General features: G+C 49.5%; 1 protein-coding gene across 1 annotated transcript; it reads left to right on the top strand.

Moving 5' to 3' along the window:
• Positions 1–33504: 33504 nt before the first annotated feature.
• LOC142484877 (uncharacterized) lies at positions 33505–110129 on the top strand. The gene is made up of 3 exons (XM_075584110.1): positions 33505–33898; positions 108678–108755; positions 109132–110129. The coding sequence occupies exons 1-3, from the start codon at positions 33505–33507 to the stop codon at positions 110121–110123; spliced, it is 1464 nt and encodes a 487-aa protein (XP_075440225.1). The 3' UTR covers positions 110124–110129.
• Positions 110130–144179: the final 34050 nt, after the last annotated feature.

Raw genomic sequence — 144179 nt, 5'->3', positions numbered from 1 at the left:
TTCAGGGAGGGATTCACTCCGGAGAGCGGTGTTCCTGTGCAGAGCAGAGAGGCTGACACAGTACATGCAGGGAGGGATTCACTCCGGAGAAGCGGTGTTCCTGTGCAGAGCAGAGAGGCTGACACAGTACATGCAGGGAGGGATTCACTCCGGAGAAGCGGTGTTCCTGTGCAGAGCAGAGAGGCTGACACAGTACATGCAGGGAGGGATTCACTCCGGAGAAGCGGTGTTCCTGTGCAGAGCAGAGAGGCTGGCACAGTACATGCAGGGAGGGATTCACTCCGGAGAAGCGGTGTTCCTGTGCAGAGCAGAGAGGCTGACAAAGTACATGCAGGGAGGGATTCACTCCGGAGAAGCGGTGTTCCTGTGCAGAGCAGGGAGGCTGACACAGTACATGCAGTGGGGATTCACTCCGGAGAAGCGGTGTTCCTGTGCAGAGCAGAGCGGCTGACACAGTACATGCAGGGAGGGATTCACTCCGGAGAAGCGGTGTTCCTGTGCAGAGCAGAGAGGCTGACACAGTACATGCAGTGGGGGATTCACTCCGGAGAAGCGGTGTTCCTGTGCGGAGCAGAGAGGCTGACACAGTACATGCAGGGAGGGATTCACTCCGGAGAAGCGGTGTTCCTGTGCAGAGCAGAGAGGCTGACACAGTACATGCAGGGAGGGATTCACTCCGGAGAAGCGGTGTTCCTGTGCAGAGCAGAGAGGCTGACACAGTACATGCAGGGAGGGATTCACTCCGGAGAAGCGGTGTTCCTGTGCAGAGCAGAGAGGCTGACACAGTACATGCAGGGAGGGATTCACTCCTGAGAAGCGGTGTTCCTGTGCAGAGCAGAGAGGCTGACACAGTACATGCAGGGAGGGATTCACTCCGGAGAAGCGGTGTTCCTGTGCAGAGCAGAGAGGCTGACACAGTACATGCAGGGAGGGATTCACTCCGGAGAAGCGGTGTTCCTGTGCAGAGCAGAGAGGCTGACACAGTACATGCAGTGGGGGATTCACTCCGGAGAAGCGGTGTTCCTGTGCAGAGCAGAGAGGCTGACACAGTACATGCAGGGAGGGATTCACTCCGGAGAAGCGGTGTTCCTGTGCAGAGCAGAGAGGCTGACACAGTACATGCAGGGAGGGATTCACTCCGGAGAAGCGGTGTTCCTGTGCAGAGCAGAGAGGCTGACACAGTACATGCAGGGAGGGATTCACTCCGGAGAAGCGGTGTTCCTGGGCAGAGCAGAGAGGCTGACACAGTACATGCAGGGAGGGATTCACTCCGGAGAAGCGGTGTTCCTGTGCAGAGCAGAGAGGCTGACACAGTACATGCAGGGAGGGATTCACTTCGGAGAAGCGGTGTTCCTGTGCAGAGCAGAGAGGCTGACACAGTACATGCAGGGAGGGATTCACTCCGGAGAAGCGTTGTTCCTGTGCAGAGCAGAGAGGCTGACACAGTACATGCAGTGGCGGATTCACTCCGGAGAAGCGGTGTTCCTGTGCAGAGCAGAGAGGCTGACACAGTACATGCAGTGGCGGATTCACTCCGGAGAAGCGGTGTTCCTGTGCAGAGCAGAGAGGCTGACACAGTACATTCAGGGAGGGATTCACTCCGGAGAGCGGTGTTCCTGTGCAGAGCAGAGAGGCTGACACAGTACATGCAGGGAGGGATTCACTCCGGAGAAGCGGTGTTCCTGTGCAGAGCAGAGAGGCTGACACAGTACATGCAGGGAGGGTTTCACTCCGGAGAAGCGGTGTTCATGTGCAGAGCAGAGAGGCTGGCACAGTACATGCAGGGAGGGATTCACTCCGGAGAAGCGGTGTTCCTGTGCAGAGCAGAGAGGCTGACACAGTACATGCAGGGAGGGATTCACTCCGGAGAAGCGGTGTTCCTGTGCAGAGCAGAGAGGCTGACACAGTACATGCAGTGGCGGATTCACTCCGGAGAAGCGGTGTTCCTGTGCAGAGCAGAGAGGCTGACACAGTACATTCAGGGAGGGATTCACTCCGGAGAGCGGTGTTCCTGTGCAGAGCAGAGAGGCTGACACAGTACATGCAGGGAGGGATTCACTCCGGAGAAGCGGTGTTCCTGTGCAGAGCAGAGAGGCTGACACAGTACATGCAGGGAGGGATTCACTCCGGAGAAGCGGTGTTCCTGTGCAGAGCAGAGAGGCTGACAAAGTACATGCAGGGAGGGATTCACTCCGGAGAAGCGGTGTTCCTGTGCAGAGCAGGGAGGCTGACACAGTACATGCAGTGGGGGATTCACTCCGGAGAAGCGGTGTTCCTGTGCAGAGCAGAGAGGCTGACACAGTACATGCAGGGAGGGATTCACTCCGGAGAAGCGGTGTTCCTGTGCAGAGCAGAGAGGCTGACACAGTACATGCAGTGTGGGATTCACTCCGGAGAAGCGGTGTTCCTGTGCGGAGCAGAGAGGCTGACACAGTACATGCAGGGAGGGATTCACTCCGGAGAAGCGGTGTTCCTGTGCAGAGCAGAGAGGCTGACACAGTACATGCAGGGAGGGATTCACTCCGGAGAAGCGGTGTTCCTGTGCAGAGCAGAGAGGCTGACACAGTACATGCAGGGAGGGATTCACTCCGGAGAAGCGGTGTTCCTGTGCAGAGCAGAGAGGCTGACACAGTACATGCAGGGAGGGATTCACTTCGGAGAAGCGGTGTTCCGGTGTTCCTGTGCAGAGCAGAGAGGCTGACACAGTACATGCAGGGAGGGATTCACTCCTGAGAAGCGGTGTTCCTGTGCAGAGCAGAGAGGCTGACACAGTACATGCAGGGGCGGATTCACTCCGGAGAAGCGGTGTTCCTGTGCAGAGCAGAGAGGCTGATACAGTACATGCAGTGGCGGATTCACTCCGGAGAAGCGGTGTTCCTGTGCAGAGCAGAGAGGCTGACACAGTACATTCAGGGAGGGATTCACTCCGGAGAGCGGTGTTCCTGTGCAGAGCAGAGAGGCTGACACAGTACATGCAGGGAGGGATTCACTCCGGAGAAGCGGTGTTCCTGTGCAGAGCAGAGAGGCTGACACAGTACATGCAGGGAGGGATTCACTCCGGAGAAGCGGTGTTCCTGTGCAGAGCAGAGAGGCTGACAAAGTACATGCAGGGAGGGATTCACTCCGGAGAAGCGGTGTTCCTGTGCAGAGCAGAGAGGCTGACACAGTACATGCAGTGGATGATTCACTCCGGAGAAGCGGTGTTCCTGTGCAGAGCAGAGAGGCTGACACAGTACATGCAGGAGGGATTCACTCCGGAGAAGCGGTGTTCCTGTGCAGAGCAGGGAGGCTGACACAGTACATGCAGTGGGGGATTCACTCCGGAGAAGCGGTGTTCCTGTGCAGAGCAGAGAGGCTGACACAGTACATGCAGGGAGGGATTCACTCCGGAGAAGCGGTGTTCCTGTGCAGAGCAGAGAGGCTGACACAGTACATGCAGTGTGGGATTCACTCCGGAGAAGCGGTGTTCCTGTGCGGAGCAGAGAGGCTGACACAGTACATGCAGGGAGGGATTCACTCCGGAGAAGCGGTGTTCCTGGGCAGAGCAGAGAGGCTGACACAGTACATGCAGGGAGGGATTCACTCCGAGAAGCGGTGTTCCTGTGCAGAGCAGAGAGGCTGACACAGTACATGCAGGGAGGGATTCACTCCGGAGAAGCGGTGTTCCTGTGCAGAGCAGAGAGGCTGACACAGTACATGCAGGGAGGGATTCACTCCGGAGAAGCGGTGTTCCTGTGCAGAGCAGAGAGGCTGACACAGTACATGCAGGGAGGGATTCACTCCGGCAGAAGCGGTGTTCCTGTGCAGAGCAGAGAGGCTGACACAGTACATGCAGGGAGGATTCACTCCGGAGAAGCGGTGTTCCTGTGCAGAGCAGAGAGGCTGACACAGTACATGCAGGGAGGGATTCACTTCGGAGAAGTGGTGTTCCTGTGCAGAGCAGAGAGGCTGACACAGTACATGCAGGGAGGGATTCACTCCGGAGAAGCGGTGTTCCTGTGCAGAGCAGAGAGGCTGACACAGTACATGCAGGGCGGATTCACTCCGGAGAAGCGGTGTTCCTGTGCAGAGCAGAGAGGCTGACACAGTACATGCAGTGGCGGATTCACTCCGGAGAAGCGGTGTTCCTGTGCAGAGCAGAGAGGCTGACACAGTACATTCAGGGAGGGATTCACTCCGGAGAGCGGTGTTCCTGTGCAGAGCAGAGAGGCTGACACAGTACATGCAGGAGGGATTCACTCCGGAGAAGCGGTGTTCCTGTGCAGAGCAGAGAGGCTGACACAGTACATGCAGGGAGGGATTCACTCCGGAGAAGCGGTGTTCCTGTGCAGAGCAGAGAGGCTGACAAAGTACATGCAGGGAGGGATTCACTCCGGAGAAGCGGTGTTCCTGTGCAGAGCAGGGAGGCTGACACAGTACATGCAGTGGGGGATTCACTCCGGAGAAGCGGTGTTCCTGTGCAGAGCAGAGAGGCTGACACAGTACATGCAGGGAGGGATTCACTCCGGAGAAGCGGTGTTCCTGTGCAGAGCAGAGAGGCTGACACAGTACATGCAGTGGGGGATTCACTCGGAGAAGCGGTGTTCCTGTGCGGAGCAGAGAGGCTGACACAGTACATGCAGGGAGGGATTCACTCCGGAGAAGCGGTGTTCCTGTGCAGAGCAGAGAGGCTGACACAGTACATGCAGGGAGGGATTCACTCCGGAGAAGCGGTGTTCCTGTGCAGAGCAGAGAGGCTGACACAGTACATGCAGGGAGGGATTCACTCCGGAGAAGCGGTGTTCCTGTGCAGAGCAGAGAGGCTGACACAGTACATGCAGGGAGGGATTCACTCCGGAGAAGCGGTGTTCCTGTGCAGAGCAGAGAGGCTGACACAGTACATGCAGGGAGGGATTCACTCCGGAGAAGCGGTGTTCTGTGCAGAGCAGAGAGGCTGACACAGTACATGCAGGGAGGGATTCACTCCGGAGAAGCGGTGTTCCTGGGCAGAGCAGAGAGGCTGACACAGTACATGCAGGGAGGGTTTCACTCCGGAGAAGCGGTGTTCATGTGCAGAGCAGAGAGGCTGGCACAGTACATGCAGGGAGGGATTCACTCCGAGAAGCGGTGTTCCTGTGCAGAGCAGAGAGGCTGACACAGTACATGCAGGGAGGGATTCACTCCGGAGAAGCGGTGTTCCTGTGCAGAGCAGAGAGGCTGACACAGTACATGCAGGAGGGATTCACTCCTGAGAAGCGGTGTTCCTGTGCAGAGCAGAGAGGCTGACACAGTACATGCAGGGAGGGATTCACTCCGGAGAAGCGGTGTTCCTGGGCAGAGCAGAGAGGCTGACACAGTACATGCAGGGAGGGTTTCACTCCGGAGAAGCGGTGTTCATGTGCAGAGCAGAGAGGCTGGCACAGTACATGCAGGGAGGGATTCACTCCGGAGAAGCGGTGTTCTGTGCAGAGCAGAGAGGCTGACACAGTACATGCAGGGAGGGATTCACTCCGGAGAAGCGGTGTTCCTGTGCAGAGCAGAGAGGCTGACACAGTACATGCAGTGGCGGATTCACTCCGGAGAAGCGGTGTTCTGTGCAGAGCAGAGAGGCTGACACAGTACATGCAGGGAGGGATTCACTCCGGAGAAGCGGTGTTCCTGTGCAGAGCAGAGAGGCTGACACAGTACATGCAGGGAGGGATTCACTCCGGAGAAGCGGTGTTCCTGTGCAGAGCAGAGAGGCTGACACAGTACATGCAGGAGGGATTCACTCCGGAGAAGCGGTGTTCCTGGGCAGAGCAGAGAGGCTGACACAGTACATGCAGGGAGGGTTTCACTCCGGAGAAGCGGTGTTCATGTGCAGAGCAGAGAGGCTGGCACAGTACATGCAGGGAGGGATTCACTCCGGAGAAGCGGTGTTCCTGTGCAGAGCAGAGAGGCTGACACAGTACATGCAGGGAGGGATTCACTCCAGAGAAGCGGTGTTCCTGTGCAGAGCAGAGAGGCTGACACAGTACATGCAGTGGCGGATTCACTCCGGAGAAGCGGTGTTCCTGTGCAGAGCAGAGAGGCTGACACAGTACATTCAGGGAGGGATTCACTCCGGAGAGCGGTGTTCCTGTGCAGAGCAGAGAGGCTGACACAGTACATGCAGGGAGGGATTCACTCCGGAGAAGCGGTGTTCCTGTGCAGAGCAGAGAGGCTGACACAGTACATGCAGTGAGGGATTCACTCCGGAGAAGCGGTGTTCCTGTGCAGAGCAGAGAGGCTGACACAGTACATGCAGGGAGGGATTCACTCCGGAGAAGCGGTGTTCCTGTGCAGAGCAGAGAGGCTGACATAGTACATGCAGGGAGGGATTCACTCCGGAGAAGCGGTGTTCCTGTGCAGAGCAGAGCGGCTGACACAGTACACGCAGTGGGGGATTCACTCCGGAGAAGCGGTGTTCCTGTGCAGAGCAGAGAGGCTGACACAGTACATTCAGGGAGGGATTCACTCCGGAGAGCGGTGTTCCTGTGCAGAGCAGAGAGGCTGACACAGTACATGCAGGGAGGGCTTCACTCCGGAGAAGCGGTGTTCCTGTGCAGAGCAGAGAGGCTGACACAGTACATTCAGGGAGGGATTCACTCCGGAGAGCGGTGTTCCTGTGCAGAGCAGAGAGGCTGACACAGTACATGCAGGGAGGGATTCACTCCGGAGAAGCGGTGTTCCTGTGCAGAGCAGAGAGGCTGACACAGTACATGCAGTGAGGGATTCACTCCGGAGAAGCGGTGTTCCTGTGCAGAGCAGAGAGGCTGACACAGTACATGCAGGGAGGGATTCACTCCGGAGAAGCGGTGTTCCTGTGCAGAGCAGAGAGGCTGACACAGTACATGCAGGGAGGGATTCACTCCGGAGAAGCGGTGTTCCTGTGCAGAGCAGAGAGGCTGACACAGTACATGCAGGGAGGGATTCACTCCGGAGAAGCGGTGTTCCTGTGCAGAGCAGAGAGGCTGACACAGTACATGCAGTGGGGGATTCACTCCGGAGAAGCGGTGTTCCTGTGCAGAGCAGAGAGGCTGACACAGTACATGCAGGGAGGGATTCACTCCGGAGAAGCGGTGTTCCTGTGCAGAGCAGAGAGGCTGACATAGTACATGCAGGGAGGGATTCACTCCGGAGAAGCGGTGTTCCTGTGCAGAGCAGAGCGGCTGACACAGTACACGCAGTGGGGGATTCACTCCGGAGAAGCGGTGTTCCTGTGCAGAGCAGAGAGGCTGACACAGTACATGCAGGGAGGGATTCACTCCGGAGAAGCGGTGTTCCTGTGCAGAGCAGAGAGGCTGACACAGTACATGCAGGGAGGGATTCACTCCGGAAGCGGTGTTCCTGTGCAGAGCAGAGAGGCTGGCACAGTACATGCAGGGAGGGTTTCACTCCGGAGAAGCGGTGTTCCTGTGCAGAGCAGAGAGGCTGACACAGTACATGCAGGGAGGGATTCACTCCGGAGAAGCGGTGTTCCTGTGCAGAGCAGAGAGGCTGGCACAGTACATGCAGGGAGGGATTCACTCCGGAGAAGCGGTGTTCCTGTGCAGAGCAGAGAGGCTGACACAGTACATGCAGGGAGGGATTCACTCCGGAGAAGCGGTGTTCCTGTGCAGAGCAGAGAGGCTGACACAGTACATGCAGGGAGGGATTCACTCCGGAGAAGCGGTGTTCCTGTGCATAGCAGAGAGGCTGACACAGTACACGCAGTGGGGATTCACTCCGGAGAAGCGGTGTTCCTGTGCAGAGCAGAGAGGCTGACACAGTACATGCAGGAAGGGATTCACTCCGGAGAAGCGGTGTTCCTGTGCAGAGCAGAGAGGCTGACACAGTACATGCAGGGAGGGATTCACTCCGGAGAAGCGGTGTTCCTGTGCAGAGCAGAGAGGCTGACACAGTACATGCAGTGGCGGATTCACTCCGGAGAAGCGGTGTTCCTGTGCAGAGCAGAGAGGCTGACACAGTACATGCAGGGAGGGATTCACTCCGGAGAAGCGGTGTTCCTGTGCAGAGCAGAGAGGCTGACACAGTACATGCAGGGAGGGATTCACTCCGGAGAAGCGGTGTTCCTGTGCAGAGCAGAGAGGCTGGCACAGTACATGCAGGGAGGGTTTCACTCCGGAGAAGCGGTGTTCCTGTGCAGAGCAGAGAGGCTGACACAGTACATGCAGGGAGGGATTCACTCCGGAGAAGCGGTGTTCCTGTGCAGAGCAGAGAGGCTGGCACAGTACATGCAGGGAGGGATTCACTCCGGAGAAGCGGTGTTCCTGTGCAGAGCAGAGAGGCTGACACAGTACATGCAGGGAGGGATTCACTCCGGAGAAGCGGTGTTCCTGTGCAGAGCAGAGAGGCTGACACAGTACATTCAGGGAGGGATTCACTCCGGAGAGCGGTGTTCCTGTGCAGAGCAGAGAGGCTGACACAGTACATGCAGGGAGGGATTCACTCCGGAGAAGCGGTGTTCCTGTGCAGAGCAGAGAGGCTGACACAGTACATGCAGGGAGGGATTCACTCCGGAGAAGCGGTGTTCCTGTGCAGAGCAGAGAGGCTGACACAGTACATGCAGTGGGGGATTCACTCCGGAGAAGCGGTGTTCCTGTGCAGAGCAGAGAGGCTGACACAGTACATGCAGGGAGGGATTCACTCCGGAGAAGCGGTGTTCCTGTGCAGAGCAGAGAGGCTGACACAGTACATGCAGGGAGGGATTCACTCCGGAGAAGCGGTGTTCCTGTGCAGAGCAGAGAGGCTGACATAGTACATGCAGGGAGGGATTCACTCCGGAGAAGCGGTGTTCCTGTGCAGAGCAGAGCGGCTGACACAGTACACGCAGTGGGGGATTCACTCCGGAGAAGCGGTGTTCCTGTGCAGAGCAGAGAGGCTGACACAGTACATGCAGGGAGGGATTCACTCCGGAGAAGCGGTGTTCCTGTGCAGAGCAGAGAGGCTGACACAGTACATGCAGTGGGGGATTCACTCCGGAGAAGCGGTGTTCCTGTGCAGAGCAGAGAGGCTGACACAGTACATGCAGGGAGGGATTCACTCCGGAGAAGCGGTGTTCCTGTGCAGAGCAGAGAGGCTGGCACAGTACATGCAGGGAGGGTTTCACTCCGGAGAAGCGGTGTTCCTGTGCAGAGCAGAGAGGCTGACACAGTACATGCAGGGAGGGATTCACTCCGGAGAAGCGGTGTTCCTGTGCAGAGCAGAGAGGCTGACACAGTACATGCAGGGAGGGATTCACTCCGGAGAAGCGGTGTTCCTGTGCAGAGCAGAGAGGCTGGCACAGTACATGCAGGGAGGGATTCACTCCGGAGAAGCGGTGTTCCTGTGCAGAGCAGAGAGGCTGACACAGTACATGCAGGGAGGGATTCACTCCGGAGAAGCGGTGTTCCTGTGCATAGCAGAGAGGCTGACACAGTACACGCAGTGGGGGATTCACTCCGGAGAAGCGGTGTTCCTGTGCAGAGCAGAGAGGCTGACACAGTACATGCAGGAAGGGATTCACTCCGGAGAAGCGGTGTTCCTGTGCAGAGCAGAGAGGCTGACACAGTACATGCAGGGAGGGATTCACTCCGGAGAAGCGGTGTTCCTGTGCAGAGCAGAGAGGCTGACACAGTACATGCAGTGGCGGATTCACTCCGGAGAAGCGGTGTTCCTGTGCAGAGCAGAGAGGCTGACACAGTACATTCAGGGAGGGATTCACTCCGGAGAGCGGTGTTCCTGTGCAGAGCAGAGAGGCTGACACAGTACATGCAGGGAGGGATTCACTCCGGAGAAGCGGTGTTCCTGTGCAGAGCAGAGAGGCTGACACAGTACATGCAGGGAGGGATTCACTCCGGAGAAGCGGTGTTCCTGTGCAGAGCAGAGAGGCTGACACAGTACATGCAGGGAGGGATTCACTCCGGAGAAGCGGTGTTCCTGTGCAGAGCAGGGAGGCTGACACAGTACATGCAGTGGGGGATTCACTCCGGAGAAGCGGTGTTCCTGTGCAGAGCAGAGAGGCTGACACAGTACATGCAGGGAGGGATTCACTCCGGAGAAGCGATGTTCCTGTGCAGAGCAGAGAGGCTGACACAGTACATGCAGTGGGGGATTCACTCCGGAGAAGCGGTGTTCCTGTGCAGAGCAGAGAGGCTGACACAGTACATGCAGGGAGGGATTCACTCCGGAGAAGCGGTGTTCCTGTGCAGAGCAGAGAGGCTGACACAGTACATGCAGGGAGGGATTCACTCCGGAGAAGCGGTGTTCCTGTGCAGAGCAGAGAGGCTGACACAGTACATGCAGGGAGGGATTCACTCCGGAGAAGCGGTGTTCCTGTGCAGAGCAGAGAGGCTGACACAGTACATGCAGGGAGGGATTCACTCCGGAGAAGCGGTGTTCCTGTGCAGAGCAGAGAGGCTGACACAGTACATGCAGGGAGGGATTCACTCCGGAGAAGCGGTGTTCCTGTGCAGAGCAGAGAGGCTGACACAGTACATGCAGGGAGGGATTCACTCCGGAGAAGCGGTGTTCCTGTGCAGAGCAGAGAGGCTGACACAGTACATGCAGGGAGGGATTCACTCCGGAGAAGCGGTGTTCCTGTGCAGAGCAGAGAGGCTGACACAGTACATGCAGGGAGGGATTCACTCCGGAGAAGCGGTGTTCCTGTGCAGAGCAGAGAGGCTGACACAGTACATGCAGGGAGGGATTCACTCCGGAGAAGCGGTGTTCCTGTGCAGAGCAGAGAGGCTGACACAGTACATGCAGGGAGGGATTCACTCCGGAGAAGCGGTGTTCCTGTGCAGAGCAGAGAGGCTGACACAGTACATGCAGGGAGGGATTCACTCCGGAGAAGCGGTGTTCCTGTGCAGAGCAGAGAGGCTGACACAGTACATGCAGGGAGGGATTCACTCCGGAGAAGCGGTGTTCCTGTGCAGAGCAGAGAGGCTGACACAGTACATGCAGGGAGGGATTCACTCCGGAGAAGCGGTGTTCCTGTGCAGAGCAGAGAGGCTGACACAGTACATGCAGGGAGGGATTCACTCCGGAGAAGCGGTGTTCCTGTGCAGAGCAGAGAGGCTGACACAGTACATGCAGGGAGGGATTCACTCCGGAGAAGCGGTGTTCCTGTGCAGAGCAGAGAGGCTGACACAGTACATGCAGGGAGGGATTCACTCCGGAGAAGCGGTGTTCCTGTGCAGAGCAGAGCGGCTGACACAGTACATGCAGGGAGGGATTCACTCCGGAGAAGCGGTGTTCCTGTGCAGAGCAGAGCGGCTGACACAGTACACGCAGTGGGGGATTCACTCCGGAGAAGCGGTGTTCCTGTGCAGAGCAGAGAGGCTGACACAGTACACGCAGGGAGGGATTCACTCCGGAGAAGCGGTGTTCCTGTGCAGAGCAGAGAGGCTGACACCGTACACGCAGGGAGGGATTCACTCCGGAGAAGCGGTGTTCCTGTGCAGAGCAGAGAGGCTGACACAGTACATGCAGGGAGGGATTCACTCCGGAGAAGCGGTGTTCCTGTGCAGAGCAGAGAGGCTGACACAGTACATGCAGGGAGGGATTCACTCCGGAGAAGCGGTGTTCCTGTGCAGAGCAGAGAGGCTGACACAGTACATGCAGGGAGGGATTCACTCCGGAGAAGCGGTGTTCCTGTGCAGAGCAGAGAGGCTGACACAGTACATGCAGGGAGGGATTCACTCCGGAGAAGCGGTGTTCCTGTGCAGAGCAGAGAGGCTGACACAGTACATGCAGGGAGGGATTCACTCCGGAGAAGCGGTGTTCCTGTGCAGAGCAGAGAGGCTGACACAGTACATGCAGGGAGGGATTCACTCCGGAGAAGCGGTGTTCCTGTGCAGAGCAGAGAGGCTGACACAGTACATGCAGGGAGGGATTCACTCCGGAGAAGCGGTGTTCCTGTGCAGAGCAGAGAGGCTGACACAGTACATGCAGGGAGGGATTCACTCCGGAGAAGCGGTGTTCCTGTGCAGAGCAGAGAGGCTGACACAGTACATGCAGGGAGGGATTCACTCCGGATAAGCGGTGTTCCTGTGCAGAGCAGAGAGGCTGACACAGTACATGCAGGGAGGGATTCACTCCGGAGAAGCGGTGTTCCTGTGCAGAGCAGAGTGGCTGACACAGTACACGCAGTGGGGGATTCACTCCGGAGAAGCGGTGTTCCTGTGCAGAGCAGAGAGGCTGACACCGTACACGCAGGGAGGGATTCACTCCGGAGAAGCGGTGTTCCTGTGCAGAGCAGAGAGGCTGACACAGTACATGCAGGGAGGGATTCACTCCGGAGAAGCGGTGTTCCTGTGCAGAGCAGAGAGGCTGACACAGTACATGCAGGGAGGGGTTCACTCCGGAGAAGCGGTGTTCCTGTGCAGAGCAGAGAGGCTGACACAGTACATGCAGGGAGGGATTCACTCCTGAGAAGCGGTGTTCCTGTGCAGAGCAGAGAGGCTGACACAGTACATGCAGGGAGGGATTCACTCCGGAGAAGCGGTGTTCCTGTGCAGAGCAGAGAGGCTGACACAGTACATGCAGGGAGGTATTCACTCCGGAGAAGCGGTGTTCCTGTGCAGAGCAGAGAGGCTGACACAGTACATGCAGGGAGGGATTCACTCCTGAGAAGCGGTGTTCCTGTGCAGAGCAGAGAGGCTGACACAGTACATGCAGGGAGGGATTGACTCCGGAGAAGCGGTGTTCCTGTGCAGAGCAGAGAGGCTGACACAGTACATGTAGGGAGGGATTCACTCCGGAGAAGCGGTGTTCCTGTGCTGAGCAGAGAGGCTGACACAGTACATGCAGTGGGGGATTCACTCCGGAGAAGCGGTGTTCCTGTGCAGAGCAGAGAGGCTGACACAGTACATGCAGGGAGGGATTCACTCCGGAGAAGCGGTGTACCTGTGCAGAGCAGAGAGGCTGACACAGTACATGCAGGGTGGGATTCACTCCGGAGAAGCGGTGTTCCTGTGCAGAGCAGAGAGGCTGACACAGTACATGCAGGGAGGGATTCACTCCGGAGAAGCGGTGTTCCTGTGCAGAGCAGAGAGGCTGACACAGTACATGCAGGGAGGGATTCACTCCGGAGAAGCGGTGTTCCTGTGCAGAGCAGAGAAGCTGACACAGTACATGCAGGGAGGGATTCACTCCGGAGAAGCGGTGTTCCTGTGCAGAGCAGAGAGGCTGACACAGTACATGCAGGGAGGGATTCACTCCGGAGAAGCGGTGTTCCTGTGCAGAGCAGAGAGGCTGACACAGTACATGCAGGGAGGGATTCACTCCGGAGAAGCGGTGTTCCTGTGCAGAGCAGAGAGGCTGACACAGTACATGCAGGGAGGGATTCACTCCGGAGAAGCGGTGTTCCTGTGCAGAGCAGAGAGGCTGACACAGTACATGCAGGGAGGGATTCACTCCGGAGAAGCGGTGTTCCTGTGCAGAGCAGAGAGGCTGACACAGTACATGCAGGGAGGGATTCACTCCGGAGAAGCGGTGTTCCTGTGCAGAGCAGAGAGGCTGACACAGTACATGCAGGGAGGGATTCACTCCGGAGAAGCGGTGTTCCTGTGCAGAGCAGAGAGGCTGACACAGTACATGCAGGGAGGGATTCACTCCGGATAAGCGGTGTTCCTGTGCAGAGCAGAGAGGCTGACACAGTACATGCAGGGAGGGATTCACTCCGGAGAAGCGGTGTTCCTGTGCAGAGCAGAGAGGCTGACACAGTACATGCAGGGAGGGATTCACTCCGGAGAAGCGGTGTTCCTGTGCAGAGCAGAGAGGCTGACACAGTACATGCAGGGAGGGATTCACTCCGGAGAAGCGGTGTTCCTGTGCAGAGCAGAGAGGCTGACACAGTACATGCAGGGAGGGATTCACTCCGGAGAAGCGGTGTTCCTGTGCAGAGCAGAGAGGCTGACACAGTACATGCAGGGAGGGATTCACTCCGGAGAAGCGGTGTTCCTGTGCAGAGCAGAGAGGCTGACACAGTACATGCAGGGAGGGATTCACTCCGGAGAAGCGGTGTTCCTGTGCAGAGCAGAGAGGCTGACACAGTACATGCAGGGAGGGATTCACTCCGGAGAAGCGGTGTTCCTGTGCAGCAGAGAGGCTGACACAGTACATGCAGGGAGGGATTCACTCCGGAGAAGCAGTGTTCCTGTGCAGAGCAGAGAGGCTGACACAGTACATGCAGGGAGGGATTCACTCCGGAGAAGCGGTGTTCCTGTGCAGAGCAGAGAGGCTGACACAGTACATGCAGGGAGGGATTCACTCCGGAGAAGCGGTGTTCCTGTGCAGAGCAGAGAGGCTGACACAGTACATGCAGGGAGGGATTCACTCCGGAGAAGCGGTGTTCCTGGGCAGAGCAGAGAGGCTGACACAGTACATGCAGGGAGGGATTCACTCCGGAGAAGCGGTGTTCCTGTGCAGAGCAGAGAGGCTGACACAGTACATGCAGGGAGGGATTCACTCCGGAGAAGCGGTGTTTCTGTGCAGAGCAGAGAGGCTGACACAGTACATGCAGGGAGGGATTCACTCCGGAGAAGCGGTGTTCCTGTGCAGAGCAGAGAGGCTGACACAGTACATGCAGTGGGGGATTCACTCCGGAGAAGCGGTGTTCCTGTGCAGAGCAGAGAGTCTGACACAGTACATGCAGGGAGGGATTCACTCCAGAGAAGCGGTGTTCCTGTGCAGAGCAGAGAGGCTGACACAGTACATGCAGGGTGGGATTCACTCCGGAGAAGCGGTGTTCCTGTGCAGAGCAGAGAGGCTGACACAGTACACGCAGGGAGGGATTCACTCCGGAGAAGCGGTGTTCCTGTGCAGAGCAGAGAGGCTGACACAGTACATGCAGGGAGGGATTCACTCCGGAGAAGCGGTGTTCCTGTGCAGAGCAGAGAGGCTGACACAGTACATGCAGTGGGGGATTCACTCCGGAGAAGCGGTGTTCCTGTGCAGAGCAGAGAGGCTGACACAGTACATGCAGGGGGGGATTCACTCCGGAGAAGCGGTGTTCCTGTGCAGAGCAGAGAGGCTGACACAGTACATGCAGGGAGGGATTCACTCCGGAGAAGCGGTGTTCCTGTGCAGAGCAGAGAGGCTGACACAGTACATGCAGTGGGGGATTCACTCCGGAGAAGCGGTGTTCCTGTGCAGAGCAGAGAGGCTGACACAGTACATGCAGTGGGGGATTCACTCCGGAGAAGCGGTGTTCCTGTGCAGAGCAGAGAGGCTGACACAGTACATGCAGGGAGGGATTCACTCCGGAGAAGCGGTATTCCTGTGCAGAGCAGAGAGGCTGACACAGTACATGCAGGGAGGGATTCACTCCGGAGAAGCGGTGTTCCTGTGCAGAGCAGAGAGGCTGACACAGTACATGCAGGGAGGGATTCACTCCGGAGAAGCGGTGTTCCTGTGCAGAGCAGAGAGGCTGACACAGTACATGCAGGGAGGGATTCACTCCGGAGAAGCGGTGTTCCTGTGCAGAGCAGAGAGGCTGACACAGTACATGCAGGGAGGGATTCACTCCTGAGAAGCGGTGTTCCTGTGCAGAGCAGAGAGGCTGACACAGTACATGCAGGGAGGGATTCACTCCGGAGAAGCGGTGTTCCTGTGCAGAGCAGAGAGGCTGACACAGTACATGCAGGGAGGGATTCACTCCGGAGAAGCGGTGTTCCTGTGCAGAGCAGAGAGGCTGACACAGTACATGCAGGGAGGGATTCACTCCGGAGAAGCGGTGTTCCTGTGCAGAGCAGAGAGGCTGACACAGTACATGCAGGGAGGGATTCACTCCGGAGAAGCGGTGTTCCTGTGCAGAGCAGAGAGGCTGACACAGTACATGCAGGGTGGGATTCACTCCGGAGAAGCGGTGTTCCTGTGCAGAGCAGAGAGGCTGACACAGTACATGCAGGGAGGGATTCACTCCGGAGAAGCGGTGTTCCTGTGCAGAGCAGAGAGGCTGACACAGTACATGCAGGGAGGGATTCACTCCGGAGAAGCGGTGTTCCTGTGCAGAGCAGAGAGGCTGACACAGTACATGCAGGGAGGGATTCACTCCGGAGAAGCGGTGTTCCTGTGCAGAGCAGAGAGGCTGACACAGTACATGCAGGGAGGGATTCACTCCGGAGAAGCGGTGTTCCTGTGCAGAGCAGAGAGGCTGACACAGTACATGCAGGGAGGGATTCACTCCGGAGAAGCGGTGTTCCTGTGCAGAGCAGAGAGGCTGACACAGTACATGCAGGGTGGGATTCACTCCGGAGAAGCGGTGTTCCTGTGCAGAGCAGAGAGGCTGACACAGTACATGCAGGGAGGGATTCACTCCGGAGAAGCGGTGTTCCTGTGCAGAGCAGAGAGGCTGACACAGTACATGCAGGGAGGGATTCACTCCGGAGAAGCGGTGTTCTTGTGCAGAGCAGAGAGGCTGACACAGTACATGCAGGGTGGGATTCACTCCGGAGAAGCGGTGTTCCTGTGCAGAGCAGAGAGGCTGACACAGTACATGCAGGGAGGGATTCACTCCGGAGAAGCGGTGTTCCTGTGCAGAGCAGAGAGGCTGACACAGTACATGCAGGGAGGGATTCACTCCGGAGAAGCGGTGTTCCTGTGCAGAGCAGAGAGGCTGACACAGTACATGCAGGGAGGGATTCACTCCGGAGAAGCGGTGTTCCTGTGCAGAGCAGAGAGGCTGACACAGTACATCCTCCGAGAGTCCTGAGCAATTAGGGAAGGAAAAGCTTAATCCGAGGGGCCATGGAACACATTACTTGTTACACCAATATATAGAGGACCCTGTATATAAGATCCTAATTAATATAAATAAACATCATAAATATACATTTATAATATAAACATACAAGGCAAAGTGACTAAAAAATATTTAATAAATATTCAAAGCTTCTGGTGGAACAGCAGCTCGTGGAAATGTCGTCTTCAAACAACACAGGCAAAATACAGTAAGAAAACCTGAAGGGTGTGTAATGAACACACAAATATAATGCAAGAAAATCACAAACTGTGATAAATGTGAAGAGAATGAGTGGACTCTCCCACCCACATGGGATAGGATCAAGATTAATCCATAGAGATATACTCCAGGTAGGACCCGACGCCCGGTGCAAGCAATTCCGAATATATAGAAGAAAAGAAGAGGCAAAATAGTACAGTTTTATATGTAACATGGCTGGCCCAGATTGCCTCTCTGCCTCCTGCCATGTAATTGCTGATAGCTACAGGCTGTGGCAGGCAATCCTGTGGGTATTTGACCCCTTCAGTCTGACTCCCTTAATGACAGAAGTGGTGGTGACATAGGAATCTGTGTGCAGCCTATCATAATGCAGATCCTGTGCCCTCCCCTTCTGATGCCTCAGGGAGGAAGTGCAAATGACTAGCTAGTGCTGATCCAACACTCCTAGGGAGTGGAGGTGTGTGGCCGTTTTCCTCCCAGCTGGGAGAGGGACAGGCCAGTCACACCCTCATGGCTGGCCAGGAAAGATCAAGAAGCCTCAATTAACAGAGAGCCATCACCATCCAGAGGCCTGGGATCCTCTGACCATCATGCATCCGCTGTGCATTATTTATTTATTTATTTATTTATAAATATTTTACCAGGAAGTAATACATTGAGAGTTACCTCTCGTTTTCACGCATGTCCTGGGCACAGAGTAAAACAAATAATACATGGTTACAAATACAGTTACATAAATGAACAATGTATACATAATATACAAGACATTGCGTGCACAGTTAGAGATAATATATTTTATGAGCGTATGAAACAGTTACAGACCAGGTTAAAATGTGAGACAGCCTTAGATTTGAAAGAACTTAAGCTGGTGGTGGATATGAGAGTCTCTGGTAGGTTGTTCCAGTTTTGGGGTGCATGGAAGGAGGAGGAACGTCCGGATACTTTGTTGAGCCTTGGGACCATGTGTATAACAACTGCAGTGACTGCCACTGAAGCTGGAGGCGCTGACACCCTGAGGAACATCGGATCATCAAAATCCTGTCCTGGTCTCCATCCCATCAACGACAGCTCTGCTCTCCTGGACCCTCACAGGTACGCTGCACCACAATACCTTGTAGCTAAAGCAGTATCTCCCAGAGGGTGGGGGTACATGTGTTACATATATGTGGCCCAGATTCCCCTTAAGTTTTCCTTAGTCCCCCTCACCTCATCTCCGTTGCCAGGGAGGACGCCGGGTGGTGCTGGTGCTGGCGGGGTTTAGAATGCGCCTCCGATAGGGCTGGGAGGAGTATGGGGGGGGGGGCGCTGAAGAGGCGAGCACCTTGCCGGAGCTCCGACGGGAGCGGGTGCTAGGGGAGCCATCTTGACTATATGCATGCATACGCCGACAGCTCGCCCATGCGCGGTGAGCTGTAGTTGCGGCGACCATTACAGGGAAGGCTCTGCGCAGGGACTACAAGTCACATGGGCCCATAGGGCAGTAGTGACGCAGCGCTGCTTAGCCAATAGGGCAGCTGGATTGGGAGATAGGGAGCTCGCACTGGCAGTTGATGACAGGGAAAGTTAAGGCAGTTGAGAGGGACAATTACGGCAGTTGAGTGGAGGACAGGCAAGGAGTGAGTTATAAATTAGTGAGCTAGTGAGTTAGGAGTTAGGATTAAGTTAGTGATTTAGAAGTAAGTAACTTAGGAGTTAGTAATTTAGGAGTTAGTAAATTAGGAGTTAGTAAATTAGGAGTTAGTGAGTTAGGAGTTAGTAAATTAGGAGTTAGTGAGTTAGGAGTTAGTAAATTAGGAGTTAGTGAGTTAGTGAGTTAGGAGTTAGTAAATTAGGAGTTAGTGAGTTAGGAGTTAGTAAATTAGTAAGTTAGTGACAGTTGGAACAGTGAGGACCAGGGGCTGCTAAGGGAAGACTGCCTGGGAACCCAGCTCCTGGGAGGCACAGACAGGACCAAGAGAACAGAAGTAAGCCCTTCCTGAGTGATATTCAGGCTGAAGCAGTATTTTGGGATGCAGTGTGCTAGAAGCTAGGAAGCCCAAAAGATTTGTGGTGGACTAGAGGCCAAGACTGATACAGAAGTACTTACCTGAATGGGAAGGGGCACTGAGGGAACTTGCCCTGAAGAGAGCATTATACAGGGAACCCGTCTCATGAGTTATTGTGCTCTATAAGATAATAATGGATCCTGTGCAAGCCTGGAGCTGGGGTGTGCCTGTCAATAAAATACCTGTGAGTTGCAAAAGATCCTGGCGCCCTATTTCTTATCCTGTCCTCCAACCCACCAACTACCCTCCATTACAGCCAAGGCCTGAACCTGCCAATGGGAACCCTGAGATCACAGGTAACTGACCAAGGAGCTGACACTCTAATCCCATCGGGAGCGGAGCAGGACTTTGTCCACACATGTACACCCTACCCCTGCTGCCAGGGGGGAGATAGGGGGTTACATATACAAAAGAAAAAGAGAAGTAATGCACTTACACAAAGACAAATGGTCAAACGCAGATAGACATGTGTAGAGTTGCAGGGGAACGCTGGATTCTCTTAGACCTCTTTCTCTCCATCAGCTCAGCTGCTTGTCGTGTGCCCGCGCAGTTGAGTGATGTCACGGATGTTCGCAGGTAGACACAGATACACAGGAACTCAGCTGCTGCTCACTCGAAACAACTCTTTGCACTGGTTAAAACACCCCCATGCGTTTCACTCATTGCAGAGCTTCATCAGGGGTATGTTCTTTAGGGAATAAGGTCCCTCTTGTAGTCAGTCCAATGATGTCACTGTGATGGTAGGGGGTAACCAGGGTCTTCAATAAAGGTCAAGCCTGGTTTTGGTTACCCCTGATCCGTGTATAAGGGTCCAAGAGAGTTAGCTCTTGGGCCCAGTAACATTTTACCATTCCAAGGTATTGTATGTATTAAAAGTATTTTGTTTTTTTGTGTGTTTTTTCCTTTCCGGGCGTGCAATCAAACAGGAATTTCTGGTGCATGAGTTTTAAGGAGGGTTTTGCGGAGAAAGTGGGATCAGAATGTGCATACCAGGTCAGGGACCCGAGTTACCAGTTCCCTGATAAATGTATCCGGCAATCATGCCTGATTTTTGGATACATGTTGTGACGATCGGGGGTTAATCAGTCCAATAATAAAGGCAGTGTGCCCGGCTGATTAACCCTAAATCGTGTTGGGACAGAAGGGGTTAATTCTATGTACACCACAAATGTCATATTTTCCCCTACAACACTGTATTGTCCCTGTTTTGAAGTGATTAACCCTAAATCACATTGGGAAGGAAGGGGTTAAATGTATGTGCATCCCACTGATGTGTTTGCCCTTACACCATCTTTCTTGGCCCCATTTTGCAGTCCATTACCTGACTGTAGTAATAGCAATGTATGCGAATTGGGCCAATTGCATTTCAGACACAAGGAGCAAGATAGCACTCTAATTTTCGGCGTGCAGCTAGCTAAGGATGTACTAAGCCCATACATATTGTTTGGTGTCCCCCACACATGCAGAAAGTATATATATATACATAAATTGTATTTTAGTTATGTTTTAAAAGGTACCGACAGGAAGTTTTTCCTGTGCCCAGCAATGGATGTATTTTACATGCATACAGTATATATTAAGAGTAAGGAAATTAACATTAGACAGGAGATGACACTTGGGGGGTGTAATCCTGGGCTTTGAAATGCTTAGCAGGATTCGAAGGTGTTAACCTCTTGTTAGCAGGAAAGACCAAATAACTTGTTAGCCCTCCCGTGCTAATTGAAGCCCCAATATCCTTAGATCAAAAGGGTCCCTTTTGCCTAGCTAGACTGAGCGGCATTCAGGAAGAAAACAGGATGGCATATGCTAAGTAGCAAGTGGCCAGATGGGGGAAGATGACATTTCTGTTGCACATGCTCTGTTCAAACCATGAAGCCACTTTTGCCAGTAGTTCCTACCATGGGCAGAACAGGGATTGGTGGGTTAAATGTTCCCACTGAGGGGATTGGGCTCGCATGTTAGGGATTGGACTGTAAACTCTATAACCATGCCTGCAAAGCTATTTCCAGTGTGGTGATTCATGACATAACAAAGCTTTGCACAGGATTCTGTTCAAGTACAGCGGTAACGGTTCCAGGATGCAAGGGGTTAACAAATTTGTAACTAAGGATTTACCCCTACTTCATGAATTCGTTAGCCCTGGAGACTCCCGAACGAATTCTAATGAACTACTCCGAACTTTCTTCATTAAGCCGAGTTATTAGGTTGGCAACTTGCGACCTAGCCAAAAGAACTTTAAGCCAGAGACTTTATATCTGCAGCTTTCGTGCAAAGGACAATTAATTTTGTTTCCCCATCCCAGTAAGTGCTGTATTAAGTGTATTCTGAGGTTCTCGTGTGTTTGTCTAGCAAGGAAATAAATGACAATATATTTTGTCTCCTTGTTGTGTTCAATCGAGAATCCCAAAAATATCAAAAGTGTTAATAAGTACTGGTCCACCGTGACACATGTATACACATTGCCCCGGCAATATCTTCCCTTCAGCATAGCTCTGAAAGGGGAATGCGGCACAGGGATAAACAGGTATCCCTGTAGCTGGGGGAATCCCTAGGTTAAGGGGGTACCCCGGTTAGTGCCAAGGTATCCCAGAGCATGTAATGGGTTTGTGGGTGCACATACCGAATATGAAGTACCCCAAAATGTATGCTGTAATAAAGGATGATATGGTGTTTTTACATTTACTATAAGGCTCCATGCAGTCAGCCTGGGGATATGTTTAAGTTGCCAGCTTCAAAGAGGAGATGAGATGTTGAGAGGTGTCGGGGTGCTAAGTGGACGGGGCAGGGTAGAGTACTGAGTCCAGAGACCCCCTGTGGGGGGGACCTTCTGGTCTGCTGGACGCAGTGGTGCCTGCCCAGTGGGAGGCAATGGGCTCGCTAAGGAAAAGATGGCGATCGTAGGTGCTTTTCCTATTGGCCAGAACATATGTCCCGCCCACGGGGTGTCTTGAGGCAGGTCCACACACATCCTGCCTCTGACATCATCAGCCAGATGAACCCTGCGCTGATTGGCTGGTGGGACATGTTCCCACAGTCTGAGTTCTTGACGAGATGGTGAGCGCACAGAAAAAAAGAGAAAATAAAACAAATCCCCCGAAGTGGAACCCCATAAAAGATACCCTGAAAGGATTGACTCACACTTGTCCGTGTGAGTAAGAATTTGGCCTAGCCATTTTTTGATCTAATTATCCCTTTCCCTACTTGTTTCACTCGGTGACGTACCAATACGAAGTAATCATTGTTTCTTTCTTTCTATCTTTTATTTTCTCTTTTTTTCTGTGCGCTCACCATCTCGTCAAGAACTCTGTATATTTGGGGATCAACGATGGATCTCTTAAGGGCTGAGCCGCGGCTTTAAAGGCCAGTATACAATTGTGTTTGTTTTTAGGCTCTCACAGATATGTCTGTTTAAATGTACATCAGTGCGATTCCAAGTGTGATAGGGGAGCGCCGTGGATCCTTTTTACTTCCCCACAGTCTGAGTGGCTGAAGGCATTGTCCATGTTAAAACAGTAGTCTCTAAAGGGGGCTGCTGCAGATCAGGGCTCTCTCTCTCAGTCTCTTCAGACTTATAGATAGTCTTGGGACTGGTCCAGTGACGCGCCGGTAAGGTTTCCCAGGGGCATTGCGATGCCAGGGCCTCCTAGCCCAGCTGAGGACTGGTTCTGAGGAGGAAAGTTACCTGTTCCAGGCTTATTCCAGCTCCGTGGAGGGAACAAGGTCAGCCTTTGCTGAAGCAGGCGCCTTGCACCTAGGAAAGCCTAGTTTTTATCCCCAGACCCAAAGTAAGTGAGTATATTCTCTGTATTTTGTATTTCTGTGTGTTTCCGAGGTCTTATCCAAATAAACCGCATTTTATTTAATGTCTTTGCTTTGCCCTGTGATCGATCCTTTAAATTTAAATGATGTCAAAAGCCCTGGTCTACTGTGACAGGCTTTTTTCTGGTGGCAGCGTGTGGGATCTAGGGCTTTGCACTATAGCTTCCTGCTGGGAATTATAGGACAAAGTGAGTTTGTAGATTGCAAGCTCTCAAAACAAGTACTGTAGTGTCGGAAAACACCTTTTTACAAAATCAGGAATCACACTGTTCAGTGTCACTTAAGTTTAGTGAGGTGTAAGTCATCAGGAAGCGCAAGCCATGTAAAACAGAAAAATATTCTGATGGTGCAGTATATGTGATAGTTCGTGAGTTCATATAATATTAAGAGGTCTGTGTGCAAAATACTCACAAACATATAGTGAGTGCTGTTCACAAAAAGGTATCTTTAAATCTCAGCCCACCAAGGATGATTAACACCAGGAGCTTCTGGAGACCTTATATATAAAAGAAACGGACATAGTGCAGACTGGAAGGACAATTTATAAAAGCAGGCAAGTGGTAAGGGATACACTCACATGGTAGTAGATTTAAAAAAGCATTTAGATCCTGCGATCTGGATCTCGGCAAGCGAAGCGTGTGCTCTCTGCCTCCCCTGTGTATCGGCGTGCGTGTCACCGGTGCGTCTCACCGGATCCGGAAACTGGAACTGACGTCATCCGCCTGCAGGGACTCCACTCGCTTGGGGATCTCTCTGGTCAGCGTCACTCTACGCGTTTCTCCGCATTCGGTTTCTTCAGGAGTTTAGTGCCACAAGGCGAAGATGGCAACCAGATAAGGACGGTATTGGTCCTGGCGTCAAGAAGCAATCGCTGCCAAGTGTGAGACCTTCAGTCTGCAAACTGAGGGCCGCAGCAGAGCTGAGCTGATAGCCATACTGGAGGAACATGAAGATGCCCTTGCCAGTGCTAATCCAGCAGGAGCTGTTGCCTTTGCAGAGAGAGGAGGAATGGAGCCAGGGGGACCGATCCAGGTCGCCCTGGTGGATCTGGTGGTACCCGTGGTCTCAGGGACCCCAGTCCATTCACCATAGGATATTGTGGCTTTGATTGCGGGTTTGGGTCCAGGGGGCTACTCCAGCGGAGAGGATACAGTGGTTGCATGCTGTCCAGTTTTATCCATACTGTACCATGAATGTGAGACGAGAAGCTAAAGGAGGAGTCAAATGTCACTCCTAGGCAACATACTTTGATGACAGGGTAGATGGTAGAACCATTTATGGTGATGGAAAAAGGGGATATTGGGCCAGGTTTTGGGGGGAAATATGAGGAGCTCAGTTTTAGCCATATTACGTTTGAGGCAGTGGAGTGTCATCCACGAGCATATAGCCAGGAGGCAAGCAGAGACTTGGGACTGGATTGCAGGCGTGAGGGTAGGGTGGATAGATTTGTGTGTGAACATCAGCATAGAGGTTATATCTAAGGCCAAAAGAGTTGATGAGGTCGCTAAGTGATAGTATGTAGAGAGAAAGAGAGGTCCAAGAAGAGAGCCACGAGGTGCACCAACAGGCAGATCAATAGAAGACGAAGACATTAGCAAAATAGACTGAAAATGTGCGATGGAAGAGGTAAGATGAGAACGAGGATCGAGCTTTGTTACAGACACCAAGGGAGTTTAGAATATGAAGCAGAAGAGAATGATCAACAGTATCAAAAGCAGCAGAGAGATCGAGCAGGATTCACAGGGACAAATAACCATGGGATTTGGCTTCATGTAGATTATAGACTACTTTAGTGAGCACAGTCTCCGCTGAGTGAGCTGTACAAAAGCCAAATTGTAAACGGTCCAGGAGGGCATGGGAATTAAGAACGTTTATCATATAGGAGAAAATGACGTGTTCCAGCAGTTTGGGGGTAAAAGGCAGGAGGGATACAGGTCAGAAGTTAGTAAGGCATGTAGGGCCTAGGTTTGTTTTTTTTAGAATAGGGGTGACCACTGCATTCTTAACAGAAAAGGGGAAAATGCCAGAGGACAGGGAGGCATTAAGGGGATGGATGAGTGTGAGGACTATCACCGGGGTATAAGGATTTGTTGGAGAAGATGGTTCAGAAAGGGGATAGTAAGGATGAGAAGATGGGAAAGAAGCATGTACCCAAGACATTTGGGAACTGGTTGGAGATGTTCATCAAAAGGCTCCCCGTAGTTACAGTATTCAGCACTCTGTGTACTTGGACACTATTTGGGAGGCGTATAAGGAGTACAGTTGGGTTGCTTGATGAAAATACAATGAGGGTTTTAGGGAGGGCATTGACAGTTCAAAAGCATGGGAGGTGGGATTTGAAGGACATTGACTTATGGTTGTCAAAGATGATGCCGCGCATCCATCCCCCCCTAAAGGACTGGCTGGCAGAGCAGGGCAATTCGGGCAGTCGGACGCACCTAGGCAGGAAGTGTGTTGGGCGTTTAACAAAGGTGAATTTAAGTTGGAGGGGTCATGCCACATCAAGCACAAGTGCTTGTCTTGCGAAGGTGAAGGGCTCAATGTATCTCATTGCTTTAGGAAGGGGAAGAGTAATAGAGGGGTCAGCGCAGGGAAGGAGTCTGCATGGAAGGGCGACAAATTCAATGAGGTTGGATGTGATGGCTTGCTGGCTTGACCGTTACCCAGACAAGGCTGTGAGTGGGAGAATAAGCAGACGGAGGCCCCGAATATTCAGATTCCTGCACATGGGGAGTAATGATCTGGGGCCAAATGTAGTAGGTGAAATTCATGACCACGATCTGTTGTAATGTGGCACAGTTGATGGTAACATTCTCAGCTTTGCTACAGTCTGTAATGGTGCCTCGGCTGGGCCAGAGGTGCTGGTCTGTATAGGGAGGATGGCGTTGACTTCTTCGGATTAATGTTGGTTATTGTCAGGAATCGGCGTTCTCCACGGTCCCCACACAGAGCACCCCCTTCCCGCAGGGAGTCCCTGGACACACAAAACAAACCTGCCTTACCGGCCTCCACGGCTCCTCGCCCCTGCCACCGTCGCGGGATCACTCCCCTCGGCGATTCCTCTGCTCAGCGCCTGGCGCGCCCACGCCCTCCTGCACGCACACCTGCACGCAAACCTGCACCATCCACTAGCTCGGTTCATGCGTGTACACGAGTTACGGAGCACGCTCAGTCTGCACACTCTTCTTCCCATCCCCCGGACCTCAGGCTCTGCCCCCGCACACTGCACGGGCATACTCAGGTTACCAACAAGACTCACCTGGCCTGTTATGCTTGCACCAATCTGCAGTGTCTCCCTGTAGCTCTTCCTGTCCCGCCTCCGTTCCTAATTGGTCCTTCCTGCTTTATCTAGCTCCTCTCTGCTCTCAGTCTTTGCTCGACATAGTCTCTGTATGGAAGTACTTCTGGATTCTCTCAGTGTTTTCACAGGTTCTGACGCAGCTCGTACGACTACCCCCTCTGGCTCTCGATCTTGGCACTCCTTGGACAACGCTCACTCTGGTAACCCCTTGAACACGGCTTGGACAACGACTTATCTCCACTCTCCACTCCCTGACTTTGGCGAGGCATCCTTCACTCTATCTCTACAACCGGTACCGGCAAGCATTGTCTACCTTACTACACCTGGCCTGGCAACGCTTCATACCACACTCCGGACACGCTCCCTTTGCTGCGGGTGTGTGTATTAACACTTCCCCCTTCAGCTCAGGGGACGGGTCTGGTCTGCGGGCAGCACCGGCGTAACATTATGTCGAGCCCACAAGACGCAGACCAGACCGAACTTCAACAGTTTCTCTCCAATCTGCTTCAGCAAAACCAGGCCATGGCGGACCAAATTGTGGCACTTACACGCCAGGTCGCAGTACTCTCAGACAGGGTACCGACCGCGACCCCGCCAGATGTAAGCCCCCACTCTGCAAGCGCAGTTAGCAGCTCAGATGTAAGGATTCCTCCTCCCAAGCCTTATGCAGGTGAACCGCAAGATTGTAGGGGTTTCCTAAACCAGTGTGAGGTGCAGTTTGAAATGGCTCCCCATCTCTACAATACTGATCGCAAGAAGGTACATTTATAACCTCCTCAGTGGCAGCGCCCTGGCTTGGGCTTCCCCGGTTTGGGAGCGACGTTCTGACCTTACCCAAGATTACCCGGCATTTAAAGCCGAGTTTCAACGAGTATTCGATTCTCCCGCTCGTCGGGAGATGGCATCTGTTTCTCTCCTCCAGATCACTCAGGGACGGCGAATGGTGACGCAGTATGCTGTGGAATTCCGGACTCTAGCAGCCGAGACTAACTGGGGACAAGAGGCTCTCGTCTCCGTGTTCTGGCAAGGCCTGGCAGATCCCATCAAGGATGAACTCTCTCGCCAATCCAGGCCGGATCAATTGGAGGTCCTCATTGATTTGGCTGTCCGAGTGGATCAACGTATCCAGGTACGCCGCTCTGAGCGTCAGCGCACTTGCTTCCATAACTTTCAAGTTCCGTTCTCCAGTACTCCCAGCAACACTCCTGCTCCCCCAAGTGCTACCATACCTCTTCGTCCTGCACTGGAGTTGCCGGAGCCAATGCAATTGGGGGTACAACGCATCCGCACACCGATACGGCAGTTCCGCCACGCCGGGGGATTGTGTTTCTACTGCGGATCCATGGAACATCTGGTTTGGGAGTGTCCACTGCGTCCGGGAAACGGGAACACCCAGTGAGTACAGAGGGGCTCTCTCTGGGTGTAATGTCTCCACGTCCCCTTTCTAAAGGTGAACTCCCTAAGAAACTTACATTTCCAGTCTCCCTTTCAGGCGATAAGTTCAAGACTTTTACCGCCGCTTTCATTGACTCAGGAGCTGGAGGAAACTTTGTGGATCTTGAATTCGCCAGGGTAAACCGCATACCACTCGTGAGAAAGAAGGTTCCCATCGCACTCGTCGGTATCGATGGACGTCCTCTCACCCCGGCCCACATCTCCTTAGAGACGGCTCCCTTGCTTCAGTCCTCACATCTGCACAAGGAGATCTTAGTTCTCGATGCCATTCACGCTCCTGGGATACCCATCATCCTTGGCTACAGCTTAACAATCCTCTCATTGACTGGGCTTCCTCTGCTCCCATTTCCTGGAGGCCGAGGTCAGGCGAGACTCATCAACTGCTGGCCAATACCTCTGTTCCCAAAGTTATTCTACTTTCCGTTTACCATCAATTCCGGGACATTTTCAATAAGGTACAGTCGGACCTCTTGCCGCCACACAGGACTTACGATTGTCCGATCGATCTAGTTCCAGGTTACTCCCTACCCAAGTCCAAGACCTACCCCTTGTCGTTACCAGAATCTCACGCTATGGATGAATATATCCCGGAGAATCTCAAGAAAGGCTATATTCGTCCCTCCAATTCCCCAGCAGGGGCTGGGTTTTTCTTCGTCAAGAAAAAGGACGGGTCGTTGAGGCCTTGCATCGACTACAGGGGTTTAAACCACATAACTATTAAAAATCGTTACCCTCTTCCCCTTATTACCGAACTGTTCGATAAATTACAGGGGGCCAAGATTTTTTTCAAGTTGGATCTACGTGGTGCCTATAACTTGGTGCGCATCAGGAAGGGGGATGAATGGAAGACGGCCTTTAACACGCATAGTGGACACTACGAATATCTGGTAATGCCTTTCGGCATTATAGTCCCCCTATAGTCCCACCCCCTCCCAACACTGCCCACAATTTTCAATTTAGCCCAGTATCTGAAGAGGAGATTACACAAGCGCTCCTCAAACTAAAACTAAGCAGCCAATGTGGACACGACTTACTACAATCTAGGTTCCTACGACTTGGTGCCCCAGCCATTGCCAAACCAATTGCGTCCATAGTCAACTCTATCCTGTCTGCAGGCCATATCCCTAAGACCTGGAAAACTGCCACAGTTGTCCCAATCTTCAAAAGTGGGGACAAAAACACTGTCTCAAACTACAGGCCAATCTCACTTCTCCCAATGCTATCCAAAGTTATGGAAAAATGTGTCCACTCCCAATTAAGCGATTTCTACACCAAGACAAATTTCCCTAGCCAATTCCAGTCTGGGTTTCGTCCCAAACACTCCACCGTAACCACCCTGCTAAAAGTTTGCAATGAAATCCAGTGTGGAATGGAACGGGGACAACTCACTGGTGCAGTATTCCTAGATTTTGCAAAGGCTTTTGACACAGTTGATCATGTTATCCTGCTTAACAAACTCCAGAGCTCTGGAATAGGGAAACATGCTTTAAACTGGTTTCAGTCCTACCTATCAGGAAGATCCCAACATGTGTCCATCTCAGGCTTTAACTCCAACCCCCTGGATATCACCTGTGGTGTCCCGCAAGGCTCTGTTCTGGGGCCCCTATTCTTCTCAGTGTTCATTAATGATCTTCCCACAGCTTGTAAGGAAGCCTCAATACACATGTATGCAGATGACACAATCCTATATGCACACAGCCATAGCCTCTCTGACCTTCAACACATACTTCAGTCTGACTTTTTGAGACTCGAAAACTGGATTTCCCAAAACAAACTGTTTTTAAACACTGACAAGACTGTAACAATGGTATTTGGGACCAAGACTAAATTTGTAAAGCTTCCAGTGACTGAGCTCCTGATTAGAACCAACGCTAACACCACCCTAACACCTGTCACTAGTTTTAAATACCTGGGCTTTTGGTTTGACTCCCACTTAACATTCGGGATGCACATTGATACCCTGACAACCAAGACCTATGCCAAACTAGGGGTACTTTACAGGAACAAATCCTCCCTAAGTCTCCTGGTCAGAAAGCGTATTGCACAGCAGATGCTAATGCCAATTATTGACTACTGTATGGAGACATAGTATATGGCTCGGCTCCTCAAACCCACCTTAGCAAACTTGACACCCTCTACAATTCAATTTGTCGTTTTGTTCTCCAATGCAACTACAACACACATCACTGCGTAATGCTCAAAGAACTAGATTGGTCATCACTAGAGTCTAGGCGCAAAGTTCACCTTTCCTGTCTCACCCTCAAATACTTTCTGGGCAAGCTACCCAGCTACCTGAAAAAGCTCCTCACCCCTACCACATGCAGCACCTATCACCTGAGATCAGACTCCAAAAGACTATTCATGGTCCCAAGACTCAACAAAGTATCCGGACGTTCCTCCTTCTCCTTCCGTGCACCCCAAAACTGGAACAACCTACCAGAGACTCTCATATCCACCACCAGCTTAAGTTCTTTCAAATCTAAGGCTGTCTCACATTTTAATCTGGTCTGTAACTGTTTCATACGCTCATAATATATATTTTCTTTAACTGTGCACGCAATGTCTTGTATATAATGTATACCTTGTTCATTTATGTAACTGTATTTGTAACCATGTATTATTTTGTTTTACTCTGTGCCCAGGACATACTTGAAAACGAGAGGTAACTCTCAATGTATTACTTCCTGGTAAAATATTTTATAAATAAATAAATAAATTATGTAATGCTCCCGCTGTCTTCCAGGATTTCATCAACGACGTCTTTCGTAAGGTACTCAATATTTTTGTTATTGTATACTTGGATGATATCCTGATTTTTTCAAAAGATCTCCAGCACCATATACGCCACACCTCCTACGTCCTTTCCCGTCTCCGTGAACACCATTTGTACGCCAAACTGGAGAAGTGCACCTTTCATCAGACCTCTACTCCGTTCCTGGGGTACATCATTTCCGATGAGGGCTTTATGATGGACTCCGGTAAACTTCAAGCAGTCACTGAATGGCCAAGACCCAACTCTCTCAAGGCCATACAACGTTTTTTAGGGTTCGCTAATTATTATCGTAAGTTTATACAGAGTTTTTCCACCATTGTGGCACCCCTTACTGCGCTCACCAAAAAAGGAGCTGATCCTTCTGCTTGGCCATCCGAGGCCATCTCTGCCTTCGAGACTCTCAAGGAAGCCTTTATATCCGCACCTATTCTCCGTCATCCCAACATTGAACTTCCCTTCGTCCTGGAGGTCGACGCTTCTGATTGCGGCGCTGGTGCCGTTCTTTCTCAGAGACCCACGCCCCAAGATAAGTTACATCCCTGTGCATATTTTTCCAAGAAATTCTCGTCTGCCGAGAGGAACTATGACGTGGGTAACAGGGAACTTCTGGCCGTGAAGATGGCTCTTCAAGAGTGGAGACACCTGCTGGAGGGGTCAAAAGAGCCGTTTACTATTCTCACGGACCACAAGAACCTTCTTTACATAGAGAACGCTCGACGCCTTGGTCCACGACAGGCTCGTTGGGCTCTTTTTTTTTCTCGATTCGATTTTCACCTGTCCTATACTCCCGGGACCAAGAACGTAAAGGCAGACGCACTCTCCCATATACATTCTTCTGAAGAGAGGCAAGAGGAATCGTTGGAGACTATCCTTCCACATGAGAGGATTCTCGCCATTCAAGAATCTTGACAAGATTTTGCACTCCCAGAGACGCATTCCCAAGGACTTGGTCGTTCCCGACAACAAACTCTTTGTACCTTCCAAATTTGTTCCAGAGGTCCTGTCTTGGGGTCACTCCTCTAAATCTGCAGGACATCCAGGTTTTAAGAAGACTACTGATCTCATTCGTCGGAATTTCTGGTGGCCAAGGATGTCTCAAGATATTCTGGAGTTTACCCGCGCCTGCCCCACGTGCGCTCAAAGCAAGACTCTCCGTCAAAAGCCTCAGGGTTTTCTGTTACCCCTTCCAGTTCCCGACTTCCCCTGGTCCCACATTTCGATGGACTTCATCGTGGAGTTGTCCAGGTCCAGAGGAATGAACACTATCTTGGTGGTCATGGACAGGTTCTCGAAGATGTCCCATTTCATTCCACTTAAAGGATTGACCACCTCTCCCGCCCTTGCTGATATCTTTACGGAGCAGATTTTCCGGATTCATGGGATTCCTTCGTCCATTGTTTCTGACAGAGGTTCTCAGTTCGTATCCAAATTTTGTGTGTTATTTGCCATATAGTAAACCCTTTTAGCCATATCCTTTGGTGTGGGCTGGTTACTTTATGGATGTTCCTATGTGAGGGCCACGCTAAACTCCTAGAATCTCACATAGGTGGAGGCGCTGACAAGAAACGTTCCAGAGATTCACCCCAGGCTCTCACTAGCGGAGGCTCAGACCTCCTGTGGGCCTGACAGGTATACGCACCACACCTGGTAAGATATAAGTTCCCCCTCACATACACTCTATATGCGATTGGGTGGGGGAATACCCGTTACATTGTATTTGGTTAAATGCTCCAGTTACAAAATGCACCCAAAATTATTTTCCATTTCAGTCATCCCCAAAAGCTAATACAGCCTTTGTGCAACTGAACTCTCTCATTACTTCCGCTCCTGCTCTCATTCATCCAAATAATGTAAAATAACGCTAGATGGCGCTCTACTCCACCTCAAATAGTGATATAAGTTAAATCAATTGGTGCATTTAAAAATACTATATCTTAAACAAAATGTGCAGTGAATACTCATAAAATATACAGTGAGATAACAAAAATTAATTAATGTCAGAATACAATGTGCAGTGTATAATATGAAATATATAGTGAATAACAAATAAGGCAAAAACAACTTATCACTCGACCCCGACAAAAGACTGCTCCAAAAGTCTTGCAGATGCAGTATGGGTGAAGTTCCAGGGGAGCGTCGCCGAGTGCCCAAAAAGAAAGAACAGTGGATAGTGTGATATTGTAAAACCAACGTAAATAAATGTGTAAGAGCTTCCAAATTCCTACTCACAAACGCAGCAGGAAAATGAGCATGTGAATCAGATAAAACTGTGATGCAGCCCGGTCCGGAGGTGTGGTATATAAATCAGCAAATCTCGAGAAAGCAGAAAACAACCACAGTGTAGATAGAAAATATAATGTATCCAATATAAAGACAAATGGAGGCTCACGGCATATGAAGGAATAACAGCATAAGGAAAAGGGTCTTTGCTACGGCGCAACTCTTCTCGTTCAGTCTCCTTGCTACCAGCTTCCGCGAACGTCACTTCCGGAATGTGACGTCACGCTCGCCGGGACCGCAGACAATACAGATTCCCCTGGTTCTTTCCTTCTCCAAGATGGCTGAGAAAGCCCGACTCTACGCGTTTCGAAAAATGGCGGGATTATACCTTCTTGGAACAGTATAGAATGTGTGATAGGATACCAAGAGGTCTCAGATTAAAGAAAAATCCATCAATGGACCTTGGGGATAAAGAATTCTTAGACAAATGGTACCAAATACTAGAAAAAGGTTCACAAGATTTAATTCATCTAGTAATTGAACACAAAAAAAACCATTTATTACAAATAGATAAGGAGATAAATGAAAGTAAAGAGAGGATAGGGGACTTGGCACAAACAGCATTGTTTAAAGAAAAAGATAACGCACTCCAATTAAAGTTAGATAAGTTAGAAGAAGAAACTATTTCTAGCAAAGTACAGAAATTTAATAGAGATGAGGAAGACTACAAAGATGGTCCACCCCGTAAGATTACACCTAATCAAAACAAAATTTTTATCACTAAAAAAGAAACTAGAATTGACCTAAAAGATTCAAAAACACAAAATCCTCAAAACAATCCCTTAAACGAGAAAATTAATCAGTATACAGACAAGAAGGGAAAGGGAAATCATCACAAGACAAATTATAATTATAAAAAAAAGTCACTGTGTCTCAGAAAGGGAAAATGGGAGGTCTGAACGCAAAAACTCTCCCCCAAGACCTGCAGACAGACCTCCTAAACCCAACCCATATAGGGAGAATGAGAAGAAAAGTGACAGTGAAGATTCAGATGAGGAAAGGAGTAACACACATAAGGTTACAACCAGGGAAGGAAAAAGGGAAGAGCAAACCAGTAGCCAGAGGTGGCACGGCTACCAGTGCTTACTGCCAGGAGGGAAGCAAACCAGTAGCCAGAGGTGGCATGGCTACCAGTGCTTACTGCCAGGAGGGAAGCAAACCAGTAGCCAGAGGTGGCATGGCTACCAGTGCTTACTGCCAGGAGGGAAGCAAACCAGTAGCCAGAGGTGGCATGGCTACCAGTGCTTACTGCCAGGAGGGAAGCAAACCAGTAGCCAGAGGTGGCACGGCTACATACAAGAAGCCGCATCTGTACGTCACAATAACATGACTGATATATAATCTGTGTACGGATCCGTGTAACGCTACGCGTCACAGTTATATCACAGTAATTAATAGTACGCGTCACAGTTATATCACAGTAATTAATAGTACGCGTCACAGTTATATTACAGTAATTAATAGTACGCGTCACAGTTATATCACAGTAATTAATAGTACGCGTCACAGTTATATCACAGTAATTAATAGTACGCGTCACAGTTATATCACAGTAATTAATAGTACGCGTCACAGTTATATCACAGTAATTAATAGTACGCGTCACAGTTATATCACAGTAATTAATAGTACGCGTCACAGTTATATTACAGTAATTAATAGTACGCGTCACAGTTATATCACAGTAATTAATAGTACGCGTCACAGTTATATCACAGTAATTAATAGTACGCGTCACAGTTATATCACAGTAATTAATAGTACGCGTCACAGTTATATCACAGTAATTAATAGTACGCGTCACAGTTATATCACAGTAATTAATAGTACGCGTCACAGTTATATCACAGTAATTAATAGTACGCGTCACAGTTATATCACAGTAATTAATAGTACGCGTCACAGTTATATCACAGTAATTAATAGTACGCGTCACAGTTATATCACAGTAATTAATAGTACGCGTCACAGTTATATCACAGTAATTAATAGTACGCGTCACAGTTATATCACAGTAATTAATAGTACGCGTCACAGTTATATCACAGTAATTAATAGTACTCAGTGTTGGCTGCAGAATGGTTCTTTGTCCTCGTGTTATTCGGCTGCATTTGTTTCTGATCTATCTCCAGATGTTGCAGTATTGCAGGGGGTTATGGGAGACGAGCAGAGCAGGAGATGGTGTGTGAGAGGAAGGTATAAAAGCCGCTCTCCGTGTCTCCTCTCTGGGATACCTTGTCTCCGGGTTTCCTCTCGGGGGACGTGTGCAGTGGAGGTCAGGACCACGGTGACCTTCTCTGCAGAATGAGCTCATGGACTCCTCGTCCTGCACTGGCTGATTATAGTCAGATGTGGCTCAGAATACGCTGCTTTGTGTCATGGAAACACCGCGCTTTGTGCAGCAGAGATTCGCATCAGCAGAACCTGACACCGCGTTTCGCGGCCTGAGGATAACGTTAGGAAACGACACGTTGTGGGTCAGAGAATCCCCTACACGAGCCTCTGCTACAGCCCACGGTGCACAGGAGAGCAGGGGCTGTACTAACAAGATGCTGTCCCACTGCAGCACTGACAGTATACACACAGCTGGACACTGCTACAGCCCACGGTGCATGGGAGAGCAGGGACTGTACTAACAAGATGCTGTCCCACTGCAGCACTGACAGTATACACACAGCTGGACACTGCTACAGCCCAAGGTGCACGGGAGAGCAGGGACTGTACTAACAAGATGCTGTCCCACTGCAGCACTGACAGTATACACACAGCTGGACACTGCTACAGCCCAAGGTGCATGGGAGAGCAGGGGCTGTACTAACAAGACGCTGTCCCACTGCAGCACTGACAGTATACACACAGCTGGACACTGCTACAGCCCACGGTGCATGGGAGAGCAGGGACTGTACTAACAAGATGCTGTCCCACTGCAGCACTGACAGTATACACACAGCTGGACACTGCTACAGCCCAAGGTGCACGGGAGAGCAGGGACTGTACTAACAAGATGCTGTCCCACTGCAGCACTGACAGTATACACACAGCTGGACACTGCTACAGCCCAAGGTGCATGGGAGAGCAGGGGCTGTACTAACAAGATGCTGTCCCACTGCAGCACTGACAGTATACAAACAGCTGGACACTGCTACAGCCCAAGGTGCATGGGAGAGCAGGGGCTGTACTAACAAGACGCTGTCCCACTGCAGCACTGACAGTATACACACAGCTGGATACTGCTACAGCCCAAGGTGCATGAGGAAGCAGGGGCTGTACTAACAAGATGCTGTCCCACTGCAGCACTGACAGTATACACACAGCTGGACACTGCTACAGCCCAAGGTGCATGGGAGAGCAGGGGCTGTACTAACAAGATGCTGTCCCACTGCAGCACTGACAGTATACACACAGCTGGACACTGCTACAGCCCAAGGTGCATGGGAGAGCAGGGACCGTACTAACAAGATGCTGTCCCACTGCAGCACTGACAGTATACACACAGCTGGACACTGCTACAGCCCAAGGTGCATGGGAGAGCAGGGACTGTACTAACAAGATGCTGTCCCACTGCAGCACTGACAGTATACACACAGCTGGACACTGCTACAGCCCAAGGTGCATGGGAGAGCAGGGACTGTACTAACAAGATGCTGTCCCACTGCAGCACTGACAGTATACACACAGCTGGACACTGCTACAGCCCAAGGTGCATGGGAGAGCAGGGACCGTACTAACAAGATGCTGTCCCACTGCAGCACTGACAGTATACACACAGCTGGACACTGCTACAGCCCAAGGTGCATGGGAGAGCAGGGACCGTACTAACAAGATGCTGTCCCACTGCAGCACTGACAGTATACACACAGCTGGACACTGCTACAGCCCAAGGTGCATGGGAGAGCAGGGACTGTACTAACAAGATGCTGTCCCACTGCAGCACTGACAGTATACAAACAGCTGGACACCGCTACAGCCCAAGGTGCATGGGAGAGCAGGGGCTGTACTAACAAGATGCTGTACCACTGCAGCACTGACAGTATACACACAGCTGGACACTGCTACATCCCAAGGTGCATGGGAGAGCAGGGGCTGTACTAACAAGATGCTGTCCCACTGCAGCACTGACAGTATACACACAGCTGGACACTGCTACATCCCAAGGTGCATGGGAGAGCAGGGGCTGTACTAACAAGATGCTGTCCCACTGCAGCACTGACAGTATACACACAGCTGGACACTGCTACATCCCAAGGTGCATGGGAGAGCAGGGGCCGTACTAACAAGATGCTGTCCCACTGCAGCACTGACAGTATACACACAGCTGGACACTGCTACAGCCCAAGGTGCATGGGAGGGCAGGGGCTGTACTAACAAGATGCTGTCCCACTGCAGCACTGACAGTATACACACAGCTGGACACTGCTACAGCCCAAGGTGCATGGGAGAGCAGGGACTGTACTAACAAGATGCTGTCCCACTGCAGCACTGACAGTATACACACAGCTGGACACTGCTACAGCCCAAGGTGCATGGGAGAGCAGGGACTGTACTAACAAGATGCTGTCCCACTGCAGCACTGACAGTATACACACAGCTGGACACTGCTACATCCCAAGGTGCATGGGAGAGCAGGGGCTGTACTAACAAGATGCTGTCCCACTGCAGCACTGACAGTATACACACAGCTGGACACTGCTACATCCCAAGGTGCATGGGAGAGCAGGGGCTGTACTAAAAAGATGCTGTCCCATTGCAGCACTGACAGTATACACACAGCTGGACACTGCTACATCCCAAGGTGCATGGGAGAGCAGGGGCCGTACTAACAAGATGCTGTCCCACTGCAGCACTGACAGTATACACACAGCTGGACACTGCTACAGCCCAAGGTGCATGGGAGAGCAGGGGCTGTACTAACAAGATGCTGTCCCACTGCAGCACTGACAGTATACACACAGCTGGACACTGCTACATCCCAAGGTGCATGGGAGAGCAGGGGCCGTACTAACAAGATGCTGTCCCACTGCAGCACTGACAGTATACACACAGCTGGACACTGCTACAGCCCAAGGTGCATGGGAGAGCAGGGACCGTACTAACAAGATGCTGTCCCACTGCAGCACTGACAGTATACACACAGCTGGACACTGCTACAGCCCAAGGTGTATGGGAGAGCAGGGGCCGTACTAACAAGATGCTGTCCCACTGCAGCACTGACAGTATACATACAGCTGGACACTGCTACAGCCCAAGGTGCATGGGAGAGCAGGGACAATACTAACAAGATACTGTCCCACTGCAGCACTGACAGTATACACACAGCTGGACACTGCTACAGCCCAAGGTGCATGGGAGAGCAGGGACTGTACTAACAAGATGCTGTCCCACTGCAGCACTGACAGTATACACACAGCTGGACACTGCTACAGCCCAAGGTGCATGGGAGAGCAGGGACTGTACTAACAAGATGCTGTCCCACTGCAGCACTGACAGTATACACACAGCTGGACACTGCTACAGCCCAAGGTGCATGGGAGAGCAGGGACTGTACTAACAAGACGCTGTCCCACTGCAGCACTGACAGTATACACACAGCTGGACACTGCTACAGCCCAAGGTGCATGGGAGAGCAGGGACTGTACTAACAAGATGCTGTCCCACTGCAGCACTGACAGTATACACACAGCTGGACACTGCTACAGCACAAGGTGCATGGGAGAGCAGGGACTGTACTAACAAGATGCTGTCCCACTGCAGCACTGACAGTATACACACAGCTGGACACTGCTACAGCCCAAGGTGCATGGGAGAGCAGGGACTGTACTAACAAGATGCTGTCCCCCTGCAGCACTGACAGTATACACACAGCTGGACACTGCTACAGCCCAAGGTGCATGGGAGAGCAGGGGCTGTACTAACAAGATGCTGTCCCACTGTAGCACTGACAGTATACACACAGCTGGACACTGCTACAGCCCAAGGTGCATGGGAGAGCAGGGACCGTACTAACAAGATGCTGTCCCACTGCAGCACTGACAGTATACACACAGCTGGACACTGCTACAGCCCAAGGTGCATGGGAGAGCAGGGGCTGTACTAACAAGATGCTGTCCCACTGCAGCACTGACAGTATACACACAGCTGGACACTGCTACAGCCCAAGGTGCATGGGAGAGCAGGGACTGTACTAACAAGGTGCTGTCCCACTGCAGCACTGACAGTATACACACAGCTGGACACTGCTACAGCCCAAGGTGCATGGGAGAGCAGGGGCTGTACTAACAAGATGCTGTCCCACTGCAGCACTGACAGTATACACACAGCTGGACACTGCTACAGCGCAATGTGCATGGGAGAGCAGGGACTGTACCAACAAGATGCTGTCCCACTGCAGCACTGACAGTATACACACAGCTGGACACTGCTACAGCTCAAGGTGCATGGGAGAGCAGGGACCGTACTAACAAGATGCTGTCCCACTGCAGCACTGACAGTATACACACAGCTGGATACTGCTACAGCCCAAGGTGCATGGGAGAGCAGGGGCTGTACTAACAAGATGTGTCCCACTGCAGCACTGACAGTATACACACAGCTGGACACTGCTACAGCCCAAGGTGCATGGGAGAGCAGGGACTGTACTAACAAGATGCTGTCCCACTGCAGCACTGACAGTATACACACAGCTGGACACTGCTACAGCGCAATGTGCATGGGAGAGCAGGGACTGTACCAACAAGATGCTGTCCCACTGCAGCACTGACAGTATACACACAGCTGGACACTGCTACAGCCCAAGGTGCATGGGAGAGCAGGGACCGTACTAACAAGATGCTGTCCCACTGCAGCACTGACAGTATACACACAGCTGGACACTGCTACAGCCCAAGGTGCATGGGAGAGCATGGGCTGTACTAACAAGATGCTGTCCCACTGCAGCACTGACAGTATACACACAGCTGGACACTGCTACAGCCCAAGGTGCATGGGAGAACAGGGGCTGTACTAACAAGATGCTGTCCCACTGCAGCACTGACAGTATACACACAGCTGGACACTGCTACAGCCCAAGGTGCATGGGAGAGCAGGGGCTGTACTAACAAGATGCTGTCCCACTGCAGCACTGACAGTATACACACAGCTGGACACTGCTACAGCCCAAGGTGCATGGGAGAGCAGGGGCTGTACTAACAAGATGCTGTCCCACTGCAGCACTGACAGTATACACACAGCTGGACACTGCTACAGCCCAAGGTGCATGGGAGAGCAGGGGCTGTACTAACAAGATGCTGTCCCACTGCAGCACTGACAGTATACACACAGCTGGACACTGCTACAGCCCAAGGTGCATGGGAGAGCAGGGACCGTACTAACAAGATGCTGTCCCACTGCAGCACTGACAGTATACACACAGCTGGACACTGCTACAGCCCAAGGTGCATGGGAGAGCATGGGCCGTACTAACAAGACGCTGTCCCACTGCAGCACTGACAGTATACACACAGCTGGACACTGCTACAGCCCAAGGTGCATGGGAGGGCAGGGGCTGTACTAACAAGATGCTGTCCCACTGCAGCACTGACAGTATACACACAGCTGGACACTACTACAGCCCAAGGTGCATGGGAGAGCAGGGACTGTACTAACAAGATGCTGTCCCACTGCAGCACTGACAGTATACACACAGCTGGACACTGCTACAGCCCAAGGTGCATGGGAGAGCAGGGGCTGTACTAACAAGATGCTGTCCCACTGCAGCACTGACAGTATACACACAGCTGGACACTGCTACAGCCCAAGGTGCATGGGAGAGCAGGGACTGTACTAACAAGATGCTGTCCCACTGCAGCACTGACAGTATACACACAGCTGGACACTGCTACAGCCCAAGGTGCATGGGAGAGCAGGGGCTGTACTAACAAGATGCTGTCCCACTGCCGCACTGACAGTATACACACAGCTGGACACTGCTACAGCCCAAGGTGCATGGGAGAGCAGGGACTGTACTAACAAGATGATGTTCCACTGCAGCACTGACAGTATACACACAGCTGGACACTGCTACCGCCCAAGGTGCATGGGAGAGCAGTGACTGTACTAATAAGAGGCTGTCCCACTGCAGCACTGACAGTATACACACAGCTGGACACTACTACAGCCCAAGGTGCATGGGAGAGCAGTGACTGTACTAATAAGAGGCTGTCCCACTGCAGCACTGACAGTATACACACAGCTGGACACTGCTACAGCCCAAGGTGCATGGGAGAGCAGTGACTGTACTAATAAGAGGCTGTCCCACTGCAGCACTGACAGTATACACACAGCTGGACACTGCTACAGCCCAAGGTGCATGGGAGAGCAAGGACTGTACTAACAAGATGCTGTCCCACTGCCGCACTGACAGTATACACACAGCTGGACACTGCTACAGCCCAAGGTGCATGGGAGAGCAGGGGCTGTACTAACAAGATGCTGTCCCACTGCAGCACTGACAGTATACACACAGCTGGACACTGCTACAGCCCAAGGTGCATGGGAGAGCAGGGGCTGTACTAACAAGATGCTGTCCCACTGCAGCACTGACAGTATACACACAGCTGGACACTGCTACAGCCCAAGGTGCATGGGAGAGCAGGGACTGTACTAACAAGATGCTGTCCCACTGCAGCACTGACAGTATACACACAGCTGGACACTGCTACAGCCCAAGGTGCACTGGAGAGCAGGGACCGTACTAACAAGATGCTGTCCCACTGCAGCACTGACAGTATACACACAGCTGGACACTGCTACAGCCCAAGGTGCATGGGAGAGCAGGGGCTGTACTAACAAGATGCTGTCCCACTGCAGCACTGACAGTATACACACAGCTGGACACTGCTACAGCCCAAGGTGCATGGGAGAGCAGGGACTGTACTAACAAGATGCTGTCCCACTGCAGCACTGACAGTATACACACAGCTGGACACTGCTACAGCCCAAGGTGCATGGGAGAGCAGGGACCGTACTAACAAGATGCTGTCCCACTGCAGCACTGACAGTATACACACAGCTGGACACTGCTACAGCCCAAGGTGCATGGGAGAGCAGGGACTGTACTAACAAGATGCTGTCCCACTGCAGCACTGACAGTATACACACAGCTGGACACTGCTAAGGCCCAAGGTGCATGGGTGGGCAGGGGCTGTACTAACAAGATGCTGTCCCACTGCAGCACTGACAGTATACACACAGCTGGACACTGCTACAGCGCAAGGTGCATGGGAGAGCAGGGACTGTACTAACAAGATGCTGTCCCACTGCAGCACTGACAGTATACACACAGCTGGACACTGCTACAGCGCAAGGTGCATGGGAGAGCAGGGACTGTACTAACAAGATGCTGTCCCACTGCAGCACTGACAGTATACACACAGCTGGACACTGCTACAGCCCAAGGTGCATGGGAGAGCAGGGGCTGTACTAACAAGATGCTGTCCCACTGCAGCACTGACAGTATACACACAGCTGGACACTGCTACAGCCCAAGGTGCATGGGAGAGCAGGGACTGTACTAACAAGATGATGTTCCACTGCAGCACTGACAGTATACACACAGCTGGACACTGCTACAGCCCAAGGTGCATGGGAGAGCAGGGGCTGTACTAACAAGATGCTGTCCCACTGCAGCACTGACAGTATACACACAGCTGGACACTGCTACAGCCCAAGGTGCATGGGAGAGCAGTGACTGTACTAATAAGAGGCTGTCCCACTGCAGCACTGACAGTATACACACAGCTGGACACTGCTACAGCCCAAGGTGCATGGGAGAGCAGTGACTGTACTAACAAGATGCTGTCCCACTGCAGCACTGACAGTATACACACAGCTGGACACTGCTACATCCCAAGGTGCATGGGAGAGCAGGGACTGTACTAACAAGATGATGTTCCACTGCAGCACTGACAGTATACACACAGCTGGACACTACTACAGCCCAAGGTGCATGGGAGAGCAGTGACTGTACTAATAAGAGGCTGTCCCACTGCAGCACTGACAGTATACACACAGCTGGACACTGCTACAGCCCAAGGTGCATGGGAGAGCAGTGACTGTACTAACAAGATGCTGTCCCACTGCAGCACTGACAGTATACACACAGCTGGACACTGCTACATCCCAAGGTGCATGGGAGAGCAGGGACTGTACTAACAAGATGCTGTCCCACTGCAGCACTGACAGTATACACACAGCTGGACACTGCTACAGCCCAAGGTGCATGGGAGAGCAAGGACTGTACTAACAAGATGCTGTCCCACTGCCGCACTGACAGTATACACACAGCTGGACACTGCTACAGCCCAAGGTGCATGGGAGCGCAGGGGCTGTACTAACAAGATGCTGTCCCACTGCAGCACTGACAGTATACACACAGCTGGACACTGCTACAGCCCAAGGTGCATGGGAGAGCAGGGGCTGTACTAACAAGATGCTGTCCCACTGCAGCACTGACAGTATACACACAGCTGGACACTGCTACAGCCCAAGGTGCATGGGAGAGCAGGGGCTGTACTAACAAGATGCTGTCCCACTGCAGCACTGACAGTATACACACAGCTGGACACTGCTACAGCCCAAGGTGCATGGGAGAGCAGGGACCGTACTAACAAGATGCTGTCCCACTGCAGCACTGACAGTATACACACAGCTGGACACTGCTACAGCCCAAGGTGCACTGGAGAGCAGGGACTGTACTAACAAGGTGCTGTCCCACTGCAGCACTGACAGTATACACACAGCTGGACACTGCTACAGCCCAAGGTGCATGGGAGAGCAGGGGCTGTACTAACAAGATGCTGTCCCACTGCAGCACTGACAGTATACACACAGCTGGACACTGCTACAGCCCAAGGTGCATGGGAGGGCAGGGGCTGTACTAACAAGATGCTGTCCCACTGCAGCACTGACAGTATACACACAGCTGGACACTGCTACAGCCCAAGGTGCATGGGAGAGCAGGGGCTGTACTAACAAGGTGCTGTCCCACTGCAGCACTGACAGTATACACACAGCTGGACACTGCTACAGCCCAAGGTGCATGGGAGAGCAGGGACCGTACTAACAAGATGCTGTCTCACTGCAGCACTGACAGTATACACACAGCTGGACACTGCTAAGGCCCAAGGTGCATGGGAGGGCAGGGGCTGTACTAACAAGATGCTGTCCCACTGCAGCACTGACAGTATACACACAGCTGGACACTGCTACAGCCCAAGGTGCATGGGAGAGCAGGGACTGTACTAACAAGACGCTGTCCCACTGCAGCACTGACAGTATACACACAGCTGGACACTGCTACAGCCCAAGGTGCATGGGAGAGCAGGGACTGTACTAACAAGATGATGTTCCACTGCAGCACTGACAGTATACACACAGCTGGACACTGCTACAGCCCAAGGTGCATGGGAGAGCAGGGACTGTACTAACAAGATGCTGTCCCACTGCAGCACTGACAGTATACACACAGCTGGACACTGCTACAGCCCAAAGTGCATGGGAGAGCAGGGACTGTACTAACAAGATGCTGTCCCACTGCAGCACTGACAGTATACACACAGCTGGACACTGCTACAGCCCAAGGTGCATGGGAGAGCAGGGACTGTACTAACAAGATGATGTTCCACTGCAGCACTGACAGTATACACACAGCTGGACACTGCTACAGCCCAAGGTGCATGGGAGAGCAGTGACTGTACCAATAAGAGGCTGTCCCACTGCAGCACTGACAGTATACACACAGCTGGACACTGCTACAGCCCAAGGTGCATGGGAGGGCAGTGACTGTACTAACAAGATGCTGTCCCACTGCAGCACTGACAGTATACACACAGCTGGACACTGCTACAGCCCAAGGTGCATGGGAGAGCAGTGACTGTACTAACAAGATGCTGTCCCACTGCCGCACTGACAGTATACACACAGCTGGACACTGCTACAGCCCAAGGTGCATGGGAGAGCAGGGACCGTACTAACAAGATGTTGTCCCACTGCAGCACTGACAGTATACACACAGCTGGACACTGCTACAGCCCAAGGTGCATGGGAGAGCAGAGGCTGTACTAACAAGACGCTGTCCCACTGCAGCACTGACAGTATACACACAGCTGGACACTGCTACAGCCCAAGGTGCATGGGAGAGCAGGGACTGTACTAACAAGATGCTGTCCCACTGCAGCACTGACAGTATACACACAGCTGGACACCGCTACAGCCCTAGGTGCATGGGAGAGCAGGGGCTGTACTAACAAGATGCTGTCCCACTGCAGCACTGACAGTATACACACAGCTGGACACCGCTACAGCCCTAGGTGCATGGGAGAGCAGGGGCTGTACTAACAAGATGCTGTCCCACTGCAGCACTGACAGTATACACACAGCTGGACACTGCTACAGCACAAGGTGCATGGGAGAGCAGGGGCCGTACTAACAAGATGCTGTCCCACTGCAGCACTGACAGTATACACACAGCTGGACACTGCTACAGCCCAAGGTGCATGGGAGAGCAGGGACTGTACTAACAAGACGCTGTCCCACTGCAGCACTGACAGTATACACACAGCTGGACACTGCTACAGCCCAAGGTGCACGGGAGAGCAGGGGCTGTACTAACAAGATGCTGTCCCACTGCAGCACTGACAGTATACACACAGCTGGACACTGCTACAGCCCAAGGTGCACGGGAGAGCAGGGGCTGTACTAACAAGATGCTGTCCCACTGCAGCACTGACAGTATACACACAGCTGGACACTGCTACAGCCCAAGGTGCATGGGAGAGCAGGGACCGTACTAACAAGATGCTGTCCCACTGCAGCACTGACAGTATACACACAGCTGGACACTGCTACAGCCCAAGGTGCATGGGAGAGCAGGGGCTGTACTAACAAGATGCTGTCCCACTGCAGCACTGACAGTATACACACAGCTGGACACTGCTACAGCCCAAGGTGCACGGGAGAGCAGGGGCTGTACTAACAAGATGTTGTCCCACTGCCGCACTGACAGTATACACACAGCTGGACACTGCTACAGCCCAAGGTGCATGGGAGAGCAGGGGCTGTACTAACAAGATGCTGTCCCACTGCAGCACTGACAGTATACACACAGCTGGACACTGCTACCGCCCAAGGTGCATGGGAGAGCAGGGGCTGTACTAACAAGATGCTGTCCCACTGCAGCACTGACAGTATACACACAGCTGGACACTGCTACAGCCCAAGGTGCATGGGAGAGCAGGGGCTGTACTAACAAGACGCTGTCCCACTGCAGCACTGACAGTATACACACAGCTGGACACTGCTACAGCCCAAGGTGCATGGGAGAGCAGGGGCTGTACTAACAAGATGCTGTCCCACTGCAGCACTGACAGTATATACACAGCTGGACACTGCTACAGCCCAAGGTGCATGGGAGAGCAGGGACCGTACTAACAAGATGCTGTCCCACTGCAGCACTGACAGTATACACACAGCTGGACACTGCTACCGCCCAAGGTGCATGGGAGAGCATGGGCTGTACTAACAAGATGCTGTCCCACTGCAGCACTGACAGTATACACACAGCTGGACACTGCTACATCCCAAGGTGCATGGGAGAGCAGGGACTGTACTAACAAGATGCTGTCCCACTGCAGCACTGACAGTATACACACAGCTGGACACTGCTACATCCCAAGGTGCATGGGAGAGCAGGGACTGTACTAACAAGATGCTGTCCCACTGCAGCACTGACAGTATACACACAGCTGGACACTGCTACAGCCCAAGGTGCATGGGAGAGTAGGGGCTGTACTAACAAGGTGCTGTCCCACTGCAGCACTGACAGTATACACACAGCTGGACACTGCTACAGCCCAAGGTGCATGGGAGAGCAGGGACTGTACTAACAAGATGCTGTCCCACTGCAGCACTGACAGTATACACACAGCTGGACACTGGTACAGCCCAAGGTGCATGGGAGAGCAGGGGCTGTACTAACAAGATGCTGTCCCACTGCAGCACTGACAGTATACACACAGCTGGACACTGCTACAGCCCAAGGTGCACGGGAGAGCAGGGGCTGTACTAACAAGATGCTGTCCCACTGCAGCACTGACAGTATACACACAGCTGGACACTGCTACAGCCCAAGGTGCATGGGAGAGCAGGGGCTGTACTAACAAGATGCTGTCCCACTGCAGCACTGACAGTATACACACAGCTGGACACTGCTACAGCCCAAGGTGCATGGGAGAGCAGGGACTGTACTAACAAGACGCTGTCCCACTGCAGCACTGACAGTATACACACAGCTGGACACTGCTACAGCCCAAGGTGCATGGGAGAGCAGGGACTGTACTAACAAGACGCTGTCCCACTGCAGCACTGACAGTATACACACAGCTGGACACTGCTACAGCCCAAGGTGCATGGGAGAGCAGGGGCTGTACTAACAAGACGCTGTCCCACTGCAGCACTGACAGTATACACACAGCTGGACACTGCTACAGCCCAAGGTGCATGGGAGAGCAGGGACTGTACTAACAAGATGCTGTCCCACTGCAGCACTGACAGTATACACACAGCTGGACACTGCTACAGCCCAAGGTGCATGGGAGAGCAGGGACTGTACTAACAAGACGCTGTCCCACTGCAGCACTGACAGTATACACACAGCTGGACACTGCTACAGCCCAAGGTGCATGGGAGAGCAGGGGCTGTACTAACAAGATGCTGTCCCACTGCAGCACTGACAGTATACACACAGCTGGACACTGCTACAGCCCAAGGTGCATGGGAGAGCAGGGGCTGTACTAACAAGATGCTGTCCCACTGCAGCACTGACAGTATACACACAGCTGGACACTGCTACAGCCCAAGGTGCATGGGAGAGCAGGGACTGTACTAACAAGATGCTGTCCCACTGCAGCACTGACAGTATACACACAGCTGGACACTGCTACAGCCCAAGGTGCATGGGAGAGCAGGGGCTGTACTAACAAGACGCTGTCCCACTGCAGCACTGACAGTATACACACAGCTGGACACTGCTACAGCCCAAGGTGCATGGGAGAGCAGGGGCTGTACTAACAAGATGCTGTCCCACTGCAGCACTGACAGTATACACACAGCTGGACACTGCTACAGCCCAAGGTGCATGGGACAACAGGGGCTGTACTAACAAGATGCTGTCCCACTGCAGCACTGACAGTATACACACAGCTGGACACTGCTACAGCCCAAGGTGCATGGGAGAGCAGGGACCGTACTAACAAGATGCTGTCCCACTGCAGCACTGACAGTATACACACAGCTGGACACTGCTACAGCCCAAGGTGCATGGGAGAGCAGGGACCGTACTAACAAGATGCTGTCCCACTGCAGCACTGACAGTATACACACAGCTGGACACTGCTACAGCCCAAGGTGCATGGGAGAGCAGGGACCGTACTAACAAGATGCTGTCCCACTGCAGCACTGACAGTATACACACAGCTGGACACTGCTACAGCCCAAGGTGCATGGGAGAGCAGGGACCGTACTAACAAGATGCTGTCCCACTGCAGCACTGACAGTATACACACAGCTGGACACTGCTACAGCCCAAGGTGCATGGGAGAGTAGGGGCTGTACTAACAAGGTGCTGTCCCACTGCAGCACTGACAGTATACACACAGCTGGACACTGCTACAGCCCAAGGTGCATGGGAGAGCAGGGACTGTACTAACAAGATGCTGTCCCACTGCAGCACTGACAGTATACACACAGCTGGACACTGGTACAGCCCAAGGTGCATGGGAGAGCAGGGGCTGTACTAACAAGATGCTGTCCCACTGCAGCACTGACAGTATACACACAGCTGGACACTGCTACAGCCCAAGGTGCATGGGAGAGCAGGGACTGTACTAACAAGATGCTGTCCCACTGCAGCACTGACAGTATACACACAGCTGGACACTGCTACAGCCCAAGGTGCATGGGAGAGCAGGGGCTGTACTAACAAGATGCTGTCCCATTGCAGCACTGACAGTATACACACAGCTGGACACTGCTACATCCCAAGGTGCATGGGAGAGCAGGGGCCGTACTAACAAGATGCTGTCCCACTGCAGCACTGACAGTATACACACAGCTGGACACTGCTACAGCCCAAGGTGCATGGGAGAGCAGGGACTGTACTAACAAGATGCTGTCCCACTGCAGCACTGACAGTATACACACAGCTGGACACTGCTACAGCCCAAGGTGCATGGGAGAGCAGGGACTGTACTAACAAGATGCTGTCCCACTGCCGCACTGACAGTATACACACAGCTGGACACTGCTACAGCCCAAGGTGCATGGGAGAGCAGGGGCTGTACTAACAAGACGCTGTCCCACTGCAGCACTGACAGTATACACACAGCTGGACACTGCTACAGCCCAAGGTGCATGGGAGAGCAGGGGCTGTACTAACAAGATGCTGTCCCACTGCAGCACTGACAGTATACACACAGCTGGACACTGCTACAGCCCAAGGTGCACGGGAGAGCAGGGGCTGTACTAACAAGATGCTGTCCCACTGCAGCACTGACAGTATACACACAGCTGGACACTGCTACAGCCCAAGGTGCACGGGAGAGCAGGGGCTGTACTAACAAGATGCTGTCCCACTGCAGCACTGACAGTATACACACAGCTGGACACTGCTACAGCCCAAGGTGCATGGGAGAGCAGGGGCTGTACTAACAAGATGCTGTCCCACTGCAGCACTGACAGTATACACACAGCTGGACACTGCTACAGCCCAAGGTGCATGGGAGAGCAGGGGCCGTACTAACAAGACGCTGTCCCACTGCAGCACTGACAGTATACACACAGCTGGACACTGCTACAGCCCAAGGTGCATGGGAGAGCAGGGACTGTACTAACAAGATGCTGTCCCACTGCAGCACTGACAGTATACACACAGCTGGACACTGCTACAGCCCAAGGTGCATGGGAGAGCAGGGGCTGTACTAACAAGATGCTGTCCCACTGCAGCACTGACAGTATACACACAGCTGGACACTGCTACAGCCCAAGGTGCATGGGAGAGCAGGGGCTGTACTAACAAGATGCTGTCCCACTGCAGCACTGACAGTATACACACAGCTGGACACTGCTACAGCCCAGGGTGCATGGGAGAGCAGGGACCGTACTAACAAGATGCTGTCCCACTGCAGCACTGACAGTATACACACAGCTGGACACTGCTACAGCCCAAGGTGCATGGGAGAGCAGGGACCGTACTAACAAGATGCTGTCCCACTGCAGCACTGACAGTATACACACAGCTGGACACTGCTACAGCCCAAGGTGCATGGGAGAGCAGGGACCGTACTAACAAGATGCTGTCCCACTGCAGCACTGACAGTATACACACAGCTGGACACTGCTACAGCCCAAGGTGCATGGGAGAGCAGGGGCTGTACTAACAAGATGCTGTCCCACTGCAGCACTGACAGTATACACACAGCTGGACACTGCTACAGCCCAAGGTGCATGGGAGAGCAGGGGCTGTACATACAAGACGCTGTCCCACTGCAGCACTGACAGTATACACACAGCTGGACACTGCTACAGCCCAAGGTGCATGGGAGAGCAGGGGCTGTACTAACAAGATGCTGTCCCACTGCAGCACTGACAGTATACACACAGCTGGACACTGCTACAGCCCAAGGTGCACGGGAGAGCAGGGGCTGTACTAACAAGATGCTGTCCCACTGCAGCACTGACAGTATACACACAGCTGGACACTGCTACAGCCCAAGGTGCATGGGAGAGCAGGGGCTGTACTAACAAGATGCTGTCCCACTGCAGCACTGACAGTATACACACAGCTGGACACTGCTACAGCCCAAGGTGCATGGGAGAGCAGGGGCTGTACTAACAAGATGCTGTCCCACTGCAGCACTGACAGTATACACACAGCTGGACACTGCTACAGCCCAAGGTGCATGGGACAACAGGGGCTGTACTAACAAGATGCTGTCCCACTGCAGCACTGACAGTATACACACAGCTGGACACTGCTACAGCCCAAGGTGCATGGGAGAGCAGGGACTGTACTAACAAGATGCCGTCCCACTGCAGCACTGACAGTATACACACAGCTGGACACTGCTACAGCCCAAGGTGCATGGGAGAGCAGGGACCGTACTAACAAGATGCTGTCCCACTGCAGCACTGACAGTATACACACAGCTGGACACTGCTACAGCCCAAGGTGCATGGGAGAGCATGGGCTGTACTAACAAGATGCTGTCCCACTGCAGCACTGACAGTATACACACAGCTGGACACTGCTACATCCCAAGGTGCATGGGAGAGCAGGGACTGTACTAACAAGATGCTGTCCCACTGCAGCACTGACAGTATACACACAGCTGGACACTGCTACAGCCCAAGGTGCATGGGAGAGCAGGGGCTGTACTAACAAGATGCTGTCCCACTGCAGCACTGACAGTATACACACAGCTGGACACTGCTACAGCCCAATGTGCATGGGAGAGCAGGGGCTGTACTAACAAGGTGCTGTCCCACTGCAGCACTGACAGTATACACACAGCTGGACACTGCTACAGTCCAAGGTGCATGGGAGAGCAGGGACTGTACTAACAAGATGCTGTCCCACTGCAGCACTGACAGTATACACACAGCTGGACACTGCTACAGCCCAAGGTGCATGGGAGAGCAGGGACCGTACTAACAAGATGCTGTCCCACTGCAGCACTGACAGTATACACACAGCTGGACACTGCTACAGCCCAAGGTGCATGGGAGAGCAGGGGCCGTACTAACAAGATGCTGTACCACTGCAGCACTGACAGTATACACACAGCTGGACACTGCTACAGCCCAAGGTGCATGGGAGAGCAGGGACTGTACTAACAAGATGCTGTCCCACTGCAGCACTGACAGTATACACACAGCTGGACACTGCTACAGCCCAAGGTGCATGGGAGAGCAGGGGCTGTACTAACAAGATGCTGTCCCACTGCAGCACTGACAGTATACACACAGCTGGACACTGCTACAGCCCAAGGTGCATGGGAGAGCAGGGGCTGTACTAACAAGATGCTGTCCCACTGCAGCACTGACAGTATACACACAGCTGGACACTGCTACAGCCCAAGGTGCATGGGAGAGCAGGGGCTGTACTAACAAGATGCTGTCCCACTGCAGCACTGACAGTATACACACAGCTGGACACTGCTACAGCCCAAGGTGCATGGGACAACAGGGGCTGTACTAACAAGATGCTGTCCCACTGCAGCACTGACAGTATACACACAGCTGGACACTGCTACAGCCCAAGGTGCATGGGAGAGCAGGGACCGTACTAACAAGATGCCGTCCCACTGCAGCACTGACAGTATACACACAGCTGGACACTGCTACAGCCCAAGGTGCATGGGAGAGCAGGGACCGTACTAACAAGATGCTGTCCCACTGCAGCACTGACAGTATACACACAGCTGGACACTGCTACAGCCCAAGGTGCATGGGAGAGCATGGGCTGTACTAACAAGATGCTGTCCCACTGCAGCACTGACAGTATACACACAGCTGGACACTGCTACATCCCAAGGTGCATGGGAGAGCAGGGACTGTACTAACAAGATGCTGTCCCACTGCAGCACTGACAGTATACACACAGCTGGACACTGCTACAGCCCAAGGTGCATGGGAGAGCAGGGGCTGTACTAACAAGATGCTGTCCCACTGCAGCACTGACAGTATACACACAGCTGGACACTGCTACAGCCCAATGTGCATGGGAGAGCAGGGGCTGTACTAACAAGGTGCTGTCCCACTGCAGCACTGACAGTATACACACAGCTGGACACTGCTACAGTCCAAGGTGCATGGGAGAGCAGGGACTGTACTAACAAGATGCTGTCCCACTGCAGCACTGACAGTATACACACAGCTGGACACTGCTACAGCCCAAGGTGCATGGGAGAGCAGGGACCGTACTAACAAGATGCTGTCCCACTGCAGCACTGACAGTATACACACAGCTGGACACTGCTACAGCCCAAGGTGCATGGGAGAGCAGGGGCCGTACTAACAAGATGCTGTACCACTGCAGCACTGACAGTATACACACAGCTGGACACTGCTACAGCCCAAGGTGCATGGGAGAGCAGGGGCTGTACTAACAAGATGCTGTCCCACTGCAGCACTGACAGTATACACACAGCTGGACACTGCTACAGCCCAAGGTGCATGGGAGAGCAGGGGCTGTACTAACAAGATGCTGTCCCACTGCAGCACTGACAGTATACACACAGCTGGACACTGCTACAGCCCAGGGTGCATGGGAGAGCAGGGACCGTACTAACAAGATGCTGTCCCACTGCAGCACTGACAGTATACACACAGCTGGACACTGCTACAGCCCAAGGTGCATGGGAGAGCAGGGACCGTACTAACAAGATGCTGTCCCACTGCAGCACTGACAGTATACACACAGCTGGACACTGCTACAGCCCAAGGTGCATGGGAGAGCAGGGGCTGTACTAACAAGATGCTGTCCCACTGCAGCACTGACAGTATACACACAGCTGGACACTGCTACAGCCCAAGGTGCATGGGAGAGCAGGGACTGTACTAACAAGATGCTGTCCCACTGCAGCACTGACAGTATACACACAGCTGGACACTGCTACAGCCCAAGGTGCATGGGAGAGCAGGGGCTGTACTAACAAGATGCTGTCCCACTGCAGCACTGACAGTATACACACAGCTGGACACTGCTACAGCCCAAGGTGCATGGGAGAGCAGGGACCGTACTAACAAGATGCCGTCCCACTGCAGCACTGACAGTATACACACAGCTGGACACTGCTACAGCCCAAGGTGCATGGGAGAGCAGGGACCGTACTAACAAGATGCTGTCCCACTGCAGCACTGACAGTATACACACAGCTGGACACTGCTACAGCCCAAGGTGCATGGGAGAGCATGGGCTGTACTAACAAGATGCTGTCCCACTGCAGCACTGACAGTATACACACAGCTGGACACTGCTACATCCCAAGGTGCATGGGAGAGCAGGGACTGTACTAACAAGATGCTGTCCCACTGCAGCACTGACAGTATACACACAGCTGGACACTGCTACAGCCCAAGGTGCATGGGAGAGCAGGGGCTGTACTAACAAGATGCTGTCCCACTGCAGCACTGACAGTATACACACAGCTGGACACTGCTACAGCCCAAGGTGCATGGGAGAGCAGGGGCTGTACTAACAAGGTGCTGTCCCACTGCAGCACTGACAGTATACACACAGCTGGACACTGCTACAGTCCAAGGTGCATGGGAGAGCAGGGACTGTACTAACAAGATGCTGTCCCACTGCAGCACTGACAGTATACACACAGCTGGACACTGCTACAGCCCAAGGTGCATGGGAGAGCAGGGGCTGTACTAACAAGATGCTGTCCCACTGCAGCACTGACAGTATACACACAGCTGGACACTGCTACAGCCCAAGGTGCATGGGAGAGCAGGGACTGTACTAACAAGATGCTGTCCCACTGCAGCACTGACAGTATACACACAGCTGGACACTGCTACAGCCCAAGGTGCATGGGAGAGCAGGGGCTGTACTAACAAGATGCTGTCCCACTGCAGCACTGACAGTATACACACAGCTGGACACTGCTACAGCCCAAGGTGCATGGGAGAGCAGGGACCGTACTAACAAGATGCCGTCCCACTGCAGCACTGACAGTATACACACAGCTGGACACTGCTACAGCCCAAGGTGCATGGGAGAGCAGGGACCGTACTAACAAGATGCTGTCCCACTGCAGCACTGACAGTATACACACAGCTGGACACTGCTACAGCCCAAGGTGCATGGGAGAGCATGGGCTGTACTAACAAGATGCTGTCCCACTGCAGCACTGACAGTATACACACAGCTGGACACTGCTACATCCCAAGGTGCATGGGAGAGCAGGGACTGTACTAACAAGATGCTGTCCCACTGCAGCACTGACAGTATACACACAGCTGGACACTGCTACAGCCCAAGGTGCATGGGAGAGCAGGGGCTGTACTAACAAGATGCTGTCCCACTGCAGCACTGACAGTATACACACAGCTGGACACTGCTACAGCCCAAGGTGCATGGGAGAGCAGGGGCTGTACTAACAAGGTGCTGTCCCACTGCAGCACTGACAGTATACACACAGCTGGACACTGCTACAGCCCAAGGTGCATGGGAGAGCAGGGACCGTACTAACAAGATGCTGTCCCACTGCAGCACTGACAGTATACACACAGCTGGACACTGCTACAGCCCAAGGTGCATGGGAGAGCAGGGGCCGTACTAACAAGATGCTGTACCACTGCAGCACTGACAGTATACACACAGCTGGACACTGCTACAGCCCAATGTGCATGGGAGAGCAGGGGCTGTACTAACAAGGTGCTGTCCCACTGCAGCACTGACAGTATACACACAGCTGGACACTGCTACAGCCCAAGGTGCATGGGAGAGCAGGGACTGTACTAACAAGATGCTGTCACACTGCAGCACTGACAGTATACACACAGCTGGACACTGCTACAGCCCAAGGTGCATGGGAGAGCAGGGACTGTACTAACAAGATGCTGTCCCATTGCAGCACTGACAGTATACACACAGCTGGACACTGCTACAGCCCAAGGTGCATGGGAGAGCAGGGGCTGTACTAACAAGACGCTGTCCCACTGAAGCACTGACAGTATACACACAGCTGGACACTGCTACAGCCCAAGGTGCATGGGAGAGCAGGGACTGTACTAACAAGATGCTGTACCACTGCAGCACTGACAGTATACACACAGCTGGACACTGCTACAGCCCAAGGTGCATGGGAGAGCAGGGGCTGTACTAACAAGACGCTGTCCCACAGCAGCACTGACAGTATACACACAGCTGGACACTGCTACAGCCCAAGGTGCATGGGAGAGCAGGTGCTGTACTAACAAGATGCTGTCCCACTGCAGCACTGACAGTATACACACAGCTGGACACTGCTACAGCCCAAGGTGCATGGGAGAGCAGGGGCTGTACTAACAAGATGCTGTCCCACTGCAGCACTGACAGTATACACACAGCTGGACACTGCTACAGCCCAAGGTGCATGGGAGAGCAGGGGCCGTACTAACAAGATGCTGTCCCACTGCAGCACTGACAGTATACACACAGCTGGACACTGCTACAGCCCAAGGTGCATGGGAGAGCAGGGACTGTACTAACAAGATGCTGTCCCACTGCAGCACTGACAGTATACACACAGCTGGACACTGCTACAGCCCAAGGTGCATGGGAGAGCAGGGGCTGTACTAACAAGATGCTGTCCCACTGCAGCACTGACAGTATACACACAGCTGGACACTGCTACATCCCAAGGTGCATGGGAGAGCAGGGACTGTACTAACAAGATGCTGTCCCACTGCAGCACTGACAGTATACACACAGCTGGACACTGCTACAGCCCAAGGTGCATGGGAGAGCAGGGGCTGTACTAACAAGATGCTGTCCCACTGCAGCACTGACAGTATACACACAGCTGGACACTGCTACAGCCCAATGTGCATGGGAGAGCAGGGGCTGTACTAACAAGGTGCTGTCCCACTGCAGCACTGACAGTATACACACAGCTGGACACTGCTACAGTCCAAGGTGCATGGGAGAGCAGGGACTGTACTAACAAGATGCTGTCCCATTGCAGCACTGACAGTATACACACAGCTGGACACTGCTACAGTCCAAGGTGCATGGGAGAGCAAGGGCTGTACTAACAAGATGCTGTCCCACTGCAGCACTGACAGTATACACACAGCTGGACACTGCTACAGCCCAAGGTGCATGGGAGAGCATGGGCTGTACTAACAAGATGCTGTCCCACTGCAGCACTGACAGTATACACACAGCTGGACACTGCTACAGCCCAATGTGCACGGGAGAGCAGGGGCTGTACTAACAAGACGCTGTCCCACTGAAGCACTGACAGTATACACACAGCTGGACACTGCTACAGCCCAAGGTGCATGGGAGAGCAGGGACTGTACTAACAAGATGTTGTCCCACTGCAGCACTGACAGTATACACACAGCTGGACACTGCTACAGCCCAAGGTGCATGGGAGAGCAGGGGCTGTACTAACAAGACGCTGTCCCACAGCAGCACTGACAGTATACACACAGCTGGACACTGCTACAGCCCAAGGTGCATGGGAGAGCAGGGGCTGTACTAACAAGATGCTGTCCCACTGCAGCACTGACAGTATACACACAGCTGGACACTGCTACAGCCCAAGGTGCATGGGAGAGCAGGGGCTGTACTAACAAGATGCTGTCCCACTGCAGCACTGACAGTATACACACAGCTGGACACTGCTACAGCCCAAGGTGCATGGGAGAGCAGGGGCTGTACTAACAAGATGCTGTCCCACTGCAGCACTGACAGTATACACACAGCTGGACACTGCTACAGCCCAAGGTGCATGGGAGAGCAGGGACCGTACTAACAAGATGCTGTCCCACTGCAGCACTGACAGTATACACACAGCTGGACACTATACAGCCCAAGGTGCATGGGACAACAGGGGCTGTACTAACAAGATGCTGTCCCACTGCAGCACTGACAGTATACACACAGCTGGACACTGCTACAGCCCAAGGTGCATGGGAGAGCAGGGACTGTACTAACAAGATGCTGTCCCACTGCAGCACTGACAGTATACACACAGCTGGACACTGCTACAGCCCAAGGTGCATGGGAGAGCAGGGACCGTACTAACAAGATGCTGTCCCACTGCAGCACTGACAGTATACACACAGCTGGACACTGCTACAGCCCAAGGTGCATGGGAGAGCAGGGACTGTACTAACAAGATGCTGTCCCACTGCAGCACTGACAGTATACACACAGCTGGACACTGCTACAGCCCAAGGTGCATGGGAGAGCAGGGGCTGTACTAACAAGATGCTGTCCCACTGCAGCACTGACAGTATACACACAGCTGGACACTGCTACATCCCATGGTGCATGGGAGAGCAGGGGCTGTACTAACAAGATGCTGTCCCACTGCAGCACTGACAGTATACACACAGCTGGACACTGCTACAGCCCAAGGTGCATGGGAGAGCAGGGGCTGTACTAACAAGATGCTGTCCCACTGCAGCACTGACAGTATACACACAGCTGGACACTGCTACATCCCATGGTGCATGGGAGAGCAGGGACTGTACTAACAAGATGCTGTCCCACTGCAGCACTGACAGTATACACACAGCTGGACACTGCTACATCCCATGGTGCATGGGAGAGCAGGGGCTGTACTAACAAGATGCTGTCCCACTGCAGCACTGACAGTATACACACAGCTGGACACTGCTACAGCCCAAGGTGCATGGGAGAGCAGAGCTGTACTAACAAGATGCTGTCCCACTGCAGCACTGACAGTATACACACAGCTGGACACTGCTACAGCCCAATGTGCATGGGAGAGCAGGGGCTGTACTAACAAGGTGCTGTCCCACTGCAGCACTGACAGTATACACACAGCTGGACACTGCTACAGTCCAAGGTGCATGGGAGAGCAGGGACTGTACTAACAAGATGCTGTCCCATTGCAGCACTGACAGTATACACACAGCTGGACACTGCTACAGTCCAAGGTGCATGGGAGAGCAAGGGCTGTACTAACAAGATGCTGTCCCACTGCAGCACTGACAGTATACACACAGCTGGACACTGCTACAGCCCAAGGTGCATGGGAGAGCATGGGCTGTACTAACAAGATGCTGTCCCACTGCAGCACTGACAGTATACACACAGCTGGACACTGCTACAGCCCAATGTGCACGGGAGAGCAGGGGCTGTACTAACAAGACGCTGTCCCACTGAAGCACTGACAGTATACACACAGCTGGACACTGCTACAGCCCAAGGTGCATGGGAGAGCAGGGACTGTACTAACAAGATGCTGTCCCACTGCAGCACTGACAGTATACACACAGCTGGACACTGCTACAGCCCAAGGTGCATGGGAGAGCAGGGACTGTACTAACAAGATGCTGTCCCACTGCAGCACTGACAGTATACACACAGCTGGACACTGCTACAGCCCAAGGTGCATGGGAGAGCAGGGGCTGTACTAACAAGACGCTGTCCCACAGCAGCACTGACAGTATACACACAGCTGGACACTGCTACAGCCCAAGGTGCATGGGAGAGCAGGGGCTGTACTAACAAGATGCTGTCCCACTGCAGCACTGACAGTATACACACAGCTGGACACTGCTACAGCCCAAGGTGCATGGGAGAGCAGGGGCTGTACTAACAAGATGCTGTCCCACTGCAGCACTGACAGTATACACACAGCTGGACACTGCTACAGCCCAAGGTGCATGGGAGAGCAGGGACCGTACTAACAAGATGCTGTCCCACTGCAGCACTGACAGTATACACACAGCTGGACACTATACAGCCCAAGGTGCATGGGACAACAGGGGCCGTACTAACAAGATGCTGTCCCACTGCAGCACTGACAGTATACACACAGCTGGACACTGCTACAGCCCAAGGTGCACGGGAGAGCAGGGGCCGTACTAACAAGATGCTGTCCCACTGCAGCACTGACAGTATACACACAGCTGGACACTGCTACAGCCCAAGGTGCATGGGAGAGCAGGGGCTGTACTAACAAGACGCTGTCCCACTGCAGCACTGACAGTATACACACAGCTGGACACCGCTACAGCCCAAGGTGCATGGGAGAGCAGGGACCGTACTAACAAGGTGCTGTCCCACTGCAGCACTGACAGTATACACACAGCTGGACACTGCTACAGCCCAAGGTGCATGGGAGAGCAGGGGCTGTACTAACAAGACGCTGTCCCACTGCAGCACTGACAGTATACACACAGCTGGACACTGCTACAGCCCAAGGTGCATGGGAGAGCAGGGGCTGTACTAACAAGATGCTGTCCCATTGCAGCACTGACAGTATACACACAGCTGGACACTGCTACAGCCCAAGGTGCATGGGAGAGCAGGGGCCGTACTAACAAGACGCTGTCCCACTGCAGCACTGACAGTATACACACAGCTGGACACCGCTACAGCCCAAGGTGCATGGGAGAGCAGGGACCGTACTAACAAGGTGCTGTCCCACTGCAGCACTGACAGTATACACACAGCTGGACACTGCTACAGCCCAAGGTGCATGGGAGAGATGGGGCTGTACTAACAAGATGCTGTCCCACTGCAGCACTGACAGTATACACACAGCTGGACACTGCTACATCCCAAGGTGCATGGGAGAGCAGGGGCCGTACTAACAAGATGCTGTCCCACTGCCGCACTGACAGTATACACACAGCTGGACACTGCTACAGCCCAATGTGCACGGGAGAGATGGGGCTGTACTAACAAGATGCTGTCCCACTGCAGCACTGACAGTATACACACAGCTGGACACTGCTACAGCCCAAGGTGCATGGGAGAGCAGGGACCGTACTAACAAGGTGCTGTCCCACTGCAGCACTGACAGTATACACACAGCTGGACACTGCTACAGCCCAAGGTGCATGGGAGAGATGGGGCTGTACTAACAAGATGCTGTCCCACTGCAGCACTGACAGTATACACACAGCTGGACACTGCTACATCCCAAGGTGCATGGGAGAGCAGGGGCCGTACTAACAAGATGCTGTCCCACTGCAGCACTGACAGTATACACACAGCTGGACACTGCTACAGCCCAATGTGCACGGGAGAGCAGGGGCTGTACTAACAAGACGCTGTCCCACTGCAGCACTGACAGTATACACACAGCTGGACACTGCTACAGCCCAAGGTGCATGGGAGAGCAGGGACTGTACTAACAAGATGCTGTCCCACTGCAGCACTGACAGTATACACACAGCTGGACACTGCTACAGCCCAAGGTGCATGGGAGAGCAGGGGCTGTACTAACAAGACGCTGTCCCACTGCAGCACTGACAGTATACACACAGCTGGACACTGCTACAGCCCAAGGTGCATGGGAGAGCAGGGGCTGTACTAACAAGATGCTGTCCCACTGCAGCACTGACAGTATACACACAGCTGGACACTGCTACATCCCAAGGTGCATGGGAGAGCAGGGGCCGTACTAACAAGATGCTGTCCCACTGCAGCACTGACAGTATACACACAGCTGGACACTGCTACAGCCCAATGTGCATGGGAGAGCAGGGGCTGTACTAACAAGACGCTGTCCCACTGCAGCACTGACAGTATACACACAGCTGGACACTGCTACAGCCCAAGGTGCATGGGAGAGCAGAGCTGTACTAACAAGATGCTGTCCCACTGCAGCACTGACAGTATACACACAGCTGGACACTGCTACAGCCCAAGGTGCATGGGAGAGCAGGGACTGTACTAACAAGATGCTGCCCCACTGCAGCACTGACAGTATACACACAGCTGGACACTGCTACAGCCCAAGGTGCATGGGAGAGCAGGGGCTGTACTAACAAGATGCTGTCCCACTGCAGCACTGACAGTATACACACAGCTGGACACTGCTACAGCCCAAGGTGCATGGGAGAGCAGGGGCTGTACTAACAAGATGCTGTCCCACTGCAGCACTGACAGTATACACACAGCTGGACACTGCTACAGCCCAAGGTGCATGGGAGAGCATGGGCTGTACTAACAAGACGCTGTCCCACTGCAGCACTGACAGTATACACACAGCTGGACACTGCTACAGCCCAAGGTGCATGGGAGAGCATGGGCTGTACTAACAAGACGCTGTCCCACTGCAGCACTGACAGTATACACACAGCTGGACACTGCTACAGCCCAAGGTGCATGGGAGAGCAGGGGCTGTACTAACAAGACGCTGTCCCACTGCAGCACTGACAGTATACACACAGCTGGACACTGCTACAGCCCAAGGTGCATGGGAGAGCAGGGGCTGTACTAACAAGACGCTGTCCCACTGCAGCACTGACAGTATACACACAGCTGGACACTGCTACAGCCCAAGGTGCATGGGAGAGCAGGGACTGTACTAACAAGACGCTGTCCCACTGCAGCACTGACAGTATACACACAGCTGGACACTGCTACAGCCCAAGGTGCATGGGAGAGCAGGGGCTGTACTAACAAGATGCTGTCCCATTGCAGCACTGACAGTATACACACAGCTGGACACTGCTACCGCCCAAGGTGCATGGGAGAGCATGGGCTGTACTAACAAGATGCTGTCCCACTGCAGCACTGACAGTATACAGACAGCTGGACACTGCTACAGCCCAAGGTGCATGGGAGAGCAGGGACTGTACTAACAAGATGCTGTACCACTGCAGCACTGACAGTATACACACAGCTGGACACTGCTACAGCCCAAGGTGCATGGGAGAGCAGGGGCTGTACTAACAAGACGCTGTCCCACTGCAGCACTGACAGTATACACACAGCTGGACACTACTACAGCCCAAGGTGCATGGGAGAGCAGGGACCGTACTAACAAGATGCTGTCCCACTGCAGCACTGACAGTATACACACAGCAGGACACTGCTACAGCCCAATGTGCATGGGAGAGCAGGGGCCGTACTATCAAGATGCTGTCCCCCTGCAGCACTGACAGTATACACACAGCAGGACACTGCTACAGCCCAATGTGCATGGGAGAGCAGGGGCTGTACTAACAAGATGCTGTCCCACTGCAGCACTGACAGTATACACACAGCTGGACACTGCTACAGCCCAAGGTGCATGGGAGAGCAGGGACCGTACTAACAAGATGCTGTCCCACTGCAGCACTGACAGTATACACACAGCTGGACACTGCTACAGCCCAAGGTGCATGGGAGAGCAGGGGCTGTACTAACAAGATGCTGTCCCACTGCAGCACTGACAGTATACACACAGCTGGACACTGCTACAGCCCAAGGTGCATGGGAGAGCAGGGGCTGTACTAACAAGACGCTGTCCCACTGCAGCACTGACAGTATACACACAGCTGGACACTGCTACAGCCCAAGGTGCATGGGAGAGCAGGGACTGTACTAACAAGATGCTGTCCCACTGCAGCACTGACAGTATACACACAGCTGGACACTGCTACAGCCCAAGGTGCATGGGAGAGCAGGGACTGTACTAACAAGATGCTGTCCCACTGCAGCACTGACAGTATACACACAGCTGGACACTGCTACAGCCCAAGGTGCATGGGAGAGCAGAGGCTGTACTAACAAGATGCTGTCCCACTGCAGCACTGACAGTATACACACAGATGGACACTGCTACAGCCCAAGGTGCATGGGAGAGCAGAGGCTGTACTAACAAGATGCTGTCCCACTGCAGCACTGACAGTATACACACAGCTGGACACTGCAACAGCCCAAGGTGCATGGGAGAGCATGGGCTGTACTAACAAGACGCTGTCCCACTGCAGCACTGACAGTATACACACAGCTGGACACTGCTACAGCCCAAGGTGAATGGGAGAGCAGGGGCTGTACTAACAAGATGCTGTCCCACTGCAGCACTGACAGTATACACACAGCTGGACACTGCTACAGCCCAAGGTGCATGGGAGAGCAGGGACTGTACTAACAAGATGCTGTCCCACTGCAGCACTGACAGTATACACACAGCTGGACACTGCTACCGCCCAAGGTGCATGGGAGAGCATGGGCTGTACTAACAAGATGCTGTCCCACTGCAGCACTGACAGTATACACACAGCTGGACACTGCTACAGCCCAAGGTGCATGGGAGAGCAGGGGCTGTACTAACAAGATGCTGTCCCACTGCAGCACTGACAGTATACACACAGCTGGACACTGCTACAGCCCAAGGTGCATGGGAGAGCAGGGACTGTACTAACAAGATGCTGTACCACTGCAGCACTGACAGTATACACACAGCTGGACACTGCTACAGCCCAAGGTGCATGGGAGAGCAGGGGCTGTACTAACAAGACGCTGTCCCACTGCAGCACTGACAGTATACACACAGCTGGACACTGCTACAGCCCAAGGTGCATGGGAGAGCAGGGACTGTACTAACAAGATGCTGTCAAAATGCAGCACTGACAGTATACACACAGCTGGACACTGCTACAGCCCAAGGTGCATGGGAGAGCAGGGACTGTACTAACAAGATGCTGTCCCACTGCAGCACTGACAGTATACACACAGCTGGACACTGCTACAGCCCAAGGTGCATGGGAGAGCAGGGGCTGTACTAACAAGATGCTGTCCCACTGCAGCACTGACAGTATACACACAGCTGGACACTGCTACAGCCCAAGGTGCATGGGAGAGCAGGGACTGTACTAACAAGATGCTGTCCCACTGCAGCACTGACAGTATACACACAGCTGGACACTGCTACAGCCCAAGGTGCATGGGAGAGCAGGGGCTGTACTAACAAGATGCTGTCCCACTGCAGCACTGACAGTATACACACAGCTGGACACTGCTACAGCCCAAGGTGCATGGGAGAGCAGGGACTGTACTAACAAGATGCTGTCCCACTGCAGCACTGACAGTATACACACAGCTGGACACTGCTACAGCCCAAGGTGCATGGGAGAGCAGGGACTGTACTATCAAGATGCTGTCCCACTGCAGCACTGACAGTATACACACAGCTGGACACTGCTACAGCCCAAGGTGCATGGGAGAGCAGAGACTGTACTAACAAGATGCTGTCCCACTGCAGCACTGACAGTATACACACAGCTGGACACTGCTACAGCCCAAGGTGCATGGGAGAGCAGGGGCTGTACTAACAAGATGCTGTCCCACTGCAGCACTGACAGTATACACACAGCTGGACACTGCTACAGCCCAAGGTGCATGGGAGAGCAGGGACTGTACTAACAAGATGCTGTCCCACTGCAGCACTGACAGTATACACACAGCTGGACACTGCTACAGCCCAAGGTGCATGGGAGAGCAGGGACTGTACTAACAAGATGCTGTCCCACTGCAGCACTGACAGTATACACACAGCTGGACACTGCTACAGCCCAAGGTGCATGGGAGAGCAGGGGCTGTACTAACAAGATGCTGTCCCACTGCAGCACTGACAGTATACACACAGCTGGACACTGCTACAGCCCAAGGTGCATGGGAGAGCAGGGGCTGTACTAACAAGATGCTGTCCCATTGCAGCACTGACAGTATACACACAGCTGGACACTGCTACAGCCCAAGGTGCATGGGAGAGCAGGGGCTGTACTAACAAGACGCTGTCCCACTGCAGCACTGACAGTATACACACAGCTGGACACTGCTACAGCCCAAGGTGCATGGGAGAGCAGGGGCTGTACTAACAAGACGCTGTCCCACTGAAGCACTGACAGTATACACACAGCTGGACACTGCTACCGCCCAAGGTGCATGGGAGAGCAGGGGCTGTACTAACAAGATGCTGTCCCATTGCAGCACTGACAGTATACACACAGCTGGACACTGCTACAGCCCAAGGTGCATGGGAGAGCAGGGGCTGTACTAACAAGATGCTGTCCCACTGCAGCACTGACAGTATACACACAGCTGGACACTGCTACCGCCCAAGGTGCATGGGAGAGCAGGGGCTGTACTAACAAGATGCTGTCCCATTGCAGCACTGACAGTATACACACAGCTGGACACTGCTACAGCCCAAGGTGCATGGGAGAGCAGGGGCCGTACTAACAAGATGCTGTCCCACTGCAGCACTGACAGTATACACACAGCCGGACACTGCTACAGCCCAAGGTGCATGGGAGAGCAGGGGCTGTACTAACAAGATGCTGTCCCACTGCAGCACTGACAGTATACACACAGCTGGACACTGCTACATCCCAAGGTGCATGGGAGAGCAGGGGCCGTAATAACAAGATGCTGTCCCACTGCAGCACTGACAGTATACACACAGCTGGACACTGCTACAGCCCAAGGTGCATGGGAGAGCAGGGGCTGTACTAACAAGATGCTGTCCCACTGCAGCACTGACAGTATACAAACAGCTGGACACTGCTACAGCCCAAGGTGCATGGGAGAGCAGGGGCCGTAATAACAAGATGCTGTCCCACTGCAGCACTGACAGTATACACACAGCTGGACACTGCTACAGCCCAAGGTGCATGGGAGAGCAGGGGCTGTACTAACAAGACGCTGTCCCACTGCAGCACTGACAGTATACAAACAGCTGGACACTGCTACAGCCCAAGGTGCATGGGAGAGCAGGGACTGTACTAACAAGATGCTGTCCCACTGCAGCACTGACAGTATACACACAGCTGGACACTGCTACATCCCAAGGTGCATGGGAGAGCAGGGGCCGTACTAACAAGATGCTGTCCCACTGCAGCACTGACAGTATACACACAGCTGGACACTGCTACAGCCCAATGTGCAATGGAGAGCAGGGGCTGTACTAACAAGACGCTGTCCCACTGCAGCACTGACAGTATACACACAGCTGGACACTGCTACAGCCCAAGGTGCATGGGAGAGCAGGGACCGTACTAACAAGATGCTGTCCCACTGCAGCACTGACAGTATACACACAGCTGGACACTGCTACAGCCCAAGGTGCATGGGAGAGCAGGGACCGTACTAACAAGATGTGTCCCACTGCAGCACTGACAGTATACACACAGCTGGACACTGCTACCGCCCAAGGTGCATGGGAGAGCAGGGGCTGTACTAACAAGATGCTGTCCCACTGCAGCACTGACAGTATACACACAGCTGGGCACTGCTACAGCCCAAGGTGCATGGGAGAGCAGTGACTGTACTAACAAGATGCTGTCCCACTGCAGCACTGACAGTATACACACAGCTGGACACTGCTACCGCCCAAGGTGCATGGGAGAGCAGGGGCTGTACTAACAAGATGCTGTCCCACTGCAGCACTGACAGTATACACACAGCTGGGCACTGCTACAGCCCAAGGTGCATGGGAGAGCAGGGGCTGTACTAACAAGGTGCTGTCCCACTGCAGCACTGACAGTATACACACAGCTGGACACTGCTACAGCCCAAGGTGCATGGTAGAGCAGGGGCTGTACTAACAAGATGCTGTCCCACTGCAGCACTGACAGTATACACACAGCTGGACACTGCTACAGCCCAAGGTGCATGGGAGAGCAGGGGCTGTACTAACAAGACGCTGTCCCACTGCAGCACTGACAGTATACACACAGCTGGACACTGCTACCGTCCAAGGTGCATGGGAGAGCATGGGCTGTACTAACAAGACGCTGTCCCACTGCAGCACTGACAGTATACACACAGCTGGACACTGCTACAGCCCAAGGTGCATGGGAGAGCAGGGACTGTACTAACAAGATGCTGTCCCACTGCAGCACTGACAGTATACACACAGCTGGACACTGCTACAGCCCAAGGTGCATGGGAGAGCAGGGGCTGTACTAACAAGATGCTGTCCCACTGCAGCACTGACAGTATACACACAGCTGGACACTGCTACAGCCCAAGGTGCATGGGAGAGCAGGGACCGTACTAACAATATGCTGTCAAAATGCAGCACTGACAGTATACACACAGCTGGACACTGCTACAGCCCAAGGTGCATGGGAGAGCAGGGACTGTACTAACAAGATGCTGTCCCACTGCAGCACTGACAGTATACACACAGCTGGACACTGCTACAGCCCAAGGTGCATGGGAGAGCAGGGGCTGTACTAACAAGATGCTGTCCCACTGCAGCACTGACAGTATACACACAGCTGGACACTGCTATAGCCCAAGGTGCATGGGAGAGCAGGGACCGTACTAACAAGATGCTGTCCCACTGCAGCACTGACAGTATACACACAGCTGGACACTGCTACAGCCCAAGGTGCATGGGAGAGCAGGGACCGTACTAACAAGATGCTGTCCCACTGCAGCACTGACAGTATACACAGAGCTGGACACTGCTACAGCCCAAGGTGCATGGGAGAGCAGGGGCTGTACTAACAAGATGCTGTCCCACTGCAGCACTGACAGTATACACACAGCTGGACACTGCTACAGCCCAAGGTGCATGGGAGAGCAGGGACTGTACTAACAAGATGCTGTCCCACTGCAGCACTGACAGTATACACACAGCTGGACACTGCTACAGCCCAAGATGCATGGGAGAGCAGGGGCTGTACTAACAAGATGCTGTCCCACTGCAGCACTGACAGTATACACACAGCTGGACACTGCTACAGCCCAAGGTGCATGGGAGAGCAGGGACCGTACTAACAAGATGCTGTCCCACTGCAGCACTGACAGTATACACACAGCTGGACACTGCTACAGCCCAAGGTGCATGGGAGAGCAGGGGCTGTACTAACAAGATGCTGTCCCACTGCAGCACTGACAGTATACACACAGCTGGACACTGCTACAGCCCAAGGTGCATGGGAGAGCAGGGACTGTACTAACAAGATGCTGTCCCACTGCAGCACTGACAGTATACACACAGCTGGACACTGCTACAGCCCAAGGTGCATGGGAGAGCAGGGACTGTACTAACAAGATGCTGTCCCACTGCAGCACTGACAGTATACACACAGCTGGACACTGCTACAGCCCAAGGTGCATGGGAGAGCAGGGGCTGTACTAACAAGATGCTGTCCCACTGCAGCACTGACAGTATACACACAGCTGGACACTGCTACAGCCCAAGGTGCATGGGAGAGCAGGGGCTGTACTAACAAGATGCTGTCCCATTGCAGCACTGACAGTATACACACAGCTGGACACTGCTACAGCCCAAGGTGCATGGGAGAGCAGGGGCTGTACTAACAAGACGCTGTCCCACTGCAGCACTGACAGTATACACACAGCTGGACACTGCTACAGCCCAAGGTGTATGGGAGAGCAGGGGCTGTACTAACAAGACGCTGTCCCACTGAAGCACTGACAGTATACACACAGCTGGACACTGCTACCGCCCAAGGTGCATGGGAGAGCAGGGGCTGTACTAACAAGATGCTGTCCCATTGCAGCACTGACAGTATACACACAGCTGGACACTGCTACAGCCCAAGGTGCATGGGAGAGCAGGGGCCGTACTAACAAGATGCTGTCCCACTGCAGCACTGACAGTATACACACAGCCGGACACTGCTACAGCCCAAGGTGCATGGGAGAGCAGGGGCTGTACTAACAAGATGCTGTCCCACTGCAGCACTGACAGTATACACACAGCTGGACACTGCTACATCCCAAGGTGCATGGGAGAGCAGGGGCCGTACTAACAAGATGCTGTCCCACTGCAGCACTGACAGTATACACACAGCTGGACACTGCTACAGCCCAATGTGCAAGGGAGAGCAGGGGCTGTACTAACAAGACGCTGTCCCACTGCAGCACTGACAGTATACACACAGCTGGACACTGCTACAGCCCAAGGTGCATGGGAGAGCAGGGACCGTACTAACAAGATGCTGTCCCACTGCAGCACTGACAGTATACACACAGCTGGACACTGCTACAGCCCAAGGTGCATGGGAGAGCAGGGACCGTACTAACAAGATGTGTCCCACTGCAGCACTGACAGTATACACACAGCTGGACACTGCTACCGCCCAAGGTGCATGGGAGAGCAGGGGCTGTACTAACAAGATGCTGTCCCACTGCAGCACTGACAGTATACACACAGCTGGACACTGCTACAGCCCAAGGTGCATGGGAGAGCAGGGGCTGTACTAACAAGATGCTGTCCCACTGCAGCACTGACAGTATACACACAGCTGGACACTGCTACAGCCCAAGGTGCATGGGAGAGCAGGGACTGTACTAACAAGATGCTGTCCCACTGCAGCACTGACAGTATACACACAGCTGGACACTGCTACAGCCCAAGGTGCATGGGAGAGCAGGGGCTGTACTAACAAGACGCTGTCCCACTGCAGCACTGACAGTATACACACAGCTGGACACTGCTACCGCCCAAGGTGCATGGGAGAGCAGGGGCTGTACTAACAAGATGCTGTCCCACTGCAGCACTGACAGTATACACACAGCTGGACACTGCTACAGCCCAAGGTGCATGGTAGAGCAGGGGCTGTACTAACAAGATGCTGTCCCACTGCAGCACTGACAGTATACACACAGCTGGACACTGCTACAGCCCAAGGTGCATGGGAGAGCAGGGACTGTACTAACAAGACGCTGTCCCACTGCAGCACTGACAGTATACACACAGCTGGACACCGCTACAGCCCAAGGTGCATGGGAGAGCAGGGACTGTACTAACAAGATGCTGTCCCACTGCAGCACTGACAGTATACACACAGCTGGACACTGCTACCGCCCAAGGTGCATGGGAGAGCAGGGGCTGTACTAACAAGATGCTGTCCCACTGCAGCACTGACAGTATACACAGAGCTGGACACCGCTACAGCCCAAGGTGCACTGGAGAGCAGGGGCTGTACTAACAAGACGCTGTCCCACTGCAGCACTGACAGTATACACACAGCTGGACACTGCTACAGCCCAAGGTGCATGGGAGAGCAGGGACTGTACTAACAAGATGCTGTCCCACTGCAGCACTGGCAGTATACACACAGCTGGACACTGCTACAGCCCAAGGTGCATGGGAGAGCAGGGGCCGTACTAACAAGATGCTGTCCCACTGCAGCACTGACAGTATACACACAGCTGGACACTGCTACAGCCCAAGGTGCATGGGAGAGCAGGGACTGTACTAACAAGATGCTGTCCCACTGCAGCACTGACAGTATACACACAGCTGGACACTGCTACAGCCCAAGGTGCATGGGAGAGCAGGGGCTGTACTAACAAGATGCTGTTCCACTGCAGCACTGACAGTATACACACAGCTGGGCACTGCTACAGCCCAAGGTGCATGGGAGAGCAGGGACTGTACTAACAAGATGCTGTCCCACTGCAGCACTGACAGTATACACACAGCTGGACACTGCTACAGCCCAAGGTGCATGGGAGAGCAGGGACTGTACTAACAAGATGCTGTCCCACTGCAGCACTGACAGTATACACACAGCTGGACACTGCTACAGCGCAAGGTGCATGGGAGAGCATGGGCTGTACTAACAAGACGCTGTCCCACTGCAGCACTGACAGTATACACACAGCTGGGCACTGCTACAGCCCAAGGTGCATGGGATAGCAGGGACTGTAATAACAAGATGCTGTCCCACTGCAGCACTGACAGTATACACACAGCTGGACACTGCTACAGCCCAAGGTGCATGGGAGAGCAGGGACTGTACTAACAAGATGCTGTCCCACTGCAGCACTGACAGTATACACACAGCTGGACACTGCTACAGCCCAAGGTGCATGGGAGAGCAGGGACTGTACTAACAAGATGCTGTCCCACTGCAGCACTGACAGTATACACACAGCTGGACACTGCTACAGCCCAAGGTGCATGGGAGAGCAGGGGCTGTACTAACAAGATGCTGTCCCATTGCAGCACTGACAGTATACACACAGCTGGACACTGCTACATCCCAAGGTGCATGGGAGAGCAGGGGCCGTACTAACAAGATGCTGTCCCACTGCAGCACTGACAGTATACACACAGCTGGACACTGCTACAGCCCAAGGTGCATGGGAGAGCAGAGGCTGTACTAACAAGATGCTGTCCCACTGCAGCACTGACAGTATACACACAGCTGGACACTGCTACAGCCCAAGGTGCATGGGAGAGCAGGGGCTGTACTAACAAGACGCTGTCCCACTGCAGCACTGACAGTATACACACAGCTGGACACTGCTACAGCCCAAGGTGCATGGGAGAGCAGAGGCTGTACTAACAAGATGCTGTCCCACTGCAGCACTGACAGTATACACACAGCTGGACACTACTACAGCCCAAGGTGCATGGGAGAGCAGGGACTGTACTAACAAGATGCTGTCCCACTGCAGCACTGACAGTATACACACAGCTGGACACTGCTACAGCCCAAGGTGCATGGGAGAGCAGGGGCTGTACTAACAAGATGCTGTCCCACTGCAGCACTGACAGTATACACACAGCTGGACACTGCTACAGCCCAAGGTGCATGGGAGAGCAGAGGCTGTACTAACAAGATGCTGTCCCACTGCAGCACTGACAGTATACACACAGCTGGACACTGCTACAGCCCAAGGTGCATGGGAGAGCAGGGGCCGTACTAACAAGATGCTGCCCCACTGCAGCACTGACAGTATACACACAGCTGGACACTGCTACAGCCCAAGGTGCATGGGAGAGCAGGGGCTGTACTAACAAGATGCTGTCCCACTGCAGCACTGACAGTATACACACAGCTGGACACTGCTACAGCCCAAGGTGCATGGGAGAGCAGGGGCTGTACTAACAAGATGCTGTCCCACTGCAGCACTGACAGTATACACACAGCTGGACACTGCTACAGCCCAAGGTGCATGGGAGAGCAGGGGCTGTACTAACAATACGCTGTCCCACTGCAGCACTGACAGTATACTCACAGCTGGACACTGCTACAGCCCAAGGTGCATGGGAGAGCAGGGACTGTACTAACAAGATGCTGTACCACTGCAGCACTGACAGTATACACACAGCTGGACACTACTACAGCCCAATGTGCATGGGAGAGCAGGGGCTGTACTAACAAGATGCTGTCCCACTGCAGCACTGACAGTATACACACAGCTGGACACTGCTACAGCCCAAGGTGCATGGGAGAGCAGGGGCTGTACTAACAAGATGCTGTCCCACTGCAGCACTGACAGTATACACACAGCTGGACACTGCTACAGCCCAAGGTGCATGGGAGAGCAGGGGCTGTACTAACAAGATGCTGTCCCACTGCAGCACTGACAGTATACACACAGCTGGACACTGCTACAGCCCAAGGTGCATGGGAGAGCAGGGGCTGTACTAACAAGATGCTGTCCCATTGCAGCACTGACAGTATACACACAGCTGGACACTGCTACATCCCAAGGTGCATGGGAGAGCAGGGGCCGTACTAACAAGATGCTGTCCCACTGCAGCACTGACAGTATACACACAGCTGGACACTGCTACAGCCCAAGGTGCATGGGAGAGCAGAGGCTGTACTAACAAGATGCTGTCCCACTGCAGCACTGACAGTATACACACAGCTGGACACTGCTACAGCCCAAGGTGCATGGGAGAGCAGGGGCTGTACTAACAAGACGCTGTCCCACTGCAGCACTGACAGTATACACACAGCTGGACACTGCTACAGCCCAAGGTGCATGGGAGAGCAGGGACCGTACTAACAAGATGCTGTCCCACTGCAGCACTGACAGTATACACACAGCTGGACACTACTACAGCCCAAGGTGCATGGGAGAGCAGGGACTGTACTAACAAGATGCTGTCCCACTGCAGCACTGACAGTATACACACAGCTGGACACTGCTACAGCCCAAGGTGCATGGGAGAGCAGGGGCTGTACTAACAAGATGCTGTCCCACTGCAGCACTGACAGTATACACACAGCTGGACACTGCTACAGCCCAAGGTGCATGGGAGAGCAGAGGCTGTACTAACAAGATGCTGTCCCACTGCAGCACTGACAGTATACACACAGCTGGACACTGCTACAGCCCAAGGTGCATGGGAGAGCAGGGGCCGTACTAACAAGATGCTGCCCCACTGCAGCACTGACAGTATACACACAGCTGGACACTGCTACAGCCCAAGGTGCATGGGAGAGCAGGGGCTGTACTAACAAGACGCTGTCCCACTGCAGCACTGACAGTATACACACAGCTGGACACTGCTACAGCCCAAGGTGCATGGGAGAGCAGGGGCTGTACTAACAAGACGCTGTCCCACTGCAGCACTGACAGTATACTCACAGCTGGACACTGCTACAGCCCAAGGTGCATGGGAGAGCAGGGACTGTACTAACAAGATGCTGTACCACTGCAGCACTGACAGTATACACACAGCTGGACACTACTACAGCCCAATGTGCATGGGAGAGCAGGGGCTGTACTAACAAGATGCTGTCCCACTGCAGCACTGACAGTATACACACAGCTGGACACTGCTACAGCCCAAGGTGCATGGGAGAGCAGGGGCTGTACTAACAAGATGCTGTCCCACTGCAGCACTGACAGTATACACACAGCTGGACACTGCTACAGCCCAAGGTGCATGGGAGAGCAGGGGCTGTACTAACAAGATGCTGTCCCACTGCAGCACTGACAGTATACACACAGCTGGACACTGCTACAGCCCAAGGTGCATGGGAGAGCAGGGGCTGTACTAACAAGATGCTGTCCCACTGCAGCACTGACAGTATACTCACAGCTGGACACTGCTATAGCCCAAGGTGCATGAGAGAGCAGGGGCTGTACTAACAAGATGCTGTCCCACTGCAGCACTGACAGTATACACACAGCTGGACACTGCTACAGCCCAAGGTGCATGGGAGAGCAGGGGCTGTACTAACAAGATGCTGTCCCACTGCAGCACTGACAGTATACACACAGCTGGACACTGCTACAGCCCAAGGTGCATGGGAGAGCAGGGGATGTACTAACAAGATGCTGTCCCACTGCAGCACTGACAGTATACACACAGCTGGACACTGCTATAGCCCAAGGTGCATGGGAGAGCAGGGACTGTACTAACAAGATGCTGTCCCACTGCAGCACTGACAGTATACACACAGCTGGACACTGCTATAGCCCAAGGTGCATGGGAGAGCAGGGGCTGTACTAACAAGATGCTGTCCCACTGCAGCACTGACAGTATACACACAGCTGGACACTGCTACAGCCCAAGGTGCATGGGAGAGCAGGGGCTGTACTAACAAGATGCTGTCCCACTGCAGCACTGACAGTATACACACAGCTGGACACTGCTACAGCCCAAGGTGCATGGGAGAGCAGGGACTGTACTAACAAGATGCTGTCCCACTGCCGCACTGACAGTATACACACAGCTGGACACTGCTACAGCCCAAGGTGCATGGGAGAGCAGGGACTGTACTAACAAGATGCTGTCCCACTGCAGCACTGACAGTATACACACAGCTGGACACTGCTACAGCCCAAGGTGCATGGGAGAGCAGGGGCCGTACTAACAAGATGCTGTCCCACTGCAGCACTGACAGTATACACACAGCTGGACACTGCTACAGCCCAAGGTGCATGGGAGAGCAGGGGCTGTACTAACAAGATGCTGTCCCACTGCAGCACTGACAGTATACACACAGCTGGACACTGCTACAGCCCAAGGTGCATGGGAGAGCAGGGACTGTACTAACAAGATGCTGTCCCACTGCAGCACTGACAGTATACACACAGCTGGACACTGCTACAGCCCAAGGTGCATGGGAGAGCAGGGGCTGTACTAACAAGATGCTGTCCCACTGCAGCACTGACAGTATACACACAGTTGGACACTGCTACAGCCCAAGGTGCATGGGAGAGCAGGGACCGTACTAACAAGATGCTGTCCCACTGCAGCACTGACAGTATACACACAGCTGGACACTGCTACAGCCCAAGGTGCATGGGAGAACAGGGGCTGTACTAACAAGATGCTGTCCCACTGCAGCACTGACAGTATACACACAGCTGGACACTGCTACAGCCCAAGGTGCATGGGAGAGCAGGGGCTGTACTAACAAGACGCTGTCCCACTGCAGCACTGACAGTATACACACAGCTGGACACTGCTACAGCCCAAGGTGCATGGGAGAGCAGGGGCCGTACTAACAAGATGCTGTCCCACTGCAGCACTGACAGTATACACACAGCTGGACGCTGCTACAGCCCAAGGTGCATGGGAGAGCAGGGGCTGTACTAACAAGATGCTGTCCCACTGCAGCACTGACAGTATACACACAGCTGGACACTGCTACAGCCCAAGGTGCATGGGAGAGCAGGGACTGTACTAACAAGATGCTGTCCCACTGCAGCACTGACAGTATACACACAGCTGGACACTGCTACAGCCCAAGGTGCATGGGAGAGCAGGGACCGTACTAACAAGATGCTGTCCCACTGCAGCACTGACAGTATACACACAGCTGGACACTGCTACCGCCCAAGGTGCACGGGAGAGCAGGGGCTGTACTAACAAGATGCTGTCCCACTGCAGCACTGACAGTATACACACAGCTGGACACTGCTACAGCCCAAGGTGCATGGGAGAGCAGGGGCTGTACTAACAAGACGCTGTCCCACTGCAGCACTGACAGTATACACACAGCTGGACACTGCTACAGCCCAAGGTGCATGGGAGAGCAGGGGCTGTACTAACAAGACGCTGTCCCACTGCAGCACTGACAGTATACACACAGCTGGACACTGCTACAGCCCAAGGTGCATGGGAGAGCAGGGACTGTACTAACAAGATGCTGTCCCACTGCAGCACTGACAGTATACACACAGCTGGACACTGCTACAGCCCAAGGTGCATGGGAGAGCAGGGGCTGTACTAACAAGATGCTGTCCCACTGCAGCACTGACAGTATACACACAGCTGGACACTGCTACAGCCCAAGGTGCATGGGAGAGCAGGGGCTGTACTAACAAGATGCTGTCCCACTGCAGCACTGACAGTATACACACAGCTGGACACTGCTACAGCCCAAGGTGCATGGGAGAGCAGGGACCGTACTAACAAGATGCTGTCCCACTGCAGCACTGACAGTATACACACAGCTGGACACTGCTACAGCCCAAGGTGCATGGGAGAGCAGGGACTGTACTAACAAGATGCTGTCCCACTGCAGCACTGACAGTATACACACAGCTGGACACTGCTACAGCCCAAGGTGCATGGGAGAGCAGGGGCTGTACTAACAAGATGCTGTCCCACTGCAGCACTGACAGTATACACACAGCTGGACACTGCTACAGCCCAAGGTGCATGGGAGAGCAGGGACTGTACTAACAAGATGCTGTCCCACTGCAGCACTGACAGTTCACACACAGCTGGACACTGCTACAGCCCAAGGTGCACTGGAGAGCAGGGGCTGTACTAACAAGACGCTGTCCCACTGCAGCACTGACAGTATACACACAGCTGGACACTGCTACAGCCCAAGGTGCATGGGAGAGCAGGGGCTGTACTAACAAGACGCTGTCCCACTGCAGCACTGACAGTATACACACAGCTGGACACTGCTACAGCCCAAGGTGCATGGGAGAGCAGGGACTGTACTAACAAGATGCTGTCCCACTGCAGCACTGACAGTATACACACAGCTGGACACTGCTACAGCCCAAGGTGCATGGGAGAGCAGGGGCTGTACTAACAAGATGCTGTCCCACTGCAGCACTGACAGTATACACACAGCTGGACACTGCTACAGCCCAAGGTGCATGGGAGAGCAGGGGCTGTACTAACAAGATGCTGTCCCACTGCAGCACTGACAGTATACACACAGCTGGACACTGCTACAGCCCAAGGTGCATGGGAGAGCAGGGGCTGTACTAACAAGATGCTGTCCCCCTGCAGCACTGACAGTATACACACAGCTGGACACTGCTACAGCCCAAGGTGCATGGGAGAGCAGGGACCGTACTAACAAGATGCTGTCCCACTGCAGCACTGACAGTATACACACAGCTGGACACTGCTACAGCCCAAGGTGCATGGGAGAGCAGGGACCGTACTAACAAGACGCTGTCCCACTGCAGCACTGACAGTATACACACAGCTGGACACTGCTACAGCCCAAGGTGCATGGGAGAGCAGGGGCTGTACTAACAAGATGCTGTCCCACTGCAGCACTGACAGTATACACACAGCTGGACACTGCTACAGCCCAAGGTGCATGGGAGAGCAGGGGCTGTACTAACAAGATGCTGTCCCACTGCAGCACTGACAGTATACACACAGCTGGACGCTGCTACAGCCCAAGGTGCATGGGAGAGCAGGGGCTGTACTAACAAGACGCTGTCCCACTGCAGCACTGACAGTATACACACAGCTGGACACTGCTACATCCCAAGGTGCATGGGAGAGCAGGGACTGTACTAACAAGATGCTGTCCCATTGCAGCACTGACAGTATACACACAGCTGGACACTGCTACAGCACAAGGTGCATGGGAGAGCAGGGGCTGTACTAACAAGATGCTGTCCCACTGCAGCACTGACAGTATACACACAGCTGGACACTGCTACATCCCAAGGTGCATGGGAGAGCAGGGACTGTACTAACAAGATGCTGTCCCACTGCAGCACTGACAGTATACACACAGCTGGACGCTGCTACAGCCCAAGGTGCATGGGAGAGCAGGGACCGTACTAACAAGATGCTGTCCCACTGCAGCACTGACAGTATACACACAGCTGGACACTGCTACCGCCCAAGGTGCATGGGAGAGCAGGGACCGTACTAACAAGATGCTGTCCCACTGCCGCACTGACAGTATACACACAGCTGGACACTGCTACAGCCCAAGGTGCATGGGAGAGCAGGGACTGTACTAACAAGATGCTGTCCCACTGCAGCACTGACAGTATACACACAGCTGGACACTGCTACAGCCCAAGGTGCATGGGAGAGCAGGGACCGTACTAACAAGATGCTGTCCCACTGCAGCACTGGCAGTATACACACAGCTGGACACTGCTACAGCCCAAGGTGCATGGGAGAGCATGGGCTGTACTAACAAGACGCTGTCCCACTGCAGCACTGACAGTATACACACAGCTGGACACTGCTACATCCCAAGGTGCATGGGAGAGCAGGGACCGTACTAACAAGATGCTGTCGCACTGCAGCACTGACAGTATACACACAGCTGGACACTGCTACAGCACAAGGTGCATGGGAGAGCAGGGACTGTACTAACAAGATGCTGTCCCACTGCAGCACTGACAGTATACACACAGCTGGACACTGCTACAGCCCAAGGTGCATGGGAGAGCAGGGACTGTACTAACAAGATGCTGTCCCACTGCAGCACTGACAGTATACACACAGCTGGACACTGCTACAGCCCAAGGTGCATGGGAGAGCAGGGGCTGTACTAACAAGACGCTGTCCCACTGCAGCACTGACAGTATACACACAGCTGGACACTGCTACAGCCCAAGGTGCATGGGAGAGCAGGGGCTGTACTAACAAGATGCTGTCCCATTGCAGCACTGACAGTATACACACAGCTGGACACTGCTACATCCCAAGGTGCATGGGAGAGCAGGGGCTGTACTAACAAGATGCTGTCCCACTGCAGCACTGACAGTATACACACAGCTGGACACTGCTACAGCCCAAGGTGCATGGGAGAGCAGGGGCTGTACTAACAAGATGCTGTCCCACTGCAGCACTGACAGTATACACACAGCTGGACACTGCTACAGCCCAAGGTGCATGGGAGAGCAGGGACTGTACTAACAAGATGCTGTCCCACTGCAGCACTGACAGTATACACACAGCTGGACACTGCTACAGCCCAAGGTGCATGGGAGAGCAGGGACTGTACTAACAAGATGCTGTCCCACTGCAGCACTGACAGTATACACACAGCTGGACACTGCTACAGCCCAAGGTGCATGGGAGAGCAGGGACTGTACTAACAAGATGCTGTCCCACTGCAGCACTGACAGTATACACACAGCTGGACACTGCTACAGCCCAAGGTGCATGGGAGAGCAGGGACTGTACTAACAAGATGCTGTCCCACTGCAGCACTGACAGTATACACACAGCTGGACACTGCTACTGCCCAAGGTGCATGGGAGAGCAGGGGCTGTACTAACAAGATGCTGTCCCATTGCAGCACTGACAGTATACACACAGCTGGACACTGCTACATCCCAAGGTGCATGGGAGAGCAGGGGCCGTACTAACAAGATGCTGTCCCACTGCAGCACTGACAGTATACACACAGCTGGACACTGCTACAGCCCAATGTGCACGGGAGAGCAGGGGCTGTACTAACAAGACGCTGTCCCACTGCAGCACTGACAGTATACACACAGCTGGACACTGCTACAGCCCAAGGTGCATGGGAGAGCAGGGGCTGTACTAACAAGACGCTGTCCCACTGCAGCACTGACAGTATACACACAGCTGGACACTGCTACAGCCCAAGGTGCATGGGAGAGCAGGGACCGTACTAACAAGATGCTGTCCCACTGCAGCACTGACAGTATACAAACAGCTGGACACTGCTACAGCCCAATGTGCACGGGAGAGCACGGGCTGTACTAACAAGACGCTGTCCCACTGCAGCACTGACAGTATACACACAGCTGGACACTGCTACAGCCCAAGGTGCATGGGAGAGCAGGGACTGTACTAACAAGATGCTGTCCCACTGCAGCACTGACAGTATACACACAGCTGGACACTGCTACAGCCCAAGGTGCATGGGAGAGCAGGGGCTGTACTAACAAGACGCTGTCGCACTGCAGCACTGACAGTATACACACAGCTGGACACTGCTACAGCCCAAGGTGCATGGGAGAGCAGGGGCTGTACTAACAAGATGCTGTCCCATTGCAGCACTGACAGTATACACACAGCTGGACACTGCTACATCCCAAGGTGCATGGGAGAGCAGGGGCCGTACTAACAAGATGCTGTCCCACTGCAGCACTGACAGTATACACACAGCTGGACACTGCTACAGCCCAATGTGCACGGGAGAGCAGGGGCTGTACTAACAAGACGCTGTCCCACTGCAGCACTGACAGTATACACACAGCTGGACACTGCTACAGCCCAAGGTGCATGGGAGAGCAGGGGCTGTACTAACAAGACGCTGTCCCACTGCAGCACTGACAGTATACACACAGCTGGACACTGCTACAGCCCAAGGTGCATGGGAGAGCAGGGACCGTACTAACAAGATGCTGTCCCACTGCAGCACTGACAGTATACACACAGCTGGACACTGCTACAGCCCAAGGTGCATGGGAGAGCATGGGCTGTACTAACAAGATGCTGTCCCACTGCAGCACTGACAGTATACACACAGCTGGACACTGCTACAGCCCAAGGTGTATGGGAGAGCAGGGGCTGTACTAACAAGATGCTGTCCCACTGCAGCACTGACAGTATACACACAGCTGGACACTGCTACAGCCCAAGGTGCATGGGAGAGCAGGGACTGTACTAACAAGATGCTGTCCCACTGCAGCACTGACAGTATACACACAGCTGGACACTGCTACAGCCCAAGGTGCATGGGAGAGCAGGGGCTGTACTAACAAGATACTGTCCCACTGCAGCACTGACAGTATACACACAGCTGGACACTGCTACCGCCCAAGGTGCATGGGAGAGCAGGGGCTGTACTAACAAGATGCTGTCCCACTGCAGCACTGACAGTATACACACAGCTGGACACTGCTACAGCCCAAGGTGCATGGGAGAGCAGGGGCTGTACTAACAAGATACTGTCCCACTGCAGCACTGACAGTATACACACAGCTGGACACTGCTACCGCCCAAGGTGCATGGGAGAGCAGGGGCTGTACTAACAAGACGCTGTCCCACTGCAGCACTGACAGTATACACACAGCTGGACACTGCTACAGCCCAAGGTGCATGGGAGAGCAGGGGCTGTACTAACAAGACGCTGCCCACTGCAGCACTGACAGTATACACACAGCTGGACACTGCTACAGCCCAAGGTGCATGGGAGAGCAGGGACTGTACTAACAAGATGCTGTCCCACTGCAGCACTGGCAGTATACACACAGCTGGACACTGCTACAGCCCAAGGTGCATGGGAGAGCAGGGGCCGTACTAACAAGATGCTGTCCCACTGCAGCACTGACAGTATACACACAGCTGGACACTGCTACAGCGCAAGGTGCATGGGAGAGCAGGGGCTGTACTAACAAGATGCTGTCCCACTGCAGCACTGACAGTATACACACAGCTGGGCACTGCTACAGCCCAAGGTGCATGGGAGAGCAGGGACTGTACTAACAAGATGCTGTCCCACTGCAGCACTGACAGTATACACACAGCTGGACACTGCTACAGCCCAAGGTGCATGGGAGAGCAGGGGCTGTACTAACAAGATGCTGTCCCACTGCAGCACTGACAGTATACACACAGCTGGACACTGCTACCGCCCAAGGTCCATGGGAGAGCAGGGGCTGTACTAACAAGATGCTGTCCTACTGCTGCACTGACAGTATACACACAGCTGGACACTGCTACAGCCCAAGGTGCATGGGAGAGCAGGGACCGTACTAACAAGATGCTGTCCCACTGCAGCACTGACAGTATACACACAGCTGGACACTGCTACAGCCCAAGGTGCATGGGAGAGCAGGGGCTGTACTAACAAGATGCTGTCCCACTGCAGCACTGACAGTATACACACAGCTGGACACTGCTACAGCGCAAGGTGCATGGGAGAGCAGGGACTGTACTAACAAGATGCTGTCCCACTGCAGCACTGACAGTATACACACAGCTGGACACTGCTACAGCCCTAGGTGCATGGGAGAGCAGGGGCTGTACTAACAAGATGCTGTCCCACTGCAGCACTGACAGTATACACACAGCTGGACACTGCTACAGCCCAAGGTGCATGGGAGAGCAGGGGCTGTACTAACAAGATGCTGTCCCACTGCTGCACTGACAGTATACACACAGCTGGACACTGCTACAGCCCAAGGTGCATGGGAGAGCAGGGACTGTACTAACAAGATGCTGTCCCACTGCAGCACTGACAGTATACACACAGCTGGACACTGCTACCGTCCAAGGTGCATGGGAGAGCAGGGACCGTACTAACAAGATGCTGTCCCACTGCAGCACTGACAGTATATACACAGCTGGACACTGCTACAGCCCAAGGTGCATGGGAGAGCAGGGACCGTACTAACAAGGTGCTGTCCCACTGCAGCACTGACAGTATACACACAGCTGGACACTGCTACAGCCCAAGGTGCATGGGAGAGCAGGGACTGTACTAACAAGATGCTGTCCCACTGCAGCACTGACAGTATACACACAGCTGGATACTGCTACAGCGCAAGGTGCATGGGAGAGCAGGGACCGTACTAACAAGATGCTGTCCCACTGCAGCACTGACAGTATACACACAGCTGGACACTGCTACAGCCCAAGGTGCATGGGAGAGCAGGGACTGTACTAACAAGATGCTGTCCCACTGCATCACTGACAGTATACACACAGCTGGACACTGCTACAGCCCAAGGTGCATGGGAGAGCAGGGGCTGTACTAACAAGACGCTGTCCCACTGCAGCACTGACAGTATACACACAGCTGGATACTGCTACAGCCCAAGGTGCATGGGAGAGCAGGGACTGTACTAACAAGATGCTGTCCCACTGCATCACTGACAGTATACACACAGCTGGACACTGCTACAGCCCAAGGTGCATGGGAGAGCAGGGGCTGTACTAACAAGATGCTGTCCCACTGCAGCACTGACAGTATACACACAGCTGGATACTGCTACAGCCCAAGGTGCATGGGAGAGCAGGGACTGTACTAACAAGATGCTGTCCCACTGCAGCACTGACAGTATACACACAGCTGGACACTGCTACCGCCCAAGGTGCATGGGAGGGCAGGGGCTGTACTAACAAGACGCTGTCCCACTGCAGCACTGACAGTATACACACAGCTGGACACTGCTACAGCCCAAGGTGCACGGGAGAGCAGGGACTGTACTAACAAGATGCTGTCCCACTGCAGCACTGACAGTATACACACAGCTGGACACTGCTACAGCCCAAGGTGCATGGGAGAGCAGGGGCTGTACTAACAAGATGCTGTCCCACTGCAGCACTGACAGTATACACACAGCTGGACACTGCTACAGCCCAAGGTGCATGGGAGAGCAGGGACTGTACTAACAAGATGCTGTCCCACTGCAGCACTGACAGTATACACACAGCTGGACACTGCTACAGCCCAAGGTGCATGGGAGAGCAGGGGCTGTACTAACAAGATACTGTCCCACTGCAGCACTGACAGTATACACACAGCTGGACACTACTACAGCCCAAGGTGCATGGGAGAGCAGGGGCTGTACTAACAAGATGCTGTCCCACTGCAGCACTGACAGTATACACACAGCTGGACACTGCTACAGCCCAAGGTGCATGGGAGAGCAGGGGCTGTACTAACAAGATGCTGTCCCACTGCAGCACTGACAGTATACACACAGCTGGACACTGCTACATCCCAAGGTGCACGGGAGAGCAGGGACCGTACTAACAAGATGCTGTCCCACTGCAGCACTGACAGTATACACACAGCTGGACACTGCTACAGCCCAAACCAGGTTAACCCACTTCAAAGGCCAGCACATCACCTCTCAATCACTCCTTCCATGATATCTGCTGCTCTGGGATTCACTGAGTACTAAATGTCTTCTCTGCTGTGCTACTCCTTCAGTGATCAGACAGTGGGTGCCTGGCACTGCCTCCCAGCACAGAAGGGAGAAATACAGCATGAATAGGTGAGGGGTGTGTATGTCTGCACTGAGAGGGAGTATAGATACTCTGACACAGCTGTGTGGGGATGTGTATGTATGCACTGAGAGGGAGTATAGATACTCTGACACAGCTGTGAGTGGGTGTGTATGTCTGCACTGAGAGGGAGTATAGATACTCTGACACAGCTGTGTGGGGGTTTGTATGTCTGCACTGAGAGGGAGTATAGATACTCTGACACAGCTGTGAGTGGGTGTGTATGTCTGCACTGAGTGGGAGTATAGATACTCTGACACAGCTGTGTGGGGGTTTGTATGTCTGCACTGAGAGGGAGTATAGATACTCTGACACAGCTGTGAGGGGTGTGTATGTCTGCACTGAGAGGGAGTATAGATACTCTGACACAGCTGTGTGGGGATGTGTATGTCTGCACTGAGTGGGAGTATAGATACTCTGACACAGCTGTGTGGGGATGTGTATGTCTGCACTGAGTGGGAGTATAGATACTCGGGCACAGCTGTGTGGGGATGTGTGTGTCTGCACTGAGTGGAGTATAGATACTCGGGCACAGCTGTGTGGGGATGTGTGTGTCTGCACTGAGTGGGAGTATAGATACTCTGACACAGCTGTGTGGGGATGTGTGTGTCTGCACTGAGTGGGAGTATAGATACTCTGACACAGCTGTGTGGGGATGTGTGTGTCTGCACTGAGTGGAAGTATAGATACTCTGACACAGCTGTGTGGGGATGTGTGTGTCTGCACTGAGTGGAAGTATAGATACTCTGACACAGCTGTGTGGGGACGTGTATGTCTGCACTGAGTGGGAGTATAGATACTCTGACACAGCTGTGTGGGGACGTGTATGTCTGCACTGAGTGGGAGTATAGATACTCTGACACAGCTGTGTGGGGACGTGTATGTCTGCACTGAGAGGGAGTATAGATACAATGACACAGCTGTGAGGGGACGTGTATGTCTGCACTGAGAGGGAGTATAGATACTCCGACACAGCTCTGAGGGACGTGTATTTCTGCACTGAGAGGGAGTATAGATACTCTGACACAGCTCTGAGGGGACATGTATTTCTGCACTGAGTGGGAGTATAGATACTCTGACACAGCTGTGAGGGGATGTGTATGTCTGCACTGAGAGGGAGTATAGATACTCTGACACAGCTGTGAGTGGATGTGTATGTCTGCACTGAGTGGGAGTATAGATACTCTGACACAGCTGTGTGGGGACGTGTATGTCTGCACTGAGAGGGAGAATAGATACTCTGACACTGCTGTGTGGGGGTGTGTATGTCTGCGCTGAGAGGGAGTATAGATACAATGACACAGCTGCGTGGGGACGTGTATGTCTGCACTGAGAGGGAGTATAGATACTCTGACACAGCTGTATGTGGGTGTGTATGTCTGCACTGAGTGGGAGTATAGATACTCTGACACAGCTGTATGTGGGTGTGTATGTCTGCACTGAGTGGGAGTATAGATACTCTGACACAGCTGTGTGGGGATGTGAGTGTCTGCACTGAGTGGGAGTATAGATACTCTGACACAGCTGTGAGGAGCTGCTGTTGTAGGAAGTTCTGTTACTCTTTGTTGGTAAAGGAAATAGTACGTTTGGAGACGCTCAGGCATTGTTGAAATACTTGGGATAGGCAGTAGACAGCTGTAATTACTTAACGCAGAACACAATAAAACTCGGCCTGCGTGTGTTCCTCTGCAGATACAGAACAGGAATAAGTTCCCTGGTAACTGCTCCATTCCGTCTCATCCTCTCCAGTCCGGGTATTAAATACTGGGGTGTACGGTGTTACCAAGCTCCATGTGTATAGGTCATGTGTGCAGGGTACAGTATAACGGTTAGGAAAGGACACACAGTAAGGAACAAAAGGGGAACTACTTTTCTGCATGTTATTATATCGCTCTGCGTGTTATTATATCTCTGCGTGTTATTATATCGCTCTGCGTGTTATTATATCTCTGCGTGTTATTATATCGCTCTGCGTGTTATTATATCTCTCTGCGTGTTATTATATCGCTCTGCGTGTTATTATATCGCTCTGCGTGTTATAATATCTCTGCGTGTTATTATATCGCTCTGCGTGTTATTATATCGCTCTGCGTGTTATTATATCGCTCTGCGTGTTATTATATCGCTCTGCGTGTTATTATATCGCTCTGCGTGTTATTATATCGCTCTGCGTGTTATTATATCTCTGCGTGTTATTATATCGCTCTGCGTGTTATTATATCTCTCTGCGTGTTATTATATCGCTCTGCGTGTTATTATATCGCTCTGCGTGTTATTATATCTCTGCGTGTTATTATATCGCTCTGAGTGTTATTAGATCGCTCTGCGTGTTATTATATCGCTCTGCGTGTTATTATCTCTCTCTGCGTGTTATTATATCGCTCTGCGTGTTATTATATCGCTCTGCATGTTATTATATCGCTCTGCATGTTATTATATCGCTCTGCGTGTTATTATATCTCTCTGCGTGTTATTATATCGCTCTGCGTGTTATTATATCGCTCTGCGTGTTATTATATCGCTCTGCGTGTTATTATATCTCTGCGTGTTATTATATCGCTCTGCGTGTTATTATATCTCTCTGCGTGTTATTATATCTCTGTGTGTTATTATATCTCTGCGTGTTATTATATCGCTCTGCGTGTTATTATATCGCTCTGCGTGTTATTATATCGCTCTGCGTGTTATTATATCGCTCTGTGTGTTATTTTATCTCTCTGCATGTTATTATATCTCTCTGCATGTTATTATATCTCTCTGCGTGTTATTATATCGCTCTGCGTGTTATTATATCGCTCTGCGTGTTATTATATCGCTCTGCGTGTTATTATATCGCTCTGCGTGTTATTATATCTCTGCGAGTTATTATATCGCTCTGCGTGTTATTATATCGCTGCATGCTATTATATCGCTCTGCGTGTTATTATATCGCTCTGCGTGTTATTATATCTCTCTGCGTGTTATTATATCTCTCTGCGTGTTATTATATCGCTCTGCATGTTATTATATCTCTGCGTGTTATATCTCTCTGCGTGTTATTATATCTCTGCGAGTTATTATATCGCTCTGCGTGTTATTATATCGCTGCATGCTATTATATCGCTCTGCGTGTTATTATATCGCTCTGCGTGTTATATCGCTCTGCGTGTTATTATATCGCTCTGCGTGTTATTAAATCTCTCTGCGTGTTATTATATCGCTCTGCGTGTTATTATTTCGCTCTGCGTGTTATTATATCGCTCTGCGTGTTATTTTATCTCTCTGCGTGTTATTATATCTCTCTGCGTGTTATTATATCTCTCTGCATGTTATTATATCTCTCTGCATGTTATTATATCTCTGCGTGTTATATCTCTCTGCGCGTTATTATATCTCTGTGTGTTATTATATCTCTCTGCGTGTTATTATATCTCTGTGTGTTATTATATCTCTCTGCGTGTTATTATATCTCTGCGTGTTATTATATCTCTCTGCATGTTATTATATCTCTCTGCATGTTATTATATCTCTGCGTGTTATTATATCTCTCTGCGTGTTATATCTCTCTGCGCGTTATTATATCTCTGTGTGTTATTATATCTCTCTGCGCGTTATTATATCTCTGTGTGTTATTATATCTCTGTGTGTTATTATATCTCTCTGCGTGTTATTATATCTCTCTGCGTGTTATTATATCGCTCTGCGTGTTATTATATCGCTCTGCGCGTTATTATATCTCTGCGTGTTATTATATCTCTGCGAGTTATTATATCTCTCTGCGTGTTATTATATCTCTCTGCGCGTTATTATATCTCTCTGCGCGTTATTATATCTCTGTGTGTTATTATATCTCTCTGCGCGTTATTATATCTCTGTGTGTTATTATATCTCTGTGTGTTATTATATCTCTCTGCGTGTTATTATATCTCTCTGCGCGTTATTATATCGCTCTGCGTGTTATTATATCGCTCTGCGCGTTATTATATCTCTGCGTGTTATTATATCTCTGCGAGTTATTATATCTCTCTGCGTGTTATTATATCTCTCTGCGCGTTATTATATCTCTCTGCGCGTTATTATATCTCTCTGCGTGTTATTATATCTCTCTGCGCGTTATTATATCTCTCTGCGTGTTATATCTCTCTGCGCGTTATTATATCTCTGTGTGTTATTATATCTCTCTGCGTGTTATTATATCTCTGTGTGTTATTATATCTCTCTGCGTGTTATTATATCTCTGCGTGTTATTATATCTCTCTGCATGTTATTATATCTCTCTGCATGTTATTATATCTCTGCGTGTTATTATATCGCTCTGCGTGTTATTATATCTCTCTGCGCGTTATTATATCTCTCTGCGTGTTATTATATCTCTCTGCGCGTTATTATATCTCTCTGCGTGTTATATCTCTCTGCGCGTTATTATATCTCTGTGTGTTATTATATCTCTCTGCGTGTTATTATATCTCTGTGTGTTATTATATCTCTCTGCGTGTTATTATATCTCTGCGTGTTATTATATCTCTCTGCATGTTATTATATCTCTCTGCATGTTATTATATCTCTGCGTGTTATTATATCTCTCTGCGTGTTATATCTCTCTGCGCGTTATTATATCTCTGTGTGTTATTATATCTCTCTGCGCGTTATTATATCTCTGTGTGTTATTATATCTCTGTGTGTTATTATATCTCTCTGCGTGTTATTATATCTCTCTGCGTGTTATTATATCGCTCTGCGTGTTATTATATCGCTCTGCGCGTTATTATATCTCTGCGTGTTATTATATCTCTGCGAGTTATTATATCTCTCTGCGTGTTATTATATCTCTCTGCGCGTTATTATATCTCTGCGTGTTATTATATCGCTCTGCGTGTTATTATATCGCTCTGCGTGTTATTATATCGCTCTGCGTGTTATTATATCGCTCTGTGTGTTATTTTATCTCTCTGCATGTTATTATATCTCTGCGTGTTATTATATCGCTGCATGTTATTATATCTCTCTGCGTGTTATTATATATCTGTGTATGTTATTATATCTCTCTGCGTGTTATTATATCTCTGCGTGTTATTATATCTCTCTGCGCGTTATGATATCTCTCTGCGCGTTATTATATCTCTCTGCGTGTTATTATATCTCTGCGTGTTATTATATCTCTCTGCGCGTTATTATATCGCTCTGCGTGTTATTATATCTCTGCGAGTTATTATATCGCTCTGCGTGTTATTATATCGCTGCATGCTATTATATCGCTCTGCGTGTTATTATATCGCTCTGCGTGTTATTATATCTCTCTGCGTGTTATTATATCGCTCTGCATGTTATTATATCTCTGCGTGTTATTATATCTCTTTGCGTGTTATTATATCTCTGCGAGTTATTATATCGCTTTGCGTGTTATTATATCGCTGCATGCTATTATATCGCTCTGTGTGTTATTATATCGCTCTGCGTGTTATATCGCTCTGCGTGTTATTATATCGCTCTGCGTGTTATTAAATCTCTCTGCGTGTTATTATATCGCTCTGCGTGTTATTATTTCGCTCTGCGTGTTATTATATCGCTCTGTGTGTTATTTTATCTCTCTGCGTGTTATTATATCTCTCTGCGTGTTATTATATCTCTCTGCATGTTATTATATCTCTCTGCATGTTATTATATCTCTGCGTGTTATATCTCTCTGCGCGTTATTATATCTCTGTGTGTTATTATATCTCTCTGCGTGTTATTTATCTCTGTGTGTTATTATATCTCTCTGCGTGTTATTATATCTCTGCGTGTTATTATATCTCTCTGCATGTTATTATATCTCTCTGCATGTTATTATATCTCTGCGTGTTATTATATCTCTCTGCGTGTTATATCTCTCTGCGCGTTATTATATTTCTTTGTGTTATTATATCTCTCTGCGCGTTATTATATCTCTGTGTGTTATTATATCTCTGTGTGTTATTATATCTCTCTGCGTGTTATTATATCTCTCTGCGTGTTATTATATCGCTCTGCGTGTTATTATATCTCTGCGAGTTATTATATCTCTCTGCGTGTTATTATATCTCTCTGCGCGTTATTATATCTCTCTGCGCGTTATTATATCTCTGTGTGTTATTATATCTCTCTGCGCGTTATTATATCTCTGTGTGTTATTATATCTCTGTGTGTTATTATATCTCTCTGCGTGTTATTATATCTCTCTGCGCGTTATTATATCGCTCTGCGTGTTATTATATCGCTCTGCGCGTTATTATATCTCTGCGTGTTATTATATCTCTGCGAGTTATTATATCTCTCTGCGTGTTATTATATCTCTCTGCGCGTTATTATATCTCTCTGCGTGTTATTATATCTCTCTGCGCGTTATTATATCTCTCTGCGTGTTATTATATCTCTCTGCGTGTCATTATATCTCTCTGCGTGTTATATCTCTCTGCGCGTTATTATATCTCTGTGTGTTATTATATCTCTCTGCGTGTTATTATATCTCTGTGTGTTATTATATCTCTCTGCGTGTTATTATATCTCTGCGTGTTATTATATCTCTCTGCATGTTATTATATCTCTCTGCATGTTATTATATCTCTGCGTGTTATTATATCTCTCTGCGTGTTATATCTCTCTGCGCGTTATTATATCTCTGTGTGTTATTATATCTCTCTGCGCGTTATTATATCTCTGTGTGTTATTATATCTCTGTGTGTTATTATATCTCTCTGCGTGTTATTATATCTCTCTGCGTGTTATTATATCGCTCTGCGTGTTATTATATCGCTCTGCGCGTTATTATATCTCTGCGTGTTATTATATCTCTGCGAGTTATTATATCTCTCTGCGTGTTATTATATCTCTCTGCGCGTTATTATATCTCTCTGCGCGTTATTATATCTCTGTGTGTTATTATATCTCTCTGCGCGTTATTATATCTCTGTGTGTTATTATATCTCTGTGTGTTATTATATCTCTCTGCGTGTTATTATATCTCTCTGCGCGTTATTATATCGCTCTGCGTGTTATTATATCGCTCTGCGCGTTATTATATCTCTGCGTGTTATTATATCTCTGCGAGTTATTATATCTCTCTGCGTGTTATTATATCTCTCTGCGCGTTATTATATCTCTCTGCGTGTTATTATATCTCTCTGCGCGTTATTATATCTCTCTGCGTGTTATTATATCTCTCTGCGTGTCATTATATCTCTCTGCGTGTTATATCTCTCTGCGCGTTATTATATCTCTGTGTGTTATTATATCGCTCTGCGCGTTATTATATCTCTGTGTGTTATTATATTTCTGCGCGTTATTATATCTCTCTGCGTGTTATCTCTCTGCGTGTTATTATATCTCTCTGCGTGTCATTATATCTCTGCGTGTTATTATATCGCTCTGCATGTTATTATATCGCTCTGCGTGTTATTATATCGCTGCGTGTTATTATATATCTCTGCGAGTTATTATATCGCTCTGCGCGTTATTATATCTCTCTGCGTGTTATTATAGATCTCTGCGTGTTATTATATCGCTGCGTGTTATTATATCTCTCTGCGCGTTATTATATCTCTCTGCGTGTTATTATATCTCTGCGCGTTATTATATCTCTGCGTGTTATTATATCTCTGCGCGTTATTATATCTCTGCGTGTTATTATATCTCTGCGCGTTATTATATCTCTGCGTGTTATTATATCTCTCTGCGTGTTATTATATCTCTCTGCGCATTATTATATATCTCTGCGTGTTATTATATCGCTGCGTGTTATTATATCTCTGCGTGTTATTATATCTCTGCGTGTTATTATATCTCTCTGCATGTTATTATATCGCTGCATGTTATTATATATCTCTGCGTGTTATTATATCGCTCTGCGTGTTATTATATCTCTCTGCGTGTTATTATATCTCTCTGCGTGTTATTATATCGCTCTGCGTGTTATTATATCTCTGCGAGTTATTATATCGCTCTGCGTGTTATTATATCGCTGCATGCTATTATATCGCTCTGCGTGTTATTATATCGCTCTGCGTGTTATATCGCTCTGCGTGTTATTATATCGCTCTGCGTGTTATTAAATCTCTCTGCGTGTTATTATATCGCTCTGCGTGTTATTATTTCGCTCTGCGTGTTATTATATCGCTCTGCGTGTTATTTTATCTCTCTGCGTGTTATTATATCTCTCTGCGTGTTATTATATCTCTCTGCGTGTTATTATATCTCTCTGCATGTTATTATATCTCTGCGTGTTATATCTCTCTGCGCGTTATTATATCTCTGTGTGTTATTATATCTCTCTGCGTGTTATTATATCTCTGTGTGTTATTATATCTCTCTGCGTGTTATTATATCTCTGCGTGTTATTATATCTCTCTGCATGTTATTATATCTCTCTGCATGTTATTATATCTCTGCGTGTTATTATATCTCTCTGCGTGTTATATCTCTCTGCGCGTTATTATATCTCTGTGTGTTATTATATCTCTCTGCGCGTTATTATATCTCTGTGTGTTATTATATCTCTGTGTGTTATTATATCTCTCTGCGTGTTATTATATCTCTCTGCGTGTTATTATATCGCTCTGCGTGTTATTATATCGCTCTGCGCGTTATTATATCTCTGCGTGTTATTATATCTCTGCGAGTTATTATATCTCTCTGCGTGTTATTATATCTCTCTGCGCGTTATTATATCTCTCTGCGCGTTATTATATCTCTGTGTGTTATTATATCTCTCTGCGCGTTATTATATCTCTGTGTGTTATTATATCTCTGTGTGTTATTATATCTCTCTGCGTGTTATTATATCTCTCTGCGCGTTATTATATCGCTCTGCGTGTTATTATATCGCTCTGCGCGTTATTATATCTCTGCGTGTTATTATATCTCTGCGAGTTATTATATCTCTCTGCGTGTTATTATATCTCTGCGCGTTATTATATCTCTCTGCGTGTTATTATATCTCTCTGCGCGTTATTATATCTCTCTGCGTGTTATTATATCTCTCTGCGTGTCATTATATCTCTCTGCGTGTTATATCTCTCTGCGCGTTATTATATCTCTGTGTGTTATTATATCGCTCTGCGCGTTATTATATCTCTGTGTGTTATTATATTTCTGCGCGTTATTATAGCTCTCTGCGTGTTATCTCTCTGCGTGTTATTATATCTCTCTGCGTGTCATTATATCTCTGCGTGTTATTATATCGCTCTGCGTGTTATTATAGATCTCTGCGTGTTATTATATCGCTGCGTGTTATTATATCTCTCTGCGCGTTATTATATCTCTCTGCGTGTTATTATATCTCTGCGCGTTATTATATCTCTGCGTGTTATTATATCTCTGCGCGTTATTATATCTCTGCGTGTTATTATATCTCTGCGCGTTATTATATCTCTGCGTGTTATTATATCTCTCTGCGTGTTATTATATCTCTCTGCGCGTTATTATATATCTCTGCGTGTTATTATATCGCTGCGTGTTATTATATCTCTGCGTGTTATTATATCTCTGCGTGTTATTATATCTCTCTGCATGTTATTATATCGCTGCATGTTATTATATATCTCTGCGTGTTATTATATCGCTCTGCGTGTTATTATATCTCTCTGCGTGTTATTATATCTCTCTGCGTGTTATTATATCGCTCTGCGTGTTATTATATCGCTCTGCGCGTTATTATATCTCTGCGTGTTATTATATCGCTCTGCGTGTTATTATATCGCTCTGCGCGTTATTATATCTCTGCGTGTTATTATATTTCTGCGTGTTATTATATCTCTGCGTGTTATTATATCGCTCTGCGCGTTATTATATCTGCGTGTTATTATATCTCTGCGTGTTATTATATCTCTGCGTGTTATTATATCTCTGCGTGTTATTATATCTCTCTGCGTGTTATTATATCTCTCTGCGTGTTATTATATCTCTGCGTGTTATTATATCTCTGCGTGTTATTATATCTCTGCGTGTTATTATATCTCTCTGCGTGTTATTATATCTCTCTGCGCGTTATTATATCGCTCTGTGTGTTATTTTATCTCTCTGCGTGTTATTATATCTCTCTGCGTGTTATTATATCTCTGCGCGTTATTATATATCTCTGCGTGTTATTATATCTCTGCGCGTTATTATATCTCTCTGCGCGTTATTATATCTCTCTGCGTGTTATTATATCTCTCTGCGTGTCATTATATCTCTCTGCGTGTTATATCTCTCTGCGCGTTATTATATCTCTGTGTGTTATTATATCGCTCTGCGCGTTATTATATCTCTGTGTGTTATTATATTTCTGTGCGTTATTATATCTCTCTGCGTGTTATCTCTCTGCGTGTTATTATATCTCTCTGCGTGTCATTATATCTCTGCGTGTTATTATATCGCTCTGCATGTTATTTTATCGCTCTGCGTGTTATTATATCGCTGCGTGTTATTATATATCTCTGCGAGTTATTATATCGCTCTGCGCGTTATTATATCTCTCTGCGTGTTATTATAGATCTCTGCGTGTTATTATATCGCTGCGTGTTATTATATCTCTCTGCGCGTTATTATATCTCTCTGCGTGTTATTATATCTCTGCGCGTTATTATATCTCTGCGTGTTATTATATCTCTGCGCGTTATTATATCTCTGCGTGTTATTATATCTCTGCGCGTTATTATATCTCTGCGTGTTATTATATCTCTCTGCGTGTTATTATATCTCTCTGCGCATTATTATATATCTCTGCGTGTTATTATATCGCTGCGTGTTATTATATCTCTGCGTGTTATTATATCTCTGCGTGTTATTATATCTCTCTGCATGTTATTATATCGCTGCATGTTATTATATATCTCTGCGTGTTATTATATCGCTCTGCGTGTTATTATATCTCTCTGCGTGTTATTATATCTCTCTGCGTGTTATTATATCGCTCTGCGTGTTATTATATCTCTGCGAGTTATTATATCGCTCTGCGTGTTATTATATCGCTGCATGCTATTATATCGCTCTGCGTGTTATTATATCGCTCTGCGTGTTATATCGCTCTGCGTGTTATTATATCGCTCTGCGTGTTATTAAATCTCTCTGCGTGTTATTATATCGCTCTGCGTGTTATTATTTCGCTCTGCGTGTTATTATATCGCTCTGCGTGTTATTTTATCTCTCTGCGTGTTATTATATCTCTCTGCGTGTTATTATATCTCTCTGCATGTTATTATATCTCTCTGCATGTTATTATATCTCTGCGTGTTATATCTCTCTGCGCGTTATTATATCTCTGTGTGTTATTATATCTCTCTGCGTGTTATTATATCTCTGTGTGTTATTATATCTCTCTGCGTGTTATTATATCTCTGCGTGTTATTATATCTCTCTGCATGTTATTATATCTCTCTGCATGTTATTATATCTCTGCGTGTTATTATATCTCTCTGCGTGTTATATCTCTCTGCGCGTTATTATATCTCTGTGTGTTATTATATCTCTCTGCGCGTTATTATATCTCTGTGTGTTATTATATCTCTGTGTGTTATTATATCTCTCTGCGTGTTATTATATCTCTCTGCGTGTTATTATATCGCTCTGTGTGTTATTATATCGCTCTGCGCGTTATTATATCTCTGCGTGTTATTATATCTCTGCGAGTTATTATATCTCTCTGCGTGTTATTATATCTCTCTGCGCGTTATTATATCTCTCTGCGCGTTATTATATCTCTGTGTGTTATTATATCTCTCTGCGCGTTATTATATCTCTGTGTGTTATTATATCTCTGTGTGTTATTATATCTCTCTGCGTGTTATTATATCTCTCTGCGCGTTATTATATCGCTCTGCGTGTTATTATATCGCTCTGCGCGTTATTATATCTCTGCGTGTTATTATATCTCTGCGAGTTATTATATCTCTCTGCGTGTTATTATATCTCTCTGCGTGTTATTATATCGCTCTGCGTGTTATTATATCGCTCTGCGCGTTATTATATCTCTGCGTGTTATTATATCTCTGCGAGTTATTATATCTCTCTGCGTGTTATTATATCTCTCTGCGCGTTATTATATCTCTCTGCGCGTTATTATATCTCTGTGTGTTATTATATCTCTCTGCGCGTTATTATATCTCTGTGTGTTATTATATCTCTGTGTGTTATTATATCTCTCTGCGTGTTATTATATCTCTCTGCGCGTTATTATATCGCTCTGCGTGTTATTATATCGCTCTGCGCGTTATTATATCTCTGCGTGTTATTATATCTCTGCGAGTTATTATATCTCTCTGCGTGTTATTATATCTCTCTGCGTGTTATTATATCTCTCTGCGCGTTATTATATCTCTCTGCGTGTTATTATATCTCTCTGCGTGTCATTATATCTCTCTGCGTGTTATATCTCTCTGCGCGTTATTATATCTCTGTGTGTTATTATATCGCTCTGCGCGTTATTATATCTCTGTGTGTTATTATATTTCTGCGCGTTATTATATCTCTCTGCGTGTTATCTCTCTGCGTGTTATTATATCTCTCTGCGTGTCATTATATCTCTGCGTGTTATTATATCGCTCTGCGTGTTATTATAGATCTCTGCGTGTTATTATATCGCTGCGTGTTATTATATCTCTCTGCGCGTTATTATATCTCTCTGCGTGTTATTATATCTCTGCGCGTTATTATATCTCTGCGTGTTATTATATCTCTGCGCGTTATTATATCTCTGCGTGTTATTATATCTCTGCGCGTTATTATATCTCTGCGTGTTATTATATCTCTCTGCGTGTTATTATATCTCTCTGCGCGTTATTATATATCTCTGCGTGTTATTATATCGCTGCGTGTTATTATATCTCTGCGTGTTATTATATCTCTGCGTGTTATTATATCTCTCTGCATGTTATTATATCGCTGCATGTTATTATATATCTCTGCGTGTTATTATATCGCTCTGCGTGTTATTATATCTCTTTGCGTGTTATTATATCTCTCTGCGTGTTATTATATCGCTCTGCGTGTTATTATATCGCTCTGCGCGTTATTATATCTCTGCGTGTTATTATATCGCTCTGCGTGTTATTATATCGCTCTGCGCGTTATTATATCTCTGCGTGTTATTATATTTCTGCGTGTTATTATATCTCTGCGTGTTATTATATCGCTCTGCGCGTTATTATATCTGCGTGTTATTATATCTCTGCGTGTTATTATATCTCTGCGTGTTATTATATCTCTGCGTGTTATTATATCTCTCTGCGTGTTATTATATCTCTCTGCGTGTTATTATATCTCTGCGTGTTATTATATCTCTGCGTGTTATTATATCTCTGCGTGTTATTATATCTCTGCGTGTTATTATATCTCTCTGCGTGTTATTATATCTTTCTGCGTGTTATTATATCTCTGCTTGTTATTATATATCTCTGCGTGTTATTATATCTCTGCGTGTTATTATATCTCTGCGTGTTATTATATTTCTCTGCGTGTTATTATATCTCTCTGCGCGTTATTATATCGCTCTGTGTGTTATTTTATCTCTCTGCGTGTTATTATATCTCTCTGCGTGTTATTATATCTCTGCGCGTTATTATATATCTCTGCGTGTTATTATATCTCTGCGCGTTATTATATCTCTGCGTGTTATTATATCTCTGCGTGTTATTATATCTCTGCGTGTTATTATATCTCTCTGCGTGTTATTATATCTCTCTGCGTGTTATTATATCTCTCTGTGTGTTATTATATCTCTGCGAGTTATTATATCTCTCTGCGTGTTATTATATCTCTGCGTGTTATTATATCTCTGCGTGTTATTATATCTCTGCGTGTTATTATATCTCTCTGCGAGTTATTATATCTCTCTGCGTGTTATTATATCTCTCTGCGTGTTATTATATCTCTCTGTGTGTTATTATATCTCTGCGTGTTATTATATCTCTGCGTGTTATTATATATCTCTGCATGTTATTATATCTCTGCGTGTTATTATATCTCTCTGGGTGTTATTATATCTCTCTGCGTGTTATTATATCGCTCTGCGTGTTATTATATCGCTCTGCGTGTTATTATATCTCTCTACGTGTTATTATATCGCTCTGCGTGTTATTATATCTCTGCGCGTTATTATATATCTCTGCGTGATATTATATCTCTGCGCGTTATTATATATCTCTATGTGTTATTATATCTCTCTGCGTGTTATTATATCTCTGCGCGTTATTATATCTCTGCGTGTTATTATATCTCTCTGGGTGTTATTATATCTCTGCGTGTTATTATATCTCTGTGTGTTATTATATCTCTCTGCGCGTTATTATATCTCTGCGCGTTATTATCTCTCTGCGTGTTATTATATCGCTCTGCGTGTTATTATATCTCTGCGTGTTATTATATCTCTCTGGGTGTTATTATATCTCTGCGTGTTATTATATCTCTCTGGGTGTTATTATATCTCTGCGCGTTATTATATCTCTGCGCGTTATTATATCTCTGCGTGTTATTATATCTCTCTGGGTGTTATTATATCTCTGCGTGTTATTATATCTCTGCGTCTTATTATATCTCTGCGTGTTATTATATCTCTCTGCGCGTTATTATATCGCTCTGTGTGTTATTTTATCTCTCTGCGTGTTATTATATATCTCTGCGTGTTATTATATCGCTCTGCGTGTTATTATATCGCTCTGCGCGTTATTATATCTCTGCGTGTTATTATATCGCTCTGCGTGTTATTATATCGCTCTGCGCGTTATTATATCTCTGCGTGTTATTATATCTCTGCGTGTTATTATATCTCTGCGTGTTGTTATATCGCTCTGCGCGTTATTATATCTGCGTGTTATTATATCTCTGCGTGTTATTATATCTCTGCGTGTTATTATATCTCTGCGTGTTATTATATCTCTCTGCGTGTTATTATATCTCTCTGCGTGTTATTATATCTCTGCGTGTTATTATATCTCTGCGTGTTATTATATCTCTGCGTGTTATTATATCTCTGCGCGTTATTATATCTCTGCGTGTTATTATATCTCTCTGCGTGTTATTATATCTCTCTGCGCGTTATTATATATCTCTGCGTGTTATTATATCGCTGCGTGTTATTATATCTCTGCGTGTTATTATATCTCTGCGTGTTATTTTATCTCTCTGCATGTTATTATATCGCTGCATGTTATTATATATCTGCGTGTTATTATATCGCTCTGCGTGTTATTATATCTCTCTGCGTGTTATTATATCTCTCTGCGTGTTATTATATCGCTCTGCGTGTTATTATATCTCTGCGAGTTATTATATCGCTCTGCGTGTTATTATATATCTCTGCGTGTTATTATATCGCTGCGTGTTATTATATCTCTGCGTGTTATTATATCTCTGCGTGTTATTATATCTCTCTGCGTGTTATTATATCGCTGCATGTTATTATATATCTCTGCGTGTTATTATATCGCTCTGCGTGTTATTATATCTCTCTGCGTGTTATTATATCTCTCTGCGTGTTATTATATCGCTCTGCGTGTTATTATATCTCTGCGAGTTATTATATCGCTCTGCGTGTTATTATATCGCTGCATGCTATTATATCGCTCTGCGTGTTATTATATCGCTCTGCGTGTTATATCGCTCTGCGTGTTATTATATCGCTCTGCGTGTTATTAAATCTCTCTGCGTGTTATTATATCGCTCTGCGTGTTATTATTTCGCTCTGCGTGTTATTATATCGCTCTGCGTGTTATTTTATCTCTCTGCGTGTTATTATATCTCTCTGCGTGTTATTATATCTCTCTGCATGTTATTATATCTCTCTGCATGTTATTATATCTCTGCGTGTTATATCTCTCTGCGCGTTATTATATCTCTGTGTGTTATTATATCTCTCTGCGTGTTATTATATCTCTGTGTGTTATTAAATCTCTCTGCGTGTTATTATATCTCTGCGTGTTATTATATCTCTCTGCATGTTATTATATCTCTCTGCATGTTATTATATCTCTGCGTGTTATTATATCTCTCTGCGTGTTATATCTCTCTGCGCGTTATTATATCTCTGTGTGTTATTATATCTCTGTGTGTTATTATATCTCTCTGCGTGTTATTATATCTCTCTGCGTGTTATTATATCGCTCTGCGCGTTATTATATCTCTGCGTGTTATTATATCTCTGCGAGTTATTATATCTCTCTGCGTGTTATTATATCTCTCTGCGCGTTATTATATCTCTCTGCGCGTTATTATATCTCTGTGTGTTATTATATCTCTGTGTGTTATTATATCTCTCTGCGTGTTATTATATCTCTCTGCGCGTTATTATATCGCTCTGCGTGTTATTATATCGCTCTGCGCGTTATTATATCTCTGCGTGTTATTATATCTCTGCGAGTTATTATATCTCTCTGCGTGTTATTATATCTCTCTGCGCGTTATTATATCTCTCTGCGTGTTATTATATCTCTCTGCGCGTTATTATATCTCTCTGCGTGTTATTATATCTCTCTGCGTGTCATTATATCTCTCTGCGTGTTATATCTCTCTGCGCGTTATTATATCTCTGTGTGTTATTATATCGCTCTGCGCGTTATTATATCTCTGTGTGTTATTATATTTCTGCGCGTTATTATATCTCTCTGCGTGTTATCTCTCTGCGTGTTATTATATCTCTCTGCGTGTCATTATATCTCTGCGTTATATTATATCGCTCTGCGTGTTATTATATCGCTCTGCGTGTTATTATATCGCTGCGTGTTATTATATATCTCTGCGAGTTATTATATCGCTCTGCGCGTTATTATATCTCTCTGCGTGTTATTATAGATCTCTGCGTGTTATTATATCGCTGCGTGTTATTATATCTCTCTGCGCGTTATTATATCTCTCTGCGTGTTATTATATCTCTGCGCGTTATTATATCTCTGCGTGTTATTATATCTCTGCGCGTTATTATATCTCTCTGCGTGTTATTATATCTCTCTGCGTGTTATTATATCTCTCTGTGTGTTATTATATCTCTGCGAATTATTATATCTCTCTGCGTGTTATTATATCTCTGCGTGTTATTATATCTCTGCGTGTTATTATATCTCTGCGTGTTATTATATCTCTCTGCGAGTTATTATATCTCTCTGCGTGTTATTATATCTCTCTGCGTGTTATTATATCTCTCTGTGTGTTATTATATCTCTGCGTGTTATTATATCTCTGCGTGTTATTATATATCTCTGCATGTTATTATATCTCTGCGTGTTATTATATCTCTCTGGGTGTTATTATATCTCTCTGCGTGTTATTATATCGCTCTGCGTGTTATTATATCGCTCTGCGTGTTATTATATCTCTCTGCGTGTTATTATATCGCTCTGCGTGTTATTATATCTCTGCGCGTTATTATATATCTCTGCGTGATATTATATCTCTGCGCGTTATTATATATCTCTGTGTGTTATTATATCTCTCTGCGTGTTATTATATCTCTGCGCGTTATTATATCTCTGCGTGTTATTATATCTCTCTGGGTGTTATTATATCTCTGCGTGTTATTATATCTCTGTGTGTTATTATATCTCTCTGCGCGTTATTATATCTCTGCGCGTTATTATCTCTCTGCGTGTTATTATATCGCTCTGCGTGTTATTATATCTCTGCGTGTTATTATATCTCTCTGGGTGTTATTATATCTCTGCGTGTTATTATATCTCTCTGGGTGTTATTATATCTCTGCGCGTTATTATATCTCTGCGCGTTATTATATCTCTGCGTGTTATTATATCTCTCTGGGTGTTATTATATCTCTGCGTGTTATTATATCTCTGCGTCTTATTATATCTCTGCGTGTTATTATATCTCTCTGCGCGTTATTATATCGCTCTGTGTGTTATTTTATCTCTCTGCGTGTTATTATATCTCTCTGCGTGTTATTATATCGCTCTGCGTGTTATTATATCGCTCTGCGCGTTATTATATCTCTGCGTGTTATTATATCGCTCTGCGTGTTATTATATCGCTCTGCGCGTTATTATATCTCTGCGTGTTATTATATCTCTGCGTGTTATTATATCTCTGCGTGTTATTATATCGCTCTGCGCGTTATTATATCTGCGTGTTATTATATCTCTGCGTGTTATTATATCTCTGCGTGTTATTATATCTCTGCGTGTTATTATATCTCTCTGCGTGTTATTATATCTCTCTGCGTGTTATTATATCTCTGCGTGTTATTATATCTCTGCGTGTTATTATATCTCTGCGTGTTATTATATCTCTGCGTGTTATTATATCTCTCTGCGTGTTATTATATCTTTCTGCGTGTTATTATATCTCTGCTTGTTATTATATATCTCTGCGTGTTATTATATCTCTGCGTGTTATTATATCTCTGCGTGTTATTATATCTCTCTGCGTGTTATTATATCTCTCTGCGCGTTATTATATCGCTCTGTGTGTTATTTTATCTCTCTGCGTGTTATTATATCTCTCTGCGTGTTATTATATCTCTGCGCGTTATTATATATCTCTGCGTGTTATTATATCTCTGCGCGTTATTATATCTCTGCGTGTTATTATATCTCTGCGTGTTATTATATCTCTGCGTGTTATTATATCTCTCTGCGTGTTATTATATCTCTCTGCGTGTTATTATATCTCTCTGTGTGTTATTATATCTCTGCGAGTTATTATATCTCTCTGCGTGTTATTATATCTCTGCGTGTTATTATATCTCTGCGTGTTATTATATCTCTGCGTGTTAGTATATCTCTCTGCGAGTTATTATATCTCTCTGCGTGTTATTATATCTCTCTGCGTGTTATTATATCTCTCTGTGTGTTATTATATCTCTGCGTGTTATTATATCTCTGCGTGTTATTATATATCTCTGCATGTTATTATATCTCTGCGTGTTATTATATCTCTCTGGGTGTTATTATATCTCTCTGCGTGTTATTATATCGCTCTGCGTGTTATTATATCGCTCTGCGTGTTATTATATCTCTCTGCGTGTTATTATATCGCTCTGCGTGTTATTATATCTCTGCGCGTTATTATATATCTCTGCGTGATATTATATCTCTGCGCGTTATTATATATCTCTGTGTGTTATTATATCTCTCTGCGTGTTATTATATCTCTGCGCGTTATTATATCTCTGCGTGTTATTATATCTCTCTGGGTGTTATTATATCTCTGCGTGTTATTATATCTCTGTGTGTTATTATATCTCTCTGCGCGTTATTATATCTCTGCGCGTTATTATCTCTCTGCGTGTTATTATATCGCTCTGCGTGTTATTATATCTCTGCGTGTTATTATATCTCTCTGGGTGTTATTATATCTCTGCGTGTTATTATATCTCTCTGGGTGTTATTATATCTCTGCGCGTTATTATATCTCTGCGCGTTATTATATCTCTGCGTGTTATTATATCTCTCTGGGTGTTATTATATCTCTGCGTGTTATTATATCTCTGCGTGTTATTTTATCTCTGCGTGTTATTATATCTCTGCGCGTTATTATATCTCTCTGGGTGTTATTATATCTCTGCGAGTTATTATATCTCTGTGTGTTATTATATCTCTGCGCGTTATTATATCTCTCTGCATGTTATTATATCTCTGCGTGTTATTATATATCTCTGCGTGTTATTATATCTCTCTGCGTGTTATTATATCTCTGCATGTTATTATATCTCTGCGCGTTATTATATCTCTCTGCGTGTTATTATATCTCTGCGAGTTATTATATCTCTGCGAGTTATTATATCTCTCTGCTCGTTATTATATCTCTGCGAGTTATTATATCTCTCTGCGAGTTATTATATCTCTCTGCGCGTTATATCTCTGCGTGTTATTATATCTCTCTGTGTGTTATTATATCACTGCGTGTTATTTTATCTCTGCGTGTTATTATATCACTGCGCGTTATGATATCTCTGTGTGTTATTATATCTCTGCGTGTTATTATATCACTGCGTGTTATTATATCTCTGCGCGTTATTATATCTCTGCGTGTTATTATATCTCTGCGTGTTATTATATCTCTGTGTATGTTATTATATCTCTCTGCGTGTTATTATATCTCTGCATGTTATAATATCTCTGTGTGTTATTATATCTCTGCGCGTTATTATATCTCTCTGCGCGTTATTATATCTCTGTGTGTTATTATATCTCTCTGCGTGTTATTATATCTCTCTGCATGTTATTATATCTCTCTGAGTGTTATTATATCTCTCTGCGCGTTATTATATCTCTCTGCACGTTATTATATCTCTCTGCGTGTTATTATATCGTTCTGTGTGTTATTATATCTCTGCGCGTTATTATATCTCTCTGCGCGTTATTATATCTCTGCTCGTTATTATATCTCTCTGCGCGTTATTATATATCTCTGCGTGTTATTATATCTCTGCGCGTTATTATATCTCTCTGCGCGTTATTATCTCTCTCTGCGCGTTATTATATCTCTCTGCGCGTTATTATATATCTCTGCGTGTTATTATATCTCTGCGCTTTATTATATCTCTCTGCGCGTTATTATCTCTCTCTGCGCGTTATGATATATCTCTGCGCGTTATTATATCTCTGTGTGTTATTATATCTCTCTGCGTGTTATTATATCGTTCTGTGTGTTATTATATCTTTCTGTGTGTTATTATATCTCTCTGCGCGTTATTATATCTCTGCGTGTTATTATATTGCTCTGCGTGTTATTATATATCTCTGCATGTTATTATATCTCTGCGTGTTATTATATCGTTCTGTGTGTTATTATATCTTTCTGTGTGTTATTATATCTCTCTGCGCGTTATTATATCTCTGCGTGTTATTATATTGCTCTGCGTGTTATTATATATCTCTGCATGTTATTATATCTCTCTGCGTGTTATTATATCTCTGCGCGTTATTATATCTCTCTGCGCGTTATTATATCTCTGCGAGTTATTATATCTCTGCGTGTTATTATATCTCTCTGCGTGTTATTATATATCTCTGCGTGTTATTATATCGCTGCATGTTATTATATCGCTGCGTGTTATTATATCTCTCTGCATGTTATTATATCTCTCTGCGTGTTATTATATCTCTCTGCGTGTTATTATATCTCTCTGCGTGTTATTATATATCTCTGTGTGTTATTATATCTTTCTGTGTGTTATTATTATATCTCTGCGTGTTATTATATCTCTCTGCGTGTTATTATATCGCTCTGCGTGTTATTATATCCCTCTGCGTGTTATTATATCGCTCTGCGTGTTATTATATCTCTCTGCGTGTTATTATATCGCTCTGCGCGTTATTATATCTCTCTGCGTGTTATTATATCGCTCTGCGTGTTATTATATCTCGCTGCGTGTTATTATATCGCTCTGCGTGTTATTATATCTCTCTGCGTGTTATTATATCGCTCTGCGCGTTATTATATCTCTCTGCGTGTTATTATATCTCTCTGCGCGTTATTATATCACTATGGGCCTCATGCAGTAAGCGTCGATTATGTGAAATCGGCAATCTTACCGATTAGTCATGTTATTGGCGATTTTTCCTCTCCGTATGCAGTAAGTGCCGAATACATTCAAAATCAACCCGAAAACAAATCTGCCCACTCTCACGATGATTAGCCGATCACACACAGGTGTATCGGCGTGCGTGGCGGGGTGCTGTTAGGTTGCCCAATCACAAATCTTGCTGAATCAGGCGAAACAAGCATGTATTGGATTGCGCGCCATATTTAAAGGCAACGTGTTAATCATTCTCTGTGTTGTTGGGAGTGAGAGAGAGACGCACAGAGCTGGCTGATTGAAGATTTGCATATTGACTGAGAGACTTGTTGTGTATTGGGTGAGCTTTGTCCATTGTTGTTTTGTTTACATCTTTGTCTTGTTTTATATGTGGAAGTGTTTCGTGTGATTGGCTGTACATTTCTTGTCTGGTTTTTGTGAGTGCTGGAAGTATGCCCGCAAAGCGTGGGAAGAGTGATGCTGGTGGGAGTGGGAGTGCTACTCGTGGGAGTACGCGTCGGAGTGAACGTACTGTTCAGGGGAGTGATGTTGCTGGTGCACCGAGTGGTGTTGCTGGGAGTGGGAGTGCTGTTGCTGGGAGTGTGAGTGCTGTTGCTGGGAGTGGGAGTGCTGTTGCTGGGAGTGGGAGTGCTGTTGCTGGGAGTGGGAGTGCTGTTGCTGGGAGTGGGAGTGCTGTTGCTGGGAGTGGGAGTGCTGTTGCTGGGAGTGGGAGTGCTGTTGCTGGGAGTGGGAGTGCTGTTGCTGGGAGTGGGAGTGCTGGTGCTAGGAGTGGGAGTGCTGGTGCTAGGAGTGGGAGTGCTGGTGCTAGGAGTGGGAGTGCTGGTGCTGTGAGTGCTGCTGGTGGCGCAGTTGCTGAATGGGTGGATGGTGGTGGCGTGCTTGCTGGTGGGCAGCTTTTGGAGGCTCTTCCATTGGAACAAGGAGAGTCCAGTCAGCACCAGCCAAGCTCTGACCCTAAACCTGCTCGGAAGAAACGTGTGGAGAAGCCACGTAATCCTCGCTTCAATGACCAGGAAAATACAGCTCTTGTCACTGGCATTCTGGAGCACTATGACAGTATATATGGACATTTACTAGGTAAGTGTACCTTTACATTTATTATTCAAATACATGTGATCCTAGGTCATCTGAGTTTTGTTCATATGCAAATATGGGTTCAGAATCTCTTTCTATGTTAATTAGTCTGGAAACACAGCTTTTTATCATGCCTTACAAGGACAACTAAACACAGGCGGTCAATTTGCCATAACTGCATACAATATGAATGCAACCTTGCTTACATGTATAGGTTTAGTAGTGAATGCTCATGTGCTTCACATATTACACCTAAAACAGCATGTTTGCTATCTCTTGGAACAGCTAGCAGTGTAGGAAACTGGTGCTTCTATTATTATTAATTTACCTCATATATTTTATATGTTTTTCAAGGGCGGACAAGTTCAGCAAGCAGAAAAGAAATGTGGGACACAATAGTCATTGGTGTCAATGCGTGTGGGAATCATGTGAGGGACAAGCGGAATTGTCACAAGAGATTTGATGATATTAGGTCCAAATTGAAAAAGAAAATACAACACCAACGCGTGCATGCTACTGGCACTGGAGGTGGGCCGACACCACAACGTCTCATATTAAGTCCATTGGAGGAGCTGCTTCGGGCAAAATTACTTCCCGTCGTCGTGGAAGGCTTACCTGGTGACCGGGATATTGGAATTTATCCCTCACAATTTCCACCAGGTGAGAAATATTAATGTACTGGGCGTGTCGTTGCTTACAGTTATTTTGCATATTTACACTGCTTTTTATACTGTCTTCACAATATAAGCATACCTGCATCTATATATGTATATGTCTGATTCTGTATATATATATATCTCAAAATAGACATATATGTTGTAGTCCTACTAAAAGCAGTAACTAATATAGCACGTGCCATTGCGTGCTCATTTACATGTGAATTCCCAAAATGCATTGCTGCAGTGGAATCAATTGATGGTGGGCGAAGATGGGGAACAACAGGGTAGTACACATGTGTAACACATGTTAATGAGAAATTATTACTAGCTACAGGTACAGAACATAAATATGTATAATATTATTGTGTATTTTATTTATTTTACTCCGACAAACATGACATTACTGCCTATTTTAAGCATGCATCAAATATATTGCATGCAACGGCCTACAAACATCACTTGCACTAACACATCTATAGTTGTTTATGAAAAGGTCCATTTTTGCTTTAACTCATATACAGACAGCATAATGAGGCACACGTATCATATGTTATGTCATTGTTTTCATAACTTAAAAACTGCACACGACTATTTAGCTCATCTACCATTGTGTTAAAGCAGCTGCAATTAATATCTCATCACAGCATACACTTCAACAGAGGGGGTGGGGTTCAGCACACACACTAATTACAGCCTCATTTTAGGGTCAACTTAGTTCACACCATTTTCACCTGTTTCAAGTAATTGAAAGGTGTGGCTGATTAGGCTTTTTGGGGAAGGGAATACCGTTCTTACAACCTGACTAGCACAACTGAAGTTAATCACACTCATTTGAAAGCTTAACTTTAGCTACTAAATGCCCCAACAACTCATTACTTATCAAAGCGTACGTCACACATTAGTTCACTCATATCTATAGTTGAACTACTATCAACGACACATTATCACACACTGCATGTGTTGTCTTGTTGAGTCACAGCCACATTCAGGTGTGCCACATCTTATATTAATGTACCACACATATCCTCTACCAAAAACAACACTTTTTGCAATATGACCACCTTCATGATAACCATTGTGAATGGTCATCTCATGATAGTTATGTACATTATGATACTGATATCACTACACAACATATGATTTTTATGTACAAATTTAATGTATTTATCCTCACGCATTACTGCAGAACCATAGTATGTTGTATGTTAGGGAACTCAAAACTTCTAAGTACACAGGCATGTACATTGTTATTACAACTATTTATGTTCACTTTCACACACACATTTTGGGTAAAGGAACTGATGCTGTTAGGTACTCATAAATACAGAACATACAATAAGTGTTTGTTCAATATTTACACATGTAAATGTAAAACTAATGTTATTGTTAAATATAGTTGCTCCTGGAGGACATGTGTCACCTGAGACGGAACAAGTGTCTTCACCTGGGTCAGCCAGCTCAACACACCTAGAAGGTGAGTGTATCAGTTGGTGGCCATATAATATGTGCTCTTCTATATGTTATGTTGTCATGTTCATTATTTGTTTTGCACATGTTCTTTAAATAGGATTACTTAGTGTATGTGAAAATGAAGTGTAAGGCAACATGTATTGTGTTACTGATGTTAACTATCATGTAGGAGTTGTGAGTTTACAGCAAGTTTTCATTCACTCATATTTCATACTGAGTCCAAACATTATTCTTAAGTCAAGGTAGTTTTTAATGTGAGGTTATAAAACGTATGGAAACATGTTAGTTGTTACTTATGACACAGTAGAATTACATAGTAACAGAGTAAGTAAGTAGCAGAGATTAACATGCCATTTAATAATGTGTACATTTATTTGTAGAACATGATGAAGAGGATTATGATGATGATGATGATGATGATGATGCCGCCGCCATAGACACACAAATACAAGCAAGTGACCATGAAGAGGTTCCAATTGAAACTGTTTTACCGCCAAATCGTCCAGCAAATACCACATACGATGCAATTGTAGCTTCTGAGGGAAAAATTGTGGAAGCAGAAAATCGTCGCCATTCTGACCTGATGACAGTGCTGGAAAGGATGATTGCACTGCAGGAAGAAACAGTTTCACAATTGGCACATCTCCACAGAGTCTTCATTGAAGTGCCTAAACAGTTGCAAAAAATCAACACCTCATTCGAAGCATTAGTTGTTCAGCAAACACAAGCTAATTACTTGAGAATGACTAATGTACCACAATTCAACTTGAACACCTCACAGGCAGGATCTGTTCATGCTGGTCAGTTTTCACCACATGCTTCTGATCTTCATTCACCAGGTCCGAATGTTACCGGTCAAGTAGCAGACATTGCTGTGCAGGTTCCTGACGACATCCTACCGCTGCCATCTGTACAAATTCAGCAGCTGACACCTACAAAGGAGGCCACAAAAACAAAACACAAGCAGTTACTACTGACCAGTTTTTGGTCAAAAACAACAAAAGACACACATGAAACAGACCAACCATCACTTGTGCAGTGTCTACCAACTTGCTCACATGTGTCAGTGGGCACAAGCCCTGTCGGTGAGTCACTGGCCACAAGCCCTGTAGGTGAATCACTGCCCAAAAGCCCTGTAGGTGAATCACTGCCCAAAAGCCCTGTAGGTGAATCACTGCCCAAAAGCCCTGTAGGTGAATCACTGCCCAAAAGCCCTGTAGGTGAGTCACTGGCCACAAGCCCTGCCCGTGAAGTGCCAGAGGCCACTCAAAGTGGCTCTGTTGTGGCTAAAGTTGGTGGCAAACGAAAAAGGAAAATTCAAGAGACAACAAGCAGGCCTGTTACTCGCTCTCAAAAGGAACAAAAAAAATAAATTTTATAATTCACAAAATATGTCTTTGGCCTTGTTTTGTTGACTTCAGATTATCTAATTAATATTGTATGTATGCTGAAGACTGTGTTGTTTCCAAACTTTCAAGTATGTTCTTGTACACGTGAAGTTTTGGAAATGTTAACACTCCTAATTAATGAATAGTGTTATAAATATTTATGTATTAATCGTCTGTTCAGTAATGGTCCACCAGGAGCCAGTTGCTAAGTTTAGAGAAGCTGCCATTGACTTTGCAGCAAAACATTGCATTTGGGTGTGTTACTTGATGTAATCATTGCATGTGCATATTATTCACATGCAATTATAAAAGCACCTATTTAACTGCAAACATCTTTCTTGTACGTGTACAGCAGGATTTTGTGTTCAATATTACTTACCTTTGCTGGCCATTGTAATGTTGTCCTTTAATCATTTATGTGTTCTTGTTTCAAGAACATCTCTGAATTTATACTAATATATATGTAGTATGTATGCATATATGCACACACACACACACACACACACACACACTGTGTGTGTGTGTGTGTGTGTGTGTGTGTATGTATATATAGTACTATCTAAACTGGTATAGATGTATTTACAAAAAACATACACTTCATGCTTCCTTGTGAAAACACAGTATTTAAATAATACAGGCCTAATGTTTGAGAACTATACTAAGTGTGAGCCTCTAACATTATTGGGCACAAACAAATGTTTATTACTTAATTCACTCATGTTTATCACCATTTAAATAGGTTTCATACAAGGCCTACTTACTGCCATCAATATGTTGTGTGTACTCCTGCAATATAAAAAAAAAAAAAATTATATATATATATATATATATACATATACATATACATATACATATACATATACATATACATACACATACACATACACACACAATATACATATAGTACAATATACACTTTATATATATATATTTATGAGAGAGATATATTTATATATATATAGATACACACGTATTTAAACTCATGCAGACAGGGAGTTAACCAGACTTTCAAATACACACAGAAATGTATGTGGGAAAAAAACATTTCATTTTGCAGGTGTGTGTATTTACTGATATGGCTGTCTAAGCACTATTTTCACACAGTGCTCTTTGTTATTTTTCAAGAAAACTCAATGTTACTGAATTAAAAGTGTAGGAATGTTTTCAGAAACGAGATAAAAAAAGGATACATGTTTGTCCCACATGCGGCTATCACAAACCACAAATGTTCAAGCAATTAAAACTACAAATCCAATTGGCGTTTGAAATAAGGAGTTACAGTTTATACTTTTGTTGACCTTGAAAAGGAAACACAGCAATTTGTTAGCCATTGAGCAGTTTCATTTTGATGAGCAAAGAACAGATACCTGCACACATCTTTTGTGCTAATCTGCAATGGCTGATGAATTCGTGAAAAATATGAATCCGAATTTAGGGTATAAATACATGGTGTCAGAAGCTATTTTGAGAACTTGCGGACACCAAGCGAGCACACGCCAAATCTATGATTTGATTCGAGCAAAATATCCTTATTACCAAGACCGTCGGCATGCGCGCAATTTTAATTCCTCAATAAGATTCACTTTATCAACTAATGACTTTTTTGAACGTGTGCAGGATAAGCTAGAAGACAACTATGGTTTCTGGAAGATTGCCAAAGAAAAACATTTCACCGTGAAAGAGGGCACATATATTGTGGTTAAAGGCATATTTATTCCTAATGCCAATAGCAATGGATCCGCTACTACTGTTCCGTGTGAATCGATACCTGCTGCAATATCTGCACCCTCCATTCCTGAAACCCACATTGTACAACAACAAAACTACTATGATTATGTACCAAGCCTTTCAGCTGAAAATGCATTGGAATGGGTACCCGAAGAAATGAACCTACCTCCCGACCAATTGTTTGAAGAAAGCAGTGGCGATTCCTATGAGCGCTTCATGGAGGAGATGTGTGTCATACTGGATTCAGCGGGTGGGTCAAGCGTGGATGAAAAAGCCTTGCATTTCTGGAGCGACCAGTTGCAGCCAGACGAAGAGTTAATTCTAGAAGAATGGTAAATATAACAACCGTTATGAGTTGACTCTGCGTTTAAATGTTTTTTTTTTTTGTAACCACCATTTTCCCTTTCAATGCGTGGATACAGCGTAACATTGCAGACTGCATAACATGTAGCGATCACAAAGAAATTGTTTCCGAATACAATATAGTAGAACCTGAAAGAGTAGTACACATTGCTGACGGAATAAATATACGTACTTTCCTATCACTTTAAACATATTAGCAACATTTTACCATAACTCTAACACATACCTGTTTTGTTATCATGCTACATCTACAACATTTAAAAGCGGGTCCACCACGTATGACGTGGGACCCTTGTCATGGCCCAAGGCGTCCTTAAAAAGGATTACGGATGTAAGTCCCGCCCCCAAGCGACGTGCGCGCCTCAAAGCCTATTGGCTGTCATGTTTTGTTATAGTAACGGTAACTGCAGTGTGTCATGTGTGCGGCTCAGTGTTTGTAGGCGTCAACTGGGCGTTAGCCGAATGTTAATTGAGTGGGAGGAGTGTTAGCGTGCGTTTCACGCTGGTTTAACATGATGTCACACGTATTGCATTTGCGCATTGTGTTATCGGCCGTCCTTTCTGTCCAAACACGTCTGTTTAAAAAGAATACAGATGTACTCGTTTAGAACGAATGTAGTTTCGTATTCATTGTATTTGAAATAAAGATTTTATGTTTAATGGTATTTTCAAGATGTATTGAACGCACAACGTACGCTTTGTTTTGCGCATGCGCTAACAGTTAGTGCAGCCAAGCGTGAAGTGCGTGCGCACACTAAGATGTGCGCGCACATTTTTCAGTATACAGGCAACGTTCACATCATATACATAGTTATGCCTGCTACAAATTTAAAGAAACATTACATACTGATGTACACTTGTACTTCTAACATATAAGTGAGTGACGTGTGTATGTACACAATCATATAGAGCTGTGTAACGCGTTGTCACGGATACATATATAGTAAGGTGCCATATTTGACCATCATGTGTTTGCTGTATTTCAGAGATGTCGGGGAAGATACAATCGGATCAATGTATGATTTCAGAAGAGTCTACCTTTATATGAGATGATTGTGAGGAGGAGCCACCGACTACTATACTACATATGGAACTAATTTTATATTGCTTGCAGCGCTTATTAACAAACAATTAAAAATGTGATACCCTTATGCCTATATTGCATAAGCACTTAATTAACATAATGATGTTGCAAAAGAGTGCCTCATGAATTTTTATTGAGTGTTCTTTAATGACTACTATCATTTTATGGCATGGTGTGTTTTATATATAACAACCATTCCCACTCTGCTAACACATTTGTGTATTCTATTGTGTAATGGAACGTATGACTGTCGAAACTATGTAACAATAATAATAAGAATAATAAGAATAATTATAATATGAGCATGTTCATGTATAGCGCTGCTAGTTGTACACAGCGCTTTACAGACACATTTTTCAGGCTGAGGTCCCTGGCCCGTGGAACTTACAATTAATTTTTTGCCGCCTGAGGCACAGGGAGATAAAGTGACTTGCCCAAGGTCACAAGGAGCCGACACCGGGAATTGAACCAGACTCCCCTGCTTCAAACTCTCAGTGCCAGTGTGTGTCTTTACTCACTGAGCCACTCCTTCTCCCAATGTAAAGGACACTTACAACCAACTAGCCATTTATTGTTAAAAATCTCTTGTTACATGGGTATGTTGATAAAATGGTTTGGGACTGTAGCAAATAATGTTATTGGCCAGATGTTGTGGTCCCCTACAATGCATGATGTTCTGAATATGACATCAACATCATGTAATGAAGTACGTTTCTGTGTATATTTCATTAACCTAACTAACTATAGTTTACTGTGTTTATTAAACGTTCTAAAAATACATAGTATAGTCAATATGATGATATAAGCTACCATAATAAAGCTGGTGTTATCATTTGTCGGTGTTATACATGGATCCTACACAAATTGATACAGACACAAACAGTTGTCTTAAAAAGTGTGTCTATGCTAATGTGCACGTGATTGACGTTACAATTGTGAGAATACTTGATAATTATCATCATGATAATGATGAAGTGACGTGATTTATATTCCTAAAATATTACCAACATTGTCATATTGGTAAATTAGAAATGCTAAATGACAGTAACATTTGCGACAAAATTGTGTTTTCTGTTAACAGTTTTACACTTGGTACATGTAGGACACATCCACACACGTGTGACTTATACATACACATGTCACTAATTTAAATTAATGTTGACTATTAATTCCTAGCATTAATAAACACCTACATTGCTAAATATAAGATGTAGTACGCATTGTTGTGATTACAGGCATTCATGCATGGAGTGTTATGATCAGTCAATTTCATCCGTGATGAATGAGCTCCCGTAAGTAAACAAATAAGTACAGTTATCCCCTTGTCAACAAACACCTCTATATTACATTAATGGAATTTATAAGGAAACATACATAAAATGTGATGAAATGGGAGTAATCATTTTCTAATACAATGCACATGAAAGCTCAAGAGTAGCTAAATGCATATACATGATACAGAAAGTACATATATGTTACATTTGTGTTTAAACCAATATGTTGGGTTTTTACTTCAAATAATTATAGGAAGATTGATGTAGGCACATCTTATGAGAGATGTCAGCAAATATACATACCATGATCAGTCATACTGGAGATATACCTATAATGCAAAGGAACAATATATAAATTGCAAACATTGACATGCCATCTTCAGTACCGTAAACAACACAGCAAAGTGTGTATTTGGTGTTAAATGTGCAACACCATGTATATTTCATGACATTCAAAATGTAAATCAGCCTGGTGTACACATCATATGGATGTACATGTTACACTGCACCAATAACATTGTATGTAAGCATACTAGAAGCATGAATGAGTATGGGCATAATATGTGTATTGTCTTAGCATAAGGAACAACACAATGCTAAAATATTAGTGCTTTGTTACCCCAGTTGTATTCACATACACACAACTAAAGTAAAATTGAAGAGGGATTATATAACCTGTGCAACAATAACATACCGGTGCCACATCCCTTTGTGCACACAGCAGAGAGAAGAAAGGTGTGCAACCCATATTCATCTGTGTCCTACCAGAAGGGTATATAAAAAAACATTATTGTTAAGATAACATAATGTAACTATAAAAGTAGAACTTGGAACATATATGTTTTTACTTACAAGAAAAAAATGAATTGATGAGATTCTGGCGTGTCTGGCCACCACTGGCTGTTTGTTCATTTTCAGCAGCTACATGGGTGGGATGCTCGTCTACCAAAGCCTCAGCTAGGTCTGATTGTACATTGTGCCTGAGTGCAACATTGTGCAAAATGCAACAGGCAAGTATAATATCAGACACTTTTTGAGGCTTGTATAGAAGAGCCCCACCAGTTCTGTCCAGACACCTAAATCTGGTCTTGAGTAGGCCAAATGTCCTCTCTATAACAGATCTTGTAGATATATGGGCTGCATTGTACCTGTCCTCTGCTTCAGTTTGAGGGTTTAGCACCGGAGTCAAGAGCCACGGCCTAATTCCGTATCCTGAGTCACCTATAATGAATGGAGCACACATAAGCTGACATTAGTGATCAAATTGTACAATGCCAACATTCCTACATAAAAATGTGTTTTGTGTTAGAACATGTAAATCTGTACTCACCCAGCAGCCAACCATGTTCAAAATGTCCCTCTTCGAACGCATGGAAGACTGAAGAGTTCCTCAGGATAGAGGAATCGTGACTGGAACCAGGGAATTTGGGTACCACATGCATTATCCTCATCGTCGCATCACATACCACCTGTACATTGAGTGAATGGTAGTGCTTACGATTGCGGTACACATGCTCACTCTGACTAGGTGCAATCAAAGCAACATGTGTGCAATCGATTGCACCCAGCACACATGGTATCCCTGCTATATTATAAAAGCCAGTCCTGACTTCCAGCCACTCTGTCGCCTCTGTAGGAAAATGAATATAATTCCTAGCGCGTCTATTGAGTGCATAGAGAAACTGGGTCAAGGCCCGCGAGAATGTAGATTGCGAGACCCCGCCCACTATGCCCACAGTTGTCTGGTATGACGCGGAAGCAAGATAATGTAATGAGCACAGCATTTTAACAAGCCCAGGGACTGCACGACCTCTGGCTGTGAAAAAATCTAAATCTCCCCTTATCTCCTGATAAAGAGATAAGATTGCTGCTGAACTCAAACGATAGCGACTTACAATCTCCTCCTCACTCATCCCATCTAACAGGGTTCTCTCCCTGTACAGACGCGGACGAGGCACAACTTGTCTCCTCTGTCTTCTCCTCTGATCTCCTGTCCCTCTACCTGTCCCTCGGCCTGTCCCTCGGCCTGTCCCTCTCCCTGTCCCTGTCGTATCCGCGTGACTGTCCCTGTCACTGTCCCTCGGTGTGTCCCTCCCTTGCCCTATATGATTCTCTTGATCATCAAGCATGTCATAGAAAAGAATGTTCCTCCGTCTCCTAAACAATCTCAACATTTTGAAATGAGTAGCTGTGAATGAGCAGGTAATGGGCGTCCTTTAAATAGGTACAGCAGCGGCAGCTCTTATTCGAGCAAATGCCGCTGGCTGTATGAGGCTGGGAAGCGGGTAGCCGCGGCGCGTGGCGGCGCACTGTGACGTCACAGTCACAGGCGCGCCCGGCTTCCCCGGCTTCCCCGGCTTCCCCAGGCTTCCCCGACACCCTTGGAGATCAAATTAAGGTAAGCGGGGGTGCGGGGAAGCAGAGGGGCAGAGCAGAAGCCGGGCTCGGGGTCCGGAAGGATAGTAAATTGCGCGCGAGGTGGAGGGGGGGTGCGTGTGGGAAACGCGGCGGCGCGTGGATATTACTGGCGGCAGCTGGGGTAGATCCCGGCATGCCGCCGGCATTTAGTGCGATAAAGTATGTCGCTACTGTATGTGATGATGTCAGGTGACATAGTAAAATGCAAGGTGTAACATTAACATAATAAAGTACTTCTGTGGCAAGCTGTGTGCAGTTGTTGTTATAAGTATTTGTTGTGTGTATTCTGCAGGGAATGATGATATTTGCCAATGATGTGACGTGAAGCTTTGTACAAACATTGCTTGCAAATAAATAGTTGCATGTGCAATGCATGTAAAACTTCTGAACGCAACAGTCAGTCATGTAATTAGACAAAAAGGCTGAGATTGACGTGGGAAAAGTTTGGTGTAACATGTGTAATTAGGCATGTTATTGTGACATGTTGACAACAATGAATAGTCGTGTGCATATGCATGCATTTCTGTAAGGAGGATAGTTGCTATAGAATGAGTTTACAAGGTGACCCAATGCCGAATTACTGTACATGTGTGTATAAGTTAGGTTGAAGTGCTTGTAATGCTACGGTTACAATGTAAACATGCAATGTGATTGAGCGTCCAATAAGTGACGTCATGAAAATAGGGAGGACCCAAAAGTATATGTAAACATGAGAATACAGATGTACATGAACGTTTAAAGATGCGTGACACATTACTAGCATTGTGTAATGTAAAGGAAGATGAATATACTGTGTATGTGTGACATGTGTGACATGTGTAACATCATGTAAATAATTGTCGCTCAGTTCAATAAAATGTGTGATATGATGTGAGGTTCTCCTTTAAGAGTTGAGTATAGTATTTTCCCTTGCCACATCATCACATGATGAGTAATGTGACCCGCAAATGCTGCAAACATGTAAAAGTATAATGTTATGCAAATAATACACGTCAGCTGTGACACAATGCAGGGAATGCCCCCACACTGTAATGCAAATGACGTTTGTATTGTGAGCAATGAAACGTAAACAGTACTATACTGTTATACGTCCCCGCTCCATTGACTCCATTGATGTACAGAAGTTTTTTTTTTTCTAAGTGCCGTTCCGGCAGCCTTAGCGATCGTTCTCCCCTCCAAACTGCCAACTTTAGTTGGCGGGAGAAATTGGCCATAACATCTCAATTTCGTAGTGCCGATCAGCCCCGATAAGCTGTTTTTTTTGTTGAATCCAGCCGATTTAAAAAAGTGGCGATCACTGGCGAAAACAGGCTTATCGGCAGCCGACTGGCCATAACAAAATAATCGGCTCCGAAACCTGGCGAAATCAACCACTTATCGGCGCTTACTGAATCTCAAACCCAATTTTGGCTATAAAATGGCGATAATTCCCTTATCAACGCTTACTGCATGAGGCCCTATGTGTGTTATTATATCTCTCTGCGTGTTATTATATCTCTCTGCATGTTATTTTATTTCTCTGCGTGTTATTATATCTCTCTGCATGTTATTATATCGCTCTGCGCGTTATATCTCTCTGCATGTTATTTTATTTCTCTGAGTGTTATTATATCGCTCTGCGTGTTATTATATCTCTGCATGTTATTATATCGCTGCATGTTATTATATCTCTGCATGTTATTATATCGCTGCATGTTATTATATCTCTGCGTGTTATTATATCTCTGCATGTTATTATATCGTTGCACGTTATTATATCTCTGCGTGTTATTATATCTCTGCGTGTTATTATATCGCTGCATGTTATTATATCTCTGCGTGTTATTATATCTCTCTGCGCGTTATGATATCTCTCTGCGCGTTATTATATCTCTCTGCGCGTTATTATATCGCTGCATGTTATTATATCTCTCTGCGTGTTATTATATCTCTGTGTATGTTATTATATCTCTCTGCGTGTTATTATATCTCTGCGTGTTATTATATCTCTCTGCACGTTATGATATCTCTCTGCGCGTTATTATATCTCTCTGCGTGTTATTATATCTCTGCGTGTTATTATATCTCTCTGCGCGTTATTATATCGCGGCATGTTATTATATCTCTGCGCGTTATTATATCGCTGCATGTTATTATATCTCTGCGCGTTATTATATCTCTGCGTGTTATTTTATTTCTCTGAGTGTTATTATATATCTCTGAGTGTTATTATATATCTCTGCGTGTTATTATATCTCTGCGCGTTATTATATCTCTCTGCGCGTTATTATATATCTCTGCGTGTTATTATATCTCTGCGTGTTATTATATCTCTCTGCGTGTTATTATATCTCTGTGTGTTATTATATCTCTGCGTGTTATTATATCTCTGCGTGTTATTATATCTCTGCGTGTTATTATATCTCTGTGTATGTTATTATATCTCTCTGCGCGTTATTATATCTCTCTGCGTGTTATTATATCTCTGCATGTTATTATATCTCTGCGTGTTATTATATCTCTGCGCGTTATTATATCTCTCTGCGTGTTATTATATCTCTGCGTGTTATTATATCTCTGCGCGTTATTATATCGCTGCATGTTATTATATCTCTGCGCGTTATTATATCTCTGCGTGTTATTTTATTTCTCTGAGTGTTATAATATATCTCTGCGTGTTATTATATCTCTGCGCGTTATTATATCTCTCTGCGTGTTATTATATCGTTCTGTGTGTTATTATATCTTTCTGCGTGTTATTATATCGTTCTGTGTGTTATTATATCTCTGCGCGTTATTATATCTCTCTGCGCGTTATTATATCTCTGCGCATTATTATATCTCTCTGCGCGTTATTATATATATCTGTGTGTTATTTTATCTCTACGCGTTATTATATCTCTCTGCGCGTTATTATATCTCTCTGCGCGTTATTATCTCTCTCTGCGCGTTATGATATATCTCTGCGCGTTATTATATCTCTGTGTGTTATTATATCTCTCAGCGTGTTATTATATCATTCTGTGTGTTATTATATCTTTCTGTGTGTTATTATATCTCTCTGCGCGTTATTATATCTCTGCGTGTTATTATATTGCTCTGCGTGTTATTATATATCTCTGCATGTTATTATATCTCTCTGCGCGTTATTATATCTCTGCGTGTTATTATATCTCTGCGCGTGTTATTATATCTCTCTGCGCGTTATTATATCTCTGCGTGTTATTATATCTCTCTGCATGTTATTATATCTCTGCGTGTTATTATATCTCTGCGTGTTATTATATCTCTGCGTGTTATTATATCTCGCTGCGTGTTATTATATATCTCTGCGCGTTATTATATCTCTGCGAGTTATTATATCGCTCTGCGTGTTATTATATCGCTGCATGTTATTATATCGCTCTGCATGTTATTATATATCTCTGCATGTTATTATATCTCTCTGCATGCTATTTTATTTCTCTGAGTGTTATTATACAGGCATACCACGCAATGGGACTGGAGCATGTATGTAAAGCGAAAATGTACTTAAAGTGAAGCACTACCTTTTTACCACTTATTGATGCATGTACTGCACTGCAAACTTCATATACGTGCATAACTAATGTAAATAATGCATTTGTAACAGGCTCTATAGTCTCCCCGCTTGCGCACAGCTTCGGTACAGGTAGGGAGCCGGTATTGCTGTTCAGGACGTGCTGACAGGCGCATGCGTGAGATGCTGTTTGCCTATTGGGCGATATGTCCTTACTCGCGAGTGTACTTAAAGTGAGTGTCCTTAAAGCGGGGTATGCCTGTATATCTCTGCGTGTTATTATATCTCTCTGCTTGTTATTATCTCTCTTCGTGTTATTATATCTCTGCGTGTTTATAACAGGGGAGTAATCCCTGTTCAAGTAATGTGCCTTTAATCTAGCAGTGTGGTGGTTAACTGCTGGTAGTCAATTAATAAACACCACCTGCCTGATTTAGATTGCTTACAAAAGTCTGTCTGTTGAGACAGGAAATTACTCCTTAGCTCACTTGTGAGCTGACCTTTGGAGACAAAGCAGAGGTTCTTGAGTCTCCCAGGAGAGACTGACCAGGAGAACACAGATCTCTGGAGCTGACCATGTCTTGAGCTCTGTCAGAAGACACAGCAGAGCTGATATCAAGACACAGGGAAAACTACTAAACCTGAAGCTGACACAACCTGAGGGAAGGGAGCTGAACCAGGAACTGAGAAGATTTTCCCTCCAAGAAACAGATAAGACTTTCATTCTCAAGAGACTTCTTATATCTGCTTATTTCATGCTATGTGTTTGGGGCTGGGAGAAATACTTGACTAAGGGAGATGTGAATGAATTGCATAGTGTTTCACTAGAAATACTCCCAAGTGAATAGAAGCTTTGCCCCCCCCCTGTGTTTGGATGGATTTCCTGATGAAAAGGAAAAGGCACAATAAAGCCTTATTATAATTTCACCTTATAAAAGTCTCCAATTGTGTACCTCTGTGAACGTCCGTCTACAGTGTTATTATATCTCTGCGTGTTATTATATATCTCTGCGTGTTATTATATCCCTCTATGTCTTATTCTATCTCTCTGCATGTTATTATATCTCTGTGGCGAAAATGGGGGTAATCAGCGCATTAATAAAGGCAGTGGGCTCGGCTGGTTACCCCTATTTCATATTGGGGATGAAGGGGTTAATTTTATATGCTGTCCCCCTGTACCATTCTCCCCTATATGCATTGCTGTCCCCTTTTTGCAGACTTGTCCCTACCTGCAGTGCTGAATAACAGGGGCCATTCCATTAAGACTGCTAATTTAGGAACAGAGTGAGCCAGCACCCTGATTTTTGGTGTGCAGCCTCAGTGTAACCCCCCAAGTACACACATATTAAAAATATAACTTTGTTATAAGGGAAACATATATTTTTGATAAAGTGCATGCCTGCCGACACAGGCGTTTAAAACTTCCCACCGCTGCCACCAGTTTTAAACGCCTGTGACGGGAGACGCGCTTAATAACACATTTATATTTCGTGGATCCTGATTGAGCAGAACAGGTTGAGCAAAATAAACTGAGATGTATTCCCTTGAAGGGCAAACACACGACAACTGCAGAATAAACTTAATAATTACACTTACGGGTAGAGAAACAGAGGATAATGTCCAGAAAGGTGCAAAGCACCAGAAGATTGTCATTTAAAATGTAGTCCTTTTGCAAATTGCCAAATAGCCAGTCCAATCCTTCTGTGCGTGTGCAAAGTCTTTTGTGGTAGTTCTAAATGCTTGAAGAAATCAGGTAACAACAGCAACAACAACCGCACAGCAACAACAACAGCAACAGCACAGGAATGAGGGTTACAGGCCATTTTAAGGACAAGGGCCTGTGAAGTGTTACATTAGCCTCATCCCATTGGCAAGGAATTATCTTCCTCCTATCAGAACCTGCCATGTCACATGGGCAAATCCTACAGCCAGCCCAGGTAACTCTGAGCATGCTCAGTAAGCAGCTTGGTAGCACTGCTAAGTAAAAAGGGGCCACTCATTTCTGGGGACGCAATGTCTGGAGTTTGGTCCCAAGGTGTGAAATATCTAGGATGAGTAACAGGATCTGCTACTCAAAAACATCCTGATTAAGTGACACTTTAAGAATCTGGGGTCTTTCATCCCAACAGGGGGCTCATGTATGCATAACATTTGTTCCTTAATGCATTACAAAGGCAGGCAGAAAAAAATAGCATCCTGCCGGTACATTTTAAAACTGCAGCAGAAAGGCACTTTATCAAAAATATATATGTTTCCCTTATGACAAAGTTATATTTTTAATATGTGTGTTCTTGGGGTATTACACTGAGGCTACACACAAAAAAATCAGGGTGCTGGCTCACTCCGTTCCTAAATTAGCAGTCTTAATGGAACGGCCCCTGTTATTCAGCACTGCAGGTAGGGACAAGTCTGCAAAAAGGGGACAACAATGCATATAGGGGAGAATGGTACAGGGGAACAGCATATAAAATTAACCCCTTAATCCCCAATACGAAATAGGGGTAACCAGTCGAGCCCACTACCTTTATTAATGCGCTGATTACCCCCATTTTCGCCACAATCTCCCCGGATGCTATTATATCTGTGAAAATATATATATAAAGTGTGCAGCTAAACTCTACCATAAAGCATAAATGAACCAGTGTTACAGTGAATATATTGCAATAGTGCACAACCTTATCAAACGTGAAAAAGTATATAAAATAGTAACATACAATGACCATATCAGATGGGAGTAGCTCGATACTCCGCAATACTAGGAGAAAAAACAAAAAGAACAGCACAAAACCGCAATAGGGAAATATATGAAAATAATTTTATCTAATTCATAAAATAAAAAATCTGCGTACATCAGGTAATAGAACATGCGCAGTGTATGGATTTACACGGCGGGACTGGAGAACCAGGCTGGTAATAGAACATGCGCAGTGTATGGATTTACACGGCGGGACTGGAGAACCAGGCTGGTAATAGAACATGCGCAGTGTATGGATTTACACGGCGGGACTGGAGAACCAGGCTGGTAATAGAACATGCGCAGTGTATGGATTTACACGGCGGGACTGGAGAACCAGGCTGGTAATAGAACATGCGCAGTGTATGGATTTACACGGCGGGACTGGAGAACCAGGCTGGTAATAGAACATGCGCAGTGTATGGATTTACACGGCGGGACTGGAGAACCAGGCTGGAACGGGGCCCTCTGGTGAATGAGCACGGATGCTATTAGAACGTCATCACAACTCCTCAGGGATGGTGGTTGAATACACGATTAATCCATCCAGGGGTGCACGTCTCTTTCAGGAAACTTCTCCAATGTAGATGGCAACCAGAGTCCCGAGCGGGTTACTTCCAGGGGTACAATAGTCAGTCCAGTTAAAGTTGTTAGGTCTTTCGCGCGCATCAATTGCTCAGTGTAAGCCCATGAGACCCGGATCAGACCATAACGTGTAACCAGCGTGAGACACGTAGAATGCGTAACAATCAGCTGCACAATCTCAGCTGATAGCTAATGACAGCCGCACCTCGCGTTGTACTGCAGAGTGCTGATAGATTAATTAAGAATTAGAATTAAGCAAGCAAGAAGTCTACCATTTAGGCAGAAACAATTCCATTGATTAAAATAACAAATAATAAGATAAAATACATTAATCCAACGCGTTTCGTAGCTGAAACGCTACTTCATCAGGGAGAGTTTTTTGTTTTTTCATGTTATTATATCTCTCTGCGTGTTATAATCTCTGCGTGTTATAATCTCTGCGTGTTATTATATCGCTCTTCAATTTTTACCACCTTGTCATACTGTCTAGCAAGGACTGGGTCTTCCCTTTGCCTCTGGCGAAAGTCAGGGAGGTATAGGTCTGGTAAATCTCCAGGGCCCATATCCCCCTCACTCTGGCCATCCCCAGCCATCACTTGTGACCTCTGGCTACTAGAATGGTCACCTTGAGACCCAGATTTCTGCAACCAGTCCTGTTTGTTGGAGCGCCTTTGCTTCCGAGTCTTTGGAACTTGGTGTCGGCTGGGGAAAAGGTCTGCCAAGAAGGGGAACAGTTTGCCAGGGTTCTCCTCAGCCACAGAATAAGGCTCCTCGTGAGAGACTGGGGCCATTAGGTCTGAAAAGAAAGGCCAGTCCCGGCCGAGCACAAAGGGGGCAGGGAGCCAAAGGAGTGACTCCTACTTCGAGGTACGCCTCCTGACCCTTTACCTGTAGCCGGATTTTGGCCGTCGGATACCGTCTTACATCACTTTGTATACATTCTATGCTCCATAGAGAGTCAAAAGAACACACGTTAGGCGGTAACAGTCCCTGGAAGACCAGAGTTTTCCCAGAGCCCGTATCTACAAGGGCCTGGACTGTTTTTCCCCCAACCTGGGCTGGAAGTAGCCAGGGCTTTTAGTTTTCTCCAGTGGAGGCCGAGGCAACGGTCCTGCCGAATGAACAATCTATCCGTGAACAGTCCACATGCCGGTGGCCTTGTTCTCTGCAGGCGGAACATGGAGAGGGTTCCCTCATAGGAGGGGGCCGTGGATAGCGCTCTGCTGGACCGGACACTGGAGACCAGGCATCTGGTGGGTCCTGTGGGCGACGTCCTCAGAAGCTCCTCTCATTTTGCGATGAGCCGGCATCAGGAAGTAAATGAGGGTCTTGGCGGGGACCAGCATTTGGACTCCGCGCTTGCTGGAACGACTGCTCCTTCTGTTGGACTTGACAGTTGCGTGTGGATGGGCCGTAGGTTCCCCGTTGATCCGACCTCCACTTTGGGCGTCCGCAGGTGCCGGTGGAGTCGGATCCGTCGGGTCCAGGACACTCGCCTGCTCCTCAGCCCCAAGGAAGTTCTCCACGAGTCGGACCACCAAAGCTAGGGTTTCAGCAGCGTGGCGTTTTACCCACGAGCGTGCGGAAGGGGGTATTATTTGTAGGAATTGTTCCAAAACCACCTGCTCAAGAATTGTCTCCTTAGTGCAATCCTCGGGTTGTATCCAGCGCATACATAAGTCCAATAATCGCTGAGCGAGGACCCGGGGTCTCATCTTAGCGGTGTACTTCATGTTCCGGAACTGCTGCCGGTAGGTCTCTGGGGTCAGACATAAGCGATCCAGTATGGCGGCTTTTACTTGTCAGTCGTCCATTACCTGATCTGCTGGGAGGCCCTGATATGCAGCCTGGGCTTCTCCTATGATGAGCGGGGCCAAAGCAGTGGCCCAGCGATCTGCAGCCCAGCCCTGAGCTTCGGCAACTCTTTCAAATGTCAGTAAAAAAAGCCTCTGGATTCTCGTTCGGAGCCATTTTCCTCAGGATGACCGGGGGTTTGTTTGCAGTTCTTGTCTGGCAAACCCCTGGAATTGGGTCAGCAGCTTGGCCATTCGCTCCTCCTGTGCTGCCTGCTGCTGGGTTAGGAGCTAGGTTTGCTGCTGCAATAGTCTTGCATCTCTCTCTGCTTGTAACCGGGCCTGCTCCTGCATTAACTGCCCCTGCTGTCTGGTCTGCTCGCACAGAAAATCTTTAAAAATTTCTTCCATTTTTCTCATTCTCGTGTGTATGTGTGGCCCTTGAACTACAGGGGCCTTTCAAAATCGCGGCACTTCTTGACACCATATGTTGCAAGGTACATGCAACCACACACACGGGGTCTTTGTATAAGGCTTATTTATTTGAGCCTGGGTGTAGTTTGGGTGACTGGGTGCTTCTTGTCTCTGGGGGTAGTTTGGGTGAGTGGGGGCTTCTTGTCTCTGGGTTCTTCTTGTCTCTGGGTGTAGTTTGGGTGACTGGGTGCTTCTTGTCTCTGGGTGTAGTTTGGGTGACTGGGTGCTTCTTGTCTCTGGGTGTAGTTTGGGTGAGTGGGGGCTTCTTGTCTCTGGGTGTAGATTGGGTTAGTGGGTGCTTCTTGTCTCTGGGTGTAGTTTGGGTCAGTGGGGGCTTCTTGTCTCTGGGTGTAGTTTGGGTAAGTGGTGCTTCTTGTCTCTGGGTGTTGTTTGGGTGAGTGGGGGCTTCTTGTCTCTGGGTGCTTTTTGTCTCTGGGTATAATTTGGGTTAGTGGGTGCTTCTTGTCTCTTGGTGTAGTTTGGGTGAGTGGGTGCTTCTTGTCTCTTTGTGTAGTTTGGGCGAGTGGGGGCTTCTTGTCTCTGGGTGTAGTTTGGGTGAGTGGGGGCTTCTTGTCTCTGGGTGTAGTTTGGGTGAGTGGGGGCTTCTTGTCTCTGGGTGTAGTTTGGGTTAGTGGGTGCTTCTTGTCTCTGGGTGTAGTTTGGGTGAGTGGGTGCTTCTTGTCTCTGGGTGTAGTTTGGGTGAGTGGTTGCTTCATGTCTCTTGGTGTAGTTTGGGTGAGTGGGTGCTTCTTGTCTCTGGGTGTAGTTTGGGTGACAGGGTGCTTCTTGTCTCTTGGTGTTTGGGTGAGTGGGTGCTTCTTGTCTCTTGGTGTAGTTTGGGTGAGTGGGTGCTTCTTGTCTCTGGGTGTAGTTTGGGTGACTGGGTGCTTCTTGTCTCTTGGTGTTTGGGTGAGTGGGGGCTTCTTGTCTCTGGGTGTAGTTTGGTGACTGGGTGCTTCTTGTCTCTGGGTGTAGTTTGGGTGAGTGGGGGGCGTCTTGTCTCTGGGTGTAGATTGGGTGACTGGGTGCTTCTTGTCTCTGGGTGTAGTTTGGGTGAGTGGGGGCTTCTTGTCTCTGGGTGTAGATTGGGTGAGTGGGTGCTTCTTGTCTCTGGGTGTAGTGTGGCTTAGTGGGTGCTTCTTGTATCCGGGTATTATTTGGGTGTAAGGAATCCGCTCCACGGTTTACTGGTTACCTTACCTTGCAGACCGGTGCAGTTCTGGAACAGCTTTCCTGAGGTTTGCTGCAGCCTGGATTCACTCAAAGCAATACACACTCCCTCTGGTATCTACTGCAGCTGTGCAGCCTTTCATTGCAAACTATACTTGCATTCACTCATTAGGGGCAGGACCTTCACACCCCCGCCGGGGATTGGCCCGCTGGCCTTTAAGTATTGCTTGCCCATAATGCTCCTTGCCGAGCATAGTCCTTACTGGATGTCAACTGTTTTGCCACAAGCTCTCGCTTGTTCCCCTTTGCTGATACCAGGTCACGCCCTGCGTCCTTCAGCTTCCTTCAAGCCGTTTGTTCTCCAATGCTGATTCCAGGTTACGTCCTGCATCCTTCAGCTCCCTTCAAGCCGCTTGTTCCCTTATGCTGATACGGAGGTATTCCCTGCGTCCTTCAGCTTCTGTTCCCCTGTGCTGAAGCAGAGGTTTCGTCCCTGCGTCCTTCAGCCTCCTGGATTCCTGCACTAAAGTAGAGGTTCGTCCCTGCGTTCTGCAGTCTCCTGGATTCCTGCACTGAAGCGGAGGTTTCCCTGTATCTACAGCTTCCTGGTTCCTGGGGCCTACTCTTTCCCTAATATAGAGAGGCCGTGTCCTGGTTCCTGCGCTGAAACAGTGGATTCCCTTGCCCGCTCAGGACTTTTGCGTTGTAGCACTGGTGCACCCGTGCAGCAAGGCGGTGTGCTATTCTGGTCTGCCTACCATCTCCTGTGACCAGCACCATGGGCCATGGTCGTCGCTCGCGCAAAGGCCAACCCCGCGCTCCTAAGCTGAAGCGGGGCTCTCCTGACTACCTGTTGCCGAACTCTTGCCTGAACAATGTTTATCCTGATGTCTCCTGTCCTGACCCTGGCTTCTACAACGACGACGCTGTCTTCTCCAATCCTGATCCTGCGACATATGACTACGAACTGCGCAATCCGGATCAGCCTGCGCGGTCTCAGGTCGGTGCTTTTACAACCCCACCTCAGCCTCGCGGTCCGGTCCTGGTTTGTGGCGAGCAGAACCCTGACATTGGGTTAGTGGGTGCTTTTGTCTCTTGGTGTAGTTTGGGTGAGTGGGGGCTTCTTGTCTATGGATGTAGTTTGGGTGAGTGGTGCTTCTTGTCTCTGGGTGTTGTTTGGGTGAGTGGGTGGTTCTTGTCTCTGGGTGTAGTTTGGGTGAGTGGGGGATTCTTGTCTCTGGGTGTAGTTTAGGTCAGTGGGGGCTTCTTGTCTCTGGGTGTAGTTTGGGTGAGTGGTGCTTCTTGTCTGTGGGTGTTGTTTGGGTGAGTGGGGGCTTCTTGTCTCTGGGTGCTCTTTGTCTCTTGGTGTAGTTTGGGTCAGTGGGTGCTTCTTGTCTCTTGGTGTAGTTTGGGCGAGTAGGGGCTTCTTGTCTCTGGGTGTAGTTTGGGTGAGTGGGGACTTCTTGTCTCTGGGTGTAGTTTGGGTGAGTGGGGGCTTCTTGTCTCTGGGTGTAGATTTGGTTAGTGGGTGCTTCTTGTCTCTGGGTGTAGTTTGGGTGAGTGGGGGCTTCTTGTCTCTGGGTGTAGTTTGGGTCAGTGGGGGCTTCTTGTCTCTGGGTGTAGTTTGGGTGAGTGGGGGCTTCTTGTCTGTGGGTGCTTTTTGTCTCTTGGTGTAGTTTGGGTGAGTGGGTGCTTCTTGTCTCTGGGTGTAGTTTGGGTGAGTGGGTGCTTCTTGTCTCTTGGTGTAGTTTGGGTGAGTGGGTACTTCTTGTCTCTGGGTGTAGTTTGGGTGACTGGGTGCTTCTTGTCTCTTGGTGTTTGGGTGAGTGGGGGCTTCTTGTCTCTGGGTGTAGTTTGGGTGAGTGGGTGCTTCTTGTCTCTTGGTGTTTGGGTGAGTGGGTGCTTCTTGTCTCTTGGTGTAGTTTGGGTGAGTGGTGCTTCTTGCCTCTGGGTTTAGTTTGGGTGGCACACTCAAGGCTTAGTGTGGCTGAGTGGGAACCCTCTGGGGATAGTTTGGGTGAGTGAGATCCTCCAGGTGTTGCTTAGGTGAATGGAACCCTTTGGGTGTTATTTGGGTGAGTGGAATCCTCCAGGTACAGTTTGGGTGCATGGTTTCCTCCAGGTTTGCTTTCTGTGAGTGGGTCCTTCTGGGTGTTTGCGTGAGGATGACCACACAGTTGTAGTTTGGATGAGTGTGACCCTCCAAGTGTAGTGTGGCTGTGTGGGACCCTCTGAGGATAACTTGGGTGAGTGTGCTCCTATGAGTATAGTTTGGCTTAGTAAGCTCCTCTGTGGGTAGTTTGGGTGATTGGGATGCTCTGGGGTAGTTTGGGTGAGTTGGTGCCTTTGGGTGTAGTCAGGTATGTGGGACCCTCTGTGTAGTTTGTGTTAGTGACACCCTCTGAGTGTAGATTGGGTGAGTGGGGCCCTCTGGGAGTAGTTTGGCTGAGTGGGTCCCTTCAGGTGTGTTTTGAGTGAGTGGGGCTTTGCGGGTGTAGTTTGAGTGAGTGGGACATTCTGGGTGCTAGTGTGGATAAATATGAACCTCCAAGGGTGTGGTTTGGGCGAGTGGGACCTACAGTGTAGTTTTGGTGAGTCAGCCCTTCGGGTGTAATTTGGATGAGTGGGACCCTCAGGACAAGGGCTTCATTACCAGCAAGGGAGCAAGTTCACGGAACTTCACAAGCATGGCATCATATTCCCAGAGAGGTTGCCTGGGAATAGCTGGGACTCACACGCACCACCAAAGATAAAGACATTGTATGTTGTTGCAGATCTATGCTCTTTACTGTATGCTTGCTCATTTACACTTGGTTCAGCAGTGTGTTAAACTGGGAAATAAAGGACTCTTTATTTGAACGTACGTGGTGTCTGTACTCATCACTGACCCTACCTTGAAGGAAAGGGGTCTTAATGTAACCCTGCAAGAGACACACACAGAGCGAGGGTTAACCCTGCCAGAGACACATACACAGTGAGGGTTAACCCTGCGAGGGACACATACACAGTGAGGGTTAACCCTGCGAGGGACACATACACAGTGAGGGTTAACCCTGCGAGGGACACATACACAGTGAGGGTTAACCCTGCGAGGGACACATACATAGTGAGGGTTAACCCAGCGAGGGACACATACACAGTGAGGGTTAACCCTGCGAGGGACACATACAGAGCGAGGGTTAACCCTGCGAGGGACACATACAGAGCGAGGGTTAACGCTGCCAGAGATACATACAGCGAGGGGTAACCCTGCGAGGGACACATACACAATGAGGGTTAACCCTGCCAGCGACACGCACACAGTAAGGGTTAAGCCTGCCAGCGACATGCACACAGTAAAGGTTAACCCTGCGAGAGACGCACACAGTGATGGCTAACCCTGCGAGAGACGCACACAGTGAGGGTTAACCCTGCGAGAGACACACACAGTAAGGGTTAACCCTGTGAGAGACAAAAAGTGAGGGTTAACCCTGCGAGAGACACACAAAGTAAGGGTTAACCCTGCGAGAGACACACACAGTAAGGGTTAACCCTGCGAGAGACGCACACAGTGAGGGTTAACCCTGCGAGAGACACACACAGTGAGGGTTAACCCTGCGAGAGACACACACAGTAAGGGTTAACCCTGTGAGAGACACACAGTGCGGGTTAACCCTGCGAGAGACACACACAGTAAGGGTTAACCCTGCGAGAGACACGCACACAGTAAGGGTTAACCCTGTGAGACACACACAGTTAGGGTTAACCCTGTGAGAGACACACACAGTAAGGGTTAACCCTGCGAGAGACACACACAGTAAGGGTTAACTCTGTGAGAGAGGCACACAGTAAGGGTTAACCCTGCGAGAGAGGCACACAGTAAGGGTTAACCCTGCGAGAAACACACACACAGTAAAAGTTAACCCTGCGAGAGACGCACACAATAAGGGTTAACCCTGCGAGACACACACACAGTAAAGGATAATCCTGTGAGAGACACATACACACTGAGGATTAACCCTGCGAGAGACCCACACACTGAGGATTAACCCTGCGAGACACACTCACAGTAAGGGTTAATCCTGCGAGAGACACACACACTGAGGATTAACCCTGTGAGAGACAAACACAGTAAGAGTTAACCCTGCGAGAGACACACACAGTAAGAGTTAACCCTGCGAGAGACACACACACTGAGGATTAACCCTGCGAGACACACTCACAGTAAGGGTTAATCCTGTGAGAGACAAACACAGTAAGAGTTAACCCTGCGAGAGACACACACAGTAAGAGTTAACCCTGCGAGAGACACACACACTGAGGATTAACCCTGTGAGAGACACACACAGTAAGAGTTAACCCTGCGAGAGACACACACACTGAGGATTAACCCTGCGAGACACACACACACAGTAAGGGTTAACCCTGCGAGAGACGCACACAGTAAGGGTTAACCCTGCAAGAGACACGCACACGGTGAGGGTTAACCCTGCGAGAGACACATACACACTGAGGATTAACCCTGCGAGACACATACACACTGAGGATTAACCCTGCGAGACACACACACAGTAAGGGTTAACCCTGCGAGAGACGCACACAGTAAGGGTTAACCCTGCGAGAGACACATACACATTGAGGATTAACCCTGCGAGAGACCCTTCCACACAGTCCCGTGATTCAATGCGCAAGTGACGCCGCCTCCCAGTTCTCTTTCAATAAATGGGGCTCAGATCTTCTCTGGTGCAGGGAAGCAGCATTGGATGTTTGTTTGGGATAATGAATTGCCCCCCCGGGTGTAGATGTGTGATTGAGAAGTGTCAGCAAGAGGTTACTTGAGCCTCACATGTCAGGAAATAAGTTGTGAGTCTCCCGAGAATAACCTGAGCTCTCCTGTAGGAAGAAGAAAGGTGGTACTCGGCACTCCTTGAGACTCCTTCCCAATTCTGGAGGAGAAAACAGCGCCGTTCAAATGAATGGGACTAAGACCCCCTCCTGTGCAGGAAAGCAGCTGCACAATGTGTAGCATAAGGGCCATGGGGTGAGAGATCGGGGTTAGAGGCAGCGGGGGGGGGGCCCACCGCCAGGAGAGGGGCACATTTGGGGGGTAGTGACTTGGGACATGCCTACAATGTGGCGTTGTTAGAGGACATGCTTTCCTGAGCCCCCCAGTACCGAGTGGGATTCCTACATTTTGGGGTCCCCTGAATAATGTTCCCTGAGTTGGAGAGTCCCAGCTGAGAGATTGGCCCCATCGCCCCTGTCCCGGCAGTGATAGCGAAACACACAACATACGGACAAACTATGTATATATTATACTATGATATAATAATATTATATATCAGTATGTACTGATCCTTTACTTCTCCGCTGCTGTGTGCGTCAGGGTCACACACACGCAATGGTCGCAGCTCGGAAGGGTTAATGCTGCGGGTGGCTCCCGGCAAACACTGTCCCCTGTGCCAGGGACTTCTGCTTGTATGTCCCAGCACCGGGACTTCTGCTTGTATGTCCCCAGCACCGGGACTTCTGCTTGTATGTCCCAGCACCGGGACTTCTGCTTGTATCTCCCAGCACCGGGACTTCTGCTTGTATCTCCCCAGCACCGGGACTTCTACTTGTATGTCCCAGCGCCGGGACTTCTGCTTGTATGTCCCAGCGCCGGGACTTCTGCTTGTATGTCCCCAGCGCCGGGACTTCTGCTTGTATGTCCCAGCGCCGGGACTTCTGCTTGTATGTCCCCAGCGCCGGGACTTCTGCTTGTATGTTCCCAGCACCGGGACTTCTGCTTGTATGTCCCCAGCGCCGGGGACTTCTGCTTGTATGTCCCAGCACCGGGACTTCTGCTTGTATCTCCCCAGCACCGGGACTTCTGCTTGTATGTCCCAGCGCCGGGACTTCTGCTTGTATGTTCCCAGCACCGGGACTTCTGCTTGTATGTCCCAGCACCGGGACTTCTGCTTGTATGTCCCAGCACCGGGACTTCTGCTTGTATGTCCCAGCGCCGGGACTTCTGCTTGTATGTTCCCAGCACCGGGACTTCTGCTTGTATGTCCCAGCACCGGGACTTCTGCTTGTATGTCCCAGCGCCGGGACTTCTGCTTGTATGTCCCAGCGCCGGGACTTCTGCTTGTATGTTCCCAGCGCCGGGACTTCTGCTTGTATGTCCCAGCACCGGGACTTCTGCTTGTATGTCCCAGCGCCGGGACTTCTGCTTGTATGTCCCAGCGCCGGGACTTCTGCTTGTATGTTCCCAGCACCGGGACTTCTGCTTGTATGTCCCCAGCGCCGGGACTTCTGCTTGTATCTCCCCAGCGCCGGGACTTCTGCTTGTATGTTCCCAGCACCGGGACTTCTGCTTGTATCTCCCCAGCACCGGGACTTCTGCTTGTATGTCCCAGCACCGGGACTTCTGCTTGTATGTCCCCAGCACCGGGACTTCTGCTTGTATGTCCCCAGCGCTAGGACTTCTGCTTGTATGTCCCAGCACCGGGACTTCTGCTTGTATGTCCCAGCACCGGGACTTCTGCTTGTATGTCCCAGCACCGGGACTTCTGCTTGTATGTCCCAGCGCCGGGACTTCTGCTTGTATGTCCCCAGCCCCGGGACTTCTACTTGTATGTCCCCAGCCCCGGGACTTCTGCTTGTATGTCCCAGCACCGGGACTTCTGCTTGTATGTCCCAGCACCGGGACTTCTGCTTGTATGTCCCCAGCACCGGGACTTCTGCTTGTATGTCCCCAGCGCTAGGACTTCTGCTTGTATGTCCCAGCACCGGGACTTCTGCTTGTATGTCCCAGCACCGGGACTTCTGCTTGTATGTCCCAGCACCGTGACTTCTGCTTGTATGTCCCAGCACCGGGACTTCTGCTTGTATGTCCCAGCGCCGGGACTTCTGCTTGTATGTCCAAGCGCCGGGACTTCTGCTTGTATGTCCCAGCGCCGGGACTTCTGCTTGTATGTCCCAGCGCCGGGACTTCTGATTGTATGTCCCAGCACGGGACTTCTGCTTGTATGTCCCAGTGCCGGGACTTCTGCTTGTATGTCCCCAGCGCCGGGACTTCTGCTTGTATGTCCCAGCACCGGGACTTATGCTTGTATGTCCCAGCGCCGGGACTTATGCTTGTATGTCCCCAGCGCCGGGACTTCTGCTTGTATGTCCCCAGCACCAGGACTTCTGCTTGTATGTCCCAGCACCGGGACTTCTGCTTGTATGTCCCCAGCGCCGGGACTTCTGCTTGTATGTCCCAGCGCCGGGACTTCTGCTTGTATGTCCCCAGTGCCGGGGACTTCTGCTTGTATGTCACCAGCCCCGGAGACTTCTGCTTGTATGTCCCAGCGCCGGGACTTCTGCTTGTATGTCCCAGCGCCGGGACTTCTGCTTGTATGTCCCAGCACCGGGACTTCTGCTTGTATCTCCCAGCACCGGGACTTCTGCTTGTATCTCCCCAGCACCGGGACTTCTGCTTGTATGTCCCAGCGCCGGGACTTCTGCTTGTATCTCCCCAGCACCGGGACTTCTGCTTGTATGTCCCAGCGCCGGGACTTCTGCTTGTATGTCCCAGCGCCGGGACTTCTGCTTGTATGTCCCCAGCGCCGGGACTTCTGCTTGTATGTCCCAGCGCCGGGACTTCTGCTTGTATGTCCCCAGCGCCGGGACTTCTGCTTGTATGTTCCCAGCACCGGGACTTCTGCTTGTATGTCCCCAGCGCCGGGGACTTCTGCTTGTATGTCCCAGCACCGGGACTTCTGCTTGTATCTCCCCAGCACCGGGACTTCTGCTTGTATGTCCCAGCGCCGGGACTTCTGCTTGTATGTTCCCAGCACCGGGACTTCTGCTTGTATGTCCCAGCACCGGGACTTCTGCTTGTATGTCCCAGCGCCGGGACTTCTGCTTGTATGTCCCAGCGCCGGGACTTCTGCTTGTATGTTCCCAGCACCGGGACTTCTGCTTGTATGTCCCCAGCGCCGGGACTTCTGCTTGTATCTCCCCAGCGCCGGGACTTCTGCTTGTATGTTCCCAGCACCGGGACTTCTGCTTGTATCTCCCCAGCACCAGGACTTCTGCTTGTATCTCCCCAGCACCGGGACTTCTGCTTGTATGTCCCAGCGCCGGGACTTCTGCTTGTATGTCCCAGCGCCGGGACTTCTGCTTGTATGTCCCCAGCGCCGGGACTTCTGCTTGTATGTCCCAGCGCCGGGACTTCTGCTTGTATGTCCCAGCGCCGGGACTTCTGCTTGTATGTCCCAGCGCCGGGACTTCTGCTTGTATGTCCCAGCGCCGGGACTTCTGCTTGTATGTCCCAGCGCCGGGACTTCTGCTTGTATGTCCCAGCACCGGGGACTTCTGCTTGTATGTCCCAGCGCCGGGACTTCTGCTTGTATGTCCCAGCGCCGGGACTTCTGCTTGTGTGTCCCCAGCACCGGGACTTCTGCTTGTATGTCCCAGCGCCGGGGACTTCTGCTTGTATGTCCCAGCACCGGGACTGCTGCTTGTATGTCCCAGCACCGGGACTTCTGCTTATATGTCCCAGCGCCGGGACTTCTGCTTGTATGTCCCCAGCACCGGGACTTCTGCTTGTATGTCCCAGCACCGGGACTTCTGCTTGTATGTCCCCAGCGCCGGGACTTCTGCTTGTATGTCCCCAGCGCTAGGACTTCTGCTTGTATGTCCCAGCACCGGGACTTCTGCTTGTATGTCCCAGCACCGGGACTTCTGCTTGTATGTCCCAGCACCGGGACTTCTGCTTGTATGTCCCAGCACCGGGACTTCTGCTTGTATGTCCCAGCGCCGGGACTTCTGCTTGTATGTCCCCAGCCCCGGGACTTCTACTTGTATGTCCCCAGCCCCGGGACTTCTGCTTGTATGTCCCAGCACCGGGACTTCTGCTTGTATGTCCCAGCACCGGGACTTCTGCTTGTATGTCCCCAGCACCGGGACTTCTGCTTGTATGTCCCCAGCGCTAGGACTTCTGCTTGTATGTCCCAGCACCGGGACTTCTGCTTGTATGTCCCAGCACCGGGACTTCTGCTTGTATGTCCCAGCACCGGGACTTCTGCTTGTATGTCCCAGCACCGGGACTTCTGCTTGTATGTCCCAGCGCCGGGACTTCTGCTTGTATGTCCCAGCGCCGGGACTTCTGCTTGTATGTCCCAGCGCCGGGACTTCTGCTTGTATGTCCCAGCGCCGGGACTTCTGATTGTATGTCCCAGCACGGGACTTCTGCTTGTATGTCCCAGTGCCGGGACTTCTGCTTGTATGTCCCCAGCGCCGGGACTTCTGCTTGTATGTCCCAGCACCGGGACTTATGCTTGTATGTCCCAGCGCCGGGACTTATGCTTGTATGTCCCCAGCGCCGGGACTTCTGCTTGTATGTCCCCAGCACCAGGACTTCTGCTTGTATGTCCCCAGCGCCGGGACTTCTGCTTGTATGTTCCCAGCACCGGGACTTCTGCTTGTATGTCCCCAGCGCCGGGGACTTCTGCTTGTATGTCCCAGCACCGGGACTTCTGCTTGTATCTCCCCAGCACCGGGACTTCTGCTTGTATGTCCCAGCGCCGGGACTTCTGCTTGTATGTTCCCAGCACCGGGACTTCTGCTTGTATGTCCCAGCACCGGGACTTCTGCTTGTATGTCCCAGCGCCGGGACTTCTGCTTGTATGTCCCAGCGCCGGGACTTCTGCTTGTATGTTCCCAGCACCGGGACTTCTGCTTGTATGTCCCCAGCGCCGGGACTTCTGCTTGTATCTCCCCAGCGCCGGGACTTCTGCTTGTATGTTCCCAGCACCGGGACTTCTGCTTGTATCTCCCCAGCACCGGGACTTCTGCTTGTATCTCCCCAGCACCGGGACTTCTGCTTGTATGTCCCAGCGCCGGGACTTCTGCTTGTATGTCCCAGCGCCGGGACTTCTGCTTGTATGTCCCCAGCGCCGGGACTTCTGCTTGTATGTCCCAGCGCCGGGACTTCTGCTTGTATGTCCCAGCGCCGGGACTTCTGCTTGTATGTCCCAGCGCCGGGACTTCTGCTTGTATGTCCCAGCGCCGGGACTTCTGCTTGTATGTCCCAGCACCGGGGACTTCTGCTTGTATGTCCCAGCGCCGGGACTTCTGCTTGTATGTCCCAGCGCCGGGACTTCTGCTTGTATGTCCCCAGCACCGGGACTTCTGCTTGTATGTCCCCAGCGCCGGGACTTCTGCTTGTATGTCCCAGCACCGGGACTTCTGCTTGTATGTCCCAGCGCCGGGGACTTCTGCTTGTATGTCCCAGCACCGGGACTGCTGCTTGTATGTCCCAGCACCGGGACTTCTGCTTATATGTCCCAGCGCCGGGACTTCTGCTTGTATGTCCCCAGCACCGGGACTTCTGCTTGTATGTCCCAGCACCGGGACTTCTGCTTGTATGTCCCCAGCACCGGGACTTCTGCTTGTATGTCCCCAGCGCTAGGACTTCTGCTTGTATGTCCCAGCACCGGGACTTCTGCTTGTATGTCCCAGCACCGGGACTTCTGCTTGTATGTCCCAGCACCGGGACTTCTGCTTGTATGTCCCAGCGCCGGGACTTCTGCTTGTATGTCCCCAGCCCCGGGACTTCTACTTGTATGTCCCCAGCCCCGGGACTTCTGCTTGTATGTCCCAGCACCGGGACTTCTGCTTGTATGTCCCAGCACCGGGACTTCTGCTTGTATGTCCCCAGCACCGGGACTTCTGCTTGTATGTCCCCAGCGCTAGGACTTCTGCTTGTATGTCCCAGCACCGGGACTTCTGCTTGTATGTCCCAGCACCGGGACTTCTGCTTGTATGTCCCAGCACCGGGACTTCTGCTTGTATGTCCCAGCACCGGGACTTCTGCTTGTATGTCCCAGCGCCGGGACTTCTGCTTGTATGTCCCAGCGCCGGGACTTCTGCTTGTATGTCCCAGCGCCGGGACTTCTGCTTGTATGTCCCAGCGCCGGGACTTCTGATTGTATGTCCCAGCACGGGACTTCTGCTTGTATGTCCCAGTGCCGGGACTTCTGCTTGTATGTCCCCAGCGCCGGGACTTCTGCTTGTATGTCCCAGCGCCGGGACTTCTGCTTGTATGTCCCAGCACCGGGACTTATGCTTGTATGTCCCAGCGCCGGGACTTATGCTTGTATGTCCCCAGCGCCGGGACTTCTGCTTGTATGTCCCCAGCACCAGGACTTCTGCTTGTATGTCCCAGCGCCGGGACTTCTGCTTGTATGTCCCCAGTGCCAGGACTTCTGCTTGTATGTCCCAGCGCCGGGACTTCTGCTTGTATGTCCCCAGCACCGGGACTTCTGCTTGTATGTCCCAGCGCCGGGACTTCTGCTTGTATGTCCCCAGCGCCGGGACTTCTGCTTGTATGTCCCAGCGCCGGGACTTCTGCTTGTATCTCCCCAGCGCCGGGACTTCTGCTTGTATGTCCCCAGCACCGGGACTTCTGCTTGTATGTCCCCAGCACCAGGACTTCTGCTTGTATGTCCCAGCGCCGGGACTTCTGCTTGTATGTCCCCAGCACCGGGACTTCTGCTTGTATGTCCCCAGCACCAGGACTTCTGCTTGTATGTCCCAGTGCCAGGACTTCTGCTTGTATGTCCCCAGCGCCGGGACTTCTGCTTGTATGTCCCCAGCGCCGGGACTTCTGCTTGTATGTCACAGCACCGGGGACTTCTGCTTGTATGTCCCCAGCGCCGGGACTTCTGCTTGTATGTCCCCAGCACCGGGACTTCTGCTTGTATGTCCCCAGCACCGGGACTTCTGCTTGTATGTCCCCAGCGCCGGGACTTCTGCTTGTATGTCCCCAGCGCCGGGACTTCTACTTGTATGTCCCAGCGCCGGGACTTCTGCTTGTATGTCCCCAGCGCCGGGACTTCTGCTTGTATGTCCCAGCACCGGGACTTGAGCTTGTATGTCCCCAGCGCTGGGACTTCTACTTGTATGTCCCAGCGCCGGGACTTCTGCTTGTATGTCCCAGCACCGACTTCAGCTTGTATGTCCCCAGCACCGGGACTTCTGCTTGTATGTCCCAGCACCGGGACTTCTGCTTGTATGTCCCCAGCACCGGGACTTCTGCTTGTATGTCCCCAGCGCCGGGACTTCTGCTTGTATGTCCCAGCACCGGGACTTCAGCTTGTATGTCCCCAGCGCCGGGACTTCTGCTTGTATGTCCCCAGCGCCGGGACTTCTACTTGTATGTCCCAGCGCCGGGACTTCTGCTTGTATGTCCCCAGCACCGGGGACTTCTGCTTGTATGTCCCAGCGCCGGGACTTCTGCTTGTATGTCCCAGCACCGGGACTTCTGCTTGTATGTCCCAGCACCGGGACTTCTGCTTGTATGTCCCAGCGCCGGGACTTCTGCTTGTATGTTCCCAGCGCCGGGACTTCTGCTTGTATGTCCCAGCACCGGGACTTCTGCTTGTATGTCCCCAGCACCGGGACTTCTGCTGGTATGTCCCAGCACCGGGACTTCTGCTTGTATGTCCCAGCACAGGGACTTCTGCTTGTTTGTCCCAGCATCGGGACTTCAGCTTGTATGTCCCCAGCGCCGGGACTTCTGCTTGTATGTCCCCAGCGCCGGGACTTCTACTTGTATGTCTCAGCGCCGGGACTTCTGCTTGTATGTCCCAGCGCCGGGACTTCTGCTTGTATGTCCCAGCGCCGGGACTTCTGCTTGTATGTCCCAGCACCGGGACTTCTGCTTGTATGTCCCCAGCGCCGGGACTTCTGCTTGTATGTCCCAGCGCCGGGACTTCTGCTTGTATGTCCCCAGTGCCGGGGACTTCTGCTTGTATGTCACCAGCCCCGGAGACTTCTGCTTGTATGTCCCAGCGCCGGGACTTCTGCTTGTATTTCCCAGCACCGGGACTTCTGCTTGTATGTCCCCAGCACCGGGACTTCTGCTTGTATTTCCCAGCACCGGGACTTCTGCTTGTATGTCCCCAGCACCGGGACTTCTGCTTGTATGTCCCCAGCGCCGGGACTTCTGCTTGTATGTCCCAGCACCGGGACTTCAGCTTGTATGTCCCCAGCGCCGGGACTTCTGCTTGTATTTCCCAGCACCGGGACTTCTGCTTGTATGTCCCCAGCACCGGGACTTCTGCTTGTATTTCCCAGCACCGGGACTTCTGCTTGTATGTCCCCAGCACCGGGACTTCTGCTTGTATGTCCCCAGCGCCGGGACTTCTGCTTGTATGTCCCAGCACCGGGACTTCAGCTTGTATGTCCCCAGCGCCGGGACTTCTGCTTGTATGTCCCCAGCACCGGGACTTCTACTTGTATGTCCCAGCGCCGGGACTTCTGCTTGTATCTCCCCAGCGCCGGGACTTCTGCTTGTATGTTCCCAGCACCGGGACTTCTGCTTGTATCTCCCCAGCACCGGGACTTCTGCTTGTATCTCCCCAGCACCGGGACTTCTGCTTGTATGTCCCAGCGCCGGGACTTCTGCTTGTATGTCCCAGCGCCGGGACTTCTGCTTGTATGTCCCCAGCGCCGGGACTTCTGCTTGTATGTCCCAGCGCCGGGACTTCTGCTTGTATGTCCCAGCGCCGGGACTTCTGCTTGTATGTCCCAGCGCCGGGACTTCTGCTTGTATGTCCCAGCGCCGGGACTTCTGCTTGTATGTCCCAGCACCGGGGACTTCTGCTTGTATGTCCCAGCGCCGGGACTTCTGCTTGTATGTCCCAGCGCCGGGACTTCTGCTTGTATGTCCCCAGCACCGGGACTTCTGCTTGTATGTCCCCAGCGCTGGGACTTCTGCTTGTATGTCCCAGCACCGGGACTTCTGCTTGTATGTCCCAGCACCGGGACTGCTGCTTGTATGTCCCAGCACCGGGACTGCTGCTTGTATGTCCCAGCACCGGGACTTCTGCTTGTATGTCCCCAGCACCGGGACTTCTGCTTGTATGTCCCAGCACCGGGACTTCTGCTTGTATGTCCCCAGCACCGGGACTTCTGCTTGTATGTCCCCAGCACCGGGACTTCTGCTTGTATGTCCCCAGCGCTAGGACTTCTGCTTGTATGTCCCAGCACCGGGACTTCTGCTTGTATGTCCCAGCACCGGGACTTCTGCTTGTATGTCCCAGCACCGGGACTTCTGCTTGTATGTCCCAGCACCGGGACTTCTGCTTGTATGTCCCAGAGCCGGGACTTCTGCTTGTATGTCCCCAGCCCCGGGACTTCTACTTGTATGTCCCCAGCCCCGGGACTTCTGCTTGTATGTCCCAGCACCGGGACTTCTGCATGTATGTCCCAGCACCGGGACTTCTGCTTGTATGTCCCCAGCACCGGGACTTCTGCTTGTATGTCCCCAGCGCTAGGACTTCTGCTTGTATGTCCCAGCACCGGGACTTCTGCTTGTATGTCCCAGCACCGGGATTTCTGCTTGTATGTCCCAGCACCGGGACTTCTGCTTGTATGTCCCAGCACCGGGACTTCTGCTTGTATGTCCCAGCGCCGGGACTTCTGCTTGTATGTCCCAGCGCCGGGACTTCTGCTTGTATGTCCCAGCGCCGGGACTTCTGCTTGTATGTCCCAGCGCCGGGACTTCTGAATGTATGTCCCAGCACGGGACTTCTGCTTGTATGTCCCAGTGCCGGGACTTCTGCTTGTATGTCCCCAGCGCCGGGACTTCTGCTTGTATGTCCCAGCACCGGGACTTATGCTTGTATGTCCCAGCGCCGGGACTTCTGCTTGTATGTCCCCAGCGCCGGGACTTCTGCTTGTATGTCCCCAGCACCAGGACTTCTGCTTGTATGTCCCCAGCACCAGGACTTCTGCTTGTATGTCCCAGCGCCGGGACTTCTGCTTGTATGTCCCCAGTGCCAGGACTTCTGCTTGTATGTCCCAGCGCCGGGACTTCTGCTTGTATGTCCCCAGCACCGGGACTTCTGCTTGTATGTCCCAGCGCCGGGACTTCTGCTTGTATGTCCCCTGCGTCGGGACTTCTGCTTGTATGTCCCAGCCCCGGGACTTCTGCTTGTATGTCCCCAGCGCCGGGACTTCTGCTTGTATGTCCCAGCACCGGGACTTCTGCTTGTATGTCCCCAGCGCCGGGACTTCTGCTTGTATGTCCCAGCGCCGGGACTTCTGCTTGTATGTCCCCAGTGCCGGGGACTTCTGCTTGTATGTCACCAGCCCCGGAGACTTCTGCTTGTATGTCCCAGCGCCGGGACTTCTGCTTGTATGTCCCAGCGCCGGGACTTCTGCTTGTATGTCCCCAGCACCGGGACTTCTGCTTGTATGTCCCCAGCACCGGGACTTCTGCTTGTATGTCCCCAGCACCGGGACTTCTGCTTGTATGTCCCCAGCACCGGGACTTCTGCTTGTATGTCCCCAGCACCGGGACTTCTGCTTGTATGTCCCCAGCACCGGGACTTCTGCTTGTATGTCCCCAGCACCGGGACTTCTGCTTGTATGTCCCCAGCGCCGGGACTTCTGCTTGTATCTCCCCAGCGCCGGGACTTCTGCTTGTATGTCCCAGCACCGGGACTTCTGCTTGTATGTCCCAGCGCTGGGGACTTCTGCTTGTATGTCCCAGCACCGGGACTTCTGCTTGTATGTCCCAGCACCGGGACTTCTGCTTGTATGTCCCCAGCGCCGGGGACTTCTGCTTGTATGTCCCAGCACCGGGACTTCTGCTTGTATGTCCCAGCACCGGGACTTCTGCTTGTATGTCCCCAGCGCCGGGACTTCTGCTTGTATGTCCCAGCGCCGGGGACTTCTGCTTGTATGTCCCAGCACCGGGACTTCTGCATGTATGTCCCCAGCGCCGGGGACTTCTGCTTGTATGTCCCAGCGCTGGGGACTTCTGCTTGTATGTCCCAGCACCGGGACTTCTGCTTGTATGTCCCAGCACCGGGACTTCTGCTTGTATGTCCCCAGCGCCGGGACTTCTGCTTGTATGTCCCAGCGCCGGGACTTCTGCTTGTATGTCCCCAGCGCCGGGACTTCTGCTTGTATGTCCCCAGCGCCAGGACTTCTGCTTGTATGTCCCAGCACCGGGACTTCTGCTTGTATGTCCCCAGCGCCGGGACTTCTGCTTGTATGTCCCCAGCACTGGGACTTCTGCTTGTATGTCCCAGCACTGGGACTTCTGCTTGTATGTCCCAGCACCGGGACTTCTGCTTGTATGTCCCAGCACCGGGACTTCTGCTTGTATGTCCCAGCACCGGGACTTCTGCTTGTATGTCCCAGCACCGGGACTTCTGCTTGTATGTCCCCAGCACCTGGACTTCTGCTTGTATGTCCCCAGCGCCGGGGACTTCTGCTTGTATGTCCCAGCACCGGGACTTCTGCTTGTATGTCCCCAGCGCCGGGGACTTCTGCTTGTATGTCCCAGCACCGGGACTTCTGCTTGTATGTCCCCAGCGCCGGGGACTTCTGCTTGTATGTCCCAGCACCGGGACTTTTGCTTGTATGTCCCCAGCGCCGGGACTTCTGCTTGTATGTCCCAGCGCCGGGACTTCTGCTTGTATGTCCCAGCACCAGGACTTCTGCTTGTATGTCCCAGCGCCGGGACTTCTGCTTGTATGTCCCCAGCACCGGGACTTCTGCTTGTATGTCCCAGCACCAGGACTTCTGCTTGTATGTCCCAGCGCCGGGACTTCTGCTTGTATGTCCCCAGCACCGGGACTTCTGCTTGTATGTCCCCAGCACCGGGACTTCTGCTTGTATGTCCCAGCGTCGGGACTTCTGCTTGTATGTCCCCAGCGCCGGGACTTCTGCTTGTATGTCCCGAGCGCCGGGACTTCTACTTGTATGTCCCAGCGCCGGGACTTCTGCTTGTATGTCCCAGCACCGGGACTTCTGCTTGTATGTCCCCAGCACCGGGACTTCTGCTTGTATGTCCCCAGCGCTGGGACTTCTGCTTGTATGTCCCCAGCACCGGGACTTCTGCTTTTATGTCCCCAGCGCCGGGACTTCT

The sequence above is a fragment of the Ascaphus truei genome, unplaced genomic scaffold, assembly GCF_040206685.1.
Source record: "Ascaphus truei isolate aAscTru1 unplaced genomic scaffold, aAscTru1.hap1 HAP1_SCAFFOLD_451, whole genome shotgun sequence".
Taxonomy (NCBI): Eukaryota; Metazoa; Chordata; class Amphibia; order Anura; family Ascaphidae; genus Ascaphus; species Ascaphus truei.
This window is presented reverse-complemented; position numbering and strand designations above follow the sequence as displayed.

What these genes read in the sequence shown, in the direction of transcription:
- LOC142484877 (XM_075584110.1), top strand. Translation starts at nt 33,505, where the DNA reads ATGGGAGGTCTGAACGCAAAAACTCTCCCCCAAGACCTGCAGACAGAC. An exon ending in AAGCAAACCAGTAGCCAGAG is followed by an intron (nt 33,899 to 108,677) that starts GTGGCACGGCTA and finishes TGTTAAATATAG; the next exon opens with TTGCTCCTGGAGGACATGTG. An exon ending in CAGCTCAACACACCTAGAAG is followed by an intron (nt 108,756 to 109,131) that starts GTGAGTGTATCA and finishes ATTTATTTGTAG; the next exon opens with AACATGATGAAGAGGATTAT.